Here is a 144,179-nt window from a genome sequence, read left to right as displayed (position 1 = left end):
TGTACCTTATAAATGAATTCTGTGCTATTTCTCCTTCTTCTCTGGACAAACAAAGTAAACTGTACAGTAAACAAATAATTCTCAAGCAGAAGTGCGTTATCGGCATTGTGCCTTGAGAATGTTCTCAAATATCAAGTAAAGATTAAGAAAAGCTGTCGATTAGAGTCATTTAAACTGCACAGAGCCTTGATTAAATTGGATTTTAAATGAATTTGTTTCAGTCTGATAAACCTCACAGAACCCCTGACAATATCACATTATGAAATTCAGGAGAATACAGATATTATTAGTCTCTTAGCAGTAGTGATAGCAATGCAGTCGTAGTAGTATCCGGTGTTTTAGTCTTGGCAGAACAAGTTGACAGCAGCCGCATGATGAAGACAGAAGAGGAGTCTTGGACTTGAAGTGCGAGCTCTTGAAGAAACTTTGAATCTCTTGCTTGTGATCAAAGAGGCAGAGTGACTCAACCTGAGCTTTAGTTTTAGCCACTTGTTCTCTCCTCAGAGTTGAAATCCAAGTTTGCCTGGAATAATAATAGCACCTTGATGAGGCTCTGTGCGGCACACTGCAGCATTAGGGCAGGCAGTTTGATTCATGGCTCTGACAAAAATCCTCTTGTTTATGATCACACAACATCTGTTGACGGTGAATCACTCCTTGTAATCAACACTCTGCTGCTGTTTGATCATTTTATCAGTCACAACATAGTGTGACTGTGAATGCGTGCGTGTGTTTATGTGCGTCTCTCAAAGCATTTTGCAGCACAGTCTCCCATATAGGCAGTTCTATATCTACCTAAAACTATACTAATAACAAACTGCTCGGGGGTTATGTGTTTGTGCTTTTGAGCGTGAATTCGGCGGTAGATGAATGAAGTCATAATCAGTGTGTGAATGTGCACACTCGACGTTGAGGGTCCATGATGGTAGCAGTTTCCTATCATCAAAGCCGATAAACATCAAATAGCAATTCAAACATCCACCACTGCCATTAATGAGAACGCACCAAATACCAAAGACAATGATGTAGCAGCTCGAGCAAATAAAGCTGCGGCCTGACCCTGGAAATCGAAACCTGACTGTTATCCATTTGTTTTTGAAGTGAGAGCGTGTGCTGCTGCCACTAATTCCAAACACTAATTCAAAGAGGATTCGTAGGCATTTTTTTTTCTAGGTCAAACATCACAGCTTTGAAAAGCTCTCCTTCCCTTCCTGTTATTTTTTTTCTGGTGTTTCTGCTTTCCTAAATTGCACTTCTGTTGAAAGTGACAGGAGTTTCAAAAAAGAGGTGGGTGGTGGGCCAACCTAAAGGTTACAAAGTGGAGCTGAACATGGGACGCAAAACAACAATTAAAAAAAAAAAGCTTGCACAGGTTGGCACTCTTGATACTTGAGAAATGCTGAGAGGCATTTCATTTGTATTTGTTTTCATGCTCTTTGAGCGATGGTGTCTGAATCTTCCTCTGCTCCCGGCAGAGATACGAGGCCAAAGCCTGACCGCCAAGCGAGCATGAGGGACAAAATACAAGAAACCTTGATCCAGGAAAGCTTAGCCATCAGCTGGCTTGAAGGGTGTCACAGGCCTCCAGCACCATGTGCTGAAGTGATAATCTGTGATTTTTTTTTTTTTTTTTTCTGGCAACACGTTGGTGCTAAATGATCACCTCTGTGGTGTTTTGCACTGGTGTGCCCACCAATCACTTCAGTCCAGTGTCATAGATACTCTGACATCGCTGTACTGACAGCAGCTGATGACGCTCCACTCAGATATGTAAGGAGACTATAAATAACAGACTGACAGTTATCTAGTGAGACATTTCTGACTAAGTTATGCAAATGAATCAAACTAGTGCAAAGTGTGTTCACAGAGCGTGTAACCCAAGTTATTTTTTTACAACTACATTTGACAAATGTCCTCTTTATGTACCACATGTGGGCAATCAATGCAGGCACTGAGCTGCTAATGCCAAACTACAGTACTGTTTAAAAGTCTTGAGCCACCCCTCATTTCTTTAGATTTTGCTTCAAAGGAGCCAGACTTTCTTCTAACTTTTTAAAGTGATCTGGTGCAATAGTTCTTCAGGCTTTCTGAAGGTCTTTTAAAGTTTTTCTTTGGTTTTGATTTTTTTTGTTTTTGTATTTGTTTTTTACCATTACATGCATGTTACGTGTATGTTGTTGTTTGTAAATAAATTTTGCCAAATAATTTTAAGTAAAGACCCCAAAGTTAGGACTTAGTTGGGATAGTTTACTCTCTGAGGTCCAAGTCATTATCAAGCCTAACCTTGAACTCTGCCCTAACCTTATGAGTCAAACAAAATTTACTTTTTGGAAATTTTGGTTGTCCACTGATTGCCAAGACTTGGAAGAAATAATTTAAAAGAGCAAAAATGGCATAATGTGATAGTACAGCATTAGGATCATTGCTGATGACATAGACCTCAGGGGTTAAAGTTTACTTTAAATTTGAGAACCACTGATCCCAAGGACCTCAGACTCAACAATGCACTTCCTCAGGTTGCCATCATCACAACTGCCAGTTCAGAAACTTATCACATAAAAAGTTGTTTACATATAGGCAAAGAGTAGACGGGCGGATGGACATACAGAGATTTTTTGAATTGTGTGTACAAAGTGGTAATGCTTAATTTGGCCAGAGGTGGCAAAAGTACTGATATTCTGTACTTAAGTAGAAGTACAAGTACTTATGTTAAAAAATACTTTAGTAAAAGTCGAAGTACTGGTTCAACTTCTCTACTTAAGTAAAAGTAAAAAAGTACAGGCTCTGAAATGTACTCAAAGTAAGAAAGTAAAAGTACTTCTTTGGAGGATGTTTCTACCTGCTATTTTTGTGTAAAACAAACCGAACCTCATTATATATTATTGTAATAACATAAAATAATATTACATGAGAATACAAATGTTATTCCAATCTAAATTTTAATCCTAATGAGTGAACTCAGCTTAAAACTGTTATGTAGGACACAAACTGCGAAAGGGAATTTAAGCACAGCTCTGTTCTCTGTGTCCTCCATAGTAGAGGGTGACTGTGCCTCCACCTAAACACCAACATGAGGATACTCAGGGGTTACAGTGGGATTCAGAAGGTGGAGGACCCCTAAGATCAGCTGTAGTGGCTCTGCATGGGGAGAAGAATCACAACTTTCTATTGTGAGCTCCAGTAAATGTGTGCAGGCTGTGATCAGCTGATCTGCTGCTGCTGCTCTGAGGTTTACTGCTCTGTGTGGATGAACTGAAGTCACAAAGATGTAACCCAGTATTTCACAGCTCTCTGAGCTGATCTCCATCCCCTACACTGACAGCATACAGGCTGTAGAAATGTTGAATTCAGTGATCTCAGCATCAGCAGCTTTGATTCAAACTAATCTCTGCTGCACTGATGTAACCTGTAACTCTGACCATGAACACAAACACTGTGCTCCACTCCAACACAGAGCTTTACTGTAAATACAGTACAACAAGCTAACCTATTTATTACACACTAAAGTGCAGTATTTTCATCCAATCTTTGAATAACACAAAGTCAGCATACTTCAGTTTGTTTTTCCAGTCCTTACCTTTAAATCTAACCTCTCTTCTTCCTCTCCTGTCCTCTTTCTCCATCTCTGAGTGAACTTCTCTCTCTTTGCTCTCCCTGAAACGCAGCAGCTCTTCTTTTAGCTAGTAGACACACTGTGTGACAAACTGCACACACTTTGTGTGTTTGCTGATATTTCTTGAGCATTTATTAACGTTGCATTTACCTGCCACATGTTACTCCCTTCATGCTCGCTCCTCTTCAGTAGCGCTAGCTAAGCTGTTTATGTGCCGCAGCGCAACTTACGGACTCGGTCCGGCCCGATTATAGCGCTATAAATGATACATTAATTATATGGGTTTGCGTATTTAATCCCTTTGTACGAGATCAGCCCCGGTGATGGAGGATACACCAGTACGATTGTCTCTTATGTGTTATTATTCCTCCGTTTAGGCTCAGATCGTTTGATGTTTGACGGCGCACTGACCGGAAATGCAAACTTCTCTCTGACGTGTTAAAAAGTAACGAGTCTGTTTGAAAATGTAAGAAGTAGAAAGTACAGATACTTGTGTAAAAATGTAGGGAGTAAAAGTAAAAAGTAGTCAGAAAAATAGATACTTAAGTAAAGTACAGATACCTGAAAAATCTACTTAAGTACAGTAACGAAGTATTTGTACTTCGTTACTTCCCACCTCTGAATTTGGCTACATACACAAATGCTGCTTTTTCATTATTTTCATTTCCATCAGAAAAAGAAATGAAAATGTTTGAAGTAACATTTAAAATCAGTGTGAGGTACTGTGTTAAAGTTTTAGGTGTCAAAAATAAAGTCAGGGTCTTGAGTACGTAATGAATGTTGGAGTTCTTCTGTGGGTTTAGTTTGTCTCAGTCTCACTGATCTTTTCACACAATCCAAGAAAGACGTGAGGGTGAAATCAGGGTTCTGTGACCTGGCTTTGATGCATAAAAATTAGGGGTGGCACTCGATTAAAAAAATTGATCTAATTAATTAGGAGCTTTGTAATTAATTAATCGAAATTAACTGCATTTTAATCGCATTTAAATATTTAACATGATAAATATTAATTTGTTTGATTGATGAATGAATCAATATATATAAACAATAAATAAATATAAACTTAAACTTCAAACTTCAGCTGTATTCCTTGATGTTGAAAAGTGTTATGCTTGTTTTAACAGCTTATTTTGAATAAAGACTTAAAATTAAACCACAAAAAGGAGAAAAAGTTCGTTCTCCGTTTAACCAGCTGTTTTTACACAGCTGTGCTTCGACATCACGGTTGCTAGTAGTGTTGTAGTACTCGAGACCGGTCTCGAGATGGTCTCGGTCTTGTCATGGACTCGACCGCATTTGGTCTCGGTCTTGTCATGGACTCGGATCTTGCGGACTCGGGATTTTATTTCAAGACCAGTGAAGACCACAGCTCTGGAAATATCACTAAATTGCCAGAATATTGTCCAATTTATTTGTTAACATCTTTGCTTTTATTGGATGCAAATCGTACTGATTTAAATCCAACAAAGATTGCGCTCCTCTGCCTCTCGCACCTCACAGACTCCGCCCCTGCTAGGTCGCTGCTATTATTGCTGCTTAGGCCTGTATCATTTCACCGCAGTTTGCAATCTACCACAGAGCACGGACAGTTTCATTCACAATGTGTACATTTGATCTCACTATGGTCATGCGTGTGCTGCATAAATCGAAATAACAACCGGCATGAACACGAGGAGAAGTAAGAGGGAAAATGAAGATCAAAGGAAAATTTCAGGCTTCCGATTCAACAAAAAAATCCCAGCATGAAAGGTAAATACCAACCTTCATGTATTTAGATACACAAACTAAAAATTTAATGCAAGTTTTTGGGCTGCAACGATTCTTGGAGTAAAAATCCTCGACACAAATTTGTTGCTTTGATGTTTCGTTTCAACTCTGCAGCTCAGGTGTCTCTGTGTAAGCGGAGCATTTCCTCCACATTAGTTCTCCATCGCTGTAACGGATTTCCATCATTTGGAAAAAAAACCCCAAAAAAACCCCAAAACGATCCTTTAACACGAGTGGATCGCTGAGATGTTTTTCCACGCCCCCACTTCTCTGTGCTGTGAGTGCGCATGTTTGGATGTTTGAGTGTTGTGCAGAGGATGTCAGCTGTAGCCACCAGAACAGACCTATAACCACAGTGTACTGGGGAAAGGGGGGCTGCCATTAGCACTAGCAATCGTTCAGAAAGCCATAGTCAAACAGTTTTCAGCACCAGTAGAGCTATGAGAGGCCTTCAAGAATAAAATAACTACAGTTCCCAGCAAGATGATGTCACTTCCTATTGTTGCATTAAAAACGTGATAGTTTATGCTCACAACATGGTGGCTGATATTCAAATGTAGGAAATGCTTTTAGCAGCTGAGGAATCTGGATTATGTTTTTGTTGTGTATGTTTTTTATGTGATTTCTGCAAACACATTAGTGGAAGGAAACGGCACTCTGGGACACATTAAATGCTTGATATATAAATGTAACTTTTCTGGATTATATGCAAAAATTATCATTATATCGATCTAATAAGGCCTGATTTAGAGTTCTGCATTGATCCTTTGTGCATAACTGAAAATCCTCTCTGAACCAAACCTGACATGCACCTCGAGAAATGTAACTACACGTCCAAAAAAAAAAATGATTACTGCTTTCCAGTTACATCTTAGGCCCCATTACTCAATTAACAAGTGGGAGTGGCATTTAGCGGTTAGCATTAACTTACTAATTAGCATTAGCATTAGCGCTGGGGTGAGAAATATTTCTTGCTAGAACCCCGAAGTTGCCATGGCCACCACCAATGGTAACGGCAGAGAAGTAAGTAAGTTGTTTCTCCGCCATTAGTACATTGAGCTAGTGGTGGGCAGATTGATCCTAATATCGATAATATGGATGCCAACGTTGGTATTGGTATTGATCAATATCAGTGTAATGAGATCGATACGTTGGCTTCAGTTTCTCTCCTGTATGCAGTGCTGCGGTTTCATCAAAGATGCGAGCTGACTGTCTAAGTGTCGCTCCTGTCACAGCACAGAGCAGGCACACTTTGCTCCTCACCTCCCCACAGTGTTTTGTTATACTGTCATGTGACACATAACATATATTATTTGGGGAAAAAAAAGGATATGGCTATGAAACATTTAAAGTAAATTTAAATTTAAATTTCTAGAAAATTAATGAATGAAGGGACATTTTTTTATAATACTTTCTGAACGATCTACCTGGAAAAAAGTTTGCATTTGTTCTTGAGTGATGATTTTGTACACTTAATTTATGAAAAAAAAAATTCCAGACATCAGTGTATGGGGAAAATTGTTTTGTTAATGTTCTATTGTTTCAGAACAATAACTTTTATTTTGATAAAGTATTTTCTACTTATATATAAACTTTGCCCAATTCTATCCTGGGTTTTAACTAATTAATGATAATTTTTAGTCGACCCTGGAAGGTGGAATCTGCATGTTCAGCCCTTTTCTGGTTTCCTCCCACAGGCCAAAGAAATGCACATTACAATAATGAAGTATGTATGTATGTATATATATGTCTGTAAGTACCCTATCTCCTCCACAGGTGGGCCAACCCAACAAAACGTTACACGAATATCGTCACACATACAGCGATAATTAACATCTGTGTTTTTCAGAATTATAAATCACAATTTAAAAAATTTTTATATTCATCATCCGACTGCGAATACAATGTTACATTCTCTGTTTGCATTTGTTTCACACCTCACATCCAGCATGCCCCACCTGTACGTAAGTCGCCGCTAAATAGACAATGAAGAATATTTTGCCGGTAATTCTAATGTCGAGGTAACAAAGGTAAGCTCCCATTGGTAGTTAGCAGGCTAAAGTAACTAGCTTGTTGAGCTAACACCAAATCTGAACTTTGTCACTCCAACCAGAAGTATTTATGTTTCTTTAGCTGTTCCAACTTTTCAATACGAGTCTCACACTGTCTCCTATCAAATAATATGTGTAATATATTTTAAACTATTAACACGTCTCCACTTTCACTCAGTCCTGTCTCACCCTTGGGCTTTTTTTCTTTGTTTGTTTGTTTTTAATCCTTGATCAGTGGCACAGATTTGTAACACTTTGGCATGAAGACCAGAGTCTCCTCCATTCAATCAGTGTTTTATTTTCTACTGATGCACTACTGGAGCAAGTACTGATTCTTTGTGAGTCTAGCCAGGGTGGATGCTATGTGCCCAGTTCTGCAATTTATTCAAAACAAACCACTGCTGCCGCTTCCAGAGAAACAGCAGATTCATTACCGCCTCGTGCCCGAGGGCTTTTCCCCGTTAAATACCGAGAAAACTGCAATCCCCTTATCAGTGTTTACAGCAACAGCAACTATAAAGAAAAAGTGAAAATGACTTTAATTTATATTCAAATGCCACATATTTTACTCGAATTCTTCCTTTTACGCGTGGCCAGGCTGGCTCACAGACAATACATTTACAGTAAAACACGAGTGAACCAAAGCACCACCTTGGGAACTCTGCAGTCTTTGAGAATGATCCTCTGAGGTCTATATTTAGACACGAGAAACCCCTGAGGCAGAGGTTTGTTTTGTTCAACAGGGAATACAGTTAAACTACACCATGATGAAAGTGTGTCACACACACACACACACGCGCGCAGCATGGCACCCACAGCGATAAAAGATCATAACTGACGATTCAGCTTCAGAAGAAAAGCAGCATGCTGACAACACTGGCAGTATAATACTTTTAGAAAACAGAAATATGTTGACATTTCTTATTAATGCCTGTATGCGCTTGCAGCTGATGTATGAAGCAAGTCCTTGGCAAACAAGCCTTTGATAACGCTCATTCCTGTGTAACCAACATAAGTTTACTGTGGTCGAAACGTTCCAATGAAAAATACCCTTGTGGTGCTTTTTTGGACGCCCCGTACAAACAGACAGAAAGCAAAGCATAATCTGTCATGCGAAGCTGCTCATTGTGCAAAAACCTCGTGTTTCTGTTTTACATCACCCTTGTTTACTGCTTCAGCTTGTTCTAAATAAGCTCTAACCTCTGCTTTCTGTGAAGTAGGCTGTTTAACTGAACCCGACGTCAACCACCGCTACTTTTGTATTTTCATTTTTGAGGTAACGCTCATCAAAGGGTTCGTTCAAAAGCACCGCGGTTTACTGGCAATAAATTTGAGAGAGAAGAATGGGACGCACGCACACAAAAAAAAAGAAACACCACCTGGTGCGTTACAGAAAATACAATATGTGCGGGTGGTTTGACACATCATAGAAACTTACACAACAATCTACAGTCAGGTCCATAAGGTTTTGATGTTTTTTTAAGATAAATTTTTTAATTACTTTTCCTCTGTACAGCACCACAGAGCAATTAAGATGTGAGTTAAGTGCAGACTTTCAGTTTTTATTCAAGGGCTTTTAAAGATATATTGCATTAACGGTTTATGAAATACATGCATTTTTTATAGTCAGTCCTCTCATTTTCAAAAGTATTTGGACAAATTAATGTAATTTTAAATATGAGTTGTTTTATTATTTGGAAAAAATTCCTTTGCATTCAATGACAGCCTGAAGTCTAGAACCCGGGGACCTCACCAACTGCCACCTTTCCTCCCTTTCCTGCAGCCACTTCCAGTTGCTGCTTGTTTGTGCGTCTCTCTCTGCCTTCATTTTTGTCTTCAGTAACTGAAGAGCATGCTCTAAGTTAAGTCTGCAGTCCAGCTGAAGGGCGTTACAGCTATATTTTTCAGTTGTTTAACTTAGATATGTGTTACAGACTAGATGACTTACATTTCACTAGTGAAACTGCAACTGGCAATATCACCTTGTGTCTGAAACTTGCAAATGCAGTGACTGCAAACTGAGTTCAAAATTCGAATGACCAACAAATCCTGTAGCTAGAGATGCAGGGCTGAAGCCATAGATTGAGACTGCATATAAAAAGATCGACCTCATCCTTTTGATAGTGAAGTCCGTCACAATCTTCATAGTTTGAAAGCAGATGTAATGAGCACAGGGGGGGATCTGATAGAGAAACCAAGGGACAAAGCACAGCACCTTCTCAATCACAAGCTAGACCCACCCTAAAGCGTACCGCGTTTCATCCGACTTCTAGACTTTAAATGGGGATCTCATCTTGTATTCGGTAAGACTTGAAATTAGTGATTGTTTTAAAGGTTGTTTTAATGTTTAAAGGGTCAGAGTGTCACAGGAGCATGTAATGTGGCTGTAGCTCAGGAGGTAGAGCAGGTCACCTAATATTTGGAAGGTTGGTAGTTCGATCCCTGGCTGTGCCAGTCTACATGTCAAAGTATCATTGGGCAAGTTACTGAAGTACTTGCATGAATGGGTGTAAATGAGGCATGTTGCATAAAGTGCTTTGGGAGCTCAAGTAGAAAACGAACCGGCCCATTTAAGCGTTTCCTGTGCCGTTTAGTCCCCATAGACTTTTCCGAAATCTGAGAAAATCCATATTTCCATATTTCTACGGTATTTGCTGGAGAAAACCAAACACACCCTTTCGTGTACGACCGCGAGAGGTCGCTTCATTTTAAGATGTAGGTATTGGTTGTAAAAACGTGCTGCACAAACCACCTATGAGGTTTTTTTTTTTTAAAGAAGGACAAGCTCAGACTTCTATAACACCAGACCAGTAATCATCGGAGTTGCTCATGGCTGGTTATTGGGAAAAAATGTCACTTTTCTGACCACCTGTTACATCTTCCATATGCAGCCTATGAGTGTTGCTGCTACACCACGGCCCTGCAATGGCAGCAAATCTCACTTCCACATAGGTTGACTTAAACATGTTACGATTACAGTAGCTGCAGTTTAAAAGCTACATTTCATGTCGCAGCAGGTGAACAGTTCTTACCACAGTTTGCTTTATTAGCAGTATCTGCATCCAGCACACTTGTGTCTGTTATTAGCACATTACAACAACTAGATACCCGACAACCAGAAGGACCACTTAAGCCCAAAGGAATGCTTCCTTTACGCATCCCTCTGCATACATGCAATAGTGCACATAAGAGGATGCCCAAAAAAAAATTGGTTTGGTTGAGTAACATGCTCGACTCTGCTTGTCATTTTTATTATTTTTTTTTTTCATATTTCATGTGGGCTGTGGTGAGTTTGACAGTTAACATCAAGCTGAGGTAGAAAAGTTACAGCAGACCTGTGAATGAAAATGTTTTTGGTAGACAGCCATTCAAAGACAGCCTGTTTCTTCAGCATCTGTTGCCAGCTTCACGGATGCTGGAGCCTCCAGCCTCAGGCTAAATCCTGCTTTAAAGACGACAGCTCGTCAAGATGAGTGGCAGGTGTTGGGGTATGAACTTGGCCAACTGAGTATGAGGAGGAGGGCGGAGCTGACAATACACTTCCTACCTCAAGGCATAAAGTTACATCTGGTAGCCGGGTGTTACCGTGATCATTTAAGAGGTTTTCACTGCAAGGGCCCAGAGGGTGAAGTTTGTACAGCACCAATCATGTTTTCACACACCATATAGGGTTGTCAGATCACTATTACTCATTAGGTTGTTTTTTTTTCTAAGTGAACCAACATTGCAGAGAGAATTTGTCTCAAGGAGCGGGTGGTACAGAATCAGCCCCTGCTTTGCAATGAAGGAAAAATTACAAAGCGCTCTGACCCATTTCAGACACCGAGGGTTTCGTGCACTTATTTATGACCACTTCCTGGGTGCAGCTGAGAGGAGGGGTGGCGAGCGCGGGGTGCCACTGTGGCTCTATCACTTTATTAACAAAGGGAGGACACACGGCACAGCAGCACATTCATCATCTAACCAGCAGCCGGCCCTGTGGATAAGACAATACACATCGCTTTTGAGCTCACATTTGCTCATGGTGCTGCAGGTGTGTGTGTGTGTAGCTGATGGTGTTAGATCCCCGCGTAGTTGAGGTAAGTGATGGCGACATCCCACAGATCCTCTCCAGACAGCTGGGAAAACTCTAATGAGCCTGTGAACCTGCTGAGAAGTGTGTGTGTTTGTGCGCGCGTGTGTGGGATGTGCGAGGATGTGGTGAGCATTCGCGTGTGTGTGTGTTTACGGGGATGTGTAGACAGTCCTGTGTTTTCAACTCTGTAATTCTTATCCCAAGACTGAATAAAAATAGAACCCTTTCAGAGTGATACATCTCTTATGGTTTAAAAAACCAGCTCTTTGTATTCCCCAAATACAAAATGAAATCAACTTTATCTGAATCACTGCATCATCTGTCTTCCTTTATAGCACAGCATCCTGCCTGCTTCCCATCAAAGCATAAAAAAAAAAACAATCGGTGATAAAGAGCATTCTGGCCCACAGTTTATTGTTAATTTAGACTGAGTGTATGTGTGTTTGTGTGTACATGGTTTTAGCTGTGTTCCACTCATGACAGCCGCCCAGCAGGAGGGAAACACACACTCCATCTTGTGACCTTCGCGGGTGTTAACGTCGTTGCCATGGCAGCACTGCTTGATGCTTTCTGACAGGTCTGATTTGCCCTTGACAGAAATGCGGCTACAGGCCTCACGTCTCCCTGCGTCCTTGTGTCATCTACAGTATATAAACCTGTCATTGTTCACACATACTCATGTATCCATATGCTCTCACACATGCACTTAAATTGCATTTTAACTGCACGAGCTCGTGGTGAGCTTCACGGCTGCGAGGCCCCCTGCTGGCCCTTTACAGCTCGAGACTAAAGTGAGACGAGGCTGTTTGAGGAACAGAGACTTTCACGGGACTCTGTGTCTTGAGCTGGTTCACAGGCTAAAAGTTCAGTTAGGGTTGGATGCAGTCGTAGGATAGATGCAACTTCAAATCCCAGCCACTGGTGTAGTGAGTCATGGGGAAATATTTCACTATATAATAGATGGCGGTGTAGTGAGATAACCTGATATATCTGATGATGGTGCAAAGACACACACACACACACACACACACACTGCTTCCACTATTCTCCCTGCTCTTTATCTCTGTCTGGGCTGCACCGGGACCCTGTGTGCACCTCTCTGACGTTGACAAAGGACTATGGGTGTTTTTGGCAGTCATCCTCCCCTCAGCTACCTGCTCACCACTTCATCAAAACCACAGGCACCAAAATGGCGAGGGATCCATCAACTTCCCACGCTGAGAGATGATGTCATCGGCGAGGGACATCTCCTGGGGGACCATTGCTGATGGCTGATAGGAGGTAAAAACAAACCATGATAGTGCATCAACTACTGCTAGATTTGAAAATGTCCCTTCTTATTTCTCTTTATGGATTTAAGTGTGAAAGTTTTTCAAATCCCATGTTTATGTGCAAAAACTTTCATGTAAACATTTGCCCGCTTACTTCAGATAGATTAAAAAAAAACCCATACCAATGGGAAAGCAGAAACTTTAGAAGAAAAACAACTCGAAAGACATAATTACACATCAACATGCAAACAAGTGAGTGCATAGACACAAACAAAAAAAATGCACTGCAGATCTGGAGACATCTGGAGAATCTCTAAAGACAAAGCAATAGCAAACAAACCCCCAAAGGTGCTGGAAATTTGATGCAAGTCATATTCAAATGGGGACAAAAAGGAACTACATGCACGGATAATGCTAAAAGTAAATATGCTTATTTGAAATATAGTTGGGAATATAGGGATTCATCAATTCCACCAATTCCATAGCAATGGTCAGCCCAATCCTGACTCGATGGGGCTGATTTATTCAATTCAGTTTTTTAATATAGCACAAAATCATAACAACAGTCACCTTGAGGCGCTTTATATTGTGAGGTAAAGACAATCTCCTGTGAGCAAGCCCTTGGCGACAGTGGGAAGGAAAAACTCCCTTTCTCTATATGCAAACTCACAAGGAAATGAGAAAGTAGCGTGACCGTAAATGACAGCAATACACAGTAGACCAGGGATCTTCAAATCCAGGCCTCGAGGTTCGGTGTCCTGTAGGTTTTAGATGTGTCTCTACTTCAACACACCTGAGTCAAATATAGAAGTCATTAGCAGGACTCTGGAGAACTTGACTGCATACTGATGAGGTAATTCAGCCATTTAATTCAGGTGTGTTGGATCAGGGACACATCTAAAAGCTGCACGACACCGGACCTCGAGGCCTGGATTTCAGGATCCCTGCAGTAGACTCTCACACAGAGCCAAAACACACACACACAAACAAACCCAGTAGCCATTAAACACCTGAAAGCTATGTCTGTCTTATATTATCTGTGGTTAGCACAATAACAAGCACCCTGGAAAAGGTGTTTGGTACATTACATGAAAGATTAATCAGCTACTAATGTAATCAGCAATAAATAAAGCAGCCACTTTGCTTTCTTTCACTCAGCATTGTGTCAAAGTAGTGTCAAAGTTGAATTCCTGCTGTTTCAAAGCTGACACACTCTTGCCTCATTGCATTTCCCTGCAAAACCACTGAACACCCACACATATAATTTTATTATTTTTGGATAATTGGAGCTCATCTTAGGGGTTTGTGGGAGTGTGAAGACTGTATTTGATTGACATCTTGTTCACTCTCCTGTTTGCTTTGTTCCATCAGCTTTGGAGGGACAAATTACACCTACCTTACAACTCTGCCCACCTTCAACCTGAGCAGAGGTCTCATCAGCCAGAATAAGTGAAAATCACATGCGAATGTGTGGACTGCCTTTAATAAGCAGTATTTACTTACTCATGAGGAGCAGCTTGCTCAGCTCTGCTGAATGTATGCAGTAATCCAGAAGTCCTAACAGGGAAGCTGCAGGGTTCAAATGCCCTCCAGCTCTGAATAAAACCAGGGGATCTCTGAATATCTGCTCCTCGGGGACTAGCTAGTCAGCTTGAAAGATAGTATGAGAGCAGGGCATGTACCTTCTTTTTAGGTAAACTGTGACACTATACATCCCCTTTAGAGAGATAACATGTCTTGTATGCCACACTGAAATCAACCTTCACGTAGCTTCTGATAAAAGAATCTTAGTACTCAGAAAATTTACTTAGATTTTGATAACTGTAAACACTGAATTTGGCATTGATGAACAGAGTTGAATGTGCAAGTTTTTTGCAGAGTTCCTAAATCAAACGACTAAGTCACTAAGCTGGTCGCAATGAGGGATGCCGGGCACACAAGCAGAAAAGGGAAATATTCCACATTTACCAAAACACTCCTACAAATATCTACCTAATGAGCAAATATCAGCATGGCTGAATATGCGGATACAACCCTAGCCAAACGGTGAGCTAAAACTAGCATGTGCAACTTAGTTTATCCACTAAATCAGTTTTTTAATGGTGTTAACAACTATACTATTGCCCGCAGCTCAGATAAAGCAACGTTTGTAGCACTAAAGGGTCTCAGCGTAACAAATGTAAAGTCATTATAGCCACTAAGTGACCTCTAGTCAGCATACAGCTGTGCGAGTATGCTGACTAGTACGAGCCAAAATAATGACCTCTATTAACTCTCAGCAAACATGGTTAAATCACTGATGTTGTTTCCCCAGAAACTCCCCTAATGCTAACTTATCCGTTGTAGGGTCAAGTGACTAGGGCCACAGTCACACCAGTCCAGCAACCACCTGTTGCGAAGGAAAAATATTTATCCCACAACCGATTGGCAAATGGTTTCTGGCGGTCGCTGTGAAATCGATTGCTAAAGCCCCAGTCATACTGGCCAATGGACCGGTCAGTGACTCTCTCTCAACCCCTTGTCGCTAGGGAAAAGTGTGTCTTCCTCAGCCATTTGGCAAAGGGTTGCTGGCGGTCTCAAGGGGAAACTGGTTACAAAGAGGTACACGGCGCCGCACCAAAATCCTCCTTGTGATTGCTTTGGTCACTAGCAGGTTGCTGCGTTTGCCTGCAGTTTGCATGGAAGATGCTGAATTTTCTGCAAACACTTGTCAACTACTCTCTGAGCAGCAGTGAAATGGTGAATGTTCTCTGTTCAAGTTTTAAGATTTTAAGTATAGCACCCTCTTTAATTACTTCTAGGCTGGACTATTGTGATTCATTACTATCAGGCAATAGACCTTGGCTGCTGGAAGGTTCCCATGATGATTTCTGATGAATCATGATGAAATCCCAAGAGTATGTCTTTTCCATTCACCTATTTTTCACTCTGTTTATGCCCCACTCTGCATTTAATCTACCTCCCCTCACCCCGAACTGCCCCACTGAGCCTGGTTCTGCAAGAGGTTTCTTCCTGTTAAAAGGGAGTTTTTCCTTCCCACTGCCGCCAAGTGCTTGCTCATAGGGGGTCATTTTGATTGTTGGGTTTTCTCTATAATTATTGTATAGTCTTTACCTTACAATATAAAGCACCTTGAGGTGACCACTTATAAATAAAATTGAATTGAATTGAATTATAAACAATGGACATAGCTACCTGTTAGTTTCTGAACTCCTGCCTTGAAGCCTTGAGATGACTGTTTCCGACATCACCATATTGGTTGCAAGAAACCAGATGTGACAAGGAGGGGCGGACCTGACTGTAAAACCACATACTCATTGGCTAACTACTTGTGAGTCATAAGCTGTTAGCCAATGAGCAAGTGGAAAATACCACAGCTAATCGTTCTTGTTGAAATATGGTTGACCAAGATTTACAAAATTGATTTAATTTTTTATTCATTGTGTCCCAAAATGAGTAACTAAGACCATGAACTCAGTCACCCTATAAACACTTTGCTTTAGTAGCAAAATTTTTAGCTTGCTTCACGGCTAAACTATCTGAAACCACATTGGTTTAGTTGTCACTCCACTAGGCAGGCAGGCATCCAACTTTCAATTTTTTGAACGGAATAACTCGAGAACAATGTCACCTACGATTTTCAAATTCATACCACAGACGCATCTACTAAAAGTCACTGATGAGGGTGCCCGGGTGGCTTAGTGGTGAAGCCGGCGACCACATACATATGCTGCGGTGCGGGCGGCGCGGGTTTGAGAAAACCTCACTGATCGCCAATTTGCCTGCGTGTCTTCCCCTGTATCTTTCCCCCATTTCCTGTCTCTCTCCACTGCTGATAAAAGCCGCTGTGGCCAAAAATGCAAAAAAAAAAAAATCACTAACGAGTTCAAATCTCTGCAACCTTTGACCTCAAGGTCAAGTTAGCTGAAAATCTTGTGAACCCAATAGCTCTAGTTCTTACCATAATAATGCCAATGACAGAAAGTGACAGCATTCTCAGTTATGATTTTAGCATTTCTTGTTGCTGGTTCTTACTTAGCCATTTTCTTTTTAATTGATCTGGTGAATAAAATCACAAAGGCCTAAAGACTCTACCGTCAGGAGGCTGAGGGGTAACACGAGCGGCTGACAGTATTTTCTTTTTCTTTTTTTTGTCCTTTTATAGTTGTATGGAATTAGTGTTGCACTGGGAGCTGGTTGTTTGTTGATGTTGATGCAATTAATGTAGTCTTTTGGCAAAAGTTAACTCATGTTTTGGTACTGTAAGGGAGCAAATGAGCACAACTGAGACACTGGCTTAGAAGTGAGCATAAACGTCACATCCTTGAAATGCATCACGCATCTTTCACATTTCTGTGCGAAAGCTGATAGAAGTAACCAAAAGAGTCAGGAGACACTCTCACTTTTTAAACTTACATTATAGTCTGTGCACATGTAGCCCGGTTAAAAAATGGGAAACTGTAATAAATAAGCTGTTCATAATAAATTTGTGATATTTGGTTAAAAACAGTTAAAAATATATTTAGTTGTTTTAAGTTCATGGCTGAAATATTAAGAATGTTAAAAACCATTTGTTTTAATTATTGTATATTTCTTTTGGTTTTAAAAACTGTATTTCTTTGAAAGAACTGTTTTTTCCAAGTGGAAGTGAAGGGGACACAGGTGGAATGGCGGAGTGAGAACGAGAGGAGACGAGAGGAGCTACCGCAGAGAAGTGGATTCCCGCGGAGATCGGAGGCAAAAGTTTATGGCTACAGACAGTTTGGATTGTCGGTTAGATAAGTCAGAGACTGTGGGCCATTCTGAGAACAGCAAAAGTCGACCTGAAGTTTGCTGTGTGGAAGTTTGCTGCTCGTTGGTGAAGTGAGTAGCTAACGACTGAGCGATCGGACTGTAAGCGGCTAGTAGCTAACCCAGCTTCAAGACAGCTGCCCGGTCTGGACATTTTGTGGGCCAGGAAAAGAGATAGCATCCAAGCAACAATTAGAGTGGCCCGGGGACGCCCGTGGTTCCTCTAGTGGAGGTGAAGTCCATCTTGTTCTGCAGTGATTCCTGAGAGCTTCTGTTCTGCTCCGGAGATGAGGCCTGCTGGCTAGCTTCTTCCTGCGGGACACGTGTCTTTCAAAAAGGTACCACCATTTTATTTTGTTGCTCCAGGTGGAGTGAAACGACCACTGAGTTTTAGGTCACTACGATCTCCAGCCACGATTCAGGCCTGCAACATTTATTTTCTTTTATATTGTTTTGCCGGCATAGTGTTAAAGGATAAGGATGATTTGAAATTTAAGTTGAATAACAGAAGGCACTTTAATTTTGTATTTCTCTTTTATTTTCATTGAACTATTAGTAAATTGACTCTTTTAATTTCAAATACTGTTGTGTTTATTGTGTTTATAGTAAAGCTCATTCTCTTTAAGGTTTCAAGGTGGTAGTAGTAAATGTACATTCTCTGTTGCTAATCCTATTGTGTGTTAGTGTATGTTAGTTTCTGGGGGTAATTTGTGTTGAATAATCTTTAATTGTTAACAGTTACCGTAGATAGAGAAAAGAACCTAGGGCCCCATCTGCATCGTTATTTACATATATGGCAGACGGGCTACATAAAATGGAGGCACCGCTGGGATGTTCACAACCCCCCTTTTATTAGATTTCAATGGATTAGCTAAGAAACCGTAGAGAAGCAATACTCTTAAGAATGGCAGATAAGGTAAACCTTGTTTCTGAGCTGAAGAGATGGTGCAGGGGTGAAGGTTTGGATGAAGCCCATGGACTAATGGTCATTGTTCCAGAAGATACTGAAATATCTAAAATTGAAGAGACTCTTGAAACTATTAAGTGCTTAGGGCGAGTTCGTGTCAGAGGAAGGATCTTTGATGCCAGATCAGACAACCTGATGGTTTTGTGTGAAAGTAGAGAAACTTTATCTGGCGCAAGTCTTCCTTCAGAGGTCCATCTTCCTGAGGGAAGGGGGTCCTGGCCCTTAGTCACTACAGGAAACTCCCCTGACACTGCTGATGAAGAGTTTGACAAAAAACTAAAAGGGCTATTGGCAGCTGAAGGAAAGACCATAGAGGACCTTAAAGTCCTGCTGACTACTGGTCAACGCCCCACGGACTCTACTGAGTCCATCCTCCAAGCAGTTGGGGATTTTTTGGAAAAGGCTACTAAACCTCCCTTAGAAGGTATTTATCGACGCTTACGCATTTTTTCAGGAGCACAGCCTGTCCCAGCTGGGGAAGAGCAGTTTGAGTACTGGCTCGAACAGGCATGGCTCATGATAGAAGAAAGTGAATGCACTAATAAAGAAAAAAAGCGGCGATTAATGGAAAGTTTAAAGGGGCCAGCACTGGAAATTGCAAAAGCTGTGCGAACCTCCCATCCGGATGCTAGCCCTGCTGTGTATTTGGAAGCCCTAGAAAGTGCTTTCGGAACAGCAGAATCCGGGGATGATCTGTATTTCGCATTCAGATTGATGCAGCAGCAACCTGGAGAAAAACTTTCCGATTTCCTCAGAAGGCTGGAGCGCGCTCTCTCAAAGGTCATTCAGAGAGGTGGCCTTCCCCCTAGTTGTAGGGATAGGGCTCGTTTGGAGCAACTACTCAGAGGGGCAGTGGCCTCTGACCTGATGTTAATCCAGCTACGCTTAAGAGAGCGAAAGACAGCTCCTCCTACCTTTCTGCAGCTTTTGAGTGAAGTTCGGGCTGAGGAAGAGTATGAAGCCTCTAGGATGAAACTCAAAACTTCAGTGCATCGAGTAGAAGCAACACAGACAGTGGATCTAAGACAGGCCGAGATCCAAAGTCTAAAAGCTGAAATCAAAGAGCTCAAGAGCATGGTTGCATCAGTTGGGACCAAGCCCCATGTACCTAAGGATGAATATCCCAGTGCTGGTACTGTGATCAAAGAACACACTTTTGAGAACACTCAAGAGTCTGAGCTGACATCTTTAAAAAAGCAGTTAAAGAGGTTGCAGCAAAAGGTAAATAAAAGAGTGCCTGAATCAGACACTCTGGCCCAACCAGCTACAGTTTCGACTATGGAAGCTTCTGCTAGCTCCCTCTCCAGACCCTCCAGACACACAGAGGAACAGTTCTGTTACCGGTGTGGGGAGAAAGGTCACTTTGCCGCAAAATGCCGTAATCCAGAAAATCAGAGTAAGGTCATTAGGCAACTGATTCAAGCTCTAAAGCTAGCAAAGGTACACCAACCTTCTGCAAAACCAGCAAGGGAAGAGGTTAACTGTGGTGTCAAGAGAAGTCTCGTACTTACACCACAGGACTCTGGAATCCCTGAAGGTTTGATTGGGCCACCTAGCATTGTACAGTTAAAAGTTAATGGACACTCATGCCATGCCCTGTTTGATAGTGGCTCTCAGGTCACTATAATTTTTGAGTCTTGGTACCAAAAGTACCTCCCGGATGTCCCCGTACAACCAGTGTCCGGTCTTGCTCTGTGGGGTTTGAGTGAGTCAGAGGCTAGCTATCCTTATCGTGGCTATGTAGTGGTAGACCTTGAATACCCAGCCATGGTCACAGGGACATGTCAGATTGTGACAGTTCTTGCCCTGATTTGCCCCAGTCCCCGAACTGATGACCAGACCCCAGTTATTATAGGGACAAATACCAGTCATGTCAGGAGTCTAGTGGAACAGTGTCGAGCAAGTGGCATTGATATCACACAAACTCTTGGCATACCGGCTGAGTCTAACAGTGAGCATTCAGCTGCAGAGACTACATCATCTGCCAGTGAGTCAGAGGACAGTGTTGGCATGGTGACATGGCAGGGCCCTGGCCCTCTTACTCTGCCCCCAGGTGCAGACCAGCAGGTGGTCTGCAAAGTTGATCTCACACAACCGGTTGATAAAGAGATCCTGATGCTTGACTCTTCTCCTTCGGCTCCACTTCCGGCCAGTGTGTTACTGCAACCTATGGTAGTACCAGGCCATGCAGTGAATGTCAATAATTTCAGAATCCTGGTTCAGAACCAGTCTCTGAAAGAGACAGTCATACCAGTGGGCACGGTCCTGGGACACATGTACCTCACTGAGAGTGTTGCTACAGTTCCTCTGGCCAAGTCAGCATCAACATCAGACATTGATGCCAAACTGATTAATTTTGGAGATTCACCTGTCCCAGAAGAATGGAAGAGACGATTAGGAGAAAAACTGTCTCAACGATCAAATGTCTTCTCCAAGGAGGAATGGGATGTTGGGCTAGCCAGAGATGTGGAGCACACAATTCGCCTCTCTGATGATAGACCCTTTCGGCAGCGTTCCCGCCGCCTGGCTCCTGCAGACATTGAGGATGTCAGAAAGCACCTCCAACAGCTCCTGTGTGCAGGCATCATTAAGGAGTCTCGTAGTCCATATGCGTCACCAATTGTGATCGTTAGGAAGAAAAATGGGACTATAAGGATGTGCATTGACTACAGGCTACTGAATAGCCGGACAGTTCCCGATCAATACACTACACCTTGTATTGATGAAGTACTGGACTCCCTGTCTGGAAGCCAGTGGTTCTCTGTTCTCGACTTGCGGAGCGGCTATTACCAAATAGCCATGGCTGAGGAGGACAAAGAAAAAACTGCATTCATTTGTCCTCTGGGCTTTTTCCAGTTCGAAAGAATGCCTCAGGGAATAACTGGAGCCCCAGCAACTTTCCAAAGGTTAATGGAAAAGACTGTTGGAGACATGAACTTGCTGCAAGTACTGGTCTACCTCGATGACCTAATTGTCTTTGGAAGGTCCTTGGAAGAGCACGAGGAAAGGCTCCTCAAAGTTCTAGACCGACTTGCAGAGGCTGGACTGAAACTCTCTCTTGAGAAGTGTCAGTTCTGCCAGCCAAAAGTAAAGTTTCTTGTCCACATTGTATCCGCAGATGGTGTTTCACCAGACCCACAGAAAATTGAGGCAGTCATTGGCTGGCCTCAGCCAACAAACCTGAAAACATTGAAATCCTTTTTGGGTTTCTGCGGATACTATCGCAGGTTCATAGCCAACTATGCTGCCATTGTCAGACCATTGACTGAGCTGACAAAAGGCTATGCTCCCACCCAGAAAAGTAAGAGGCAAAACAGAGACCCTACTAAGACTTACCTGAGTGAGTCCGAACCTTTTGGTGAAAGATGGGATCAGTCCTGCATAGATGCATTTCATCAGATCATCTACTGCTTGACTCATGCCCCTGTGTTAGCTTTTGCTAACCCTGAAAAGCCTTACATCCTGCATGTGGATGCAAGCTTGAAGGGGATTGGGGCTGTCCTTTATCAGGAATACCCAGAAGGATTGAGACCAGTTGCGTTTGCCAGCAGAAAGCTTAGCCAATCTGAGAAACGATACCCAGTACATCAGCTGGAGTTCCTGTCACTTAAGTGGGCTGTGGTGGACAAGTTCCATGATTATCTTTATGGGGTTCGATTCACGGTGCGCACCGATAACAATCCCTTGACGTATGTGCTCACCACAGCCAAGCTTAGTGCAGTAGGGCATCGATGGCTTGCTGCCCTTTCCACATACGACTTTGACATATATTACCGACCTGGAAGGCATAATATAGATGCTGACCTCCTTTCCAGAAACTTTCCAGACAATGATAACACAGAATGGGAGATCATTCCGCAGGCAGATGTAAAGTCAGTCTGTCAACAGGTTTGTGTCTCTGAGTCCTCAGATAGCCCCCCAAGGTACATTGATCAGTTAGGAGCTTCTCCTGCTTGTGTGCCAGACATCTACTCTTTCCCGACATACATGGGATTGAAGTCTTTAGAGTGTCTGAGAAAACCACAGCTGGTCAGTGCCCAAAAAGAGGATGCGGTAATTAGAGCAGCTTTGCAAGCGGTTCAGAATAAACAATGGCCTGAGGATACAGAGAATAATCCAGAGCTCTCCCAGCTGAAACGAGACAAGGATAAGCTGGTAATAAAGGATGGGCTGCTTTATCGAATAAGCAGGCAACCCTCAGGTGAAGAACTCACTCAGCTTGTTCTACCTGTGGAGTTCCGTAAGATTGTGTTGACATCATTGCACGATGATTTGGGACACCTTGGCATTGAAAGGACCGCTGATCTCCTGAGGAGAAGGTTCTTTTGGCCCAAAATGTCAAGAGATGTGGAGCAGCATGTAAAGACTTGTGGAGAGTGCATTACCCGTAAGTCACCTCCGCAGAGAGCAGCTCCATTACATCAGATCCTGAGCAGTGGCCCTATGGATCTAGTATGTATTGATTTCCTTTCATTGGAACCTGATAGTAAAGGCATGAGCAGTGTATTAGTGATCACTGATCATTTCACTCGCTATGCACAAGCTTTCCCTACCAAGAACCAGAAGGCTCAGACTGTGGCAAAGATACTGGTTGACAAGTATTTTGTACATTATGGTCTGCCTTCTAGAATCCATTCAGATCAGGGCAGAGATTTCGAGAGTCACCTGATTCGAGACATGCTGAAGATGATGGGAGTGCGGAAGTCCCGAACTACTCCGTATCACCCTCAAGGAGACCCTCAACCGGAAAGGTTCAACCGGACCTTGCTTTCCATGCTTGCTACTCTGAGTGATGAGAAAAAACAACAGTGGAGTCAACATGTTGGATTTCTGGTGCATGCCTACAACAGTACTAAATGCGATGCAACAGGCTATTCCCCGTATTATCTAATGTTTGGCAGGGAAGCCCGGCTCCCAGTGGATTTGTGTTTTGGCACTGGTGAGGATGGAAAAGGAGAGAGCCATTCACGCTATGTGGCAAAGTTGAAGGAAGACCTTCAGAGAGCTTATCAGCTTGCCACTGAAACTGCCAACAAGAGTCACTATAAGAACAAGAGAATGTACGACAAAAGAGTTGGCTTTCAGTCTCTCAAAGTAGGTGACAGAGTGTTACTCAAGAACTTGGGGCTTAAAGGAAAGCATAAGTTGCAAGTCCGGTGGAGTCCTATCCCCTACACTGTAGTGGAAAAACTGCCCAATCTTCCAGTTTATAGAGTCAAACCTGAAGATGGCTGTGGAGGCGTGAAAACTATTCATCGTGACCATATCCTGCCTATTGGACAACTTGTGAGGTTGCCAAAGACTAATAGGGATTGCAATCCACCCACCAGACCAAAGACCAGAACTTCATCTACCCAGAGATGGACCCAAAACTTACCTGAGAGTCGAGAGGTGCAAGACTCTGACTCATCCTCTGATTTAGAGTATTATAGACCAGCAAGGATTGCCGATGAATGCTCAGCAAGATTGGGGCAACAAATGTGGCAACCTGCTAGGCGGTCATCTGTTGTTTTGGAGGAAGAGAGATCGCGTTCTCAATTAGACGAAGGTCCAGAGCTGGATCATTCTGAGCAAGAGTGTTGGACTGATCAAGACCAGCAATCTCAGGATTCTGTTCCTGATTCTGGAACTGATCTTGAGGAAGAAGATTTGGAAGAGGATGGATCTCACCATGCTAGAGCTCCAAGATATGTGAGAGAGACAGATTGCAGACATGATGAGAAAACTGAGATCCGCCCCAAGAGAACAGTGAAGCCAGTTGTTAGGCTAACGTATGACAAACCAGGTACTGCCAAAGATGAACCAATCACCATCATACATAGAGGTGTTGTCATAAAGATTGGGCAAAGCTAAAAAAAAAAAAAAACAGGATGCTTGCTCACACCCCCTTATGTGTTTTATGTTTTGAGATGTTTGAAGCCTGATGAGGACATCAGACGTTTAGAAGGGGGAGGGTGTAGCCCGGTTAAAAAATGGGAAACTGTAATAAATAAGCTGTTCATAATAAATTTGTGATATTTGGTTAAAAACAGTTAAAAATATATTTAGTTGTTTTAAGTTCATGGCTGAAATATTAAGAATGTTAAAAACCATTTGTTTTAATTATTGTATATTTCTTTTGGTTTTAAAAACTGTATTTCTTTGAAAGAACTGTTTTTTCCAAGTGGAAGTGAAGGGGACACAGGTGGAATGGCGGAGTGAGAACGAGAGGAGACGAGAGGAGCTACCGCAGAGAAGTGGATTCCCGCGGAGATCGGAGGCAAAAGTTTATGGCTACAGACAGTTTGGATTGGCGGTTAGATAAGTCAGAGACTGTGGGCCATTCTGAGAACAGCAAAAGTCGACCTGAAGTTTGCTGTGTGGAAGTTTGCTGCTCGTTGGTGAAGTGAGTAGCTAACGACTGAGCGATCGGACTGTAAGCGGCTAGTAGCTAACCCAGCTTCAAGACAGCTGCCCGGTCTGGACATTTTGTGGGCCAGGAAAAGAGATAGCATCCAAGCAACAATTAGAGTGGCCCGGGGACGCCCGTGGTTCCTCTAGTGGAGGTGAAGTCCATCTTGTTCTGCAGTGATTCCTGAGAGCTTCTGTTCTGCTCCGGAGATGAGGCCTGCTGGCTAGCTTCTTCCTGCGGGACACGTGTCTTTCAAAAAGGTACCACCATTTTATTTTGTTGCTCCAGGTGGAGTGAAACGACCACTGAGTTTTAGGTCACTACGATCTCCAGCCACGATTCAGGCCTGCAACATTTATTTTCTTTTATATTGTTTTGCCGGCATAGTGTTAAAGGATAAGGATGATTTGAAATTTAAGTTGAATAACAGAAGGCACTTTAATTTTGTATTTCTCTTTTATTTTCATTGAACTATTAGTAAATTGACTCTTTTAATTTCAAATACTGTTGTGTTTATTGTGTTTATAGTAAAGCTCATTCTCTTTAAGGTTTCAAGGTGGTAGTAGTAAATGTACATTCTCTGTTGCTAATCCTATTGTGTGTTAGTGTATGTTAGTTTCTGGGGGTAATTTGTGTTGAATAATCTTTAATTGTTAACAGTTACCGTAGATAGAGAAAAGAACCTAGGGCCCCATCTGCATCGTTATTTACATATATGGCAGACGGGCTACACACACATAAATAAAATAAAATAAAAAACAGTGAATGTATGAAAAATGCTGCATCATGCACGTATCAAGTGTCCCAATAAATCATATCAGTAATTCAGTGTGCACAGTTGCAGGGCCCTGCTTTCTTCTGTTCAGAAAGAGTGAATCAGCCTTAGTTGCTACTTGTTGGCCAGCGCTCCACACCCTCCCCAGCAGCTACATATGGGTTTTGTGATTTTGTTATACTGTAAGCTATAAAACAAGCAACAAGCAGTGGTCCTCCTTAGGATTCTGACATATACATGATTAGTCCATGACTGTATACTCTGTGTTATTGTGTAATCTCCCACTATGGCTGCTGTAAATCCTATTTGAGGTAATGTACAACGCTTTCAGGCTCCCTAAGTCCTTTTGCATGACACTCATCCTGAATTTGCATTTAGCTCCTCTTCATTATTCTCTCTTCTCTGTGTGTTTTTTTCTTTGGCTGCTCTCAGTGATGCAGTCAACATGGATTGGTTTCCTTTAACCAATTAAATAATCTGAACTCATTTTAGCATAATTAAGTATGCATCCGTTTTGTCAGCACTGTGCTGTTGCCTTCATCGGTTCTTTTGTTGCGTAATTGTGTGTACCTGTACTTTCTCCGCTTTACAAGAAGAATTTGGATTCCTGGCCCTCTCCATTCTTCAGCCCTTTAATTGACATAATTACAGGATTACAGTGTAAAGCTGCTCCTCTGTCACTTCAGCGCCGCAACCAGCGAGGTGACAGTGCCGAGGCGGGATCCGCGCAGCCTCTCGGTTTGACACCAACATCCAGGAGGACAACAAAGATAAGGAGGGCTAGAGGGAAAACCCTCGTTGTGACAAGAGCAAATTAACCTGCTGTGCCCAACAGAGAGCTGTCGCTGTCTCCTCCCTTTGCCCCAGTCATACTCCCTCCTCCCTTTTTTCCCTCCCTTTCTGTGGGCCTCAATGTGAAATGTTGGTTTAGTTTTTCCTGCCTGTTTTAATTGAATAATGATATGTTGTTATCAGATGTTCCAGTGCATCTCCTCTCCTTTTATTTAATCTTTTTCATTACTATGATTTGCTATAATCATCTGAAATATGCCCCCCCAGCACACACACACACTCTTCAGTTCAGTTTACCAAATTGTCCCTCTCATTCTAGTCTCTCAAAAACACAGACTCTCCCTCTCCTTCCATCCCTACATTTCTTCTCTTTCCCTCTCTCATATTTGTCATAGCGATGCCGTAGCCTCAGGCGTCTCACCTGGTGCGAGTCGTTACTAATCGTATCCCGGAGCTAAATTGACTAGAATGGCATCTTTATCAGGCCTTTGTTGTCCGTAATACCTCTGCAGCACCCTAGGCTTGGATTAAATCCCTACATATCTAAAGTCATCTGCTGCTGCCAAAGTGTGTCTGTTAGAGTGGATGTGTTTGGTCCCCAGGGGAGCCCAATCAAGAGGTTACACAGAGCAGCAGGTTGGCAGGGGCAACATCACATGTTGTGATGTGTGTGGGTGCGAGCGGTGTGAAGGGGAGGCTATGTGTGTGCTAGCTAGCCCATGTGCAACGGGAGGGCCCGCAGGCTCATGACTAATTAAGAAGAGCAGATTGGTTAATAGAAAAGCTTGTTGATCTGTGTGTTAACATGTAACATGAACTCCCGGTGCACCCTGCCTTTGACGCTGAAGGCCCCTTTCTGTGCCCTCTGTGCTGAAACTACTGAGACTCAATCTCCCACCATGACCTCTACTGTCAATACAGCATCAGTCTGACTGACACCCTGTTTATTTGTCTCGCCCTCCCTCCTCCTCCGCAACATCCACCCTTCCTTTGTTGTCTTTCTCGGTGACTAAAGGTGTCACTCAGTTCCTGCTAATCGCAAAGTTACACGTCAGGCATTCTCTTCACTGTACAGTTTACATGGATAAATTTGGCATTATACATGAAAACGCATATGCTCGGCACACATATGTTAATAAGAGATTGGTGAAAAGGAAATGAGCTGTGTGTGTTGATTCCCACTGAAGTACACCAAAGCAGCGTGGACAACTCTCACAATCGGCCTCATGTGGGCAGATCAATTCTGCTGTCAATCCGAATGCAGTTTAAAACTTGCTCCTATTGTTGTTGACATTTCAGTTTTACAAATAATAAGGGTCAGTGCAGGTCTAAAGATAGATTTAATTTACATTTATTTGGAACAATTGCATCCTTGAATCTGCTAGTCTGACTGGTTAGTGTGGAGGGATTCTTTTAAAAATTCATCTCCTTTGTTGCCAGTCAATTCCAACCATCAGTAATTCCATCATGTTCATTGCGAGAGCTTCTCTGCTTCTCGGAGAAACTGTGATAGATTTCACAGCTGACATTTTGACTTGCCACAGCAGAGAAAGCACAGGCATATTAATGATGGCTCAATTCCATTAAGCGGAGATCCTGCCACCTGCGACGAGTTAAAATATCTGCATGAAAAAGGTCTAGTGTAAAAGTTTCTCGACAGTAAATCACTGTGATACTGCTTACAAGAGGATAAGACATAAAATAACCTTTGATTTTATTTACTTACATTTGGCACATGCCTTTGTCCAAAGCAACATATATGCTGCAAGATCTGTACCAGACTATTTTGTATAGTGATTGTTTTTTTTTTTGCCATTTAGTTGCTAAGAAATTAAGATAACGGTAGCAAGCTTCCACTCCAGGTTCTCGGTTACTTGGTTTCTTGGTGATGAATTGCTCTCTATCAGACAACAGAGTAGATTTTACATGCACTTATTTAGACAGCTGCTAAAGGTCTTCTGCATAAACCAGTTCTTCACAAGCTGTGGGGCGCGCCACACTGGTGGGGCGCAGGGTCTTGGCAGGTGGGACGCGATCGACCTAGGAGAAAAGTCATTTGGAACAAATGTGGAACATCGGAAACATTAGCAGGTACGCTAGCACAGCAACTAGCGAAACTCTCCACCGTCACCGTCTGCTGCTCTCCACTGACTGGTGATCATAACGTTACCACCAACAATGGGCACATGAGCATCAGAACTGGACCACAAAGCAATGGAAGAAGGTGGCCTGGTCGGATGAATCACGTTTTCTTTTACATCACGTTGATGGCTGGGTGCATGTTTGTCGCTTACCTGAGGAACACCTGGCACCAGGATGCACTGTGGGAAGAAGGTAAGCTGGAGGAGGCAGTGTGATGCTTTGGGCAATGTTCTTCTGGGAAACCTTGGGTCCTGCAATCCACGTGGATGATACTCTGACATGTACCACCTACCTAAGCATTGCTGCAGACCATGTACACCCTTTCATGGAAACTGATGCCATGATGGCTGCGGCCTCTTTCAGCAAGGTAATGCGCCCTGCCACAAAGCAAAATTGGTTCAGGAATGGTTTGAGGAGCACGAGTTTGAGGTGTTGACTTGGCCTCCAAATTCCCCAGATCTCAGTCCACTCAAGCATCTGTGGGATGTGCTGGACAAACAAGTCCAATCCATGGAGGCCCCACCTTACAGGACTTAAAGGATCTGTTGCTAACATCTTGGTTCCAGATACCACAGAGCACCTTCAGGGGTCCAGCGGAGCCCATGCCTCAATGTGTCAGGAATTTTTTGGCAGCAAAAGGCGGACCAACACAATATTAGGCAGGTGAACATAGAGTTATGCTTGATCAGTCTATGTACATATGAATATTTCATTGACTATGTAGATCAAAGATGGCTGTAGCCATCATGACACAACCCTTTTGGATTTTTGAAGCCTCACCTTTAGCTTAATGGCCATTGCTGTCTTGATTTTCTGCAGCCGAAAGTGAGTATTTACATGAGGGAGTGGGGCGCTACAATATTGGATAACGCTAGTAAGTTTAACTAGCACTGAAAACGTTTATCAGTACAATACATAAAATCACCCATAAGTCAACTTTGGTTGCATATGGGCAAACAGAACTTTTTTCTTCTGGCAGCAGTTAGATCTGTAGCTGTAACTTTTTGACAATGATCTAAATTAATAAACGACAATAGTTACTCAGAACAGAAATTCTTGGCCCATAAACCATGACTGTCTGATGTCTGATGACAGAGCGTATGACAACAATGATGTCCAAACACTATGCTTTTATTGGTAATCAGTCATGGCTACTGACTCACCTTGCTCTGGGAAGATTTTGATGCAAAAATGCTGTCTCTTAAAAATAAGTGTTCATTTGACAATGTGCAAAATCATTTGTAATTGTTTTAGTAGCCAACAGTAAAGTTCATTTAACATTTGCCATGTGAGGAAGAACATACACCCCCTTTTTACTTCTAAGGTTTCACATATCAGAACATGATAAAATAAATCCTCTGATTCTTAGCAGGTCTTAAAATTATTTAAATACAACCTCAGATGAACAACATGTCATATTATACCATATCATTATTTATTTAACATAAACAAAGCAAAATGTGGAAGCAGTGGGTGAAAATGTAAGTACACTCTTACTGCTTGCATAGCAATTTAGAAGTTAAGTAGCAGCCAGGTGCCAAAAATCAAATGCACTTGATAAAATGATAATCAGCAACTGTGAGCATCTCTATCAAAGCAGAGGTTTTGGCAGTTTGCAGGTTCTGGAGCCATCAGGTGTGTGTTAACACAATGCCAAAGAGGAAAGACATCAGCAATGATCTTAGAGAAGCAACAGTTGCTGCCCATCAATCTGGGAAGGGTTATAAGGTCATTTCCAATCAATTTGAAGTCCATCATCATCAGTGAGAAAAAGTATTTTCAAGTGTAAACCATTCAAAACAGTTGCCAGTCTTCCCAGAAGTGGATGACCCAGCAAATTCACCCATAGGTCAGACTGTGCAATGCTCAGAGAAACTGCAAAAACCCCAAGAGCTACATCTCAGACTCTACGGGCCTTGATTAGCATATCAAATTTTAAAGTTCATGACAGTACAATTAGAAAAAACTACAAATATGGCTTGTTTGGAAGGGTTGCCAGAGGAAACCCTCTTCTCTCTAAAAGGAACATGTTGCATGGCTTAGGCTTGCAAAGTTGCGACTGAACAAACCACAAGACATCTGGAACAAAGTCCTTTGGACATACAAAACCCAAACACAGCAGATCAGCACAAACACCTCAGACAACTGTCGGGCACGGTGGTGGAGGGGTGAGGATTTGGGCTTGTTTTACAGCCACTGGACCTGGGCACCTTGCAGTCATTGAGTCGACCGTGAATTCCTCTGCATACCAAAATATTCTAGAGTCAAATGCCTGACAGCTAAAGCTTGGCCCAGATTGGCTCGTGCAACAGGACAATGACCCCAAGCACAGCAGCAAATCTCCAAAAGGATGTCTTAAGAACCAGATTGAAATGGTGCGCCAGGACCTTAAGAGAGCTGTGCTTAAATGAATGTCTGCAAACCTCAATGAACTGAAGCACCTTTGTAACAAAGATTGGAACAAAATTCCTCCACAATGAGAGACGGATAAAGAAAACAAGTACTTCAAGTTATTGCTGTTAAAGGTGTTTCTACAAGCTACAGAATCGTGAGGCGCACTTAGCTGTTCCCAGGACTGTATTTTGTTTGGTTTTTGTTGAATAAATAATTATGCAGTGTCATGTGTTTTTGTTCATCTGAGGCTGTATTTAAATAATTTTAGTACCTGCTTAGAACTATGTACTGATACACAGAACCACAGAACAGAAGGAGTGTGTACTTTCTTTTCCACATGACGTATTTATTGTTATATACCTGTCTTCAAATTTTTAGAGGTTTCAGACTTGGTCTTAATTTAGCATTTGCTTTGGTATATTGGCTTGTAAAACAACTTTATTTCTCCTGTGATTCTTGTAAACTGGGATGCAGCTTTCCAGGAATCTCAAGTCAACATTTCCTGAGGTTCATAAATGCAAAGCGGTGCAGTCACTCTAAAGATAAAATTGGTGGCTACAGTGTTGCCAAAACCCTTTAAATCCTTTGCCCAAATGATCCCAAATTATAGTCTGAAACAATCAGGTTGTCAGGCTGAAGGGAAACTGAACCAGGATGTAAAGCGATTGCCTCGAAATACTTAGGAGCCGCTGACTGTTTGCTCAAGATTTTTTTTGGCTGACTATGGATTTCTCAGTAAAGATGTCTGGATTAATATGGATTTCTGTGTATCTAACATCTACATATTGCCATCTCTCTTCCTCAGTCTGCTGCTAAATATTCCAGTGCCTGCCTGCAGCGATGAAACAACTGCATCCATCTGGCTTATTTTTGTTTAGGCATCGGAACGCATACTGTACAGTTTCCTAATCTGCGAAAGCAAATTGATGAGTAGCACATGAAGACACAATTAGACTAAAATAAAAAGCCACTAAAATATTCTGATTGTTTGAGAGTGTTGTTGGCTCAAAAAAATATTGGTTTGAGGGTACAGACAGCTTGGCAAAAACAGGTTGTGTGTTTATCCATTCCTTCCCCCCGCCCCTCTCTCAGTGTTGGTTTCGATCCAGTTCTGGAAACACACTGCGAATGTTCAAAAAAAAACCCAAAAAACAAGAAAAACCTTTTCTCTTCTTTCTGAAATAAAACCAAATGCCTCTTCACGTGAGGCACACACTAGGAGTGTGCTTAACCCCGCTCAACAAGGGGGGGTCATAATCTTCTTGACACAGCCACTTTGGGCTCTGGGTATTGGAACAGGCCTACAGCATTTCCAGAGTTTGTCAGCAAGAAATCTGCTTCTCCTACGAACCTCATTCTGCCTCCTGCCTCACACTTTTACACTCACTTTGCCATCCATTGCTCTCTCTTGGTTCTCTCTCCCCCCCTCCTTCGTTAATGCACCGTCCTCATTCTTCTTTCTCTCTGTCCTCCTTCACTCTCCTAGCAGTGACTATGCATGAAAGTCCCAGATACCACAGTCTGCTGTTACAGATCTGAGTCAACCATTACAGGCCAACCGTCTGCTTATATGACTTACATCTGTAATTGACTGACAGGGGTTGAAATTAAACAGGAGTCACATATTGCATTAGTGATGTGTGTGTTTGTGTGCGTGTGTGTGCATTAGTTGTGTGTTGCCATACGTTTATCTTTACCAGCCAGGAATAGCTCTGATGACCCCGCTGTGCTCACGTGTGGGAGCTGCCATTACAAGTTAGCAGGATCCTACATCAGTTTTGTCTGCTCTACGTGAGCATCTTAGCTGAGAGGTGTTACAGATGGCTGCTATTTTGGGGCGGAATCGGCCAGTTTTCCCTTCCCTTGTCTGCTCTCTCATCTTTGCTTTTGTCTCATTTGATCTGGCGTCCTTATTTCGGAGCCGACTTTCAACCTTGCGCTAAACACTCATCATTATTCTCGCGCCTTCTCTCTGTCAGCGTCCTCTATCTGGTGCCGGTCTTCCCAACAGAAGGACGGCGAGGGTTCAAAGTGACGGAGCGCACAGGAGGTCAAGAGCGTATTGTGTCAACAGTGACAGATCGGCGTGTTTGATGACGAAAATAAAGTCAAAAACAAGCACAAGGGAGCCCGGAGAGAGGGAGAGAGAGAGAGGGGAGAGGGATGAGACAACAAAAAAAGAGGCAGGAGGAATTAAAGAATGAAAAGAAACAGAAAGGGAGAGAGAGCTAAAGAGAGGGAGAAAGCAAGCAACAGTCGCTTAAAGTGAAGCAGAGAGAGAGCGAGAGAGAGCAGATAGGTATTATCAGGATGCATGCAGGGAGTTGTTGTTTCTGCCTGGACGCGGGCTGGCAGCGATGGTGAGCCCGTCCTGCTCAGAGAACGAAAAGCAGCTGTATGAGCCCACAGGCATCTGGTTGACATTGCAAAAAGCTGTGTGACCACTGGGGACCTGTCTTTACAGCGTTGGCCTCTTTTTCCTTGTTGCCTTCAGTGGTAACAACATGTTTTTTTCCTTCTTTTTTTTCATTTTTTTGCATTCCCATCGGTGTTGGAGAGAAAACGTATTTTTAGTATTCGTTTTTCCAGGTGCCCAAACATTTCAGCTTTCCCCCCCTCCTAAAAAAAAAAAAAAAAAAAAAAAACTGCACAGATTTGAAAACATGTTTACAGTGAGCCGCACCGCCACAGTCATCTGCTGAGTATAATGAGCCAAAAATACCCACAATATGCTACATCCAGGAGAGAGTTTGGGCATTGGATGGAATTTCTTTTCCTCATTGTGCTGGATGAATGAGTGGGTGATCACAGGGCTGTTTGATTTATATAGTCAAATTTGCAATCCTTCAGGAGAGTTTCTTCTCCTTTCTTCGGCCTGCATGTTCACCAGAAGCAAAAAATGATGCGTGACAAGTTGATGGATGGCGATAATAATAGGTTTGTAGAGGGCACTGTGGCATTCAAATGATCTCCAGTAGTCTACACACTGTAGCGAGCCACTTAAATATATGCCACAGCTTTGCTTTGTCTGCGTAGTTTCACAGCCATATGGATGCCGCACATGTTTACTTCAGCATTTTACATTTTACCATTTTTTTCTTAAACATAAGAAGGTATTTTCTTGGTATTTGTTCTGGTTATCATTAAGATATTTGGCTTTTTCATGCTTTTGAGTTACATAATGGAATTTCACGCGTGACCAGGCTTTCTTTTGATCCACTTCTAAGTCTGGGTGTAAAGCTTTCAGTTGTTTTGTTTTGAGATTAAAGCCTATTGTCTTTGAACAGATTGCACTAAATGTGGACTGTGTCACTAAGAAGCGCCGTGGGAAATGAGAACGGGATCTCACTTAGCATTTCACCTCAATTAAAAAAAAAAAAAATAACCGATTCTGCAGAGTGGCTCCCTGTGATGACACAGTCATTACTCATTCTTTTTGCTGCATTAACCAGGTGCAGAACTTTATGGAAATTAACTTTAGACTTTTTCTTTCTGCCCATTTCTCTCTGGACACACTTAAGTAGCCAAATTTAGACTCTTTAAATCTCAAAAATTAAGTGCAACACCTGCTAGAAAGGTGAACCTAAAGCTTTCTTGATCTGTTGTATTGCCACAGATGACAATAACCCAGTTTCCTCGACCGATCTTAATGATTGCTACTGGAAATTGTGTTCACCACAGACACGGCTTTTTATTCAGTGTAATTAAGCATGCTGCTTTTCTAAGAAACTGTTAGTCATTGCAGTTTGCGAGCTCTTTGCAATCCACTCGCTCTGTTCTTTTCACGGGTAAAGCATTTTCTTTCCAGCCCCGGATCTTGGCTGTACAAGTAAGGAAATCTGTGCATGCAGAGAGTGCTAAAACCTGAGTATGGTGATGAAGGCCATTGGAAAAGGGATAAGTGATTCAGCAGGCGGATCAATAGAGAAAGATCCATGCCTCACAGCCGGCTCAATCAGACCCCCAGGGGGTGAGCGAAACATTAGGAGACAGAAAGATGGACAGAGAGTGGCATGTGTGTGCGTGTGTGTGTGTGTGTGTGTGTGTGTGTGTGTGTGTGTGTGTGTGTGTGTGTGTGTGTGTGTGTGTGCGCGCTGAGGGGGAGAGAGTATGCTTTCATTTAAGGCCTGATTAGACCAGCAGAGAAAGAGAAAGAGAGAAAATGTGGATCTTTTGTCTCAGCGCTTTGGCATTTCAGCCGCTATGCTAATGAACCACATTGTACTGAAATGAATTATAATAAATTGAACTAAACTGAAAAGGGGAGACATAGAGACTAAGTGCTTTGGGATTAGGGTACTTTTTTTTTTGTTTCATGAATTGATCATGAATTTAATTTTCAGAGCTATATGACAAATCGGATGTTTGAGTCACAGCAATGACACCGTGCCCTTGAACCTAACACTTGCTTCCACTCAGGTTCATTGAAGCCCAAATTACTCTGGTTCCTCCATGAGATGAGTCAGTTTCCTCAGCACTTCATCCTCTAACCATTTGATGTGCGATTGATTAAAATAGAAACGGGTGCAGCCTCATCACACTGCTGCATTGATGTTAACATCTCTGGCTGCTGGTGTGGATTTCAGCATTGACCTCTGCTCAGTCTTGTAAGTCAACCCCGCAGCCCCCCCCCCCATTCTCCTTGTATGACCGTCACACTGATGCCCCCAAAGACAGTTCAGTTTAGCCCTGACAAGCAAGCGCACATGCCTGCCCCCCTTCCCAGCTGCCAGCACTCACTCTGAGATGTTTTCCTTACTTGAATAATGTATCAATTTCTACAGAAATGGCAATGTTTGCATTTCTCTCTTCCTCTCTCTTCCTCTTTCTCTCTCTCTCTCTCTCTCTGGATGGTTCTCCCTTTTCAGTCTGAAAATAGAGTGCAGAAGAAGGCTGTTGCTATGGTGATACATCCACTGGCGTTGCCCGGGACATTTTTAGCCACGCGATGCGCGGGGGGGATTTAGCTCGCCTGTAACTTTCTGTAATTTCCATTCTAATTATATCACTCCTGCTTGTGCTGTGTGCCACCGCATGGGGTAAAACAGCCGAGCACGGCTGGGTGAAGATCCAAGACTCTGCTCTCTCCACTGCCCCTACACCACATTATGCCACGCTATCGTATAATATCAGCATTCAAAGAAAGAGGAAAGACAGGGACAAGGAGAGGGAGAAAGAATTTGTGCCTGCACGCTCGTTGCACCGGTACGTGAACGAGAAACTGAGACAAAGGGAGAACTGCCAGAGCAGAAAGAGTAATGCTGCTGCAGTACTGTACATGACAGAAGGGTGGTTTTACAATGTGATAAAAGACCACACTGTTACTGCTCAGTGGACAAATCAAATCAGAGACAAGCTGAGATTAGTTGGGTGCTTGCCGGACTTAACATTAGTACCAGCAGGGGGTCTCAGCTATCACTAATCACCAGGACTATCAACTGCATGCATGCAGTAATATTATGGCTTCCTGTGAGATTGTGTAGTCCACCAGAGTGCAAAAATCTTTAAAGAAGTCAAATATACAGAGATATAGCACTGTAAAAAAACCCAAAAAACAAACTGTAGAGGAATAATCATACATCAGTCATATCTCATATTTCCGGGAACTCTGCAGGAATTAAAATACAAGTCATATTGTGTCTCGTGGATGTTGTGGGTCAGAATTAGTGCAACTGCTTTTAGATGTGGTTTAAAATCACTTTTTTATGTCTTAAAAAAACAGAATTTTAAATTGTTCATTTCAGTGGGAAAACTGGGTCAGAAATACAGGCAATAATTTCAGCTATAATTAGATTTTTTTTTTTTTTTTTTTTACTCACACAGAAAATGGATGATAAGTGTTAGAACAGAAAAAAGGCTCCACACAATCCCGATTATTTATTGTAAAGCCCAAGTTCGGTATTGTTAAACTGTTAAAATGAGTTTCCTGCTTATTTTTAAACTTAAATATAAACCCATGGTGACACTGAGTAACCTATAATGTCAAGCTACAGAATTGTGCATAAGTCTTGAGCCAGCCCTCATTTCTTCGTATTTTGCTTGAAAATCAATATTTGGTGTGACCACCTTTATTCTTCAACGCAGCCTGAACTCTGTGAGGCAGCTTTCTTACAGTTTCATTAAATAATCTTCAGGAATAGTTCTCCAGGCTCCTTGAAGGACATTCAAAGCTCTTCTTTGGATGTTTCTGCCTTTTATTCACTCTGTCAGGATGATCCCACACTGTTTCAGTAATGTTGAGGTCTGGGCTCTGGGGAGGCCAATCCATGACTGATTCTGCTACACTGTGTGGTTTTCTTTTAAGGTATTACTGCACTGGCAGTGTGCTTGGGATCATTGTCATGCTGAAAAATTAAGCTGTTGACAAAAAGACGCTTTTGATGGTGGATCAAAATCTGATGGTTCAAACCTTTATTTTTTTCCCTATTATTCTTAAGAACATGATTTTCAGATACTGTTCATCTACTGTAGATAGTTTTTAAGCCCGACACTTCTTCTTTTGTCCAGTTTCCTCAAATATTTTAATTGCACTGCACGCCCATGAAGTTTATGGCTAGTAGCTGTTTGGGAACCACTCTGTTGGTTCTGTTTTATGCCTGTCAAACTGCATCATCTTTGGTATTTTTTTTATAGATTCAGCTAAAAAAATGGGAACAAATAATGTGCTTGTGACAGGATGCCAGTAACAAAGTGACGAAAGATACAATTTAAAATTGGCTGTTTGATTAGTTTCTTGTTATAAATGTAGACAGCACTGGTTCATCCCTTGTGTTTTTATGCTTGAATGATTCATAGGTCAGTATTAAGTGGCTTAACAAACAAAACAAAAAAGATCCTCCGAAAATAGTGAAGTACAAGGACTCGACCGAAACTGAGCACACCACTTTAAAACAATAAAAAAGGCTGGTTCCTTGGAAGCAAACTATATAGAAATGAGGGGTGGCGTAAGACCTTTGGACAGTCTGTATATGATTGACTGAACCTTTCACTTTTCTTTCCTGACACGTCCCCTAACATTGTCTCTAAGATCAAAAGGCAGCCCTGCAGTACATGACTGACAGAGAGTAGGTTGGGACTTCATGGGCAGCTGCTTTAAAATCTACCAAAGCATTCGTGCTTGAAAACAACTTACTTTAGGTACTTGGATAGCAGCACCAACCAACTGTGTAAAAAGTGTTTTGTTCCAAGACACTGTGCCCACCATTTGGAAATAAAAAGAGACACCCACTCTTAAAGGACAGAACAAAAGTTTCTAAAACACTTTTATTACTGGATAAAATGTGCAAACTGGTTGGAAAAATGAACGGTAGCACAGTCTCAGGGCTTGTCAGTCACGGGTGCCTTTTTCCTCTGTATCTCTCATATCTATCCAGGTGTTGTCTTTCCTCTGACCACCACGGTGATGAAGACTTGGTGGGGTAGTGCTGGGGAGTATTTCCCAAAGTAAGGAATTATTTAAAAAAGTGTTCCCTTTAAATAATTCATGGACATCAAAGACCTTCCTCATTGAACCTCATGAATAAACCAAAAACCTCGGCCAAGCTCAGTGTTCCACAGCACGACTTCACAACAGAAAAACCTGGGTGAAATGTTTAGAGATTTTGCAATAAAAAAGGAGACAAAGGATGGGCAAAATAAATAGGATATGTAATATCTCAGTATTTCTGACTGAGTTTTTGAGGCTGTCCGCAAAAGTCGTAATGAAGCATGTTTAAATGTAGAAAATCTATTCTGCTTTATAAATCTGGTGCCAAAGCCTGAGAGATAAATACCATAAAGTAAGTGAGCTGTTTCTCTAAACTAAAGCGTATGTGTAAGGAAATGAAGGGTCTGACTGATGTAGCCATTCCCTTGTTGACCACGACATCTTGTATTTCCTAGTGTCATTTTACGCTCCATTAGGGCTGCTGATGTTCATTAAAGATGACTGCCCTTCAGCAGATGTGGCACCGCAAACTAATTACAACTTTTAGCAGCCGACGCCCCCAAACCTTCATTCACTGTCATGGTTCTGTGGGAGAAAAAAACTGGAGTTGGGTTGATGCATCATTTCAAAGTTTAGAGCATGTCAGAACTCAGTGAAAAGTAAAGCACAGTCGTTCTTCACGTTCAGCACGTGCCCAGTGCAGGAAACGCACCACCTTCAGTCCAGACTGTATATCATCCTCCAAGTAAAAGGCCCCCTTTTTAATTATTCATTATTAATTGCATCAACAGTATAGGTTTGCAGGGAGCTTTTCTGCTCTAGTCAACAATCTATTATCTGATTTCCTGCATTATGTTAGTTCCTCTCATGGAAGCCCATTTAACCACTTGGACACTTGTGTTATTCTTCCTGTAAATCTTTGGATATTTTGTTATGTTGTGAACTGTGTAAAGCCTTTAAAAGCAGAGCAAAGATGTACACAGCTTCTCTACTGGATGCCTTTTAATTTTCTTTACAAATATTTGACTTACAGTGTCAGTGTTTCATTGGCATCTTGCTAATTTATAGTCAGTGCATGCATACATTGCCACATCTAGGCTAATGTTAAAAAGAAAAAAAAGTCATTTTTTTAAAGAAAAAAATTTTTTTAAATCAATATTAAATTATTAAATTGCCTAGATATGTTTTTAAATAAAACTTACAACAGCGTGTACTGCTTCTTTCACAGGGGTTCTAACTACAACAGAAAAGATAAGTGAGAGGTCAAGCGCACAAATGAGCAACAGGGCAACTACATCAAAGTCTTTAGTTTGAGAAACAGACACGTCATAGGTCTGTAACATATAGTCCCATATCACCCCAACAGAGCACTTCACTCTCAGACTGCTGGCTTACTTGAGGTTCATCGAATACTTAAGAGTAGAATGGGAGGCAGAGCCTTCAGCTTTCAGGCCCCTCTTCTGTGGAACCAGCTCCCAGCTTTCATTCGGGAGACAGACACCCTCTCTATTTTTAAGATTAGGCTTAAAACTTTCCTTTTCAATAAAGCTTATAGTTAGGGCTGGATCAGGTGGCCCTGAGCCACCCCTTCGTTACAGTGCTATAGGCCTAGGCTGCTGGGGGGTTCCCATAATGCACTGTTTTCTTTTTATTCACCTCTTTCTAATTTGTTTTACTGTTTTTACTTCACTCTGTATTTATTCATTAGTTATTATTAATCTCTGGCTCTCTTCCACAGCATGTCTTTTCTCTCCCCTCAGCCCCAACCGGTCACAGCAGATGACTGCCCCTCCCTGAGCCTGGTTCTGCTGGAGGTTTCTTCCTGTTAAAAGGGAGTTTTTCCTTCCCACTGTTGCCAAATGCTTGCTCATAGGGGGTCGGTTTGACTGTTGGGTTTTCTCTGTATTATTGTAGGCTCTTTACCTACAATACAAAGTGCCTTGAGGTGACTGTTTGTTGTGATTTGGCGCTATATAAATAAAATTGAATTGAACTGAACTGAACTGAACTGAATTGTAACTGGCAGCTTCTTCACATAGTAGTTTTAAGAATCAGGTTGTGTAAGACTTTAAAGTGAGTAGTATACACCTTTGCATGAAAAAAAAATATATATGCATGGAAATATTATGTATGTGTGTGTGTGTGTGTGTGTGTGTGTGTGTGTGTGTGTGTGTGTGTGTGTGTGTGTGTGTGTGTAAGCCTGAAGAAAACTTAATCTCGGAAGAAAGTTCTTTTTCAAGGGGATCTGGAGACTATAAGAAGTGTAACTATTACATAACTAGGCATATGTATCACTTCTTTAATCATTAATCTACATTCACATCAGTTTGATCAGTTGTGCCAGATAAAAACAATAAAGGGGGCTTTTCTTCCAGAAACAGCAACATTTCTAAGTGACTCCAAACTTTTGAGTGGCGGTCTATATTCTGGTACTAATACTATAACCTACACTGTATGTGTCGTTTCTTACATAAACAGAACAACTGTCCTCGGTGGGTCAGCATTGCATGAATCCTCTCTGTGTCTCGTTTGTTTTCTGTTGTTAGTCCCATACACTTGCTGGCGGTACATCTGACCTACTTTTTCCAGCCAGTACAAAAGATAGTTAACATGTGTCAGCTTGTGCAAACAAGTTCCCTGTGCCTTTAAATACTCCTCTATTCATTTCTAGAATACATGACCCTTTTTGCATGCTGGTTTTTGCTTTGGGGAAAGTCTGGTTCTGAATTGGCCTATGACAAACATACAATAGTAATTGAATCAGATGGCCTACTTCTGCTTAGTTACCAGTTAATGTAGGTATGGTTATTGAGCTTCTCCACTTTCAGTTTCAGCAAGAAGCTAATGCAGATTTTATTGTTGGATTTAGTCTATTTGTGGCTTTGGCAAACGGCCTTGTGCCTTTCTCTGTGAGTTAACATTAGCAGTACTAAAACGGACATGCCAAGTCTTATTATTAGTGCCTCTAAAATTAATTCCAGTGCAGCAATTCACTCTTGCCTCTTGCTTAAGAAATCATATATTTATTGTTTATCTAAGCAGACTACACTGTATATAGCAAGGTTAATACAATTTTCATTTTACCATTTTCTGCATGTTCTGGCGATGAGTCTTACTTGGTCTCTTGTAGTGTTTAAGTGAACTTTAAGTAGACAAACATCTTTCACCAGAGGCTTCACACCCAGCAAATACAGAACATTGCAGCATTTAGTACGAGTGAAATTAATTGGGTTCTTGTAGGTTTTTGGGCATCTTTCTCTCTCACACAAATTCTCTTTCTCCTCCTCAGTTCCTCTCTTCAGCCTCTTGATTCGAAGTAAAGCAGGCACGCAGGCAGGCTCCCTTCCATGGGAGGCCCTTTCCACAGCAGATAATGGTCCATTCCACTCATTTTGGCTTCCTTTTATTTGTTCACATCAACATCAAAGCCTGTCTGTTTCCTCCACTGGGGAGCAGGGCTTTAAGTCTTTGACTGATCTGCCTCGTTCACTTGTAGCACTGCCCTGGTGATGCCCCTCCCTTATCGCATGTGCTGGAAACACACGTGTTCATACATGCTAATACACTCACACACAGGGGACAAAGAGCTGTATTGGCACATTGAGAACATGTATAGAAAGTCTTACATAGAGTACCAAATCTATGTGTTCTAAATTGTAGTGGAGAGGAAATAAAAGGATTTATAATGGTTTAGGCGGGGATACACTAAACAGAGGAAGAGGATAGGTCAGCTACAGTGCTAGCATGACAATGCTAGCTAACTAGCTTACTGCGGCTGCAGCTTTCTCTGTGTTACAGAAGTTCAAGAAGTTTGCGTTCCAGTTTTGGTGAGTGAAATTTTAGTATTTTATTAGTCTGTTTTTCAGGGATCCTGCTGCCTTGCTTTGGTTCTCCAAAGGCTGAGGGATCTAGGGAGACTACTCTCTTCACCACCCGCTTCCTGTGCTGTGCTTCCCCCTCTGACTGCACCGACTGCGCCACCCCAGCCTCCGCAAGAACCACCGGAAAGAGCGCTTCCCAACCCCGAAGTCTTTACTGGTGAGTTGGAGAAATGTGGGGGGTTTTTGACCCAGTGTCAACTGATTTTTCTGAAAGCAGAGTCACATTTATTCCTCGGATGGCAATAAAATCGCTTTCATGGTTCAGTTACTGTGGGGCAGAGCACTGGAATGGGCTCATGCAGTATTGCGGGGACATCCTAACCTGTCTTTTGATGAGTTTCTTTGAGAGTTTCTCTTTCAAGTCTGTTTTTGACAAAGGAACTAACCCTGAAATAGCGGCGCAGAAGCTAATCAACCTCCGTCAAGGCAGACGCAGCATCGCAGATTACTCGATCAAGTTTCGGATCTTGGCTGCGGAGGCAAGCTGGGAAGAGAATGCATTGAGGGCGGTTTTTCTTAATGGCCTGTCAGAAAACATCAAGCATGAGTTGGCAACCAGAGACTTACCTCAGACCCTTGATCCACTCGTTGACTTGTGTATTCGCTTAGATGATCATCTCCAAGCGGCTGCGGGACTACAGTTCCCATGATGCCTTGCGAGGATCGAACTCGACTGGAATCACCCCGACAGGGACCCCGGAAGAACAACACGAGCACGAAGGAGAACAGCCGATGCAGCTAGGAGGGACACGCCTCAGTCCATGGGAGCGACAGCGGAGACTGGCGGCTGGTGAGTGCCTCTATTGTCGGGGCAAAGGTCATTTCATTAGTTCCTGTCGGCGCCGGTTAAATGACGATGCCCGACAGTAGAGGTGGGGATACTGACGGGCCCCTCTAAGGAAGCTTTGCACAGATTCCTGTTACCCGCTAAAATATTCAGCCCCTCTGCCACACACACTCTCTGCATGTTCTTGTTGACTCCGGGGCAGAACAAAATTTCATTGACTCCACGTTAGCAGATGAAATTAATCTTCTGCTGGAAAAGCTCTCCACTCCTTTGTGAGTGACAGCTCTGAACGGGACTTTGCTCCCGCAGATTACTCAGTGTACCCGGCCTATTAAGCTCACTCTTTCAGGCAATCATTCAGAGACAGTTCAGCTCTACCTGTTTTCGTCCCCAGGCTCTCCTCTAGTCCTCGGCCACCCATGGCTACAGAAGCTTTGGGGGTGGAGAGAGGAGTTTTGGTGGCAGTGGATACAGGAGTGGAGGATATTCCTCAGGTGGCTACAGAGAGAATAGGGGTCAGGGTGGATACGGTGACCGCTCGGGATCTGGTTCCTTCCGTGATGGATACAACAGCTATGCTACACCTGAGTAAACATCTCCCTGATTCATGATCATCATATGGCTGGCTGTTTTTCAAAAATGCACTCCTCAAGAAAAATGTGCACGTGTTATTGCTGACATTAGTTCTGTTGTAGTAGTTCAGCATCTTCAAAAAAAATGTAGCAATGGGTTTTGGTCATTCCTTAACAAACCTGTTACAAATTACATTTCAAGAACTTTAACCATTCTTGATTGGACATTCATTCCTCAACTCTCGGCCTTCCGGACTGCTCCATCCTCTTTCAACACCTGGGCGACCATGGTCACACATCGCAGTTGACTTTGTCTCCGGGTTACCTCCGTCGGCGGGCAACGCTGTGGTGCTAACCGTTATTGATCGGTTCTCCAAGGTGGTTAATTTTGTGGCCCTCCCTAAACTACCATCAGCGTTGGAGACTGCCCGTCTATTGACCGACCATGTCTTCCGTCTCCATGGCATACCCCTTGACATTGTTTCTGATTGGGGTCCCCAGTTCACGTCATGGGTCTGGAGAGAATTCTGCTCAAGCCTTGGAGCCACTGTGAGGGGTATGGCCCGGAAGAGCGCTGCTCGGTTCCGCGGTCTGCCATCTTGGATGCTCAGCTGATCCGGGACTTTCATGCTGGTGTTGCTGCCGCCGGGGGCGGGTTGCCGGGAGGCTCCCATTGAGGAAGGGGGGGGGGGGGTGCTGTCACGGATCCTGCTGCCTTGCTTTGTCTGGTACTCTTACCTTCCCACTAACCAATCCTTGTGTTGGAGAGGCGGACCTTCTCTGTTACACTGTTACTTAATTACCAGATATGTGTGTCTGTGTGTGTGTATACTTACAGTGCACAGTAATTGTAAAAGTAATGATAATTCAAACAATATGGCTATACCATTCACAAAAAGAAAGGTAGCGAGCATTAATTGTTAAGGTTTTTTTTTTTTTCTGCTGTGAGGTTCAGTTTTATGGTACCCCCCCCCCATCTGGTGTCTCCATACCTGTCAAGTTTTGGATTTAAAAATACGGGAAATTTTAGCTGCTGAAAATAAATAGAAGTCGCTGTGACGTCATCGCCTAATTTGCATAATTGTTCATTTGGATGTAGTTGCAGTCGAGGCTGAGGGAGGGAGGAAAAACATCTTTGGAGAGGCAAAAAGTGAAGAAAAAACACCCTAAATATGTTTAGAACTACAAATGAACTTTAATAACTTTAATGCTTTGCCTAGACCCACATTACATAGATTAATTTTGTCCCGTATTGTTTAATGTTAGAACATCAAATTTAACGAAAACACCTATGTGGGGTGAGACTGCTAGCTAAGTTCAACCCTCTTCCTTTATCTGGGGCTCTGTTGCCAACTTGTGTAAGAAAACTCACTGTCGCCTGTCTCCAGAGGTGGGAAGTAACGAAGTACAAATACTTCGTTAGTGTACTTAAGTAGATTTTTCAGGTATCTGTACTTTACTTAAGTATTTATTTTTCTGAGTACTTTTTACTTTTACTCCCTACATTTTTACACAAGTATCTGTACTTTCTACTTCTTACATTTTCAAACAGACTCGTTACTTTTTAACACGTCAGAGAGAAGTTTGCATTTCCGGTCAGTGCGCCTTCAAACATAAAACGATCTGAGCCTAAATGGAGGAATAATAACACATAAGAGACAATCGTACTGCGTATCCTCCATCACCGGCTTATCTCGTACAAAGGGATTAAATACGCAAACCCATATAAGTAATGTATCATTTATAGCGCTATAATCGGGCCGGACCGAGTCCGTAAGTTGCGCTGCGGCACATAAACAGCTTAGCTAGCGCTACTGAAGAGGAGCGAGCATGAAGGGAGTAACGTGTGGCAGGTAAATGCAACGTTTCTAAATGCTCAACAAATATCAGCAAACACACAAAGTGTGTGCAGTTTGTCACACAGTGTGTCTGCTAGCTAAAAGAAGAGCTGCTGTATTTCAGGGAGAGCAAAGAGAGAGAAGTTCACTCAGAGATGAAGAAAGAGGACAGGAGAGGAAGAAGAGAGCTTAGAATTAAAGGTAAGGACTGGAAAAACAAACTGAAGTATGCTGACTTTGTGTAATTCAAAGATTGTATGAAATACTGCAGTTTAGGTTAGCTTGTTGTACTGTATTTACAGTAAAGCTCTGTGTTGGACTGGAGCACAGTGTTTGTGTTCATGGTCAGAGTTACAGGTTACATCAGTGCAGCAGAGATGAGTTTGAATCAAAGCTGCTGATGCTGAGATTCATTCACTGAATCCAACATTTCTACAGCCTGTATGCTGTCAGTGTAGGGGATGGAGATCAGCTCAGAGAGCTGTGAAATACTGGGTTACATCTTTGTGAGTTCACTTCATCCACACAGAGCAGTAAACCTCAGAGCAGCAGCAGCAGGTCAGCTGATCACAGCCTGCACACCATCATCATTTACTGCAGCTACAATAGAAAGCTGTGGTTCTTCTCCCCATGCAGAGCCACTACAGCTGATCTTAGGGTTCCTCCACCTTCTGAATCCCACTGTAACCCCTGAGTATCCTCATGTTGGTGTTTAGGTGGAGACACAGTCACCCTCTACTATGGAGGACACAGAGAACAGAGCTGTGTTTAAATTCCCTTTCACAGTTTGTGTCCTATAACAGATTCAAGCTGAGTGCATTCATTAGAATTAAAATTTAGATTGGAATAACATTTGTATTCTCATGTACTATTTTATATTATTACAATAATATATAATGAGGTTCGGTTTATTTTACACAAAAATAGCAGGTAGAAACATCCTCCAAAGAACTACTTTTACTTTCTTACTTTGAGTACATTTCAGAGCCTGTACTTTTTTACTTTTACTTAAGTAGAGAAGTTGAACCAGTACTTCGACTTTTACTAAAGTATTTTTTAACATAAGTACTTGTACTTCTACTTAAGTACAGAATGTCAGTACTTTTGCCACCTCTGCCTGTCTCAAAGGTTGATAAAGGCTGAAGTGAGGTCCGGGGATGGGAGCGGAGGGAACGGGTGGGCAGACTCAGTGATGAAGTGAGGTTTGGGTGATGCCAAAGTGTACGAAGGGATGGAGGAATAAAGCTTTATGTACAGAATACACGGCGACAGCAGAGGATTTCACTGTCGCTAGACACTTTATGGGGAAAAAACTCGGTAAGTTGGCAACACTGAGCCCAACCGAGGTCCAGTTGTTTTTCCGGGTTTGTTCCGGCTGTCAGCACTAACCTCACAAGAACTACCACACAGGCTACTGCAGGTGGCAGTTCTCGCGAGGCTAGTGACAGAATTCAGTTTGGAGCGGAACACTTTGTGGGTCAAAAAAAAAAGAAAAGAAATTCTGATCACCGGCCAGTTCGGCCTGGAAACGACCGGCCGTTCAGGAAACGTCCTGGCCACCACGCCCCTGCACCCAAACCACATTGTTAATAGTTCTGTGTAAATAACAATCAGATAACAACCGATATGACAAATTTGGTTAACATTTAAGGAACCAGCTGTGTTTTGACCTGGTTTCCTGTGCACATACAGTGTATAAATAACTTATTTATGTTTTGCTTCCAAGGAGACAGACTTTGTGGTCATTCTTAAAGTGGTCTTGAGCAATAGTTCTCCAGGATTTCTGAAGGCCTTTCAAAGCTTTTCTTTGGACATTGGCTGCTTTTTCACTCATTTTCAGTCCAGTCCTTGTGCCTGACCATTTTCAAATGAATGTTTTTTTTGGTTTGTTAAGACACTTAACACTGATCTATGAATCATTCAAACATAAAGAAGGCATCCAATTCAAAAAAAAAATGGCAAAGATAACACAGTTTGACAGGCATAAAATATTTTTTTTGCACAAAGTGGTTCCCAAAGGGAACTTGGCATGTCTCAGCATGATGTGCAGTGTCTTTAAAACATTTTAGGAAACTGGAAAAGTGGAGGACAAAAGAAGTGGCAAGCCTAAAAAACTACCTGCAGCTGAACAGTATCCGTAAGCCATGTCATTGAGAAATAGAGGAAAATCCAGCAGTGATCTGACACGGGACCTGAGACATGCATCTATCCCTTCAGCAGATCCATCTACTGTTTGCCAAAACACCATCAGAAGTGGTTTCAGTGTGTCTGTCAAAAAGCCATTCTTACAGAAGTGAAACAGGAACAAAAGACAGAGGTATACCAAATGACGCAAGAACTGAACTGAAAATCAGTAGCGACAGGTCTGATGGAGGGATGAATCTAAATCTGAATTTTTTGGTTCAAATTGTCATTATATGTACAGGTCAGGAGAGAGAGGTACCACAGTGAGTGTCTGCAGCCTCTGCAGTCTGTAAAACATGGTGGAGGCTCTGTCATGGTTTGGGGCTGCGTTTCAGCTTATCTGAGCCAATGTGCAATACCATCTGGAAAGCATCTGACTGACAACACCTTTATTTTCAGCATGACAATGATCTCAAACACACTGTCAATGTGGTAAAAGCACACCTGGATAGAAAAACAGACAGTGGAACACTATCGGTCATGGATTGGCCTCCCCAGAGACCGGACCTCAACGTTACTGAAGCAGTGTGGGATCATCTTGACAGAGAAGTGAACAAAAGGCAGCAAACATCCAAAGAAGAGCTTTGAATGTCCTTCAGGAAGCCTGGAGAACTGTTCCTAAAGAGTACTTAAAGAAATGACAAGAAAGCTGCCTCAGAGAGTTCAGACTGCGTTGAAGAATAAAGGTGGTCACACCAAATATTGACTTTTATCATTAGAATTGTACAAATTGTTTTGCCTTATATGCTGTATTCCCTTGTATGTTTGAACAATAAATTAATTATTCAATAAATCACTGCACCTATTTCCCATTTTCCTAGAAAAAAATGTGGGATTACTCAAGAGTTTTGCAGAGTACTGTATGCGAAAATAAATGCTCAACTTTCCTAGACTGAACAGTAAAGAGGAAGATGTTTTCTAACTGGTTGCGTGAAGAATTACCTTAATTTGTAGTCTTTCTATATGTGATAGTATCCCATTCATATGGTAAAGAGGTACTCCAGATCTTTGCTGGCTAGAAAGGGTCCTAAAATGTTTCTTTATTTAGAGGATTGGTTTCTTGGTTGGAGTCAATGCTGCATTCAGTAAGACATGACATTATAGGATGTGAGCTTTTCCTGTCCTTGAAACACCATGGGATATATAGATGTTACTGCCCAATCTATTTTTAGCAGTTCTGGACAGATGTATCTTTATTACATGAGGTTTACTTACGTTGGGAAATCTTTCTTTTACTTGCAGCTATTTATGACTGACGCACACATTGAAAAACGGTGTTGCATTACAAACATGAGCTAGTTGTCAAGTGGGAGGAGCTACATGGTTGCCTCGGGAGAGACCCATCCGCACTGACATACTGAAATGATTTTTCAGAAGCTGAAATCATCAAAACTGGTGGCCTTGATATAAACCTTACGTGACAGAAACTGTGCTAAGAAACATAAAGATTACAGTTTGAAAGTGAAACTGCATTAGAAATCATTATGGAACATCATGTGTTACAGTAATAAACAACAAGTTGGATTAAGAAAGTGCACAAAAGTCTTCACTCGTATTTCAAACAGATCTCTTAAGTACGAGTATCATGAAACTATTTCCTGTAGAGTTTCAACTCTGCAAAGTACTTTCACTTAAATTTCAGTGTAGCCTTGATAAACCAGATAAAAACATGCGCTCTGCTTATTGTTGTTGTCCATGAGGTTGTTAAGTTCCCCTTCAGAAAGTGCTGTCCAAAGGTTTATTGGCATGAGAGGTCCATTCTTAAACTTCAACTCAGTGCAACCCCCATCCCAGTGCACACACACACACTTACACGCTCACATTGATGCAGAAGGCACAATGGCACAAGATCAATTACTGATCAGATGATGGGCGCTCCTTCTCTTGGCTTTCTTTTGTAGTCAAGCTCTTCGGTTTCCTCTTAATTGGCCTCTAATATCTCCTTTCTGTATTCTCTTTCTTCCTCTCTCTACACTGGCTTTATTCCATCCTTCTGCTTGGATATCTGTCTTCTCTCGATCTTCCCTTCCCTGTTGGCATGTTTTCTCTTTCCCTGTTGTTTGACCGCCCCCATTTCCTCCCCTGCGTCTCTTGACACTGCTCCTAATTACAAAACGCGTAGGGGCCATTAGCGAGGACCTCCAGCCGACGCCTGTCGCTTTATCCATTCATCCCGTCCCTGCTGTTGTTATCTCTGCATCTCTGCCCCGCTTCTTCCTCTGTTCTTGGTCAAAAGTCGCTTTGTGTGGGACACATTAGGCGAACAAAGGCAGCAGGCTGGAGCGGTGATCAGAAAGGTCACGGCAATGAACGGCCCTCAGCACTGCCGCCAGGGTCAGGCCTGTCTCCAAGTGGGCACACTTAACACTCACACAGCCCGCAGTGTTATGGTATTTGGATGGAAATACATATTTTTCATGGCTTTTCTTAATAAAGCACTATTAAGTGCAAACCGGGAAGTTTTCTTTCTGTTTTGGTAAAGAATCATTGACAGCTTAAATTTTAGCATCAGTTCCATTAGGAAGAGCTTTTTAACTAATAGAGCTTTATTATGAGGTAAAAAGGCAGTGCACCGTTTACAAGACAGGGCCTAAGGAATCGATACAGTTTGGTTGATTAATCAAATCACTGCTTACTATCTGTACACAGTGAAGAAATGGACCCTGGGGTCTTCTAGCAGCATGGGACTTTGAGGATGGGTTCCCATTCTCCTTGGTTCGTAATCCCTTCCTTTCTGGCATATATAGCACATCTACGTAGAGCATTTTTACACATATGCTGTTATCATACTCTGTTAATAAACTACATTAATGAAGGTCTGTGGCCATAAAGCGTGCAGTGCCACACATACCATTAGAGACTGTGTCTGCTCCCAGACCACCAAAACACAAACCAAAAATCAGCAAAAAAAAAAAATTTTTTTTTTTTTGCATTTTTGGCCACAGCGGCTTTTATGGGCAGTGGAGAGAGACAGGAATTGGGGGAAAGATACAGGGTAGGACACACAGGCAAGCTGGCGACGGGCTGGGACTCGAACCCCCACCTCCCGCACTGCAACGTGGCATATGTATGTGGTTGCCGGCTTCACCACTAATCCACCCAGTCGCCCCACAAAAGCACAATTTAAGCACAAAAATTCACAAAGAAAGAACAATATAGCATCCTCAACTGCACCAACAATTAAAACAGTTGAATGTGGATTATTAAACATTAGGTCTCCAGGATTCCTAACAGATTCCTAACAGCGTTACTGGAGTAAAGCCATTCAGAGTAAATATCTGGTTAGAATAGAATAGCGTTATTGTCATTATACGTCACATGTAATGAAATTACAGACACCATGTTTCTAAGATTTGCATAGAGCGATTGGTGGTCATTTTATATTTGTTCCATTTCTGAATAATCGCACCAACAGTTGTCACCTTCTCACTGAGCTTCTTGCTGATGGTCTTGTAGCCCCAATATTGTCCCTGACGTCCTTTGACAGCTCTTTGGTCTTGCCCGGTGGAACAGTTGCAAGTGAAGAAATTGATTCTGTGGACAGGGAGTATCAATGATTGATTGATTGATTGATTGGCTGTGTGCCCATCTGGCAGTCTGTGGGAGCCAGAATTCTGGCTGGTTTTAGGGAATCAAATACTTATTTTACTCAGTGGCACTCAAATACATTTATAACTGGATTTTTGGTTGATATTCTGTCTCTCTGCATTAAAATGAAACTACTATAAAAAATTAGAAACTGTTCATTTCTTTGTAAGTGAGCAAACTCACAAATCCATCAGGGAATCAAATAATTATTTCTCCCACTGTAGATCAAATGGCCTTATTATAGAAATAAAGGATTTTTTTCAATTGCCGCTTGCTGCAACCCCATGAGATCATCGTGAGGAATTGCTGGAAGATGCAAGCAATGATCTAGTTTAGGGACATTAGGTTTCAGTTTTAAAATAAAAAATTTTCCACCCAAAGTAAATGACAGCAATAGTGTTGGATTGGAATCTAAATATCCCTGTGGAAACTCTGACTTACAGCTGCACTGTTGTTGCCCCACTTGTGCTTGAACTTGTGTGTCCATTAAAACTGCACAGAGTGTAGGAGGACGTGGTGTTTAATGCCTGCATTCATTGTCCTCTCTTTTGTCAATGGCTCTCTGTGTTGTACGCTCTGTGAATGATATTTGTGTTAGGCTCTGTGGCTCATGTCAGGGCTCCAGAGGACCAAAGAAATTTAATCTCATTCGTGTTCTATTCAGCATATATCTCCGGATGAGCATGCACTGCAATCTGAGCGGCAAGATTTGTCCCTCTGTGCCGTGTAAGCCTGTGCATGAGTAGCATTTCAAACTAGCCAGCTGTGTTGCTTTACTGTACATTGTTTGTCGCTATGGGACAGCCTTGACCCTGCGTGCGCTGTGTGAGCCGTCCATCCTCTTCTGTGCGTTTGTCAGCCGGGGTGGTGCAGCTCCTGGTCATTAAAGCAATCACATGTTAGATTTATGCTGGTGCCTGATGTTTCATGGCTTTATAAAATGAGATGAAAGTGGATCTCAATTGCTGGGAAGAGAGAGGGGGAGTGTGAGGGATAGAGGAAAAAACAAGAAAATAAGAGGGATTAAAAGAGAAGGGGGGGGGGGGGGGGGGGGGGTTGACCTGAGTGTCATGCTGTCGATATTCATTATCCAGTAATGAAAATGGACCATTACCTTCTGCAGCTAAGTAACTGTTTTGTTGAAGAAAACATAAGCAACTAAATTTTTTCAAATTGGCAGACGCTGGGAAATGTTGGAGGCTAAACCAGGATTGACCTTTGCATGCGCACACATAGCACACACAGGCACAACCCCCACCCCCCCAGCCCCACTCCACTTCACCGGGCTCCAAACAGCAGATGGAAGGCTTCATTACTGCTGTCGCTCTGAGAATGACAGACACAAACAGACACACTGTTTCTACTAAAAATACAAGATTTGGCTCATGCCCTGCACCTTGTTCCCACCATCTACACATACCTGTACAGTACATGGAAACATAAAAGCTGTGACTCATAAATGCAGAGTGCGTAGCACACTTCTCTTCTGCACGCACACACAACACACACGTGTAACTCTTGCAAGACAGTCGTCATGCTGTGTCTCGGCAATACCATAAGCTCGTTGGTTTTGTTTATTGTTTGTCTCCAGGCACTGGGAGGCCTTTTTACTCGTGCACAACAGACAGAGAGAGAGAGACACACACACACACACAGACACACACACATATACGCAGGCGCTCCAAATTGTTCGATTAAGTGGGTCATCCTCTCCTACAATCTCTTGAAAGAGAAAAGAGCTTTTTTGTGCGTTTCTAGCCGAGAGGCAATCGCACCCTTCCATGGTTTTGGCTGCACCTTTTAGGAGTATTTATGGAAATGACAGGACTGTACTCTGGACGGCTGCACGCTGCTTGTTTGTTGCTTAAGGTGTGTGTGTGTGTGTGTGTGTGTGTGTGTGTGTGTGTGTGTGTGTGTGTGTGTGTGTGTGTGTGTGTGTGTGTGTGTGTGTGTGTGTGTTGCATGTGCATCCATGGGCGCACACATTTATGCAGACAAAATAGGATTCAAAAACTGGCGTGTGTGAATCAGAGGCTGCGTCAGTGGTCATTACTGTTTATTTCCCTGTCTATATCTCTTGTATTGGATTGTGCTGTAATTCCTCTGCACATTTGGCAAGAGAGTGCAAACCCTGAACTGTCACTGCAAATGAAAGCCAAGTATCTTCCAACCAATCCACTTTGACTGGCTGAGAGAGTAACACTGAGAGGCAAGGAGCAAAAGAAAGACAGAGTGCCCATCCCTTTCTCCACCCATTCTTTCTGTCTCTTTGGACAGCTCTGTGGCAGCCCAGTCTGATCAGACTTCCTATCACAGAGTATTTGGACTCGATCGACTCCAGCAGCCGCAGCTGCACAGGAAACACAGTTGCACAGTGAAATAAACAGGCGTCACATTAAAAATGAGGATGCATATGTCATCAGACAGTATTCAAGGTCCCCGGTTAATGAAGTTATTTCTCATGTTTGGGTCGTGGTCGTGGTGGTGCACCTGCAACGGTCTGGATGTTCAGTGTGACGAAAAAAGACGTCCACAGTAGCACAGAAAGTGCTGTTCCTGTGTGTGAAGGTGTCAAACCATGAAAAAAAGTAGGAAAACATTATAATTTATTGTTAAATGTTTGGGTTAATCAGTCAGAAATCGACTAAAAGAAGAAACAAAAAAAAATGGAGTATTTTTACAGTGTTACATTAGTCAGTTACAAGTTTAGCTCATAGCATCTGGACAGAAATGATAAAATCCTTCCCTGTGTACGGACACATTAAGAGTCTATTGTTATTAGATCATTAGATTAAATATTCTCGTCAGTTATGAAGTCATAAATGTGCCTTAAATGTGTCGCAGCATCAGAAAAATTGTCATTTTGATCATTACATTTTTGATTCAAGGGTCATTTTTTGCCTTTGGCTCGTGTTACAATGTTATTTCACTTATTTGTATGGCAGTAATGTTCTTCTGAACTTCATATTATATATTTCTAATAAAAATAAATAAATCTTAACACGTAGCACAGCCACTCAAGTATTGCTACTGCACTTAAAATGTAATCAAGAGCAATTACAATAACAATTCCATGCCGTGCCTCCATTGCCATATTATCACAATTGAATCCACCCTAACTGCAGTGACTACGCCCACCTTTTCCTTTTTTTTCACAGTTTATGCTTTGGGGCTAGCAAACATACCTTGCATAAGTTTAATGAAGAAGGAACTTTATTCAGCACATCTGTGTCCAGAATGGTGAAGTTAATGTATTTTAGTTACAGCCATTGAAAAGTATAGAGCTTTGGTTAATTACAGACAAGCTCAGGGCACCTTTATGTCCTACACTTACCAACAATTCAACAACAGGAGGTGATGACATGCTCTCACTTGATTACTTTTTAAGTTGTTATAAAAGGGGTATCTTACCTGTGCTTGTTTGCTTGTGAGGAAAAGCAAGTGTAAAACCCTCGTGGGTGACTTTATTGTCTGCTAGGAGCAAATGTAGGTGGTGGTTTCATCATCTCATATGAGAAATATTTACACAATAGCAAGATTGAAATCACTTGTATATTTGAACACACAGATATTTTCACCCACCCACTACCTGTTTCAGGTAAGACTTTAATGCTTATCATAGCATATAGAGACATCAGAGTCGAGCTGTGCGCATGTGTGCGAGTGCGCGCCGTTCGTACCTTTGGAGCTTATGTCTACACCCTAACAGCAAGGTTGACATGAAGCTGAGAAGGAGTGTGAAGGGCACAGCACCTCAGGAGGAATGACACACACACACACACACATGCATATACAGCACACGCGAATACACCTCCTCTCCTTTTCTTCTCTCTCTTCGATGACTCATCCCACCCAGGGACAGTCAGCGAGCAAGGGAGAGTGAGGGAGGAGAAGAATTGGAGAGTGTGAGCGGCGACACAACAGCGGAGAGGAGAAAGCGAGTTAATAGATTCACAGAGAAGACATATGGTGCAAAGCATCTTCTTAGTGACCTTTAATTTTAGTGCTGTGCAAATCCCATTGTGTGTTTCACTCTAAAAGTAATTCACAGCCATTTATTCGCTCCAAACATGCATGATGAGGCTCACCGGTCCCACGTGAAGTCTCACAAATGATTCCCTCAACATTCTCTTTTTGTGCTGTAAAATGCCTTTCCTTCCTAACTAGCTCAGCAACATGCTGAGCTTTGCCCCGCCGGTCCGCTCTACTCATTTGATGGTATCTGTTAGAGAGATCCCAAACTTCCTAGGCATTCCAGGTCTGTATCACTGTGCATCACAGACATAACTCTCTTCAAATCCCATGGTCTCTAATGTCTTTATCTTATGGTGTGGGGATATTTGAGAAGGTAGATAGACTCTCAGGGAGCTAGGAATGTTGTCACAAGAGGCGATTATACTGCATTGAAGGAGGCATGCTATTGAGCTGGCTGTATTGCTAAGGATAAGGGAGTATTGCTGAGGATATGCCTGTATTGCTGACTGCTGCAAAGCCTAGAGATAGTTGAGTGGTCAGGTCCCATGTGCCTATAGAGCTACATGCAGCATATGGCTTTACTGCATCACTATTCTATCCTTTCTGAACATTTTAAGGGCACTAGGTTTGCTCCATAGTTAAATATATCATCTGATAATAAAAAAGGATCCCATATCTGATTACACTGAGAGTGCCTGGGTCTAAAATTGTCCTGTACTTAAAATCAGGCTAGACAGTGATGTGTCCATCATGCAATGACACAGTTGTCTGATAGGATGGTTTCAGATTAGCTTCAGGCAATTTCCAAAATGGGCTTTATTTTAAACCCTGTTCATTCAGTGTGGACGCGTTAACTAAAGTAAACAATGGTAGCAAAGATCACTTCCCTCATCAGTTTTTACTGCAGTGTGTCATTCTGATTTTATGTTGAAAATGAATGTTCTTTTTGTTTTTCTTTTAACTTTATACTGCTTTTCCACCTATGGTCATTTTTCCTACTCTCACTCCACCCCACAGAATGGGCATCAGGATTATTTGAAGCTAGATTGCTTCAGATAATGTAATACTCTCAGGCGGAGCCCAGGTGTGTGTGTGTGTGTGTGTGGTGGTGGTGGAGGAAGGGGTCGGGGGGCAGCCTCTGAGGACAATGTTTCTACCCAGAGATCCAAACCGATCCCCCAAAAGTGTAAAAGCAAGCCCAGACAAGAAGAAGAAAGAAGAAGAAGAAACAGCCTTTATTGTCCCACAGAGGGGAAATTTGGGAAGTAACAAGTCCTTACTGAATGATGCCAGACATACCCTCTAGAGCTTTTGGTGTCATTATTAGACACAAATCACACAAGTGATGTGGAGCATCATATCTGAAGATTTGAAAACCTATTTGCAATGTTGTTGTTTTTTGTTTTTTTAAGTTATGTGCAGAAGCAGGGTGTTAATTAGTTAATGGTCAAAAAACTAATTGGGCTCATTTGCAGAGGCTCAGAAATGACTAAAACGCTCCTCAGAAGTCTTCTCAGGACCAGTGCTAGCATGTTCCCATAGCCCAGGAATATACCAGAACCCCTGCCTCTAATGACATCATCTGAAAAGTGGACTGAATGCCTTAAACCGGTATTATTTCCAATGGTCAGCAGGGGGCGACAATTCTGGTTGCAGACAAAATTAATGGTTCTGTAGAGGTCATCCTGGAAAAACGACCCTCGGGTCCTTTGCTCTATGAGCTCAGTAAACACTTTCCTGATAGGTTTATGGTCTCAGTTGCTAGTTCGAAGTCCTATTTAGTGTGGCATGAAGTTCATTTAGTAAATTATGGTCACTATTAGTGTCCAGGAGGGCTATAAATTAAAGTATGTTTTACTGTCTAATCAACAAGTTGCTACCATCTGAGCTTACAGTATTCCTCGGTTTTTAAGTGAAAAGATAGAGAGTGCGACAACATTCAGTTTGAAAATTCACAGTGGGACTTTACTAATCAGTGGGGAATGTCATGCCTGGAGCTAATACCAGTCAGTCACTAAGGAATCTCCTGGTGAATATTAAATGTGAGGGAAAAGAATGAGATGGTTTGCTACTCCAAAAATTAGAAAACACTCAGAAAACAGTTAAAACTGAGTAAAAGCTAATAGACTGAGTTAAACACTGGCCATAAAAATTTTATGAGTCATTGAAACATTTCACCGCAAGCATGCCAGGTGGCTGTAGCTGCTCACTCTTTGCAAGGCCTCACTCCCACTGGTTCAAGTCACTGAACTGGACATCTCAACAGTATTTGGGCTTCTGGTGCCTTTTGGAGCATTTTAAGGAAATTAACTGATAAAAAATAAATAAATTAATGTACCTCTCAGCCCATCAAGACTCTGTATCAATTTTATCACTTCTGGGTTGGAAAAAAAATCAAATGTCAATGATAACTATAATGCTAAGGCTTCAAAACCGGACTTCACAAACCAATTGGTGACCTGATGACTAGCTCTATCTTTTATATAAAGTCTACTGTTTTATCTCCATATTATGCAAAAGTAACATTGGGGAAAATTGTGTTTTCAGCACAACCAAAAATGTTGTGACCATGAACCTGCACATTTGTTCCCTTTAACATGTTGCGAGTGGTCCAAGGACCACTCGCAGTCAGCTGCTGTCATTGTCCTGATCAGTGTACCCAGCATCTGAGTTTTGAACCTTCAAGTTTTGTTAATTTAAATATTTTGTTTTTGATTTCTGGTTGGTTTAATGTTGATGTTCACTTTGTATTTTCACTTTGTGTATTCTTTGTGTATTTGGTCTTGCTCTCAGTTCCTTGTTGCTTTAGAGTTTTTTTCCTCCCTCAGTGTTGCATCCTTTTGTGTCAGTCTTTCTGTATTCAGTTCATTCATGTGTTTTCCCCATTTATTTATCCCACTTCTTGCTTTATTTTGTTAGTTGTTCCTTGTGCTTTGTCTTTAGGTTTGCTTCCCCCTCATCTTCTGTGATTTCATTCAGCTGTGTGTTGTTCTCCCCAGCTATCTCCACTTCCCCTAATTGCTCTTCTGTGTATTTATAGTCGCTGTCTCCTCTTGTCCTTCACCAGTCTCTTTTCACCATCTCTAGTGCTAGTTTCTCTTTTTGAACTTTGTTTCTCCTTTTCTATACTGCATCTGCATTTGGGTTCAACCCCTTTACAATATACTCCGACCACAGATTGACCCCGCAGACTTCACCCTGAAGAAACAGCTGAGCTGTTTGGAGGGTCGCATCGAGGTTTTATTTGAGGAGTCCGTCAGAAACTTTCATCCACATTTACACAGAGACTGTGTTGAACAGTATTAAGACTGTGGATACAGTGAAGGTGTGGCTTATTTATTTTCTTTCTCTCAGGCTCAAGAATCAAGTTTGCCAGTCCTTCAGACTTTGCTCCTCTGCTCCTTCCTCCATCTGCTGGGGCAGCCCCGGTTTGCCTGCCTCCCCCACTTCCTCCAGTCCCTCTAAGAGGAAGCACAGACCTTCAAAGTCAGCCGAGCCCCACGTGTACCTGGTGTATCCTTGAACCAAGTGCAGCCCGAGCTGCCAGAGGATGCTGAGCAATTCCAGTCTTCAGAAGAGTCGGCTGTGTGCCTTGCTCAGCAGCTCCCAGAGAATCCTAAGCTTCCTGCGTCCCCAGAGTCTTCAGAGTCTCCAGTGCTGCTCCAGCCACCTGAGCCTGTGGGATTCACACTGTCTGAGCCAGAATCTGACCCAGTGGGTCTTGCGCTGTCCAGGTCTGAGGGTTCGGGGGTCCCTTGCTGCATGAGTCCAAGCCTGAATCTGAGGGTCTCCATTTTCACTGGAGGTCATCTGCTACGCCTCTGAAGGAGTTCAGCCTCCTTCATCATTGTTGCCCCCCCCGTCAAACTACCAAGGGTGTCCTGCCACCTTTGCTAACACCTCCAGAGGGTCCCTTTCATCATTACCAGCCTCTAGTCACACCAGTTGAGAGTCTTCGCTGCCATTGTCGGTCCCCAGCCAAGCCACCTGCGATGTCCAATTGCATTGCAGGCCTCCAGGGGGGTCCTGTCTCCTTCGTCGCTGGCCTCCAGAGGGTTCTCATCCCTTTCATCGTTGCCCTCCAGAGGGGTCCCATTGCCAGCCTCCAGCTAAGCCACCAGAGAAGTCTTATCCCTTCCACTGGTGCCAGCCTGAGGGTCTCCTTTGTCATTGTCTGTCTCCAGAGAGTTCCTTTCAGTGCTGGCCTCCAGAGGGTTTCAGTCACCACCGTCACAGCTGGCCTCCAGCCAAGCCACCAGAGGTGTCCTGTTGCTGCTTTCGCCAGCTACCTCCTCGGCCACCAGAGGGACACCATCACTGGCCTCCTGGCTGGCCCCCTGAAGAGCTCTACTGGTAGCTTCCTCTTCTGTGTCCTGGGGAGTTCCATCTCTTCAGCCATCAGCAGCATCCTGCCCAGCCACCAAAGCTGCTTTGTCTCCACCACTGGCCACCCAGAAAGCTGTCACCCAGAGACTGAGGGTGTTGCACCATCAACCTCTGGGTAACCAGTTGCGACTGGTCTCCGAGAGCAAAATAATCCAATGCACTCATTGGACAACCACTAATTTGTTTCCTAGTTGCAAGGAGATGGCCATCCTATTTTTACTCCAGTATGTGTCTGAGCCATTAGCCAACATGCTTGCTTGTGTGCTAATGGACTAATAACAATTTATTCCTGCAGGTATTTTTTTCAGACTCCTGACTCCTGTCTGAAAACATTAGTTTTCTATAACAGTTTATTCAGCAGAGAATTAAATAAAAGTGGATGATCAGATCACCGATGTAGCTTGCTGGGTTGAGCAGGTGGCTTATGTGCTTGGGGGGGCTATTGCAAGGGCCTGGGTTCAGTTCCACCCCGGGCCATTTTCTGTGTTGTTCCCCCTGCTCTCTCTCCCTCCTGTCATGCCTGGATTTTGGGGTCTGAATGCTAAACAATAAATCTTTAAAAAAATCTCAAATCTCAGCATCTTTTCCAGGATAAAAATGCCCCCCATTCATAGGGCTCAAAGGGTCACCAAGTAGTTTGAGTGCAAAAAGGATGTGAATTACATGTGATGACATTCATGGTAACCAGATCTCAATGATTGGTTGAGATTACTGGTTCAAAAACTCTGGTCGGAGAAGCCAGCGACATTGATTGTGTCATCACTCTGGGCTGAGCCTTATAACTAAAAAAAACTGCCCCAAGGTGTGAACAAGATGGCTGGCAAGTGGCAAAACCTGCCAAGAAGGACTTTGGGTGAATCTACATTAATGTATATCACAGCTCGCTCCGTCCTCCTGAAGCTTTAGCTGTATCCTGACGTGTGCTTCCCTTGAAAAATAAATACACACTTTGGCAATTCAAATGTGATTGGTGTGCTGTGTGATCGTTATTAGTGTATAGTATAATGATTTGTTCAAAAATGATGCTTATACTGAATGATTTTCACTGCTTTAATTGGTCCGTGTATAGACTCAGTAGGTTTTGGCATCAACTCTCTTTACTGAATCAAAGTAATTTTAGCAAAAGTAATCAGTTCAATACCAGTGTGCATGATTTCAAATACACTAAGAAACTCAACACAGTGGCATCGAAACTCTACACTGCCAGGTAGTGTTTGGGTGGTGTTAATGCCGCTTAACATAGTGCTCTCCACCACTATTTTCAATAAACCAAATGAAGGAACAGCTTTTGAAAGAACGGTGGTCCAACTTTGAGAATCAATGCCAAGGTGCACTGAAGCTGTTCTGGAAGCACGTGATTGCATAACACATTACTAAAACACCTCATGTTGCATTTTCCTTTAATTTGTTACATGTCTGCATATTGGTAAGCGGAAAAAAAGTTCCACTGTGATGGTAGAATTATAAATTCCTGGCAGGACCGGACAGCCAGTGGCTTGGAGTCAGCATACAGAGAGCTCCAGCCTGGCCAGCTGCTGAGAGCTGCCATTCCCAAAAACAGAGTCCTTGGCAGGGGATGGTGTTGAGACACACTGGGTCCCCTCCTTCAGCCTGGAGCTCTATGAGCTCTACTTACTGGAGGAGAGAAGAGAGCCCAGCCCAACAGGAGGCTTTGCTCGTCGGGCCCTGAGCATGTTGAGTGTGTACTTGTCGCTGTGCGTAAGTTGGTGTGCCAGTTTGTCTGCACCAGTGTGTGCCGTGTTGTGCTTACGTGTGCGTGCACCCACTCCAGCTGCAGCGAGATTTATGTGGCACGCATGTGTGAGTGTGAATGTGGATTCTGTCACCCACTGGGCCTCACACACATTCCAAAATAAACGGCTCCCACCGAGGATTACTATCGATCCGTGCGGAGCGCTCCGCTGCATTTGGAAAGGGAGAGAGAGAGAGGGAGAGAGAGTAGGCAGCTTTGTCTCTTTCTCCTCTCTTAACTCGACCTGTCTTCTGAGGAATGTTGTGTGTCTGCCTGTCTGCAGAAAAAGTGTAAGGGATGATTTGGAAACACAGTCCACTAAAGTGTTACAATGACAAATCACTGCTAGCTGTCTTTCAGACATGTGTGCGCCTGAATGTGCGCAAGAGGGCTATAGAGACAGGGAGACTCGTGTACCTCCCTCTCACTTATTTTCCCTCTGTGAAGTTAGAGAAAATCTTTTCCTTGTCAGACTTGAGGGAAAAACGGGGTGAGGGGAAAAGAGACGATGAAAAGCAGAGAAACACACATGGAGAGAGGAAATAAAGAGGCTATTTGACAGCCAATACGCCTGCCTGTTTCCTGTCACGCACATGATTGCTGACCCACCCCTCTGCCCAGCCAAAGCCTCCGGGTAGACAGGCAAAGATGGCAGCCCCATTTAAAGAATGAAGTATCATGAATGGATGGATAGCTCCTAGGCTGCTCAGTGTCTGTGAGCTGCGTGTGTGTTTAACTGTGTGTGTGTGTATTAACAATAGTTACCAGAACTGAGTTATCATTTCCAAGTAATCTCATGAGTTTGGAAGTAGAAGATGTGAACAAGCAGATAAGGAAAGCAAATATAATTGAAGAACACAGGAAATTGTTCTTCAAACTACAAAAAGGAGGCATCTGTGGAATGCAGAGTTGCCAGGTATTGTGTGACAAAACCAGCACAGTGGGCTGTAAAAACCAGTCTCTGCCAAGCCATACACAGATTTTAAAGCCCAACAGCATCCCAAATGTCTTGTAAAATCAACAAAGTTACACTTTAAATGTTTGCCAGCATTATAAGCAATTATAAACTGCTCTTTAGTTTAGTTTTAGTCTTTATTTTTCAGGGACCATGCATAGCTAATTTTCAGTCTGCAGTCCCAGGGCAGACTACACTTGTGTAGACTTTCACCTTGGTCCAAAAATTGTCTAATGTAATTAGATGCTGTTTGTGTATATGCATGCAAAATAGCTCTACCCGACTAGACAAAAAAAAAAAAAAATGTAACCTGTGGCAACACTTCAAAAGTAGCCCCATTTTGCTCAAAAACCACAAATCTTCTTTAACTCTTAGGCCCAATCCCAATCTCCACACTCATGGACTCTCAGACTTTGAGAAGCACTCCTGCTAAGACCATGAGGACTTAAGGCTGTCCCACTGTGAAATTGTCAAGTGAGTGTGGGCTCTCTTGCAGACATTTTGAGCCTGTCATGCACACTTTTCTGTAAGTCCAAATTTCGGCAGCCTTTGCCCAGGGGAATCATCCGCAGTTCACAGCGTTGTGACATTAAACGCGGGGTTACCAAGAGAAGCCTGAAAGCATACAAAAATAAGCAGCAACCAGCACTGACATCACAAGAAAATAGAGGTCTACACAAAATCAGAGGAATTTAAGGATATACTATAGTACACACTTAGTTTATTAGAAGCAGTAAATGACCTGGATAAATGTGCATTAACTTGAAATGAGAAAAAAATATAGATATTGTGTTAATAATCAAAGATAATTTGATTCTATTCATTTTTGTGTAGTTTTTTGTCGTGTACTTGCATTGCATTTTACCGCACTGCACCCTATTAAAATTAGCATTGATTTCCAACTCTGACTAATATAGGACTTTTAAGACCAATACAGATACCAATATTCTGTCATTTCAAAAATATGATACTCTGATATATCTGCCAATTTTATTTTATTTATTTTTATCTCAGACACTCGAAACTTCCCTAGCATTTGTTGTGTGTATTTATTTATTTGCTCATATACACTCTGCCTGACTGCTGTTTGTGGTGTCCCTAAGGTATGTTGCCAACACAGAATTTGCCCTCTGGTGGACAAACTATGCAACATCAACACTTGTGACTTGGTTGAAGGGTGTTTCTCCTGTCTTTTCTTTACTTTTTTTATTTTTATTTATTGGCAGTTATAAATGTTGATACCACTAATATCAGCTGATAATATTGGCTCACTAATAAATTGGTCAGGCTCTGTTTGTTTTAGCTAGTAAAGTCCAGCTGGGACTTGCTGATGAAACTGGAAACTTTTATTTTTTTATTTTCTTTTGGCATTGGTGCTTTGCTGTGCAAAATACAGCAAGCAGTTTGTCATATTTGGCTATTCACAAAGATATTGGTTAAATCAGTGTTAAACCACAATGTTTAAGGCGCATGCAGCAATGCACTTGGTGATCAGACGTGTTTAGCCCAGTATAATCTAAATCATCATGACTGATGCCCAAGTTTTCATGCATAAAGAACACACATATTAATGGTGTGCATAAAAGCATACACAGTAAACTGAAATAGTATAATTTGTACCATGGCACATCTGGAGGAAGTCTGGCAAGCATGATTATGTGTGTCAACCTAGCGTAAATGCAGTCTGTAGATTGGCAACACCTGCAGTTTGGTTAATTTTATCTGACAATGTTGTGATCATAAAATAATATGTTTGTCTGCAGCAGCAGCTCGGTTCACTTGAACAGACTCCCTCCAGTCCTCCTTCTCTGTCTTTCTGTTCTGCTGTAGTTGTGCTGTATATGTGTTAAGTGACAAATGAAATGCATCACTGACATTTAATTTTAATTCAACTGTCAATAATTACAGACATTTATAACCAGTTAATTAAAGGCTTCAGTCCCACTGTGGGCAGAATTGCAGAAACGAAGAATCTCTGCTAACATTTCTGCCCGTGATCAGATGTCATTATTTATTTAAATGGGGAGTTTCACCATAGTTCGTACATAAATGATGGACGTAGCCGCTGTGATATCACCCACTGGTTTGTGAACTTGAATTCAGAAGCCGAGAGTTGGCACTGTGGGCTTCGCCACATAGTTCTTTGGAGCCAGAAGTGACATATTGGAAGAGGAACTGTGGTGCTAAGTTATCAGCTAAGCTTGGTGAGCATTCACAGACTGTAAGGGGGTGACATGCATTTGACATACAATTACTAATTGTATGTCAAAAGGCAGCAACAGACAGTGTTGGCTCCCACCTGCCTCTCAAATCTGTCACGCAATCAATAATTCATAATTTAAAGATTAATGAAATTTAAACAGATTAGTTATAAAAAAAAATCATCTATGCATAGCTGTCATGAAGGGGTGCCACATCAAAGGGTTTTTTTCAAGTACCAGACAGTAAACATGCTTAATTTGGGGGATTGTGCCTCTTTTGAATACGAGATTATGGCCGTTTCATTAATTATGGTCATTCTAAGAGTCAGAAAGGAGGATTATCCACAGTATGCTCATTGGCTAACAATTTGTGACTGACAAATCGTTAGCCAACGAAAATGCAGTTTCACAGACAGCTCCACCCTACATCGTCACACCAAGATGACATCAGCAAAAACATTCAACCTGAGGCTTCATAATGGGACTTTGCAATAGGAGACTGTGGTGAACTTTAACTGCCTGCCTGCATCAGTGCAACAATACTTCTTTTTTTTCTGTCCTGTTGCAGAGGCAGGACGACTACATTTAGAGTTCTTCTAAACTGAACGGATTCCTTGCTGAAATCACCCAAACTCCACAGCCTCCACGCCAATTTGCAGAACCTACAAACACACTTGGTCTTCTGGTGCTGGAGCAAAGCACTAATCTGACTGACTTAGTTACTGGGGTTACAAGCCATCTGTGTGATTGATGATGGACATAGCTGACTGGGGTGATTAGAGGCCATCATTAGTGACTACAGTAAACCTGTAATAACCTGAAATAAAACTAAAGCAAAGCAGAGACCCGTTCATATAAGAAGGAAAATTTTCACACTTAAAATGTACAAGATTATCACTAGCTGGGCATTAAAATCATCACACATATCTTGCTTAGCTGTACTGATACCTGGACTCTGTTGCTGCTTGATTGTCTTAAGCGTCTCTGCAGCCTCCCCTCTCCTCTCCTCTCCTCCCCTCTCCTCTCCTCTCCTCTCCTCTCCTCTCCTAGGCTGTTTGTGGGGCTCAGAGATAAGATCTCCCTCAATAGCAAACTTTGGAAGACATCTTAAAGATCCCCTCTGTCGCTTCAGCTTAATGCAGCCCCCTAGGCTTGCAATACAAGCACACATATGAACACATACACACACACGCGGCCTCCCACTAATAATAGGGGCACGGCGAAGCAGCCTGGATATGAGGGCCTGTAAACACACTTCATTCTCCCAACACTTCTCTTTGATCTTTATCAAACAAAACCGTTTCTTTGGTGCAATTTATGCACAACTTCAACACACACACTGCACCGCACTTTTCCCACTTCCATTTCCCCGCCCATGTATAAAAAGAGAGCACACTTGGATTTCCTGGCTGTGGGCTTTCAGTAGGCCGATCACTGCCACGTCTGTCAGATCCATTAATTCAGAAGTGTGCGAGCAAGTTCTGGTGAACCGTTTCTGCAGGCTACGTGTTTACATCTCAAAGCACTCTATTTTGCATATCTAATGAAGTTTGCTCTATTTTTAGCAACATGCAGGAGTGGTAGACATGCATTACTTATGTTTTTGAGGGGCTTAAATGGATTATCAAAGCTCCTTTTTTTTTTTTAACCCCCAAAACCTCTCAGTAGAAGTTCTCTCTACACTGGGTATTTAACTTAGAAGGCGTTCAAGCCTTCCTGCTAAGGTTCCCACTTCCTGTGTTCACAAAAAAAAAAAAAAAAAGGGAGAGAAAAAATAATCATGTCCTTCAGTTTCTGGATCCCATGGTCCATAATGATCTGATCTCTGTCTCCCATAGGCGGGCCGTTGCTATGGCAACCTGATGACGCTCTGAGGCAGGATGGAGAGAGGAGAGGAGGGAGGTGCAGGGAGATGAGGAAGAAGGTAGCTGTACCAGAGAGTGAATGAGTTTGAGAACATGACTCACTCTGTTAAGAAAAAAAAGGTGCACGTCATTTTTCAAATTTGCTGTGCTTCTGCCTCACACAACAATGCAGTCAACAGGATTAGAGTGAGCCCTATGTGTCTGTGCGTGCCTGTGTGTGTGTGTGTGTGTGTGTGTGTGTGTGTGTGTGTGTGTGTGTGTGTGTGTGTGTGAGAGAGAGAGAGAGAGAAAGAGAGAAGGTAAACTGGGATAGTTGTTCGCACACAGTGCATAGGAAATGGTGTTAAAGGCTACTTGACACGAGCAAATGAAAATGTGATTTATGACCCGAGCAAAGAGCTTCAGCCTAGCTGATGTGCAAAGGACAGAATGCCCCTCCATCCTACATCTATAACAGCTTCTACACCCTTGCATGACTCCCTGCATCTGCCTCTCTGCCCTGCTGTTGCCATAGCGACCACTTGGGTACAGACTCAAAACAACTTACTGGCTTTAAAAAATATATAAATAAATCCATATTTTACCTTTGGACGTCATCTGGGCTAAATGAACCTTTCAGGTTGGTTGAATAGGCTCTTTATGTTCTACTATATATACAGGCTATAACAGAGGTTACTTTTTCTTATTTTCTAATTTTTACAGAATATCTGTGCTTCAAGTTTCCTACAGCAAGTACACTAATATATATATATATATATATATATATATATATATATATATATATATATATATATATATATATATATATATATATATATATATATATATATATATAGGTGTGTGTGTTTGTGTATGTGTGTGTGTGTGTGTATTTATGCTTTTTCTTTCTTAAAATCAAACAAACACTTTCTACTTTTCATATTACATGTTATTGTAATTACATATTTATATTGTATGGATGAATGAATCGTCTTGTTAAAACTATAGACGATCTTTGGCTACGTCTTCCGTACACAATGGCATTCTTTCAGTGAACGGGAATCTCTCTAGGACCCAGGGCGGGCGCCGGGGGAAGTCCTGTGCTTGTGCGCGTGTCTGCGTTTGCTGCTGCTGGCGGGGCAACGCAGGCAGAGCACGGGAACACACACGTCCACGCGCGCGCACACATACACAAACTCGCGCATACACACGCTCATCGAGCTCTTCTCCGACAGAGGAGAGAAAGAGGGAGAGAGAGCGCGCAGAGAGGGATAAACAGAGGGAGAGAGAGACTATAGGAACGCAGCAGCGGCTTGTGTGTGTGCGTGTGTGTGTGTGTGTGTAAGTACGCTCGCTCGGCGGTTAGAAACGACTGGCGGGGCGGATATGGAGGGGCTCGGGAAAAAACGCTGGGAACTGACCGAGTACCGAAACGAAGAGTGAAAGAGAGAGGAGAAGAAGGAGAAGAAGGATTGACGGATAGCACGGTAGGAAGGACGGAAGGCAAGGAAGGAAGGAGGAGAGGAGGAGAGAGAGAGAGAAGTCTGACAGAGCAGAGGAAGAGTGCGAAGAAGGGGCTCGTCTGGAACACAGAAGGATCCTAAGGTGACTTTATCGGGCTTTCGGGGCTGTATGCAGGTCTGGCAGAGCCGTGCGTGTGATGATGACATGTGCAGCATGGCCCTGCACTTAAAGGGAAGTGGTGTGGAGGTGCCTGTGCATGTGTGTGTCTGTCACTGTAAGTGTGCCTATATATACAGGGGTGTGTGTGTGTGTGTGTGTGTGTGTGTGTGTGTGTGTGTGTGTGTGGGGTGCGGGGGGGGCGGGGGGGGGGGGGGGGGGGGGGGGGGGGTTATAAAGGTTGTTTTCCACAAGCTAAAAAAGGGGTCCAAAGTGTGCTGAAGTGACCGCTGTAAACTGGAGTGAAGGGATCAAAAGGAGTGGATACTTTTTAGGGGACCAGCGTGGTCCCATTCCAACACAAACACACTTTTTTTTTAGGCTACTTTCATCTGAAGGAGAGAAAAAGAGGGGTATAACACTCTCTTTAAGTCAAGTCAATTTTCCTCTTTCACTGTGTGTGTGTGTGTGTGTGTGTGTGTGTGTGTGTGTGTGTGTGTGCGTGTGTTTGTGTGTGTGTGTGTGTGTGTGCACGCTCAGGAGTTTGGAGTGCAGCAGGTAACACATAGCTTGGCAGTGGCAAAAACAGCACTGAATGAATTCTCTCTTTTGCTAAGCTTGAAGGAGGCTAGATAAGTAGTAACAGCTTCTAAAATGTGTGTGTCTGAGAGAGGGAGAGCAAGAGTGAGAGAGAGAAAAGTATGTGTGTGAGTGTGTGTGTGCCATAGACGGCAAACAGGTTGACGGAGGCAGATCTGATCAGACGCACAGCAACAGAGGAGAGAGCATGGCACAGGCTGAGCAGCAGCACATTGGATTACACACACACGAATACACACACACACACACACACAAGCTCTGTGGCCAGGAGCACAGCTGGGAGAAGTGTGTGTTTGTGCGTGTGTGTGTGTGTGCCTGAGAGCCTTTCACTTAATGCATGCATCTGCCTTTTGCACATGCAGGACTGTTTGCTTTTGCATTATCTCATGCCACTGTGTGTGTGTGTGTGTGTGTGTGTGTGTGTGTGTGTGTGTGTGTGTGTGTGTGTGTGTGTATTTCTGAATCTGTGTAAATATGTATGTGAAGGGAACGAGGGTTTTGTCATCTCTTTCAGACAGACGGCGTGTGCGTCTACCTCATCCCCCCCACCCCCCACCCCCCCTCCTGGTCTGGAGACAGGAGGTGGAGGAGGTTTGGGGAGGGGAGGAGATCAGATGACCAAGAATGAGGCAGATGAGAAGATTAATCCAGTAGCGAGAGATGAGACAGAGACAGAGGGGAAGGAGAGGATGATGGAGATTTTAGGACAGGAGGAGGAGGAGGAGGAGGTGGAGAAATGGAAAGAAAGCAGAGAGGATGGAGTGAAGGAGACAGGGGGGGCTGACACGCTCTCTCCAGGAGTGCTCTGAGTGCTTCTCATTCATAATTCACCTCCATGGCAAACGTTCATTCACATATTGACCCCCCATGGCTGAGCTCAATGGAGTTCTCGCCCCTCCACCTCTCGCTGTCTCTCAATGGACACCCCTGTGGTGCGACGTTCAGTTAGCTCGCTTCTTTTTCACTTTGGAGACAGTTGAGGCTCTCAGACAAAGCTCACCCCGTTTTTGTCTGTTATGGCTGTTTTGACGCCCTTAGTTTTTCCTCCTGGAAGCTCTGATGGGAGATTGAACTGCGTAAATTGAATATTGAATTCAGACTCCACCCCAGACACAGATAATTGGTATGGATGGATCAGTGGGTTGGTGCTCTCAGCACAACTGTTGTTCGTCTGATTCCCTCAGCACAGCTAAAACAGTCCATAATGGATCTATAATTCATGTGTGAATGAATTGAAAAGTATGCAGTTTGAATACAGTTTTATTGGATGTCAGCTCATGATTTATTCAACATAAACACTCAAAAATGGCCGTTTTAATATTTCTCATTGTACTATTCAGGCCTGGAGCTACACAATAACCCGCTGCTGTGCTCTGGTCAGCTGGGGCTTTGAGCCATACGGCGGTGTGTCTAAAATGCACCGTCAGAACAAAGTATACAGCAGGGGCTACGCCACATTTAGTTCTAAAAGGTAAACACTACAGAGTGCACCTTATCAGCAAAAGTGATAAAAAAAAAAAAATCCTGACTTCATAAGTTTTATAGGTGAAAAGAGGACACAGTGCAAAGGTAAACTGGCCAAAATAAATAAAAATTTAGGGCACTGTGTCGTATTATAGTCAAATCAGCTGTTGTGTGAAGATTCAGCCTGTATTTGTACGGAGAGTAAGGCGGTGCTTAGTAGATCAGTGCACTGCTACTTCCGTTGTCAAGGGTTTGATTCCCACCGGCTCAAACTAAATAAGGTTACACTAATTAAATTTATTGCTACCCAACGCCCCAGTCCTCAAGCATAATAATATCGCTGCACCTCAAGAGAGAATTGTGTCTCTCTGAATTGTCCAGTCTGCCATCTGTACAGCTTTTGGTTAGCGGCAACAACTGCACTTCTTCTAATGGCCACTTGAGGCTGGCTCCTAAAGTGGGCCAGCCCCCATAGACACCAGTGTTCAAATACCCAGAGCTTAACAGCATTAAAAAGCATGTTTACAGCCTGGTTAAAAGTAATTTTGGTCTCTATAGTTAATTTCCCTCTTCACATATACTGAACAGAGGGTTGCCTGTTTAAATTTTATTAAGGCTTAAAGTTATCAATTATTATAGGCATGGGTGCAGTGTGCGACAGATGGGTGCCATGACAGGCAAGTGTAGCTGGTAGCCATTTGCTAGGCTTCACTTCAGCTAGTATGAGTCACCAAACTGGAACTGTGAAGTCAATATGGGTTCCGGTTATTTTTGCCAACAGAAATTCCAAGAAGTCTGTTTTCCAGTTTTGCTGAGTGGAACTCTAATATTTTATTTGTATGTTATAAATGCACCTGTGCAGTTTGTGGATGCATCTTGCTACCCAAGATGGCAGCAGCAAAAATGGCAAACCTGAGCCTTCAAAACTGCAGCCCACAATCTAACTGGTGACATAATGTCAAAACTGTTAATTCACTTTCTCTTAATAATTTTATAAATCTCTAACATGCTCCTTTAAGAATGGTTGTTCCTTTTCTGCCACTTATTTCCACTCAGACTTGAAAAGAGCTGTTGTTTAATTATCTGCTGTAAACATAGACTGTATGTAAAAGATGGACGTAGTTTTAAAATCTGAAAAATGTGTAGAAGTCTGTGGGAAAACGGCCTTCAGCTCCCTTTCCCTGTGACCTCATTAAACCTTTTCTCGATGTGTTTGTGGGTTCAGTAACTGCATTTAAGTCTTAAAAAGCACAAAGCAAATTGTGAACGTGATTGTCCCCAGTAGAGTCAAAAGCTGGATAAAGGAGGGTGCGGTGAGTTATCCGGTGAGTGTTCAGTATCCCTCGGTTTCATGGTCAGATCTACCTGTGCTCAGATGGTGACCGCAAAAATGCTTAGCTTGAGGTTCACAGTAGGACTTTGCTAACCAGTGGGTGATGTCACAGTTTCTGTGTCTATCTTTGATATACAGTCTATGGTTGCAATCAGTACTCCACCATGAGCCTCCAAAATACTTTTACTTAACCATCACAAAGTGGCTCCAAAAACAATTTAACTTCTTATTAAGGAGGTTTTAAGCACCCAACAGTGCCCTCATTTCCAGCGTTGCTCCAGCTGACTTCAGACCTTTAAAAACTCAGTTAGCAACTCCTACTTTGAAAACACTGATGGCGAGCCGGGAGAAAATTTTAGCATGAGCCATTAAGCAAAAGCATCTTTAATGCCAGTGCCTTACTGGTAAGTGCGCCAACTGTGATGTGAAGTGTCTTTTGATTCTCTCCTGAATAAAGCATCTTCAGTTGGCAAACATGCACAACAACAAATTAAATATATGACTTTTAGATATATGGCGCCTTTTTATCACAAGAAACAACATGTGGATTTGAACGGGAGTGTTTTTTTTTTTTATATGTTTGCTTTTCATTCGCTGTATTTCAGACACAGGACTTATTTATTAGTTAATGACTGAGCATGCTGTGATTGATTAGGGCTGATGAACTTTGCCTTTCATGTGCAGGTTCATGTGTTAATACAACCGGAGTGTTAAAAGAAGGGTTGTAAATTGCAGTGGAAATGCAGCCGGCCAAAGTGGCCAAGATGGCTTAGAAGACTAATGCTCTTCTGTATCCCCCAGGTTATAATTGTCTTCAATAGGCCTCCTGCTGATTTGAAATGGACTCATTGTCCACAGTGCTGGGCACCTCTGCTCAATTAGCCCCTCTCTCCTTAGTCCTGCTGAGCCAGTGCCGCTCGCATCCTTACATAGTGCTCGCACATAAACACACACTGACACATGCAGACGGGCTCGCGCGCACACACACGCACACCATCGTGCATTAAAAGACGTCAGCGGGTGTAAAAATAGAGCTTATAAATGGGGGAAAAAGTGTTTTATGTTTACAAGGGGTGATGTCATGTTTGGTGTAGATCCATAGCTGACGAATGGGAGGGCAGCTGTGGCGAGTATCAGTCTGTTCAGCTTTGGCTCGACTATCTGGTGATTTAAAAAAACATTTTTTTTTTGGTGTTTTTAAGGACTTGCAGTTTGCGTGTGTGCGTCGCTGTCTACTTGTTTGTGCGTTTTCAGCAGTAGAGGCATGCACACGGTGACGCTGCTCTGGTTGCCAAGCAACACAGGAACGTGGGTGGAAGGATTTCCTGTCCTTAGGAAGCTTTGTTTATGAGTGAGGGGGGGCAAGTGTGTGTGTGTGTGTGTGTGTGTGTGTGTGTGTGTGTGTGTGTGTGTTTGTGTATATGCATGCATGTGTGTGTGTGTAGATTTCAGCAGTACGCTTGAGTGCCTGTGCGTTTTTAATGCACTCTTTGCCTCAAGTAAAAGTGCTACATAAAAGTCATCTAGGACACACATGCACTCACACACACACACACACACACTTACACAGAGAAAAGGCAAAAAAGGCCCTTTCTAGTCTGAGTTGGATTTGCGTTGCATAACTCTTCTAGCCGGGGCTGTTTGCGGCACTCTGTCTCCTTCTCTTCTACCCCAACACTCTCGATATGTCACAGCCGCCACGCTCACGCCAAGCTGCCTCCCGCTGATGATGTCATCAGCATGCCTCATTTTATGTCTCCTCTCGCACATGAGATTGCAATTATGTGCCCTTCATGCAATTACAACCCCCCCCCCCCCCCCCCCCCCCCCCCCAAAAAAAAAGAACCCCGCACACAGCATGCCTGTCCTGCAGGCGTTGGACCCCATGATTACGTAATTGACATTGACTGAATAGGATGACGTCAGCTTGGCTCTCTCTGACTCTCCTCCCCTCTCTCTGGCTAGTTACAGTGATGTCATAAATGGATGCAGCCATACACGGTGTGTGTGTGTGTGTGTGTGTGTGTGTGTGTGTGTGTGTGTGTGTGTGTGTGTGTGTATGTGTGTGTGTTGGCGTGTGTGTGTGTGTGTGTTGGCATGTGTAAGCATGTGTGAAGACAAAAATGACCTCAGGAACTATCTCATTTATATAATGACATTACTCCTCCCCCTTTTCTTTTCCCTTAAAGTGAAAATACTTTTGGTGTTGTATGCATCGTTCATAGACACACACACACACACACACACACACACACAGTTAGAGCTTGTTACAGCCCCCTGAGAGAGGCTTCTGTTTGAAATGGATACCCTAGTGTCTCGCAACGGGTAACTCCATCACCTCGCTGCCCTCCGTCTGCGACTGTCTGACCTTTGTTGATTCTCATCCTGAGATTCGCCAGCGATCGCAGGCAGGCAGTGAATGAAAGGAAAAAGAGATGGTGCTGGGTCGTCTCCACGGATACTGTACTCGCCAGTTCTTATTTTAGCAAAAGAAAACACAGCGTCACGGAGAAAGAGTGATTCTTTTTTTTTTGTTTGTAAGAAGTTGGCCTTCTTCAGTGCTCCACAGAAATATCTGTTTTTAGCTCTCCGTTTAAGCTACGGGGTTTTTAAGCACAGAGGAAGACTGCTCTATTTGCGTCTCGGGTTGAATAGGCCGCCTGTTGTGTTCTCCAAGTGTTGTGGTTGATGCTCTGAACATCAGCCATCTAAAACTGGATGGGAGGACTGGGAGCTTTTAACGGACCCGAATACACACAGACGCGCGCTCAAACACACTTTGTCTTTCTGCTGTCCTCTGATAGTTTTTTTCTCCCTCTAACCTCAAACCCCAAACCGTGGGGAAATCACACCGCACGGTGGCTTAAAAGTTTATGAACCGGGAAGCAAAACACACACACAAGAATGCTTTAAGTAGACACACTCGTACACACTCGTACACACACAAACACACGCACGCACAGAAAAACAAAATATGCAGATTTTCCCTAATAAACTGATTAGTATTAGCTCAGCCCTGCGATGGCCAAACCACAAACAGAGTACTGTACATAACCCCACAACAGCTTAACACTGAACAGGACTGTTTGATACCACTGCGCAAATATACACACAAGCAAGAAAAATACACACAAACTTGAAACTTATATACACATACAGACACATACACACACACATACACACACACGTCAAATTAGACCATAACAGCACAAACACATCATAAACGCTGTCCCGGTGATGTCCGCTTCAGCTAGTAACGGTTTGACATAGATACACAACCAAACTGATTATATACACATGCGCACGCTCACCCCACACCCCCCAGGAGTCTTAGGGCCTTAGTCAGCGTCTGTGTGTCCGTGCGTGGGCCTGTTCCCTGGCAGGGTGAGGGGAAAAAATACCTTCCCATATGATGTAAACACTAAAGTCCCTGTTTGTGTGTGTGTGTGTGTGTGTGTGTGTGTGTGTGTGCGCGCGCATGCTTATAAGCCTGTCTTTTTGTGTGTGTGTGTGAGTGTATGCATGTATGTGTGACTGGCATTCTCTGAGATAGGATTCGCTCGCTGTGACAGTTTTCCAAATTATTCCACAACACTGTGCAGTTTCTTTTTAAAGATAAGTTTCTCTGCCATCTCTGCTTTGTTCCACTGCACACAGCGGAAAGGAGAAGGCAAAGACGGAGTAGACAGAGGGGCTGACATGTGACATCACTAACCAAATGAAGGCAGTGAGGTTAAAAAAAAAAAAAGCAGAGGCCACTGCTTTTAACCCGATTCATAAAATTCTCTTTTATTGATTTTGTGATGGCTTTAGTGCAGGCAGCACTTTGTTTTGACTAATGCCAAACAAGAGGACTTCATTATTTCTACTGTTTTATAGGAAATATAATTATTGAGTCTTCAGCAGGTCCCTTGTTTTTTTTGTTTTTTTTTTGGTTTAATATTGCACACTAAGTGTGTGTGTGTGTGTGTACACAGTTAAGAAAATGCCACTGACAATTACTGCTAAAGTTAAACTTTTAGCTAAAACACAGCATATCTTTTGTAGAGTTTTTTTTATTTCAGGGCTGTCAACGAATACTCTGCATATGATAATAAACTCCCATATTGGACTGTGAATATTACTATTCACTTGTGGATAAAAAAAAGTTGCACCGTCTGTCTCACGATCTGACAGAATGCAAAGCTGGGTTTCCACCAGAAAAGCAGTTGGATAAAGACACGGTTAGGGTGGCATTATCCACCATCCATACTGTGCAGGAAAGTCAAACATCAGAGATGTATAGGTGCAGCTCTTGGTGCTTCAGACATGAGGCACAGATTCTGCTGCGAAGACAAAGAGCAGTGATTTAGCTTCCTGTCATTAGTCACCATAGAAGAACAGTTGGATAACACAGTTTGACAGACACCAGCAAGGTGATTCCCTTGCTATTAGAGCTATTAGTTGAAAACTTGGTATATCTCGGCATGGTGTGCAGTGTGTCCTTAAAAAGATTTGAGGAAACTGGGCAAAAGAAGTAGTGGCACAGCAGATAAACAGTATCTAAAAGTCATGTCCTAAAGAAATAGGAAAAAGAGACGAGATGCCTCTGGTACTTGAGCTGATCCATCTATTGTTCACTGAAGCCTCATCAGAAATGGTCTTACTGTCAAGAAGCCATTCTTAAGGAAGGGAAACAGGAAGAAAAGGCTGAGAGATGCCAAATTACACACGAATTGGACTGAAAATCAGTGGCAACAGGTCTGATGGAGTGATGAATCCAAATTTGACATTTTTGGTTAAAATTGTTGTCAGTATGGAGGAGGTGAGGAGAGGTAACGCAGTGAGTGTCTGCAGCCATCTGTAAAACATCCCGGAGGCTCTGTATGGTTTAGGGCTGCATTTCAGCCAGTGGTGTTGGAGATCTTGTCGAAATTGATGGAATTATGAATGCACAAAATTACAGTCAGGTTTTGATCCACCATGAAATACCATCTGGAAGGCATCTGATTGGCAGCGGCTTCATTTTTCAGCATGACAGTGATCCCAAACACACTGCCAGTGCAGTAAAAGCATACCTGGATAGAAAAACACCATTAGTCGTATGTACTGGCCACCCGAGAGCTCACCAAATCAGAAGCACAAACATGTAGATGGACCATATTACTTGCCAGATAATTCCAATAAAAAATGTTCAAAGAGTCTGATTCATTGACTAGAGCTGGTAGTGAGGTCTAGCAGACACTAATCAGCTACCTGTGCTGGCACACCTGTCAAGCAAGGTATCCAAATGGTTGAATTTGTAAAAAAAAAAAAGATTATACCAGGCTGTAAACCCAAGCTTATGGGAAATGACTCGGTTTTGGAACCAGCCTCAGGTCGTCCCTAAACTTCAGTTTTTGGCTCTACTGCATTGGCTGCATTTTTGAGTCAGGGATGTAATGTGCTTAACACAACAGCAGATTATAAAAGCTGCACTAGCTTATTGACAGCTCCAAAGCTCCGCTTAAAGGGCTACACAGCAGGGTTAAGTGACTTTAAAGGTAATGTCAAACGAAAAAGTAATCTGTTACTTTGCAGTGTTACATGCTGAGAAAAGTAACGGAGAATTCTGCACTTAGCTTACACATGTCAGTTAGATTGTCCAGAGGACCATGTAACCTACTGTATATTTACCTCTGGCTGTGCTGACCTTGTTGCATAGCGAGTTGATATTGGTAGCTTCTCTTCCAGCACCCAACCAGCATCAAGCTTCCTAATGTCCCTCTCGGTGATAGCTTTAGCTGGGCTGAAAGCCTCTCAGCTGTTCAGAAGCTGCTACACTGAGGTCTTTCTCCTCCTCACCGCCAGTGTTGTGGAGCTGCTGTGTTTGGCTTACAGGTGTCACTGCTCAAGTCTGAAACACAGCTCTTCATAGCACAAAATAATACAAACTGCTTAGCAGCGTGCTGCTAATGATGTACCCCCAATACAGTACACCAATCACCTAGACAAAGGCATATATTTCCTTGCATGGAAAACACTCATGTTTGCTTTTTAACCCTCAGCTTGCATTGGTGGCTTCTTGTTGTAAAACCTACAGCAAGACAATCGTGATGACATCATTAGTGGTTATTTTTTTGTTTTTTCACAGATGGCATCCTAAAGTTGCTCTCTCTGAATGAGCACACCATGTTTGCTAGCTGCTACCCCGGGGCAGCTTGTCATTGAAGTTTCAGCGAACTATACAAATCTGTTGAATTTTCTATTTAGGTGTATTCCCAGCTAAAAATTCAGCCCCTGCAGAAGCCCAGACTTCTAATCCAGCTTGCTGTTTCTGATTTGAAGAATCACTGTGCACAAAGAGAACGAGGCAGAGAGGACAGGAGCCTCGCTCCTGTGATAACCTATAAAGAATTCAGCACACAGATGGGCTGAGCTACCTGCAGTCCTGGTGAAACACACTTTTTTTTTTTTTTTAAAGTTGCAGTCAAAGTCACTTTCCTCTCACTGTACCCGTGTTAGTGTTTGGTAACTGCTTGCAGGGACGGAAGTCGTGGAAACAAAGGGAATCATAACTTAATGCTCGTTTTCAGGAAAGTGACTCGATGTGTCAGGAGAGGTGTCATTTGAACTAGAACAGCAACAGTAGGAAAAACAGTTAAACCACTGCTGTTTGTGTTCCTCTTCTACCAACAGTAGCTGCAGACTTAACAAGCTGGTGTTCTGCTAACTTTACACTTCACCGTGAAGTGCTTACAATGGTGCAAAGATTTATTATGGTCTGTTATGAGACACCGGCACATTCAACGCATTTCTTCTCAAACGCTGAGAGAGCGCCAGGTGCAAAACAATCATCATCTGTCATCGTATTCATTATAACCACATTCAGATGTGGTCAGGGGCACGCGGGGTGGGGGTGGAGGGGAGGGGAGGAGGGCATCTCGTTGGAAATTATATGTGCCGTGAGTTTGTTGCTAGGCAACTTTGTCACAATACCCCTGTGACCTTCCGACCCTGCCAAGCCTGGTGTTACTGTCCCCGTCTCACACTTGCATGTGTGTGTGCGTATGTGTGTGTTATCTGAGACGATGGTGAGACTGCCGCATAGCAACTGAGAACAGCTGTGATTTCACTGTGGTTCAGATACTGTGTGTGTGAGTGTGTGTGTGTGTGTGTGTGTGTGTGTGTGTGTGTGTGTGTGTGTGTGTGTGTGCGTGCATGCGTGCAGATTTGTTGTGCATTCGCAAGAAGCTGCCGTCACTGTTCATCTATGCACACACCCACAACAGCATAATATGGCACGCTGTCACTTCCACAGCGTGATAACGGCAGAGACTCAATCAGCCAAAATGCCCCCCAACACACACATGCAGAGATACACACACACACACACACACACACACACACACACACACACACACACACACACACACACACACACACACTCAACCCTGTTGTCAAATCGTAGCCGAAAATAGAGAGCGGAGGGAGCGATGGAGCAGTCATTTCCCTGAAGATCCATTCATGTAAAATACTGTTATTCAAACCTCCCTCCCCCTGATTCAATAGTCTTATTCATCTCTCTCTTGACTGTAACACCAAACAGGCCTTGTCTTCTGCTTCCCAGCATCAGCCTCTGCGCCTGTGCACACACGAGCGGGTGCCTGTGTGTCGTTCCCAGCTCTTCTCCATAAGAGGAATGTCCTTGGCCTGTCCGACCTGCATTGCTCCCACTGAGCCCTCCGTCAAACACCTAAGGCGGGCTCTCCCGTGCTGCTTGAGCCAATCAGGTACCCTGGCGGTTAATGACATCAGTTTAGCGGAGGATCTTTAGGACTGGCCCCTCGAGGTGATTCGTCGGGGAGCGAGTGCTCTTATTGTTATGATGATTAAGTGTTATATGAAGGGCTATCAGAGGAGAGCCCCTTAATGAAAGTGGAGCGCAGAGAGCAGAGGCAGCAGCAGTGGCGGCAGGATTGGTAGCGCTGTAGAGAGAGAGACAGAATAAGAAAGAATTGAGCTAGAAATAGAGTGTCACTGGAGGGAGAGAGGTGGGCACAAAAAGGAGAGTTTTAAGGTACAAGAAGAAGAGATATTATGAGAGAAAGCAAGAGAGCAAGAGGAAAGGTTGGGCTGAATATTTAACAGCTGTGTCCAGACTTGCTGACTCCGGGTGTTCATGCTCTGAATGTACCATGAGAGGTAGACAGCGTGCACAGGAAACCGCTGTAAAAGAGCAAAAAAATGGGGGGAATAAGGAGAGAAAGAGAGATCTAGTGCATGTATGTGTAAATGCATCCAAATAGGCATGGTTTTGCCTTCTTGTAATTTGTATTCATGTGTGGATCCTTTGCAGGCATGCAAGCATGCGTGTGTGCGAGTGTGAACACTGGAGATTCCCTCGCTGTTTGGTGAAAGAGTGGAACGCCCTGCCTCAGAGGAAAATTCCATCCCACACTGTTGTAAATCATCAGGCTGGGATGTCCAACGTATTCTGTCATTTTCTAAATATGCACTTGTCGTTCACTTTTTTTTGTTGTTGTTGTTGTTGTATCCATTTTCCTTCGGCCTCTCTCTGCGTTTTCACTCAGCGTTTTACTACATCTCCCAGAAAGCCTCTTGACTCTCCAACTCCTCGCTCTTTTCGCCACGCAAGAATGTGCCTGAAACTTGTTGATTTTTATCTGCTGGAGTCAGATGTCTGTATAGAGTTGTATCAGGATTTAGTACATTTAGTTGCCTGCTGTGGCTGCTGCGCTGGTTAAAGAAAAATCAGTACAAATTGAAGTACTTTGTAAAAACTGAGACCAACACCCTATATCTTGTTATCTTGGTATTTTTCTGTGTCTTTGTAGCCTCAGTCGAACGACATTAATAGGAAGTCATGTTAAAGTGGACTATGCTCGGCTCCAGCTCCATATTTTTGTTCTTGGAGTCTACTTGAGTAGCCTTGCACTGATTTACAATTTAGAGCAATCCTTTTTTATCTCATAATATTTATGTCATTTTTGAGACACCTCCTGTGCTAACACCAGAGCTATGTGACTGAGATGGCCATATTAGGGATAACAGATATATCATATGGAGCCAAGAGTGGAAAAAGCTGCCTAAAACAGAGCATTTAGAGCAGTCTGTGTTTAGCATAGAGTTTACTTTAGAGTTTAGTAGAGTTTACTAATTTGCTGTTTTTCTTGATTATGTTTTCAAGTTTGAGGTGAGGCTGAAACACAGTATTTCTGAAGCATTTGAATGCTTTCAGGTAGTGATCCTTAATGAATACATTTGCTTCATGTAGAGCGTAGACACATGACCTGTGGTTAACATAAGGTCGTCAGCACGTTGTCAGAGGTCTGAGCTGCATTTACCACACTTAATGCTAAGCCCATCCTGTCAATCAGGTGCAATCAGTATGCATACCAGATCACTGACAAAGTAAAATTCTAACATATTGATGATGAGGTGCAAAATGTGACTGGTGCACAGTGATTAATGTAGCACTGCTGCTGTGCTGAATGACTCGAGTTGGCTCAGAGCTGTTTTACTGATGGTCTTAGGCCATATTTAAATGGGGATATGAGGGTGCAAATAGAGACGTTAGAGCGTTAGTTCATGCAGGCCACAAAGTCAGACTCCTCCACAAACCAGGGAGATCAGCTGATCTCAGTGCCAGCCCACATCAGTTGATGTACATACCCAATTGGCAAATCTCATATAAAGTGAACTATTCAGGCTGCTTTAGCCTGCCCACAGTTGCCCACCTGCAACTCAGGTATTCAGTATCATGCAGTATTTATTGTCATAGATGCTCTGTTCTGTGCCGAGGTCTTGGTGCTGCTCTCCCCTCCTCCAGCTTTCCACGTTTGCACTTGGAAGACCAGGGAGGGTCGGAGACCAGAGACATGTAGCCAAATATATATGACTGCAATCTTCTTTTGAGTGAAGTGAATGTTAATTTACAGCACGAGCAGCTATTTTTATGGTGAGGGATAAAGTCATGCACGATTCTGTAAAATCCTCTCATATAGCGCAAACGTATGTAAAAGTTTTAGATTTGATGAGCCATCAAAGTCACGGAAATACTCCTCCTGGATCGTGTTACCACATCTCTGCAGTTCCCGTGCACAACCGCGCTGTCCCTTGAGCCTGCTTGAGTGCTATCCTGCCTCTGAGTGGGTACCCAAGTTGTCTTTAGGGTTAACATTAGGGCATGTCTTTAACTGAGTGTGCATCCAGCAGATGGACCCTTCCCAGTTTATTCAACGAGCTCTGCTATCACTGGCGTTGGCACTGGACAGGTGGAAAGTTCCGACTTGGGTTGATGAACTGAAAGTATAAAAGAGAACGCTTGAAATACCACCTGACGTGATAGAGAGAAAGTAAGGACTCACAGTTGTTGCACTGGGGCTTGTGTGAAGCTAAATCAGTTGATGCTGAGGAGGAAGAGGGCAGGTAAGGCATACGGTTTCCCTTACTTTCCTCTAGAAATCTCAGACCAACATTAAGGCTTCATCACATATTTTGCACTGGCAGAGAGAATGCCAGCACCCCTCCCTTCCCTCCCTTCTTCTCCCACACATCACCCCTGGCTAAAGGAATGTAGCAGAAAACGAGGGACTCGAGATAGAAGATCAGAGGCCTTAATATGAACCACATTGTGTGTTGTTCTCCTATTTCCCATCTCCTGTGTTCTCCGCATCAGGAGTGAAACAGCCTTTGATGAATATCTACAAAGAGATTTGAGACTCATAAAGAGCGGCAATTTAACCAGGTATGTTATCTTAAGCCTGGTAATTTGGGAATTCAATTCACTCATCGGGGGAGCCTGTGGTGTTTATCGGGCTGACTCGCATCAGCTCTGTACATTGAAATAAAGGATCTGGGGGCTATCCAGTCAATAAGTGACCGCATCTTAAAACTGAGGTTATCGCATCTCTTATCCCGCTCCCTGTTCTCCACAATCCCTCTCTCCATCTGCAGCTTTGCTTGTATGTGAGAGCGTACAGTAACCATGGATCAGGACCTGCCTTTCCCCTAAGTTACACATCTAATCACGGCAGCATCATCCCTCATCCCTAATTCTGTTGGCAGGGCCTGTCAAACAGCATACGCTGAAAGACGAGGTGACTTTGAGATGCTGCTAATGACCCTAGGATGTATCTCCCCTCTGTCTTTTACTCCCACTCTCTCTTTCTTTCTTGTCCACTCCTGTCATTATTACTTGCGGTCATGCTCATTCTTTTTCACCGCCTTTCTCTGGATCTGCAGATTAGAAAATACAACCTAGAGCGGGCTGAGTGGAAACAGAGTCATACTTTTTTTTATTTTATTATTTTGTAAGTGGAAACACTGTGGAGCAAAGTCTTTAAGGGTCAACGCAAAGACGAACTTCTGCTCAAATGTTATTCCACCTTTGTTTAAAGTGGGCAGCCTTGCAGATTAAAAACCTCCTCCATCGCAAGAGGCCAAGCAAGACTCAGCATCTGCACAAACATTAAAGCCTCAGACAGAAAAACACAACAGCAAAAAAAACCCCAAAACAATCATAGCTGAGCACTGACTACTTTATAAGCACTCCAGTAGACAACACTTCATCGTCAAACCAGCAGGCTCATTGCCAAATCTATTTAAATCTTGACTGAATAAAGCAAAGGCAACTCCTTATTTTGTCTGCTGCAAGAACCTTCATTAACCGCGTAAACCCAGCAAGTGAGCATTGGATAATTTTGCAGCCTGTTCCTTGAAGAGGGAGATGAGTACACACAGGCACTTGTGCCTAATTTGGGTTTGACCACAGAGACGGGTAACAAAAACAAACTGTGGGACGGCAGAAAGAGGTTTTTTTTTTTTTTTAACAACTTTTTGTTTTAGAGATGTAAGAAAATAGTTCACTGCTATGTCCAGAGGATTCCCAGATGATTGTTAAAAAAAGAAAATGTAGGTGGATAGGGTGAAGCAGGGATAGGGACACTGATGAGCAACAGAAAAGCAGTCAGGAATATGGCTACATTAGTACAGCGGCAACAACGGTATGTGGATACAAAACAACGTAAACTAGTGTTTGCGTTACAGTGAAAACCATTTCTCTGTCAGCAAAAAGAAAAAAAAAAACACATGACCCAAATTCAGCTTTTATCCTTTCAAAACCACTCGCTCCATTGCACAAGTTTTTCCTACTTCCCAAAATAGCATTTTTTTTTCCTTTCCATTGAGCTTAACTGACTGCAAAATCAAGCTGCAAAGGTTGCAAATTTGCTAAAATAGATTAGATAGATTTGCAAAGCAGTACATTAACCATTTTGCTGAGGTGAAAGCTTGAGATGTTTCACACATGCACTGCAGCCCTGAACCTTTATAGACAATACCTGATATATGCAAATGTCCAACACAACATTAGATGTTCTTTAACCTATCCGTGCATCCTGCTTGCTCTACCCCACCAGCACCCGGTCCAAAACCAAACATAGCACAACTTAATGGGACCCCTGGATCTTCTGTTGTGCACTACTTGTAAGAAAGGGCAACTTTTGGAAGTGTTCCCATCTTATTCTCCCAGCATTTCCTCGTGTTTGTGTTAAAATAGCTGTGTTTTATTCTTAGTTATTTGAATTCCACCAGGTTAACACATCACTCCAACCCTTCATCGCAGGAACTTTCCAAAGGGACCTTTGGAGGAACCCGTTGCCTTCCTATTGCAGGATTTAAAATAGGAGCCGGGGAAATTATTTTACCCCCCTGATCTCAGGGGGTAGTAATCTCCTAAGGTTCAGGAAATTTGGAGGCGGGACTTGCAGCATTAAGCGTTTCTTATTGGTCACGCTGTTGTAACTTTTTAATTACAATATTAGCACACATTTAAAAAGAGAAGTCAAAATCACTTTATCGTAGCTGGATTTTATTGACGCTGTGAGTTTGGTGCCATCAAAAGCATTAATGTTTTGATACCCCGGTGTGACAAAAATGCAGACGTGGAAAAGATTTGACCTTCTCCTCCTCGGTCATATGAAGCTTTAAGAAATATCCTCTCTGTAGAAATATTTGAATAACCAAGATTAATATCCTTTGAAAATGATCAGCGAATAAATGTACCAGTTGGATAAATCAGTCCTCTGAGTGCCAGAGGATGCCCTATGATGAAAAAAAAAAAGGTTTTTGCGACTCCCATAAAAGCGATCGCTCATAACACTTTTTCTTTTTTGGCCTGTTTGTGAGTTTGTAAACAGCCTGAATTTTGTTTTGTCAGCATTCGGAACACGTTTGGGTTGACATAAGGTATCTTGTGCAGTGTTAAAAACAGCTTGTAGGAGTGGGAGGGAGGAGTGAAGGATGTAAGCAGAGTTGTATCATCAGCAGAAGCCGTGTAAGTATCGTCAGCAAAGGCAGGCCAGAGAGGACTGTATAGGTTACTGACAAACTGCTGCCTCGCTCCCTTGTCCTTCTCTTTCCGCTATTTTTCAAATCCCACTTTCTTCTCTCAACTGGAACATAGTTTTTGCACCCCTGAGCCAAAAGGTGATCTAATAAACTCTTCGATCCTGATCTGCTTTCTTATCTAAAAGACAAGGCAAGTGCGGTTTCTTGATCGCAAACTTCTGTCGCCCGCTTTGAGCCGTTTCGGTTATTGATTCTGATCTAGCGTTCCGGCCAAAGCTGCAGAGCTGGGGAAGCCAAAGAGGGCAAACCTTTGGAACCGGACCGGCTCTTCCAGTGCTTGTTGCCATGGTTTTTTGTTGTCGGGACAAACTGTCGGCCAGTGGCTGAGCGCCTGAGCTGCTGTTTGTTAAAGATAAGTGGAAAAGCCAGAGGGGAGAGAGACAGACAGACACAGAGAGGGAGCCCTGTTTCTTCTTCTTCTTTTTTTTTTCCCTTTTTGACTGCAGGACACCCAACTGAAAAACACTCACTACCTCAAAGCTTCATCCACCCTACTCTCCCCTGAATGTGGGGATCCCGATAGATCACGCTCCCCTCTTTAAACCGTTCACTGAGCCTTTCTCCTTGCGCTTTTGTGACCCACACTCTTCTCTGCCCACTATCAAAGCTGTGTTGGCTGTGCACTGGCCGCTTTGATATGGTATAGTGTTTCTGGCAGTCTCCCTTTCTCTTTCTTTCTCTCTCCCGCGCTCTCTCGTTCTGTCTCTCCTTTCCTACAGTATTATAAAAGAGCACAGAGCGCCAACAGGGACCTGCTCACTGTCAAAATGAAAAGGCGGGGGGGGGGGGGGGCTCAGAGGGAGTGGGGGTGGAGGGACTGGGTGAAGGAGGGAAAGCAAGAGTGGAATGAAAGGTGGAAGCAGTCAGATAGTGTTATCTTTATTACTGTTGTAATTATTATTATTGTTGATGTCGTCTTGGGTTTGATAGCATTTTTATCAAGTCTAACTTTGGGATTAGATCTGGTTATTGTATAAGGATCCTTTTAGGTCAGCTTTCAACATTTGTGTTGCTTTTCTTTTTCTTCAGTTGTAGTAGTTTTAGATTTAAATAAATGTCCTTATTTTACATTAAATCAAAAGTGTGCTAAGCGTGACTCTAGAGCTCTGAGGTATTTAGCGTAGCTTAGCAAAAAGATGGAAGGAAAGCTAAGCCAAAGTTACAAACAAAATAAGTCTGTTTATATATGTTCTTTGCTTGTTTTACTTGGATACTAAATTGCGTTAATGACAATTTGTTGTTCAAGAGGGAGTTACATGTAATCACTTTTTCTAATGACAGGTCATTCTTGATATACAGATTGTTTATCAAGTTAAGTTTGTGGACCAGCGTTTTTGAAGTCTCTAGTTTGGCATTTTTGCCATAGTGTAATGGTTCTCAGAAACTGGACACAACTATATTTATAAAAGAGATTAGAACTGGTCAGCCGGCGCTAGAGCTAACTAGCTTGCATCTGTTGGTGTATCTGTTCTTCATTCCTGTATCAATTGAGATGCTAATTTTGTACTTGTACTTACTGTACAAAACTGAACAGCTGACTCTTTAGTCACGCCTTGGGTTGGATCTGGGTAATTTACTAAGTAAAGTCATGTTTTATTCATTAAGATTTAAAACTAACAATTAAAACTATGAGCTCATCAGGAAAATGTTCACTAAGTGAGCCTCAACGTCATTTTCTCACCTTTTAAGGCACTTCTGAATTTGCTTCACTTTTTAGACTCAGAGTCTATGTCCATCTTTCTAATACAGTCTCTTTTTTCAACTTTGGTCAAACTAAAAAGGCGGAGTGTGTTAATGCTAAGATAATCTTATTGCCTCCTTTGCATAACAAATATCTGTAACTCATCCACTAATAGTGATAAATCTAACATATGCATAATTTAGTGCTTTTCTAGTCTTACTGACCACTCAAAGCACTTTCAACCACAAGTCACATTTACCTATACATTCATACAGCACTCTTGCATACAGTGTTGAATGCCATGCTAGGACAATACACTGACTTGACTTTGGACCCAGTGTGTGAGAAAAACTGGCCTGATCGAGTGAGTAACTGAGTGAGGGTACGCAACTGTGCGATTGCATGTAGGCCTATGGTGTGTCATGGCCATAACCGTGGAAGCCTAGAGCCTTGGGCCTGGGCTTTTTTTAAGCTTGACCTGACTGTCACAGGCAGTCCAGCACACACAAGCTAGCCCTGCGCTCCACCAAGGGACCTCCAGGCTGCATATACACACACACACACACACACAAGTCACCTTCAAGCATCCACATTCACAACCTCAGTTTGCGTTTGTGTGTCTGTGTGTGTATTTCTGACTCTGATTGTTCGCCATCCTGAGAGAGAGAGAGCGAGAGAGGAAAAGCGTGACTTCATGATCGTTGGCTTCTGATGAATCATACCAAACTTACTCTGTGTTTGCCTGATGCAAATGTCTGTTTGCTTTGTTGGTTAGCCTACTTTGGAGGATGGAGGCTGTGTGTGTCTTTGTCGTCTTGAATTATTCACTGGCAATATTTGATTTGGCTTCTCTCTTCTTTTTTTTTGCACCATACATTACACATGTCCATTACCAGCTTCTTTTAGTAAAGCAGCCTGGTGTTGGCCTAAAAGCATAACTACTGGGCCTGTGAATTGATGTGTTTTATGTTTTCATTTTTCAACTTGAAAGTTCTGGGGCTCAGTTCCCCTAAATATACTGTATATTATGTGCTTATTATCTGCTTAGTTGGTTTGCCAATAGACAGTGGGGATAATGTTTAATCCTCTGGCAGAGCAGGCTCTAGACTCAGACTTACAATATTAAGTGTGCATTGCAACACAAGGGCCTTGACCTTTCTTTGTTAAGTTTCTTATGCCATATTAATTATAGCCTTGCTGATTTTGTGCTTTTGGCAGTATGTAGTTGGAACAACTAGCTCAAGGTAATATTTTGCAATTACTTGAGTTTTTTGAACAACTGTTCAAACCCCAAAGAGGTTTTCATGTATTTATTCCTCATAGTTAAGTGATTGACATTTCAGAGGTGACACTGTCGGTCAGTCGGTTGTTTCACTGCTTAAATAACTGACCGAAGTACTCTACAACTAGTTGTACAACTACTTGTTGCTTGAGGGAGCTGGCAGCCACCAGGTGAAATTGGTCGCAAAAAGGTTGCTGCACTGAAAAGCCCCCTGCGATTGCTTTGGTCACTAACAGACTTCTGCGGTCTACAGTAGTTTGTTTCTTCGACAGTCGACAGTTTCTTTGCAAACCCAAAGAAACTGTTAGAAGTGTGACCCAAATTGGAAACAGACAACATTTGCCTTCAAACTAAAAGCTGTGACTTTTGAAATGTTTTGGTTTCAGTGGTAAGGCACAGCTTTTACCTTGATGGTGAATTACATCTCAGTGATTAGGATTTGTTTTTCAGTGCAATGTTATTGTATTTTGTCTGCAAAAACAATAGACATAGACATTTATGATATGTAATAATACAACAGCAAGCAATGATTTATCATAGTACCTTTGAAAGAAAACCAAAGGGAACCTGTAAATATTCAAAAAGATGGTCAGTTAATGTAAATTTTCTCTATGATCTTTTAAATCTGTGAATTAAATTCAAATCTAGATAAAATGTGACGAAATCTAGCAGCAAACAAAAGAAAACAGCCATTTTCTAAAAAAAAAAATAAAGTGCAAGGCATCAAGTAGGGAACTGCTGTTCGTTGTATCACGTTCATGTGCACATGTGTTTGCAACTGCTTTAGTTGCCAGGCAGCTGAGAGCAGCCGCCTAGGACAGAGGGGTCAGGAGGAGTCCTCAGGGACACCCTCACCCCTGACCTTTATTCCGTAACTCTCTGCTGTTGTGGATGACATAAAAGGAGGACACAGAGAGACCTTATTGGATGTGATTGGCCCTGCTCTGCTTCCTTAAAGCAGTCTGGAATCCTGATATTTGCCACCAGGGAAAAGCAGGAAATGCAGAGGGTGGATGGGGGAACGATTTCATGGGTTGAAAATGGAGAACATCACAAGGCTTCCTACAACCTTTGTTGACATATATGTAGCAGAAGCTATTATTTCCCAGTCTGAGAGAGAGTTCTCAATTTCTCCTTCTCTCTGTTGGTCTTCCTCTCCCCTTCCATCCATCCAGTGTATGTGTAGGAGGGATAAAGGTCGTCCTTTTGTCATCAAAACTCCAGATTAGTTTTGCCTCGGTGCATCTGACTCTCTGCTTTATCACTGTGGCCAGAGGAGGCACAAGGTTCAGCTCACCCCTCTGCAAAGTAATAACTCCTACCAGCCACTATTCTGTTCTTTGCCGCTATCTGCTACACTACTATTACTACTCCATTCTGGGGTGGGGGGGATTATTTTCGTGGCACTGGCTTTATTGGGCTGTATAGTGAAGACTGACAAGGAGCAAAGAGCAGGAAGATATGACATGCAACATACAGCATGTCACAAGCCACGATCAAACTGACAGAGTCATAAGAGTCGCTTCATCCACTGAGGCCCAGAGCAGAGCCTAAATGAGCTGCTGACAGCATGTCTCGAGCCTATCTTGGTTTTATTTTAATATTTTTATGCATTGATGTGGTTTTGGAGGTTTTGTAATTTGATGACTTGGGGATTTTGCTGAAAGTCAGTTTGGCTAATATCACAGCAGACTCCGCTACAAGACAGCGAAATGAACCGCATTATTGAAATGTTTCCTTTGGCTTTCGGCACTCAGAACGACTGCAAAGTAAGACAGAAAAAGCTGCCAACAGGGAACGGAGATCTTCTGAGGATTACGTAAATGTGGCATGTGATTTAGACAAGTATCTGCGAGAGCATGGATGCCGTGCAAGATGATTACGCTGTCAATTAGAGCGCATGAATTAGTGTACACCCTGTCCACTCTCAGAAGAGTTTGTTAACCTTCTCCCCTCTGTGTAAACAGCGGTCTCCTCTGCCTCCTGCTACAAAGACTGGAGGGTCAGAGGTCAGCAGGGTTGCATCAAGGTCACTGACGGCTTTCAAAGTGAAGGCATTTTCTGTTTTTGTCACCAGTTTTGATCATCTTTGCTGCTAGTCCAGTTCATTAAAATCTGAAGGTTGATTTGACCTCCTTTATTTATCTGTAATGGAATCAAGTTAATTGATCCACTATTAGCTCTTGAATCTAAAATAGCACTCGGCTCCGCTCCTTCATTCTTTTACACATGTGGCAAGAAAAAAAGCTGTATTGATTAAAAAAATGTTTTGCTTTTAATGTCACACACATTGATAGCAGAGGCTCCATTCAGCTGGAAACATGCAGCAGACTGAGGAAGGGGACCTTTAGTTTTGTCAATACTTTGTTGGGCAGAAAGCCCTTACAAAAACATAATTGCTCCTAAACATAGCTCACATTTAGCCTTTTGGCTGACTTTTTTTTTTTTTGTCAGGACAGGAATGAAAGTCTTACTTCATAAATTGGATTTAAACTGTTAGAGGGATTCTTCCACAAAGTTACCCTCAGCTGGGAATCTGTGTACATCAGCTGATAGTAGGGTTGTACGATATTGACAAAAATGATATCTCGATATTTTCTGTAATTTTGTCGATAACGTTAATAAACGATATTTTGCATTACTTAAAAATGTGTTTGTAAAAGTCTTATATTTTACTAGCTCGCACTTCTTAAACTTTAAGAAGTGCGAGCTAGTAAAATATAAGAGCCGATCCCAGAGTGCTTGGGCAAAGGCGGAGTACACCAAGGACAGGTCACCAGTCTATCGCATGGTCAACACACACTCGCGCACACATTCACACCTACAGGCAATTTAGAGTGACCGGTCAACCTGACGTGCATGTCTTTGGACTGTGGGAGGAAACCGGAGTACCCGGAAGAAACCCACACAAGCACGCAAACATGTAAACTCCACACATAACAGCCCAGACCGGGAATCAAACCCGGATCGTCTTGCTGTGAATGAAGATGATCCTCGCCTAGGAATTAAATCTAAGGCGGTAGACCGCGAGGCTGGAGATGTCTGAATTTCTTCCCCTGGCGTAGTGTGTTCACTCATTTCCAGCTTTAGGTGTGCTGTTTAGGCATCTATGCTAGCACATAGTATGTGCACGCACAGCAGCCTAAAAGGCTAAAGAGAGTGTGAGACACTGAAATGAGATGAGTAGGGGACCTAAACAATTTAGTAACTGTCCATATTGTCACTTTCTGTTCATTCTATTGATTCCCAGTTAATCTACTATTTGCACTTTCTGGGTCAGGGTACCCTATCCACCCATCGGATCGATGCATCCAGAATTCTTACCGGAGTCTCATGGATCCTGGGTCCATGGCAGCATAACTATTGCAACAATCTCACTTAAGTGTATAGGCTTTCACTTTCCTTTTAAAAATTGTGTTTTCAGTGCAAAAAGAAATGAATTCTTATTAAAAAGTCCATATTATCAGGGTGCAGAGAAACAGTGCTGCTGTGGTGCCAGGGTCACAGTGAGAACAGGCGCACTGTACAGAGCTCAGCTGCTTATAATTGTATTGGTATGCATAGACACTTGCATGAAGAATGCACCAGACAGCTAGTCAGAAAGTGTACTTGCAATCCAGTGCACACATACACACACACATAGACAAATGCAGCAAAAAACACATGCACACGCTAAGCCAAATGTGGACATGCCAAACAGAGACGAACACAAATCAAAACAAAGCATGCAAACACAAAGGAGATCCAGCGAATGAAGAAGACAGAGAGAATAGCACAGTCCCATCTGTCAAACAAATGTGAGGATGTTTCTAACACCCGCGTGCGCACACACACACACACACACAGCAAAGCGTCATTTAGCCTGAACTTGAGCGATATCTGCCTTTGTCCTTTAGCAGTTGGTCCTGAGGGCTTCGCTGTAGAAGTTGCATGAAAGTTTGTTTAGAGCCAAGCAAGTGTGTTAAGCTTTATGAGAGCCCATGGGAGACATGGTGGCACACACACAAACACACACACACACTCACAGATGCATCCCCTCATATACACACATACACACTCAGGCACGAGGCTTGGGCGGCAGCTCACGATGGCCCCAACCAACAGTGAGGAGTTTGTTGTCATAGCAACAGTAAAATGAGATGACTTTACTGTCAGCCGTAATGTTTCATGGCCCCCTTGCCGCTATGGCAACATAACAAGGAGGAGGAAGAGGAGACAGAGAGAAAGAGAGCATCAGAGCCATCTCTGCATTCCAGTGGACTCCTACTAGGAACAATGTCACTCCGATGCCCTTTCTTCCTTCTCAAGACAAACACACACACGCACCGTGACAAGCCTGTCAAACACATGCATAAACACACACACACACACACCTTGAAAAGCCTGTCAAGCACCCTTCCCACCTCGCCCATCTCTTTGATTATGCGCTCACTATTTTCAGCTATCGTCACCAGGGCAATTTGAATTCATTATGCTCAATGTCAATATTGGTGCAGCAACACTGTACCTTCAGACAGGTACAGCTTGTTGAATGAGCGTGCGTGCTGTCAAACGGTGCGAGGAGCGAAAAGAGGGGGTAGAGAAGAGAGAAACGAGATCAAAGCTTCGCTGAGCGTTTTCCTGCGCCCGTGGAGACAGTCAGATGGAGCGGCGAGGTGACTATAGGCTGGCCGGCTATACGTGGAGCAACCGCTATACATCACGATTCTATATTTAGCTCCGTCCTTCCACTACAGCCTGTCGGCACTGTTAAAGAGAGTTATCTGCACTGGGAGAAAAGTGAGAAAAGGGCGAGATGGGAGGAAAAGCAGCAGAGGAGAAAAGGAGATGAGTTGTTTTGCTCTGTTGCCATGGTGATGTGGTGGGCCAGAGCTGTAGCGAGCTGACAGTTGTCACGGCGCAGCGGCTTGCCACGGGTGACAGCTGTCAGTCAATCATCCAGAGTGAGGGGACAGATCGGCTGATGATCACCTTGGATTAGAGAGCGATCGCACCACACAGGGGCCGGGCAGAACGTATCTAGACTTAATCCTCATGTCCTAATGGTACTGCTCTCTAGTGTGTGTGTGTGTGTGTGTGCGTGTTTTCATCCGCTTTTAGATTCACAACCTTTTAGAACCCCCGCTCGTGTTTGCATGTGCATCCGGACCTGTGCAGATTAGATTTAGATTTGCATTTTCACGTGTGTGCGTGTGAGTGAGTGTGCAAGCACGTGTGCACCCAAGCAAGGGGTGGGTGTGTGTGTGTCTAGTCTCTGAAACATGTTCAGAGAGAGTGGAGCAGATTACATTTTGCTGTAGCTGTTGCCTGGGTCCTTCCCACAGCTGTCTGTGCTAGAGGACAATCAAAGCCCGGGTTGTGAGCCTTCTGATTGTGGTGTGGTACTCAGACCCGTTCCCCTTCAATTACTGCGCTCTGCCTGCGTGTAACGAGCACAGCATTGCTCTTATGTTAGCAGAATAACGGTCTGATTAGAATAGGGATAGATTTGAACTCACGCTGTAATTTGTTTTGCTCTTTTCTTGGCAAAATTTCCCATCATATCCCTATCACATCCCGCTGTGGAACTAAGTCTGATCGTTGGACTCCATTTCTGATGTTGTAAATCCACAAGATAAAGTTTTTTTTCTGCGCTCATTTGTCGCAGCACGTTTGACAACTACATTTTCGCCTGCTGGAGAGATGTTAAATCACCGGCATAATTTCTGCGACCCCGCAACTATAAGACCTTTAACAGTATTCATATGTTATGACAGCAACCCCGTGTAATGTCAATACTTTGCTGGTACACTAGTAATTAGAGGGTAGTTGTACAAGGCAGGATTTCCTCAACCAATGAAGCACTAAATTTCCTGTTTCAGTCAGAAGTGGATAGAAAGCCCAGGAGAGAAATGATGGTGTATACTTTCTCCTTCAGATCTAACACAGCCTAATTGGGAATGTGGTCAAAATCTTGTTATGTGCCTCCACCCTTTGGCCTTTAACAAAAATGAATGAACCAACAATTTCATCAGCTAACCTTGTTTCTTTTCTCCCCTGTTCCCCCTTTTCTCCACCTTATCTGGCTTTTTCTGCTGTCTTCTTCTACAGAGTGAGCCCTGGGCTGGATGGGACCCACCATGCCCCCCAGTAAGAAGGCCCAGAGCCCCAGTAGTGGAGCCAGTGCCTCGCAGGGCATGAGCCCACCGTACCGGCAAGGGGACGCCGCCACAGCAGCATCTGAGGCCGAGGCGGCTGACCTCTCCCTTTCCCTGTCTGCCTCTTTCTCCAAGGCCGAGGATGAAGAGCTCACCAGCCTCTCCTGGCTCCACGAGAGCACCGACCTCCTTAACAGCTTCAGCCATTCTGGGCTTCGTAGCGTCTCTCCTCTGCAGGATCCCGACGGCCAGCACCCTCGCTCGCCTTCCTCCTCGTCTCCCTCCCCAGACGACCCCCTGCTCGGGGATGCGCACTCAGCGTACGACTTGGCGGCAGGGGCCAACCGAAAACCTCCGTACTCCTTCAGCTGCCTGATCTTCATGGCCATTGAGGATGCACCAAACAAGCGGCTGCCAGTGAAGGATATCTACGGCTGGATTCTGGAGCACTTCCCTTACTTTGCAAGCGCCCCTACAGGCTGGAAGAACTCAGTACGCCACAATCTGTCACTCAACAAGTGCTTCAAGAAGGTGGATAAAGATCGCAGCCAGGTAAAGAGCTCTGATGTTCTGTAGAGAAATGTTGCATAGTCATTCCTTCCCTTCAGGCTGAGGCCTGAAATGAAGTCTGATATATAACTGCTTAAAACATCGGTCAACTTTGCCACAAAACAGAGTTGAAAACTTTTTTTTTTTCCCCCACAAGTTGTATGTCTGCTATGCATACACAAAATTACACGCTAACAGCTTTATTAATGTCTCAAACCAAAGCGGCAACAGGATCGACATCTCTGGTTTTTCCCCCAGAGCATTGAAATAAGTAAGAAAAAGTACACTTACCTGCATGTTTACTAAGACAACAATCAGATATGGCTGCCACTATACAAACTGTTGTGAACCACAAGTGTGCATTTGAATCAATGCATTTGAAACCACTGGTGTATATCTTCCCCAGTTCAGCTTTTGAGTGGTTCTTTGGGGGGAGGGATGGGATTGACCACTGATTGGCGAATCAGTCTTTTATATGTCAGATGTCGTGTACCTGTAACCACCATACCTGTAACTGCTAATGCTCAGGCCCGAAGTCTACCAGAGGAGCTATGTGCTGTTTTGTTTTCTCAGCTCTACCAATATGAACTTATTGTGTTCCAAAGCCTCCTCTCTTTTTTGCATTACAGCAATGTACAGAAGCTCAACACAGTTCCACAGTAACCTTATAGCCAACTAGTGTTTTGGAGGTGAAATCACAGCTGCGCAGAACAAATTTTCAGGGGGAATATTTTTTTCTACAAAATCGTTCTGTCTGAGAAACCTTAAGAACTTTATTTTTGAAACTTGTTTGAGTGAACCTGAAAGAAGGTGCTGTAACGTGGTGCAGAAAAGGTTTTTTTTTTTATTAATATAAATGAAAAGTTCTGCAGAAGAACATTAAAATACGCTTGTGTACGTATTGTTCTTGGTTCAAAATCATAACCGACAGGTCAGACTTTAAGAAAAAAAAATGTCAGACAAGAAAATATTAAATAATCAAGCAATGTTAAGCATCCCACTGTTGAATCCATCCATCCGTGATGGTCTGCATATATCCACTGATTATAACCCCTATCAAGGGATGTTCTGAAACCCAGACTGAAATTGCAGATTAAATGTCCGCGGTATCGTATCGTGGTTCCACCCTCTTGTATCGTGATACCCTGTAATAGTAAAGATTAATTCGGTGAAGAGTGAGCTGGAAATGCATAATTTGGGATCCAGTTATCACCCCATTCCATTTTATATTAATCAAACACAAAAAATAAAAAGAGTTATGAATTGAAGCTGTGCCCTGAAACTCATAACGGATTATGGATTTGGAGAATCGTTTCATCCTCACCCCCGTTTCTTTTCCTCATCCATATCTTATATACCTGCGTTGTACAGCATCACTGTAGCCAGATGGTAAATACAGGCCCATTATTCGCTCTCTCATGTGTGGTTATAGCTTATTTCACGGCCAGACAGTTATCAGCCCTTTGCAGGCATATCCAACTTGAAGTCAAACATATTCTGTATTTTGTCTACAGCTGTACCAGATTCGGCCTTATCAATAGTTGATGATCTCTGCTTTCATAGTTCTATTTCACTCCGATGATATGTGCTTCCCCAGTGGGAACAGCATTTCGCTTTTGATTTAAGTCTTGATACAGTCTTTTATACCGGCTTTCTCATCCCGATTTTACTCCATTAAAGACTCGGGGTAAACGGGGAATGAATCCCTCACTCAATTAGCGCTAAATTAATACTGGAGGATTTAATAACACAGATGCCAGCAGACTTTAGATTTCATCTCGCCCGAGGGTGTTGGGAGTGGGTGGTGGAGGTTGGGCACAAACAGTGAGGATCAATGCTAGCTTTGCGTGTTTTAGCTGATTGAGATCATACTGGGGGGATATGGGAGCTCTTTGTGCTTTCCTTGACCGGCGTGTGAATCTGAACTCTTTCTTCTAAATGAGCCCTGTGTGTGCGTGCATGTGTGTGTGTGAGAGCGAGAGAGAGAACAAAATGGATGAAGGATGGTGTGTGTGTGTGTTTGTGCACACACCCTCATGCTATGCTGTCATCTGGCCCTTGACTACAACAGCACAGAGTTTCTCTTGTATACATATCTCCATAGTAACACGGTTGCAGTTGATATAAAAGTATGCTGTTGCTGTAGCAACGGGAAAACTGATTTGGCTTTACTGACTTAGGCAAGTGTGTGTGTGTGTGTGTGTGTGTGTATGTGTGTGTGTGTGTGTGTGCATTAGCCTCAAATGGGCAGTGAGGTGTTGAGTGGGGGGAGAAAGAGTATATGTCCTCATCTTCTGTTATATGCACATATGTCCCTGTGTGTGTGTGTGTGTGTGTGTGTGTGTGTGTGTGTGTGTGTGTGTGTGTGTGTGTGTGTGTGTGTAGAGCAGCATGTGCAGAGGTGATTTTGGCAAGGACAGCTTGTCTTGTCTTCCTGTCACTGCACACAGTTTAAGACAGCACACTAATTAACCCTTCAAACCTATTCCGTTCTCTTGCTCGCCTGCTTGCATGCAGGCACACGCACACACACACACACACACACACACCTCTAAAACACACACAGGGTATGTCTGACACACAAACAAGTGCACGCACACTCACAAGTATGCATGAATGCTTAAAAAGCCTCACACACACACACACACACACGCATATGCGATGTGCGCTGCGCCGGTGTGGAAATGAGGGCACATCTCTGCAGACTCTTACTCTACCTGCCAAGTGCTGTGCTTTATCTGAAGCTGCAATTACAGAATCTCTGTCATTTTTAGTCAGACTCTGCCATTCAAAGCTTTTCAGTGAGAATATCTGCATGTGAATACACCTTTTTGGGTCCCTCCCGGCTTTGCTTTTTCCTTTACCTGTTTAAGTCTTTTTGAATTGAGCATGCAATTACAGGGTGTAAGATATTTTTCTCTCTTTTTTTGGAGGGGGGCATCATTATGTGTTACGCACTGTGGGAAAGAAAAAAGACAAGGGATTTGGTGGAGGAGAGGTCAAGTTATCGTTGCGAGGGAGAGAGAGAAATGGGGAAAGCGTGGAGACGCGGCTTGCTGTGAACACACCAAATTATATTTCCATCAATTTACAGAGGTGGAGATTAATATGACAGTGGCCTATTTGTTCCAGTGGCTGTATTTCTGGGTCATATCCAGGCAGATGACAAGATGGGGACTAGTTTAGAATAAGCTTGATGCTCCGTGTGTGTGTGTGTGTGTGTGTGTGTGTGTGTGTGTGTGTGTGTGTGTGTGTGTGTGTGTGTGTGTGTGTGTGTGTGTGTGTGTGTGTGTGTGTGCGCGTGCATGCGTGTGTTTGTCGGTTTTGCATGTGGGAGTGCAAACTTGTGAGAGAGAGCGTGAGAGAGTGCCACGGTTGCCATGGCTTTGTTTACAAACAGGATTCTTCACTGTGCTGAATGACATGCCTTAATGACAAGTGTTGTTGCCCTCAGACTTGTGGATCAGTGTTGTAACAGCACAACACATGCACAGATGTACACACAAACACACACTCAGCGATATATCTCTGAAAGCCTCTTATGAAATCACAGCGGAGAGAATGGGCAGTTTTGTAATCTGAAACTCGCTGTGAAGTCTCTCGGTGTTGCACTTAAGTGTGTCACCTTCTAACTTAACCTTGCCCTGTTCAGATGAGAGGTGTCCTTGATGCCTTTATGTTTTAACACTTGAAGCATTATGAACAGTGTTCTGAAGTGAGCGCAGGAAGATCTGTTAACTTAAGGTGGCTTTTGATGTTCATTTATCGGGACATTGGTGCAGTCACGAAACCACCGCTGCTGAATGCAAAAAAGAAAAGGAAAAGAAAAGAAAAGATAAAACAGATATGATTGTATTGGATTTTCTAGAGTGCAGTGTTTGTAAGCCAGTGCTGATACTAAGGGTGCCGTCAAAGTCTCACAACTCAACAGCCATCTTCAGCCGCACCTGGGTGGATGCTTACTTAGGCAGTACTTTTGAAGCATTATCTATCTTCACTTTAATTTCATTTGTCATAAAATGACATAAAAACATTTAAAGAAATACTAGTCAAAACTGATATTAAAAAAAAAAAATTATCAGTGATTTTTTTTTTTTTTAAGATATGCGATTTACGTGCATACATACCATACGTTGAAGTGAAAAGATAATTATTAGCTTTCCAGCTACTGCTCGACTTTTCACCACATCAGCTGTGACACGTTTGTGTTACATGTACAGGATCTTGTAAAGAATTGAGTCAGACTTGCTCTGCTTTACAAACTATCTGATGACACAGGTTTTCTGCAATATTTTCTTAAAACAAAAAAAAAAAGCTTTAAAAAATAAGTGACAGGCCTAAAACACTGTCTACAGCAGATGAACAGCACCTGAGACCTGGTGCTCCAGTTCATTCATCTGCTGTTTGTTGAAGCCTCATCAGAAATGGTCTCATTCTTAAGGAAGGGACAAGAACTGGACTGATAATCAACAGATCACCGATGACACTGATTCGTCACTCTTACAGAGTGATGGGTCCAAATGGGAAATTTGTGGTTCAAATCATTGTTAATATGTACAGAGCAGATCAGGAGAGAGGTACTGAAGCAGTGTGGGATCATCTCGACTGAGAACAGAACAAAAAGCAGCCAACATCCAAAGAAGAGGCCTGGAGAAATGTTCCTGAAACTGCCTAAGAGAGGTTATTTAGCAAGTGACAAATACACAGCAGTGGTAGTAGACATTACTGCTTCCATCTTGGATTGTGAAGTTGGGGCTGGTGGGGTTTCTCCGACTTCCCGTGTGGGAAGTCCGACTTGAGAGGCCATCCCAGTTGAAAATTCCGGCTTTCAACTTCAAACTGAGCACTTTGGTTCAGTCTCTTCTCTCAGCGACCCCATTTTTAGTGCAGCTTTTTTGTTTTTGCTTTCACTTGCTTTCTTTACCTTCTCAGTAACAACCAGTGAAATGTTGGCAAGTGGTGTAGCATTTAGCAGCTAATATACCAGATATTTTTTACTGTGCAGTCAGTGGAGGCCAACAAAGGAGCTAAAAAAGGAAAAACATGACTCAAAATCCATCATAAAAGGCCCAATATTAATGCTTCCATTAGCCGAAAAGAAAGCCATCATTAAATGTGTCTCTGCCTGTGTGTTATTGCTCTGTGACAAGTTTGTTAATGTCATTGTGAGTCATAAGTCATGAGCCTTGTTATCACATGGCCTTTATTCAGTGCAGCCTTCGGGATGCACTGTAAATATCAGTAAGACTGGTACTTGCAACATTTCAGGGAAGTTTCACAGGTGTAAAAATGATGCCACCATGACAAGACAAAAGGGAACCAAAACCCAAATGACCTCACTGAAATTAATTGCTTAATGACAGCAAATCATAAGTGCTTCGGGAGTCGCTTCCATTGGACTCGGTCCAGTTTGTGTCTCCTGGGCAATCAGTGTTTATATATTTGGCATTTTTACATTGAGGATCGCGAGAGAACCGGCCCTCCTGCAATCAGTTCGCAGCAGCAGAAGAGGAGTGGCTTTTTGGAACCTGGAAACAACAGCATTAAGTCTTGGCAAGTTCCTCGAGCTTGCTTTGTCTTTATCATTGACAAAACACAGTTGTAATCACCAATGCAAGAAAAAAAACAAAAAACAAACTGAAATGAAAAGAATGACAACAGCATGAGAATCACACGCAGGGAAGAACTCTGGACTAAATTAAAACCACATGGGAAACTGCTTTGTTACTTGTGGAGGAAAAGTGAATTCGTAACACCTGTAGAAGACATTTCGACATATTACCCCTGCTCCGTTTTTCTGTGTCCTGACAAAAAAATAACCTGCTGTCCAACCAACGTGTAATGTTCATTCCCAACTGCGCCTCTTTGTCCTTTTGTTGTCAAATGGCTTTCAACAAGCGCTGAAATTGTCTGTCTCAAGTATCTTTTTTTTTCAAAAGAATATTCCCTTTCTTGTATTTTTCCACTCCTCTCGCCTCTTTCCTCTTTATAAAATCTCCGTGTTCCCTTTTTCCTCTGCTGCAGCTCTCTTTACTTTGTATTAAATTTTCTGCTTCTGAACCACGGACATCATATCTTCAGCTTTACTCAATGTCTGAATTAGTGTTCAGACATGTATCTGGTCCATGCTGCACTAGTCCTCTGGTATATTATTAATCCTCCTGATTATCTCTGTGTAAGTAAAGATGGATCCTTGTGTCACAGCGGGTTAATCAGGGTTTTAAAAAGCCGGGGTTAAAGCGTTTACTTCATCTGAGGATGTCCATCATGAGATTGTATGAAGGCCTGATACTTTAGATTGGTAGTACAGGTTAAGTCATGTTGCGCACGAAAATACCGTGGACAAGAAAGCCTCTTACACTGATGCTTCCATGCAGAGTGGTAGCTCTGTGCTCTCTGTGCGTCATACATCTTTTTTAATCTCATTTCACTGTTGAGTTGGAAACAAAATTTACTTTCTCCTCTCGTAATAGCCAGCACGAACCGCTGAAATGGGTCTCTGCAGTGCACGGATGCCATTATTAATGATGATAAAACTGTTTAAAGCTGTTACTTCAGTAGAGGATATACAGCTGTACTGATGAATAGTTAAAGGATACGTTTTGTTAACAGTTTCGATGAAACGATCGAAGTCTATAATTCCTCGCTGCTTTCTGACTTCTCAGACCTGTGGCGCTGAGCTTCAGAGCCCGTTTAATTCTAATGACGAGCTTAACCTTTAAAACCATTAGGTCATTTCTGTAAACAGCTGGAGACTTAAGTTTTAGCAAACATTACTCAGACAGAAGGAAATTGTTGGGTACCGTTTCCAGCTGAGCATGAAGACAAGAGTTTAATGCCGGTGGGTTCTTACAGCTACAGGATGATGTATATGGGATTGACTGGAAAGTGAACTGATGCTGTACATTAGTGCAAGACTGTCGCACTCTGTGGCACTGAGGAATATGAGATAGCTTTGAATATACACACACATTATATATTAGTTGGATGAATTTATTGTTTTTGTTGTTTATACCTTCAGAGTGATGGATTCTCATATTAAACATGGCCAAAGGTTCAAAAAAATGAGGTCCGCATACATAATGGTGATCCCTATGAGCCAAATGCTCAGGCTTTACACTGCTCTGAACACACAGGTTCACACAGTTGTTCTACTCTTGGCTCTGGATGATGTCAGTGAGAGCAGATAACTACTGTTCAAAGCTTCTGTTTGTAAGGGGCAACCAATCACAGGAAAGTTGGCGTAAAGGGAGGGAAAAGAGAGTTAAAACGGCTTGTTTGAGATCAGTAAGGAGGGTTTTCTGTGAGTCGTGCAGTGTCTACGTGGTATCTGGTTAGCCTTAGCTTGGAAACGGGGCATCTCATCTCAACAGGGCCTTCTGAGAAGTGTAAAAACTGGAATTACGGCTTGAGCTCACAGATGCTGTTTGTTTATTATAAGTGAAGAAACCATAATAACGCTGTATCTTCAGTGGTTTGGGAACGCTCAGTCGGAAAAACACTGCTGACCCCATTTTACTTTGAACACTCTGGGATTGAATTTTAATCTGGAGGAGCACACACCCATTTTGGATTCGTCACGCTGCCATTACTTGAACCTTTTCCATAAGAAAACAAAGCCTCGTCTTCCACTTCCGCTTAATTTACTCTGGGCAACAAATTACAGGCGATGCTGACTCTGCTTTCTGAGCACGTCAGTGCGGACGGTGACACTTTGGTGCCAAAATGCTTGTTTGGACAGCGATCTTTTGAATTTTAAAAATGCACATATCAGGGTAGATGTGAGCAACATTTTACAAGAGGAAGAATCAACAAAATAAGCAATACAACCTGTTGAAAGTGAGGAGAATAGCATTAATAATCTGATCTTGGCAGGTACGTTTACAGAGTAGAAAGGGTAGTCGTAGTGTAAACAATGCAATACTGTTTGTATTTCTTTCCCCGTAAATTTGATAGATTTCGCCTAAAATGAGGGAAACTCTAAAGCGTAGTGTAGGTTAAGTCATGATATGCAGCACATGTGAGGATTTCTGTGTGTGATAGATCATCACTGTAGTGAGTAACACAGTAGCAGGAGTGCATGTTAGCGGGGTCAGTGGCAGCAGGACTTTTTTTAAAATATCTCCCATTTCCAAAGGAGACCAGCCCCCACAGCTTATATAACACAGGAAACAGATGTTAGCAACACACACAGTCATCCTTCTCGCACTCTTCCCCTTTTGTCCCCGAGTTTGTGCTCGTCATCATGAAAGTACCTGTAGATTAATCAGAATTCCACAGAGGCATAAAAGCGCCGATGCTTGCTTAGTCAATTATTAATCCATTTCTTTTTAAGCGTAATGATGCTTAAACTTCCAAACCTAATGCACTGCGTAGTTTCACAACTAAATACCAAAAAGAAAGTCCTCATCTCGGTGGAGAGAGGCTAAAAGGGAACAAGATTTTTTTTTTAAAGGAGACGAGGGCAAGAGCTGTTTTTGAAAACATAAAATTCTGTCAGAAATAAGTACCAAATTATTTGAACACCAGTTGAAAATTCAGTGATTTATAATGATTTAAATTGTGGACAGACCTCCTGCCTCCATAAATCTGGATTAGGAAACATGGCTGCCCTCTTATAATGTGGCAGCCTCACTGAAGCACAAAATGTGAGCGGCAGGTAATGAAGCAAAAGAAATGGAGTCTAGTTACAACTGTAAATTTGTTTTCTTCTAATGAGAGGCTGGATTAAAGAACAGTGTCTCACACATCCTTTTTTTTTGTTTTTTTAAGGGATGGTAAGCAGCGAGCCAAACCACTGTGAGGCATCTAAAGTTAACACAAGAGCTTTCAGTGCGTGTTATAATATTAATTTAATGTTATTATTTACAGTGATGCATTCAGGAAGTCATGAGGACAATACTGATTTTCAGAGGAAAAAGGGATCCAGACTCCCTTGTCCCTGCTGTACTTTCTGCCCATGGATGAACTGATAGGGCAGCACATCTCTGAAACAGGGGGCGATGCACCTTTGGGCCCCCCCTTAGCCATGGCCTTGAATGGTGAAAATGTTTGAGCGAAAAAATACATGAAATGTCTAGATTGGAATAAAATTTTCTAAATCTATGTGATGTTATATCAGTCTTGAAAATTCAGAAATTTTAAATCAATTTATTTGCAAATTTATTAAAAAAAAAATTCTTATCACCTTTTCTAGCTTCCAAGATTATGATGCTTGTTGCCAAGGCGACCGCTCTAACCCAGGTGACAGGCCCTTCCTGTGAGATGCGCTCTGTGATTGGCCTATCAACAGATAGGCTACAGATTAAGCATTTTGATTGGCTCGCTGGCTGGTTGGCAGCGGCAGGGGCCCCAGCGGACAGAGATTCTGGAGAGAGAATTGATTCAGTCGGCTGGAAAGCAGGCAGACAGCAGACACACACACACACACGCACACATACAGACGCTGGCAGGCTGGAGGTGCAAGGGGAAATTTGGCCCAGTGGGGGTCACCTCTGTGGGAGCGAGTGTATGTGTGTGTAATATCATGCTCTCCAGGAGAGGCGTTGCTGGCAGTAATAGAAGCACTCCCAGGAGCACACCACGCTGGGTAATATCACACTCCCCAGGGAACTCGTCATACACACATTCACCCACATACACAGACACACACACACACACACAGAGCAGAACAGGGCACATATGGCCTGTGTTCAACACGACTGACATACTAATGCAAAGATCCAAATGGGGGGGACACAAATCAACAGTACACACACATCCTATTAGCTTCTTGCATTCTTACAAGGTCAGAAGCTGCAGTGGGTCATGGCACAGTTTTTTGACTCAGATTGAGTGGATGTCTAAGAATGAAGAGAGACAGAGAAACACAAGCGATTCTGCATGGTCACCACTCAGTGGAGACAATAAAGTCTGCGCTGAAGGATAAAGTCAGATATCAGACATGAATATGGAGGCGGACAAAGTTTTGAAGCCCGCAGCAGGACATGTGCTGCAGCACATCAGATGTCCTTGTTTTTTGTTGTAATATGTTTGATCACTTTAAATGTTTTTTTTTAGATGTGGGTAATATATACAGTAAATGCTCTAATATCTACTGCTCTAATATTTGACCAGAGCGGAGCTGCAGTAAAGCACATCACTCCTCTGCCTTTTAGTCAGGGTCTGTTTTTGAAATAAATGTTGTGAAGGGTAAAAAAAAATAAATACTTTTTAAATCCAGCCCTACTCACAAACCTAAGAACAAAAGCTTTTTGTCTAATTTCGTTTGACAAAGTTAAGAAAAAAAAAAAACATTTAAACTTAAGAGAGCTCTGTACACTTTTCCAGTTAAGTGCAGAGGCATTAGCAACTATTTGCAGCTGCTTCTTTCTTGTGTTATCTTCAATTTAATCGGGTGTCACAACCAAATATTCTGTTATTTTATCTTGATTTAAATATTTACATATTAGTATTATCTTTTTTGATATTGCAATCTTTGTTGAATATATTAGTAATAATGTGAAGTTTTATAAATATTTCAAACTGAGCGGCCACAGGATGATTAGGATAGCAGAAATTTAAAAAAAAACCTGCATGTCGTTGTAATTTAGGATGCTTTTTTTTTGGCTGACCCTCTAATGTAGAAAATGCAGTGTGGTGCATATTTCTCAACCACCTCAATCCCTGATTAACATTCACGTGCACGACTTTGCATGTGTGACATTTCCCTCTTCATAGATTCCTGCACCCAGAAGTAGGAGGGCCACTGGACAACTGAGCCTTCTATCTTACATGCCTGTCTACAATTCTTTTTAAGTCACACCTCACTCCACCCTGTTTTGAAATCATTCCCATCTACTCTAAGAAACATCAAACTTGACTTCTAAATAAAAGCCTCGCACTGCTTTATATGTCAGACTGGTATCGGTTTGCTGAAATTGACCTATTGCAGATTTGTCTCTGTCAGCTTATATGTGCCTTTTTTCTTACTAGAACATACACTCATCAGCGGCTTTATCAGGTGTACCTGTTGAACTGATATTCAACGCAATTATATAATCAGCCAGTCACATGGCAGCAACTTGGCAGTGATTTAAATGACTTTGAATGTGGTGTGGTTGTCAGGCTGGTCTGAGTATTTCAGAAACTGCTGATCTGCTGGGAGTTTCCCACACCACCATCTCCAGGGTTTACAGAGAACGGTCTGAAAAAGAGAAAACATCCAGTGAGCGGCAGTTCACTGTGAAGTGAAAATGCCTTGTTGATGCCACAGGTCGGAGAAGAATGGCCAGAATGCTTGGAGCTGATAGGAAGGCAACAGTAAATCAAATAACCACTTGTTACATTCGAGGTATGCAGAAGAGCATCTCTGAATGCACAACATGCCAAACCTTGAGAGCAGATGGGCTACAGCAGCAGAAGACCACACCAGGTGCCACTCATGTCAGCTAAGAGCAGGAAAATGAGGCTGCAGCTTACACGGGCACATGAAAACCGGACAATGGAAAACTGGAAAAACATTGCCTGGTCTGTTGACTCTCGACATCTGCTGCAACTTTTGGATGGTAGAGTCAGAATTTGGTGGAAACAACACAAAAGCATGGCTCCCATCCTGCCTCATATATAAATGCTTGGGGTAAAATGGTGTCATATGTATAAATCATTAACAATAAGGGAGTTTTTTTACTCCCTAAAAATCAGCATTGACCCCAAAAATCTATTATCGTGGACATGACATCTCTCCACCCCTGTGCCTGTACCCTTTTTATATCGCACTATTGCGCTACAAAGTAAGTTGGACATGACAACTTAAATTTTATTTTTACTTTGTGTTCCCTCCCTCCCTCTCGCTCCGTCTCTGTTTCTGCCCTACCAAACCCACCCAATTTTTCCAAATTCAGATGACAAGACAGATGAAAGCACAGTGAAGGCTCTGAGAGACAGAGAGTCTATTTTCATGGCACCCTTTCTCTGTAATCTATAGGCTGGCTTCACTTAGATTGGAGGCCGACGGCTTCATTAGGTGAGGGGGAATCTGCTTTGATCTAATAATATGCACCATCTGGGGTGGAAAAAGTTAAAGAGTTTGCCTGTGTCTTAATCAGAAAGAAGCTCCGTGATTTTTTTTCCCAAGAAGAAGCAGAGGATTGGAAAATATGGAGCAAGGTGGCTTTGAGGATGCATTAATTCTCATTCCTCAGAGCATTATCTTCCATGGGAATATGGGAACGTTCGTATGGTTGATGTTTTTTTTGGGTGGGAGTGAGGCGTCCGTGTTTGAGCCAGTAGATGCGAGGAATGTTGTTTTTCGTGTGTGCATGTGGTTTGATAAATAACAATCCTGTACAAGGTCTGGGTTTCAGCTTGTGTTCGGGCTCTGGACCGGGCAGCTCGGTTCAGTGTGCTGTGTTTGTGATGTCCTTCGAGAGGCCTGATAATGCTTCCAATAACAACTTTCTCATCTGTCTTTCTGTCTCTATTCTGCTCTTCCCACCCTCTCTCTCCTCTTTCAGAGCATAGGCAAAGGCTCGCTGTGGTCCATAGATCCGGAGTATAGGCACAACCTGATCCAGGCTCTGAAGAAGACGCCATACCATCCCTACTCGCCCAGCCTGACCACTCCTTCCACCTCCCCACCCACCCTACCGCAAACATTTCACCACAGGTAAGACAGACCCTCTTATCCACTGACTGAGTGAATTGGGTTGGATAATCCTGGTTGGCTAATTGATAAACCCGTTCAGAGAGGAGATATGTTATGCTAAAGTATACTGCTAGCTCTTGTCATGCTTGTCTCTCCTAAGAGACTTTAGAGAAATGAACAGATTCATTCTTAGGTGGCAAGTAAGAGTGATTCAAGAGAATCTGTGGCATCCACCTGTTCAAAGGTATCTTGTACTTGTCTTGTTGAATTGTCTCTTAGGTATGAATGAAATTCATCGGTGTTCCAGAAATGTCATACTGAGTACTGTACATGCTTAAAGTATTTAACTCGGCTTTTTAAAGACTTTTTTGAGCATCTCTCATCAGTCTGGCTTTCTGCTGCAGTCTTTGCTGCTCTAATATTATATTTTACACTGTTAATTATAACGAGTTCCTTTACTTAAAGTGTTGAAACACAGTGCCTCAGAAATAATTAGTAAAATTAAGATAGCAAACTAGAGTAGCTTAAATGATGAGTCAAATAACCTTAATATAGTGGGCCAAAGTAAATGATTTCTTTTTATTTCAGGTTAAGGGTGCTTAATATTGGAGCCCAGGTGATATTGATACCGATATTTCAATATGTCAGATGATATTTTTTGCTTTCAGACACAAAAAACATAAACAGATTTGTTATCTGTGGTTATTTATTTACACACATCCCGACTCTGCTCACATCAGGTGGTTGTTTGTGGCCTTCCAAGCACATGCCGCACAGAGTGCCCTCTGGTGGACAAACGTCAATATTTAAAACATGGCTTTGCCCCTTCATTTTCGTTTATCGGTCATTGAATGCCGATACCGATAGATCTGCAAATAACTAACATCCGCCAATAATATCAGCCCATCAATAAATCAGTTGACCTCTGCTTAATATAGAGACAGAGCACAACCTGTCATGCTGGGAAATACAGCTGAGCGATTAATTGAGTATTAATGTCAGTTAAAATTTGTATCTAGTGATTATAAAAAAAAATAATAATTGTGTTAAAATGATTTCTTTTTCACATTTATTTTTGCTTTGAAGCTAAACATAGACTACAGCAGTGCCTTAACCTGCATTATTTTTAATGGCCAGCAGGGGCGCCTACTCTGGTTGAAAAAGAGCTCTGATTGTATAGAAGTCAATGGGAAAGCAGCTCTCAGCTCTCTTGCTCTGTGACCTAATGACTTTGTGGGCTTAGTCTCTTGTCTCAGGTTTTAGTGAATAAAACATGAGATTCATTTTGTAAATTATGGTCATTATTAGAGTCAGAAAGGGGGGATTATCCTAGGAATGAGTGTGGTGTCCTGGGTTTCACAGTAAGATCCAGCCTTCGCTCAGCTCGAGGCGTCATAACGAGACTTAACTGACGCCGCAGCGGCTACGTCCATCTTTATAGTGTCTATGGTTATGAGTCAAGCACACCCCTTTCCTTCCCAGTGTTGAACTTTTGCTCTCTGTATCAGCTTAAAGCCGCTAACTGTTTATTGCAGCTCAAGATTTCAGTCATCAAGATCACGTGTTTAAGTTTGTAAAGTTATTGAATAATCATGTTAAACAGTGGAGGCTAAGTGTAAAAACTACAGAGGAGGAACCAGTCAGCTCCAGTTGCTAGGTAAAAGTTAGTACAGTTCTCAGCCACACAAACAATGGAAACCACATCACACAGTCACAACAATCAAATTAACTATTTGAATTTAAACATCAACAGTCTCTTAAGTCTTTGATATGTACTGTTTATTTATTAGTCCACTATAGGACCTAAAACTTTGCTGCGTTAAAAAAAAAAAAAAGCACTTCTAACTCTTTGCTCGACTTTTTCTTAAAGACGTGAGGACTCTCCATCCACGGCCAGAGCAAAGCCGAACATGGAAGGCTTTGAAACGAGAGCTTTTTTGTGAACGTGTGTACAGACGCGTGTGTAGGCCGCTCGATTCCCTCTTTTGTTTCACAATTTTCTAAGGAAGGAGCCGTTGTTGTTTACTTGCGGAATGAAAAAGAAAGTTCTCAGGATAAATTATCCGGAGAGAGATAAGTTCATTCTCGTAGTATTTATCTGATGTAAGTGGATCTCCAAGAAGCAAATAAAGAAGCAAATGAAACGGGGACTTCAGCGCCAACATCCACATATAACATAAAACCTGTACTCTCATCTGCTTGCTTACTCTCTCCATCCTCTCTCTCCATCTGTTACTCTTTACGCCCACTCTCTCCAGGCGTTATATACCTGACCTGCACCATCCTTTCCTTAAATCTTTTTGCACGCTGTTTTCATGCAACAACACTCCTGTCCCTCCTCCTGTCTCCCTCCCTCAGGCACATCTCAGGTAAAAAGCGTTGTTTTTTTTCCCTCCCTCCACTTGTTCACCCCCCCCCCCCCCCCCCCCAATCTCACCCTTTCTTCTCTTTTCCTTTCTCCCAGTTTTGCCTTTCCTCTGCTCCTATGGCGCCTCTGTTCCGCTCCTCTCGCTCTCTTGTCTCCTCTTTTAATATCCCACACACCCTCCTGCTCATCCTCAGGCATACATTACAACTAGTGGGGCACCCAGTACTCCATCTTCTTTATTTATCCCTGCTGTGATTTATTCCCTCTCTCTCCCTCTCCACTCTTTTCACTCTCTCTCCATCACTTTATCATTCAATTAAATCCTCCTTTGTCTACATTCACTTTATTCTCTGACTGCTCGCAGCCCCCCAAAACACACACACACACACACAAAAACACTCCAGAGTGCAGCAGCCTGCACCAGTGTCATTTCCTCCACATTCCTCTCCTTTCCTGACCTCACCTCCTCCCTCCATCCTCTCTGTTTGCTAACATCTCCGTTTCCAGCGCTTTTGCTCATCCCAATGGATATGTCAGTGAGAGCTACTATTAGTTGTTTTGGGGGTTTTTTTTTGTTTGTTTGGTTGTTTTTTTTTTTTTTTTCATTCATCCGCTTCTTCTCTTCTTCTGTCTCTCTCTCTCCAAACGCACAGCCACCACCAGCCCTACACCCCGCTCCCCGGTTGATCCGGGTAGGTTGGCTTGCAGAGCCAGTGGACTGTGTAAGACTGAATAATTGGTTCACCATAAAATGTAAAAGTGTCATTTTGAACAATGAGGTATGGGGAAGTGGAACAAATTGGAGGCTGGATTTGGAACATGGGGAGGGTGGAGGGGTGCAGGGAGAGGTCATGGAGGGAAGGGGAATGGGGAGTGGAGTGTGTGCGTGTGTCTGTGTGTGTGTGTGGGGGGGGGTCATTTGCATTGTAGCACACAGCAGGAAATGAGAGAGTCTGTTTCTTGTTTTGAGGGGAAGCTGCAGGCCCACTGGGATGCAGCACCTGAGGAGCATTCATTGTGTATGCACAGGTGTATATTAATCAGGGTAACGCAGCAAATGAAGAAACTCCAACCAGAAAACAGTAGACATGGAGAATAAATTAAACAATTACCCAAGTTATTGTGACTTTCAGTCAATTCATTAAGTAGAGTTTTCAATATTTAGATAATAATAAGAATTCAGTTATTATTGATGAGAGTAAATGATGAGATTTATGTTTCCCATTATAACTTGTGTTATTTTGTCCACAGTAAGAGGAGCAACTTGTACAAAACAACCTTTTAAATGTGTTTGAACAAGTCTTTTTGAAGTGGTGGAAACTTGGAACTCTGTAAAAAAGTTATGGTGTGCCTTAGACGTGTACCGGCTGGACCGTAATGCACAGTCACAGCATGTTTCGTAAAACACGAAAGCCCCTTTTATAGTCCTTTGATCAGAAACACTGACCTGCTGGATCTACAAGTTCATAAAGACTAAAAACTAAAACTTCACTCAGTATAAGCAGTTTGGAAGGAATTTATTATTAGCTTTTAAACCAACTGATGTTAAATTCAGGGGTAAAAATACAAGTTCAAAGGTCCAAGAATTGTTAATGTTCTTCACAACTTTGAGTAATAACTGAGGACAGTAGGGGAAATAACAAGTGTCAGAAAAAAAATAATGGCATGGGTTTTTTTTAATATAGACTGTATATAAAAGATGGCATATTCACCTTAACATCACCAGCTTGTTCTGTGTATCCACGTGTCCACCCTTAAGCTGATCTTACCGAAAACCCAATATGATAGCACTTTTTTAATTACAAGTTACTTGTACCTTAATTGTCTTATTTTGCACTAAATGCAACCATAATTAACAAAATTAACACCACATTGTATCAGATAAGATGTTAAACTAATGATTGAAACAATGAGCTCATGAGGAAAAATATTTACTGATGTCATTTAAAAAAAAAAGTGAGAATCTGACCTCTTTTTGCCACCAGAGCAGTCGCCCCCTGCTGGCCATAAAAAAAAAATGCAGGTTTAAGGCATTTTCATGTTGACTCTACTTTACAGATACGGAGATAACATTAATGTTTCATACCCGGTGTATGTTTTTGACCTTGGATACCAATTTGATGAAAAAAAAAACAACTTAGGGTCAACTTATTAGGTTAATGAGTGCTTTCAATTAAATCACCTGTTCTTCACTATATCTATAGAGTCCATTGTTCTTATATAGGTGGATCTGTCAGCGTGCATGATTGTTTCTCACTTTTTTTTTCTTTTTTTTTTTGCATTTAAAAAAAGCTCCACCTGCAGTTTGGATTGCAGCTTCACCCTCATTTACTACCACAAAGGTGAATTAATGTGCATTAATTTTGACTTTTTTGTTAATGTTTTGTTAAATCCAGAAGAATTGATCAAAACTGTAAAGCGAGCATTTTACTCTGAAAAAGTCTTTTTGGTGCTACATTATGTTACATCTGTCAAAGTCTATATTAGAACATGGCATTAGCGGCGTCCTTTATATGTATCCTGGAACTCAAGTTTAATCAATATAACACAATATCTCTCTCAAGAGCGCTCACTCTCAAGAATATTATGTTATAAAGTGTAATGACCGTGAATGGTTGCACAGCATGTCTATTATGTTAAGGTCAAGGGCTGTCTCAAGCTGCTCTATACAGCGCAGAAGAGGGAGATGAACAGGGAGAATGATAGAGATAGATAGGAGGAAGTGGCTGGGAGGAATAGATGGAGTGCAGTGACGCTTCTTTGTCCTCTGCTGTTTGTCGCTCGCACCTCTCGCCTTTTCATGGGCTATAATAACTCACACCACAGCAGCCAACCCCCACGTGCGGTGTGCTCCAGAATATGTGTGTGTGTGTGTGTGTGTGTGTCTCAGTCCAACTCTATGCTATGCATGTCTTTTTAAATGGGCGTGTGTGTATGTGTCTGACACATGTAATGGTGTGTGTGTGTGTGTGTGTGTGTGTGTGAGTGTGTGAAGGCGAGAGAGAGAGAGACAGAGCACGCTGGGTAGGAGGTCAGCTCCATGGTGCATTCCTTCACACCCCATCAGCATCTGGATGGAAGGAGGAGGAGGAGGAGGGTGTCTCTCCCTCCTTTTATCCCTGGCGAGGGTAGATGTAGAGGGTAGAGGGAGGGGAGCGGCGAGTTTAGCCCCTCGCCCACTGCATTAAATGCACAGGGTCGCCTTGGCAACGGGAACGCCGCCATGGCAACACATGTAGTATAAGTCAGGTGCTGTCGCACTGCAAACCCATTTGTTGAGAGAGAGAGAGAGAGAGAGAGAGAGAGAGAGAGAGAGAGAGAGAGATGTGGTTACGGAGAAGGGAGGAGGGACAGACAGAAAGAGGGAGAGAGAGGGGGAGAGTGATTGGGGTGAGACGGGTGGGGGTGGGGATTGGGGCGGAGGGGAGGGGAGGGGAGGGGAGGGGAGGGGAGGGGAGGGGGAAGGGGAAGGGGATAGGGAAACAGACAGGCTGTTAACGCAGGAAAAATATGTTATCGCCGTGGCAACGCAATGTGGCAACTCTCCATGGCAACAGCAGGTGGCTCAGGGGCTGAAATTTGCTGCTTTCGCTGCGTTTGTGTGTGTGCATGTACAGTAAATATGTGTGTGCGTCTGTGTGTGTCCGTCTTTCCCCGGCATCTGGCGAGGTGAGAACCGCTTCACAAGTGCAGGCGTCCAAATCCTCTCATTCAGCAGCTTAACATAAAAACACAACTCGTATTACAAAGGAAACTCTCCAAATGAGTGGAAACAAGTTCACGGCGTCCCCAGGTGTTTTCTCTCCCCAGTGCGTGCATGTTTGTGTGTGTGTGTGTGTGTGTGTGTGTGTGTGTGTGTGTGTGTGTGTGTGTGTGTGTGTGTGTGTATACATATATGCAACCCATGTTGTCAGACACGCCGACCGTGCTTGAGAACAGCTCGTCTGACTGGAGGAAAGCGAGCAGTCAGACGGTGACGGTGAGCTAAAGACCACTCAACCTGGAAAAGCCCCCCCCCCCCCGTTTCCCCCCTCTGTCTTGAAATTATAGATCCAGCAGCATCTCCTTTGTGTGTATGTGTGAGTGAAGATATCTCCGTCTGTGTGAGAAATGCCATCATTACCTCCCTCATTAGTGGTGCAATGATCACCTAAACTGAGTCCCCGGCTTTGTGTATTCCTGCGTGTGTGTGTGTTTTAATGTGTCACGCGGTGTATGCCGATCGGTTTTAAACATGCCTGCCTGGCATGAGTGTGTGTTAAATGTTTGTGCGCTGATGATTTCTTTCTTCTTTCTTTTTTTTTTTTTTTTTTTTTTTTTTGTTAATGTGTGTGAATGGACGAGTGGCGGGCGGTGGGGGGCTGTCATGAGAAATTACCCCCATGGACTACAGCGTCGAGGCTGTAATTCTCCGAGGTAATCACAGGGAATAATGGCAACAGTGGGACACCCGGGAATCTAATCACTATAATCAGAAGCACTGGCTTATGGGCTCAAATTCCTGCCTTGCTACCCGCCTCGTGATGAAGCCGGCTGGGCTGGTTGGCTACTGCGACATGATCAAATGATTGACCAGTTTTCTCTTTTTCTCTCCACACCTCCCCACCCCTTCTTCCTCTCTACTTTCTAGTCCTCCATTGTGGTCGGGGAGTCCCCTCTTCAGAAAGAACGGAGGAGTACTCCTACAAGGTACTGTTTCACCTCCGCAAGTCTTGTTCTGTGTGTGTGTGTGTGTGTGTGTGAGATCTCCCGCCTGTTTCTTTCTTGCTTTCTTTCTTTCTCTGTCTTACCCGCTTCCTCTCTCCTCTCTCCTCTCTCCTCTCTCCTCCTCCGCCCTCCCCCTCCATCCCTCCCTCCATCCTCTACGGATGTGCCAACTCCAATCATCTCAATTCCAAATCCCTCTTTTTAGAAGCGCACCTTGAGAATACTGAGTGCTGAGTTCTGACACTTGGCTCGGCGCCAAGTGTTTTCTAAGTTTGTGGGGAAAAAAGAAAGAAAAATAAGTGATAGAGACACAGCAAGCAAGAGAGGGAAAGAAAGGAAGAAAATCTGAGCTTCAAATCAGAGGCTGGGGAGCAATCCCCTTGCTTCCTTTGCTCATCCAACACAACATATGTACAGTCTCACTTTATTTTTACTCTTATACATTTCCTTTTCCCCCTATTTCCCATTATTCCTCTCCTCCCTGCCGACCCCCTCTCTGGTGGCTGGACGGCAGTTTAAATGGACATTCAATCCCAATCAGGGAGCACTCCAGGAGCTCGCTGGGCTGCCGAGCCCTAAATGGAGGAGGAAATGGATACATTAGGCGTCTGCGGCGCGCCCTCCATCGCCGCTGATAATGGAGTAGTAATGGTCAAGGAGCCGGGGTTGGAGAGTGTCTGAAAACCTGGACTCCCTCTAGACACACACACACACACACACACAGTCTGAGTGATGCGTCTGAGCAGCTTGATGGATGGATGGATTGAGAGAAAGAGGAGGGAGGCTGATTTGGAGTGCACATGTTAGACGGAGAGACGGGGAAAAGAAAACTTTTTTTTTTAAATGTGTTTTTGGAAAGGAGAGAGTGCAGGAATGGGCAGGTGTGAGATTCAGAGGCAGCAGGGAGAAGGAAAGTTGTGACAGACAGCCAGAGGCAAAGACAAGGAAAGACTTGGGGGGTGAGTGGGTCGGGTGCCAGTGTGAGTGAGTCTCGGGCTGTTAGTGCCCTCAGTTATTACTTCCATCTCCCATTCCCAGAGCTTTCAGAGCTGCTCCGCTCTGAGGTGATGTGGCCTGAAATCTGCCTCTCTCTCTCTCCACGACGTGGAAGAATGCAAGGACAATGGCTGGGAGCCGAGTGCTCAACACAGCCTATCACACCACCTCCACAAGGTTCATTATTCAGTAGCTCTAAATTATAAAGCTTCTCCTTGGCCTAAGTGGTCTTTTTTAAATCTATGTTCTTAGGTTACCTGCTATCATTTAAGGAGGTAACTAATTTGGAACCAGCTCCAGGCCTTTATTAACCTGTCAGCTGCAAATGAAGGGTGTATCCAAGTCAATAGGAAAATTGACCAGCTTGTAAATGAATCATTGCAGCAAACTCGTACATCACAGTCGCTTTAAAGATTCGAACAAGCGTTGGGTTTATGTCTGTTGACAAATATCTATTGACAAATGTTTACCGTGCAATCCCAGCAGAAGAGCAAATCCTGCCAGATGATGGGAACTTAAAGGCTTGCACATTTCTCCACAGGATAGCTACTCTAATAAATGATACGCTGGTACAGGAAAAGCACTGTTACAGAAACAGTGGTGGAAGTTACGTACATTTATAACGCACTTTTTTTTTTTTTGTCAGCTAGGTTAATTTGTCACTGAAGCCCAAATTATAACTAACGTGAAATACTGCCCAAAGTTGTACAGCAAATTAACACCCTCATATTGTGTGAAATTGTTATAATTATCTTCAAAACAACCAGCTACAATATTAAAGTGTTTCTTACTAGTAATCCAGCATATAGTATATAATAGCATAACCTCGACACGACCCTTTGCACCTGCATAATGAGTGCCTTTCTTGAAATGCTAAACTTGGGGAGCAGTGGGAGCACTATGTAGATTCTTAAAATTAAGCGAATATGGAAATAAAAGTAGCAAAACTGCACTACACAGTAGAAATATATACTACAAGCAACGGTCAAGGAATCAAAGCTTTACATAATAAAAAACTGTTGACACCATGTAGTGATAGTTATTATTATAATGCAGAATATGAGTTTGTCATATTTATTTCTACCAATGTAAATGTCATTTTAAAGTTGAAGCCGGTGGAGCTCAACTGAGCTGTTTTATATACTGCAGCCATTTATTAATCTATCATCTCTTACTGTGTGATACTGTGTGATCAGCATTTATGTTTGATATGGAAGTAAAATCTAAACATGAACAGAAATGTAATATCAAATAAATGCAGCTGAGTTAAAAAACGAGGCCACGACGTTTGAGAAATAATCAGCTGAACGCTTGATTAAATTAAGCGTGTGTACTTACTCAAATGAAGTACTTCAGTAAATCTCGTGGGGTGTTTTTGCACTGCAGTGTTGCTGCTTTTACTTAAAAGTCTAAATACGTCTTCCAGCACTGCACTAGGTGTGATTTAAAAAAAAAACAAAAACTGCAATTCTGGCTTGAAGAAGCAAAGGCTTTACCTGTTTTAAAATTAGCCATTTTCACCTTCAGGGTCATCTCCAGTGCTGCTGCTGTTGTAAGATTGCACCCAGGAAGTCCTATTCTCACCACTTGAATTTTTCCACTCCCACTGGATCTGCTCCACTGTGTCAAAATCACTTTTGAATTTCAGCTCGAGGAAGAGGACAGAGTCACTGGAGAGGAGGGCTGATGCTGAGCAGCGATTTTGTTGATGGTGCTGTATCACGCTGTATGGTCTAATTCTTGATCTCTCCAAAGAGTCTCGCTCCCAGGCTTCTTTAGATGTTTTCTCTGGACTTTTTGTTTACGGGTGTTACCAGTGGATTACATCTTGAGGGAACCCCTGTGTGGAATTCAGAAAACTTCATATAAGGTGTAGACAAAATAAAGTGAAGACTTCATGAAAAAGGGAATTAGGGCAACTTAAGTGACGACACAAGATTCAGAACTCTCCACAATGGAGTTGCATCTTTTGTCAGATCCTCCCCGCCTGGTAAATGCAGTCGTTTGACAGCCCCCCCTTTTCCATGTTTCTAGTGCAGGTCTCTTCTAAATATGTGTTCTTCTGACCTAAACCGAGGGAACCCCGGTGACATAATCAGGGTTACTTTGTCATACTTTGAAGTCCTCTCTCCTCAGAGCCACAGAAGATATTTTACAACAGTTTTCTCAGGATGAGAAGAGCTCCTCGTGTCAAGTAAACTCAGCCTCAAGTATAAAATTGATGTTATATCCCTCAAAGCAAAACGAGACTAAAAGATTTCTAAGAAGCCTATCTGTGCGCATAATGAAGATCAAAATAGGTGTAGAGGAGCGCATTTGAAAATCACAGGTGTTGATTAGCTTGCAGCCTGATACTGAACGTTTGTAGTTATGTTTAAAAGGCTTTTTTTTAAACTTAGAGTAATCAAGTGTTGCTTTTATTTTATCTCCCACCCCTGCAAGTTATAGCAGATGTCAGTCAGCCAAACACTTAAACACTCGGCTGCAGTGTCAGAAAGACAAGCCAGTTAGACATTCAGTTAAACTGCCAGCAACTTCAGCCCACCAGCAATCCAGTCCGTCAGTCAGCCAGTCAGTCAGACACCATTAGTATGCATCCTGCCCTCAGTACTCAGTTTAACACACAGCAGCCAAGCAGGCAGAGAGACAGGGAGGGGGTGTTTTGACTGAGCGAGAGGCCACATTCAAACGGTTGCATTCTCAAGGTCTGCTGGGAGTAACCTTTGACCCTTTGGACTCTATATGTGTGTGTGTGTGTGTGTGTGTGTGTGTGTGTGTGTGAATTCAGCGTGTGTTTGTGTGTTCTTGGTGCCTCTGCTGGCCACGTGGAGACTGCAGCCTGCAGGGCCATGTGGAACTCATTTAACAGCAGAGCAGAGGAGACTGAATGCGTTTACGGCACATGAGAGCGGAGAGGGGAGGGAGGCCGAGGGCTCTCGCTCGCCCTGGAAAACAAGCAGGCAGGCAGGCAGGCAGGCGGCGGGCAAAGACGTAGGAAGCAGACAGAAAAGGCAGAGCAGCTGACCAGACATTGGAAAAAGACAGACTAGAGGATATTTTCACTCTAGGAAAAAGATAGAAATGCAGACGGGCACCTTTTCTTGTCTGTTCAGACATTTTTTTCCTCCTGTTTTCTGCTAACAACCCAACAGAGAGCTTTTTTTTTGAGGGGGGGGCTTGTTTGGAGCTTGTAAAATGTATTGCTCGATCTCAGCGAGCGGGGACGGGCTTTGGGAGTGCTGCCTGGTCTTTCTCAGCTTAGTTTGTCACCTCATCTCCACAGCATATGTCCCAGGCTTTTTACCTGCAGCGACAGCATGCATGCTCAGTTGGAGATATGAGTCACCACTATACATAGACTGACAGATCGATACACAGAGGGGGAAAAAAAAAATCAACAAGTGAGGATGGAATTAGACGGGCAAAAAAAATGAAATTCAAACAGAGTGAGGAGGTGAAGATAGAGGACACATACATGTGTATAGTTTATGTGTGCATCTAGGGTAAACTGGCTGTGAGGAGTGTGCTGCTGAGGTATGAGAGGCCATGTCAAACAGAGCCTGGTATTTCCGTTCCTCTCTTTCTTTCTCCCTCTAGCTGTTTTCACACATGAACTCCAGACAATGTCAAATCCGGACATCGTCCTTTTTCATATCTAGCGCACAATAGGAGATTGTCTGAGTCAGAAGCAGTCTACTACGGCTACTGGTTTTAGGCTCAGCTGCAATCTCCATCGATGAACGATAAAGCAAATGCAGTTCCGCAACTAGCCACTAGAGGCTGGCTTCCAAAAACGTGTCAGTCCCCATAGATCTCCATGTTAAAATATTCAATTTAAAAATGTTTGCACTCTGATACAAACAGCTTCAGATTTTTTAAGCTTACCGTTTGCTCTGTTAGGGGCCTGACCACTTGAACTGGACTTCTTAACTGTGTTTGTGCTGCTGCTGCTTTTGGGAGATAATTAACAAATAACAAGACTAGCTGTGTTACTACCAGACTAAGAAGTTTGTGTTTGTTTGTGTTATTTAGTTTGTAAATTACATAAAACTAATTAGCAGATATCAGTGTTTGCTTGTTGTACCTGCTTATATTTAGCACGCCACAATCTCATCTAAATATGGTCACTTCTGGTTCCTAAAAACCAAGATGGTAACAACCATAAAGCTGAACTAGAATTCAAAATGAGACTTTAAAAAACTGGCTATGTTCATCTTTTATATACAGTCTGCTGTTAAGGCAAGTTTAAAGCATGCTGAGGGCAGGACACATGGCACCCAGTCATTTGTGACGAGTTCCCCAAACAGCTGCCCGCTCCACTCTCACTTGGGCTCAGTCAGACGTTACACAGACGGGTATTTGAGGACTGACGTGTTAAAGACCGTCTGCCCTCCATTTCATGCATTTTTAAGTGCAGGTAAAGTTTAGGGCTGCAGTGCATGCGCAGAAACGGCCTCTCTGCCCTTCTTCCACAGAGCGGTAGATCCTTTCCGATGCATGATCTACCACTCTGTGGCATGTGGAAGGGGAGCCGTTGCTATGGTAACCCAAAGCCTGACTGGAACGAGAGGTGGGGAGGAGAAAGGGTGGGTGCGTGTCAGCCCGGGGAGACCACTGCCCACACGCACACATCCATGCAGTGAGTGATCAAGATTACAAAAGAGACTCTGTGCAGGGACTTACTTATAAGGTTATGGAGAGCAGAGCTGGAGATATCAGGGGCAGAGCCATGCTAACTGGAGTCAATAAGATTACTGTGGACACAGCCGGCCAGAGAGAGGCAGCAGGAAGACACTTAGAATGACAAAATCACAGACAAATCACTCATAATGCACCTTGTGTGTGTGTGTGTGTGTGTGTGTGTGTGTGTGTGTGTGTGTGTGTGTGTGTGTGTGTGGCGCAACATGAACCAAATATAAGAGATTGCTTTCCGGGGGTGCTCCGCCATGACAACTTGTATGTTTTAATGAGCTTGTGGTTCTCGGGGCAAATTAAATTTCTCCTCGTAGCATCGATCATAAATTTACTGTACGGGCTGAATTTAACCACCCACTAAACACCCCCCACTCCCACCCCCACCCCTTCCCCCCCAAAAAACTGCTTCAGCTGCAGTATGTTGATGTCTCGGTAAAAGGGTGTTCGCATTCACACCTTAACAAATGTTTCTGCGGCAGACAAAAGCAAACAGCAGGTCATCGTTTGCGAAACACAAACTGACCCTAGAGATGAAAATGACAGCTGTTCCAGTGAACTGGGATGGCTGTGGTGAGCAGCCAGCCTTGAATAATGAGAGCTTTTGGCTCAGATGTACACTCTTCTCTTCTCTTCTCTTCTCTTCTCTTCTCTTCTCTTCTCTTCTCTTCTCTTCTCTTCTCTTCTCTTCTCAGATAAAATGTATAATCTATTTAGATACTATATATAGATTCACAGAAATTACAATTAACCTTATAGCCTGCGTTCCTTCTGGTCTGCCACAGTATGAGTAGGAAACCAGAGGCTTTGACCTCAGTGGAAAATCTGAAATGACATAAGAAACAAATTACTATTTGGAGCTTCTTAATGTTTGCCTTAAATCTGAAATGTTTTTCTTGCTGAGACATTGTTGTAAACTAGACAAAGTTCCAATATATACATGAATACCCTGAAAACTAAGTTTTTTTTCATTATTTCTCCTGCAAAGTGGGTTCATTTTTACATCTTTTTTGCAGGTTAACTGTAAACGGTTACTTTTTGCTCTCAGCTTACAACCTCTTTCATAATCACAAAATAAAATCATTCACAGACATTTCACAGAGCTCGTTTCACTTGTTGCTGTCTTACTGAAAGGTGGATGGCTTTTTACAGCATTTAAAAGAAACACTGAGTAAACTCCTGTTGTTTTTAAATGTTCTATCCAAATAAAAGTGACTTGACTTGAGTTGAATAGATTAAAAGATTGAAGCTGCTTAAATGTTGTCAACTGTGTGTACTGTAAATGTGAAGCTAAAGCTAGTAGCCAGTTAGCTTGGTGTACAGTATAAAGAGAGTGTATGTGTAATATATATATATATATATATATATATATATATATATATATATATATATATATATATATATATATATATATATATATATATATATATATATATATATATACACACACACACACACACACACACACAAATGTGGCCTTCGAAGGATGTTTCTATGTTATGCTAAGCTTAGCAGCCATGAGCTCCAGCCCCACATTTGTAGTATAGTCATGGATATAATCTCAATCTTCTCACATAACTCTGAGCAAAAAAAAAAAAAGAAAGGTTTTAAATCTTTCTTCCAGCTGTTAGATTGGTTCAGGTTTGTAAACTGTGACCTTTGACCTATCCCTACAGATTTTTCAAATGCCAGTCCACTTCCATGTCTGTGTTTTGGAATATCGTCTGTATCTGCGGCCAATTCTGTGGGTTTTTTTCTTCAGTGACCTCTCTGTATTCTGCACCAGTCATAGCATGCTTCAATGTGGTGACCACATTAGCAGGATGATTAGCAGCACCTGTCTTTTGCCAGTAGAAAAGCTTGGCTTTCAGACGTGAGAATTCAATCTTTGTCTCATTAGTCTGCAGAAAGTATCGTTTGGTAAACTCCAGGTGGGCTTGCCATATGCCTGTTTTTTCAGTGGAGTATAATGGCACTTAGGCAGAGTGCTGCAGAGTTGTCCTTCTGGTGGGTTCTTTAGTTTCTTTGAAAATTGGTTTGTGTGACCATTGGCTACACTTCCTCCTCCCTGACCAAGGCTCTTCTTGCCTGGACCAGATGGACGACTGTCGGAAGACAAACTTCTTCCATTTAACAATAGAGCTCACTACCCAACACAGTCAGATCTTGAAGGTCTGCTGAGGGTTCTTTGAGCTTGTTACTCTGGTGTTAACGCTACTAGTTCACCTTCAAGTTAATGGAGTTAAAAGGAAATTAGTTTTTTAGGTGCAGCCTAAATACGTTGCCATTTGATCAAGGTGTTAAAAGTTGCTCGAAAAATTCAGAATTACTACTTGATTCATGCTGGAGGAAACACACACACACACACACACACACACACACAAATACTAGTGGAAGTTTGGTTGCCTAGGTAACCCTGTAATGTATTTACCACGCAGTCACATGTCATATGTCTCTTTAATTGCTGGCCTCAAAATTGAGCTAATTTTAACCGTGTACCCACCCACTAACTGTCTCTGCTACTAGTCGTCATGGTCACATCGCTGCTCATCTCTTCCTGTGTGGGACCCTTTTAGTCAATGAAAGGATTCATCAAACAGCAGAAAATGAATTAGCCTTTCATCACAATCAAAACATCTGAATAAAGTTTGAAGCGACAAAGGAAAAAAAATCTGGTGAATATGTTCAGGTTTTGCAGTGCGGGTCAGAAAAAAAAATGAATGACTTTTTCATAAAATGCACAGTGAGTAATTGTTAACTGCACCTTTAAATAAAAAAACGGACTTGCTTTGGAAAATATTATTTTCTGACATTTGTGGCTAATGAATCAATAAAAAAGTAGATAAAGTAGTAACATAAAAGATGTCTGTTAGTTACAGTCCTGCATCTACGAGGTGAAACGTGTTAAAATTTTCTTGTTTTGTGAATTTGTAGTATTTTATGCTGCAAAAAGATAGATTTAAATGGTAATTTTAGGACTTAAGTTCTAAACAGATGCATCTTCCTGGTTTGAAAATCTGTGGTTCCTCCCTTTGAGTTCTAGCGGCTGCTGCTCAGCCCGGAGCACCAGGCAGGCTGGATATAGCCGTGCCCAGCGGTCGTTGGTAATTGAATGATTTGCAGCGGCCTTAACTCATTTATGACGCTTTCCTGCTCAATTTAACCTTGCCTCGCTCATCAATATTGCCCTGTTGGCCTCCTGGAATGGACGCTGAATGCTCATCGAGCTGCTCCCGGGGTCTTATCGAGGTCGGATCAAGTGGGGTTTTTTTTGTTTTGTTTTTTTTAGGCGCTTCTTCTGTTTTTCCTGAAACAGATTTGTCTCTTGCGTGTGGCTAAGGTTTGATGGATCCGTCTGCGTGTCTCGTTTAATTTTGTGCGTCTGCTGCTCTCTCTTTCAGTTCCTCGAGGCGTGATCCAAAATGGCGCCCGTGTCAGGAGCCAGGCCCTCTTCCCCCTTATCAGACCCCTACCTGTAAGCCCTGTGGGGAGCAGAACCTCAGCCATAAGGTTGGTAAACTTCGCTACTGTTGCCCTCGAACGTGTAATTAACGTCAGCGAGGGCTGCACAAACACATTCCCTCGTCGACAGACACACCCACACCTACATGCAAAAGCACAACGCGCGCGGCGCTCCAAAATTTTCCACTGATAGTTTACATAATTACATCTTTATTGTGTTCAAAAGTCAGAGGCATTCACACGCTCCTCGCTGTGTAGAACATTTTATCCAGGTGTGTTTATATAATGGTCTCTTGAAGACACACAAACACAAACAGGTTTATTAGAGGGAGAGGCCTCATGATTCAAAGAACATTTGGAGCATGCATGAACATGCACATCCATCACAGGAGCATGAGAGTATGATGGCCTGCGCCGCATAATGAATTAAACATACCCAAAGCCTGACTAAAGGTTTGCAGTGAATATTTGATCACTGTAAGGGGTGCATGTTTTTCTTATAACACATTAAAATGCTCGCTTTCTTATTCTGAGGGAGAAATGTCCAGGGGCCAGGGCACGCTGCTGAAGCTTCTTTTGATTTATGGGTTGTCAGGATAGCCCCCCTTGTCCGTTAATGCTCTACAGAGAAAAGTGTCTCCTGACTAATAGAGCAAAATGCGTGTTGCAGTATAACGAGGACAGTGGTTAAATGGCCTCGCTGCAGAGGCGTCACTGTCGTGGCGCTCTGACTTTAGAGTTTGCAAGGTTCTTTATGTGCTGAGCAACCTTAGAGAACTGCTAAAAATGCACCATGTCATTTGGAAAAAAAAAAATGCAAAGGCAGCAATCTGAAAATGAGGCTGCTCATTTCTAAAAGGTAAGGCTGAGTCGTTTTTGAGATACAGGGTTTTTTATCTGACCTCAGAAATGTGCGCATGAGGCCCCAGGGAGCTATTTGAGGGTGATAGATTATCACCTGAGCTTTTTTTTTTCTTTTTTTGCTTTCTAACAAACCGGAGAAGCTTCAGTGGAGTGAAGCAGGTACAGGCAGGCAGGCCACCTGGCTGGCAGTGTGACAGCAGGAGTAACGTTATTCTCCCCCGCTCTCTGTCCTTGCTCCATACAGATCATCCCTGGGAGATTATCTAAACCGAGGACAGGACAGCCCATCCCGCTACTCTCCACCACCCTGCAGTGAGGACCTCCAAGACGACCACACTTACAGCACCGCCAAATCCCCCAGCAGGCTGTGCTCTTCCCAGGTCGCCGCCCCTTCTTCCCCACTGGACGACGACGACATCATCGCCGTGGAAATCCAATCAGACGTCAAACCCGAGCCCCGGGAGATTCCACTGGACTCTCACATCACCACTGCCGCCACTACTACTACCTACATTTCCCAGCAGCCCCTGCGCGGACAGAGACGTAGTTTGGGGGGAGCCGGGGCTCTGGCGGGGAGCAGTTTGCCCTGGACCAAAAGCCGAGCGAGGGGCATTAGTGACACGCTGCCGCTGAAGAAGCGGCGCGCGGCGACTGTGGAGAAGCCGCCTGAGAGCGACGACGAGGAGATGAAAGAGGCGGCGGGGTCGCTGCTCCACCTGGCGGGGGTCAGAGCCTGCCTCAACAACATCACAAACCGCACCGCCAAGGGCCAGAAGGAGCAGAAAGAGGCCCTGAGAAACTAAGACGCACACACAAACACACAGAACAAAGCATAGTCATGCACACAGACAGCATATAGCTCCAAGCACACACACACACATGTACACACACACACACACACACACACACAACTAGGTCAACAGGTAACATTACTACAGCATTAGTCTCAACGGACACTTGTCATCTCCCTCTATCTATCTGCAGGGCATTAGGTGAATCCTACTTATTTGTGGCAATATCAAAAATCTATGTTTTCCTACATGTTCAGCAACACTAAACATCGATGGGTATTTCTCATGTGTCTTTGTTGTTTTTGTTGTTTAAAAGGGGATGAAAGCCATAAAAAAAAAAAAAAAGCACGTTTTGTCACTAATTTGGACAAGCACGACAAAAACCGAGTCACATTGCGGGGAGCGTACAGTTACGGGAGCTGAAGATGGCTGTTTGTCTTACCTGTTTGTTTCTATGTGAATCTGTAGCAATCTTGCAGTGGTAGCCGGCGAAGACGACGACGCCGCAGAGAGCGGCCCCGCTTAAACCAGACTTGGGGGGGAGGGGGGGCTCTCGCGGCCGTCTGCCGGCATCACTTCTCCTACATCCACGAGCACAAATGTGAGACTGTGCCAAAGATAAGCGACCAGGTTGCTTCATGTAGCCGATAACGACAGATGATGAGAAAAGAAAAAAAAAAGAAAAAAGAGTAAAAGAAGGCATAGTAGTAAAGAGCTAAAGAGAGAGAGTGACCTTAAGTGTCAGAAATAAATGTAAAACCCAATGTGATATATATTCATGCACTTATTTTACGCCACTTATAATAAAAGCATCATGGGTAAAGACATGGTTTATTTCAAGAGCACTCATAGTATTTAAGAATAAATATATTAAAATAAAAAAAATGGTCAAGTTTATCACCATAGAGATGGATAGTGTGCCGGGTCTGAGGCAATATCTCCTTCATTTTGTTGTTGTTGTTGCATAATGTAAAACCTCCCCTGTACTTCTCTCCATAGACGACGTAGACACCTGGTATAGATATCATAGCTACCAGTAGCTGCCACACCTTCCTCTTCATTTGACAAAGAACTATATACATGAGCTGTGGGTTTAGGTTTCTGTTTGTGTCTGTTTACTCTCACTCTACCCTCATAAAGATATAAGCAATTTGTCCCGTGCGGGCAACTCTGTAAAAAGGTTAGAAAATATTTTATTTTTTTCCTTTCTTAATTGAAGCAATTTGACCTGCAGGACTTTCTCAGTTACATTGCATGGGTGCTTGTAAATAAGATAAAAAGCAAATCTTTTTTATTCAAAGATCATGTAAGATAAACAATGTATTTAGCATGAAGCATGACTTATTTTCATATAAACCTTGATCCTAGAGGAAAGAAAAAAAAGTTTTGCCGCCAATTCTTATACCCGTGATTATATTGGAGATTTTTTTTTTTTTTTTAATTTTTTTTTCTTTGAATTTTTTTTTTTTTTTTTTTTTTTTTCTGAGCGGGCTTTCAAAAACACGTCTTCAGGGAGGAAACGTGGGAGATCACTCTGCAATTAGATGCCCAAAGAGTGCCACCTCTGGGCTTCGGGTTCAGGCTATACGTAGGCCAGCTGAAACACCTCTTAGGGGTGGGCTTCCGTCTTCTTCTTCTTCTGCCTGTACAGTGTTTTTTTTTTTTTTTAAACTATTTTGTTTTAGGTGTTCAGTGTTAACCCCGGTGTTATTTCAGAACACGTCTGTGGAGTGTGTGAGTTTGTGTGCCCAGGAACACACACCCTTTAACATCGTGCCTGCCTGCCTGCCTGCCTGCCTGCCTGCCTGCCCTCAGTACCTCTGTTGTCACGACAGAACGTAACCTGTCTTTATTTATAACAGTATTGTTTTTATTTTTCTTCAGTGTGTAAATGTGCATCACGTGTCCTTACTGTCACGTGTCCTTACTTTCCATCGACATCGTTCTGTGTACATGTTTGAAATCAGATGGGCGTGGGAGACTTTGTAGATGACCTCATATCTCCAAAAAATGAAAAAAAAAAAGACTACATGAGAGGAACTAAAAAGGAAGTTTGTTTGTTTTTTTTTCTTTTTTTTTTTTTGTTTTCTGATTTACATACAGTATTTTTAACCCAAGGCGTATCACGGCTAAAACAGGAATGCACACCAGTATTATTTGACCCTCGTCTGCGTATAAAATAAAGCAGCTTCGTAGGTGAAAACATAGGCTGAGTTTGGCTGTAGCAGCAGAGTCAGACAGGGTTTTTGTTCGAGCTGAATAGACGCTGAGCGATTGCCAGCGAGCCGAGCGGGGAAAAACAAATGCATGCCCCATCCACTGGTACAGTCTTTCGCCACCTGTAGCATGCATCACTGGCTTTGCATTTTGTATGGTATCCATAAAAATAAAATTTTTAAAAAAAGGCGAAAAGGAGACACTGTTAGTGTTGTCGTCGTGTGCCATCTGTCTGTCGTCTGATATGTGTCTGAGTGCTCCCAGGTCAAGCACTCTGCTGTATTCGATGTACCAATCCACCGCTGTGGTGACTAGTAACGCGTTGAGTTGGCAAGAGGCATGTCGAGGGGAGAATGTGTCGCTTTAGCAAACACTGTTTCTTTTTTTTTGCCTCTGGCTCACTCTGTGACATGCAGGAAAGAAGAACTCCTCACCTTTGAGTCCTGGTAACACAGAGCAACACATGAGCTATACCTGGGACATATTAAAGCAAAGTACATAAACTTCACTGCCTGAAAAGCCCCAAACAGCAAGTGTTTCTTTCAAACCTGCCAAACCTACTAAAAAAACGCTCCTAGAGAAGTAGTTGCCATTTTTTAAAATTTATTTGTTGATGTTTTTATGCGCCTTTTAAATTTTCTGTTTCCTTTTTTTTTTTTGTTCTCTCTGACAAACTTATCTACAATACTGCCATTATTTTTCCGTGACTGTCTGAGCTGAATATTGGAAAGCCATAGGTTAGAGATGTCAAAATGCAAAACTGTTATTGATCTGTGCGATGTGATGCAGAGTACACCCAGGTGTTTGTTTCGGGTTTTCTTTTTTGTTTGTTTTCCTTTCTTTTCTTTTCAGTAAATGTTCAATTTTCTCCTTATTGTGCAAATCATATTGCCAAAGAATGATTTCAAGACCTATTTCATCACTACATGTAAATATCAACGTTGTCCAATACCGTGGCAAAAAATATATAAATGTTGTTTTATTTTGTTTTCCATTTTCTGAGAAACTACAATGATGTTTATGTGATGTATTGTCTTCCAGTTGGTTGCAATAATAAAAAAAAAAAATACGAGTTGCAGAAGATAAGCTTGGCTGTTGTTTTTCAATTAATATCAAGCAAGAAAAACCATACAGAGCATAATTACAGTCATTAGGAGATATGGAGCAGAGGTTCGGTTCAAGCAGCGGCTAAAAGCACTTTTACTCATTCAGCAGTACTGAAAAAAGACCATCTTAGAGAGGCAGAGTTTCTCAGAAGTTTAGATGGAAGGAGGTTCACCAATCTGCGTCTATAAATTGTGGAACAATTTCAGCACAATGTTCCTCAACATAAAATCGCAAACACTTTGAATATATCGTCATCTACAGTACATAATATCCTCAAAAGATTCAGAAAATCTGGAGGAATCTCTGTGTGCAAGTGAGAAGGCCAAAAATCACTACCGGACGCTCGTGATGTTCAGGCCCTCGAGCAGCACTGCATTAAAAACAGGCTTGATTCTGTCATGGAAATCAGTGCATGGGCCCAGGAACACTTTCAGAAATCAGTGTCTGTGACCGCAGTTCTCCGTGTCATCCACAAATGCAGATTAAAGCTCTATCGGACAATGAAGACGCCATATCTGAACATGATCCAGAAATTTCACCATCTTCTCTGGAGCAAAGCTCATTTAAAATTTCAAACTATCTTTTGTAAACATGCACTAAAGAGGGGAGGGATTATCCGGCTTGTTATCAGCGCTCAGTTCTAAAGCCTGCATCTCTGATGGTGGGGGGTGCATCAGTAACCAAAAATTTCAAATCTAGATTCTTAAGCATCATCAGACCTGTTGCTGCTGATTTTCAGGCCAGTTCTTGTGTAATGTGGGATACCTCTCCTTTTTCTCCCCATTTCCCTTCCTTAAGAATGCTTTCTTGGCAGCCATCCTTCCACTCAGACCATTTCTGATGAGGCTTTGGGAAACAGTGGGTGGATCAACTGGTTCTTTGCTAAGTTGTCTGTCATGTGCGGATAAAAACACCGGTTCATCCCTTGAGTTAGATGTATTTTCTGTGCTTGAATAATTCAGGTCAGTGTTAAGTGCCTTAATAAATGAAAAACATTCCTCTGAAAATGGTCAGGTATGAGGACTGGACTGAAAATGAGGGGGAAAGCAGCCAGTGTCCAAAGAAAAACGTTGAAAGACCTTCAGAAAGCCTGGAGAAGTATTGCTCAAGAGCACTTTAAAAAAAAAAAAAAATTACAGGAAGGTCTGGCTGATTGGAAGCAAAATATAATAATATAGAAATGAGGGATTCCTCAAGACTTTTGCACACTACTGTCTAGCTCATAGCTGCACATCTGCAAGCCAGGCTGCAACCCACCTCCACCACCACATAAACCACTGTAGACTGAACCTTCGGAGCGAAGCAGAGTTTGTGTTAATAACACATTTACTGGCTGTCAGTTCGTGCGAGCTGACCAGAGTACCGTACAGGTTCTCCTAATTTAGCTGTTTTCATTTCAGAGTTTAAAGTTAAATGTCGTAAAGAATGCCAACCTTTGTCATCCACCTCCTCAACACCGCTTCAGCATGCGCCACACACTAACACCCTCTTACTAGCTTTGTGATATTAGAGACTCTAATTTGCTCTCAAGACTGACCCCAATCATTAACCTCACATATTCCCATCAACAAGGGTCTTATCATAACCAAGCCTTTTCCACCAGTTAATTATTCATTTCCTTCCTCTAATCATTTAAGTTCAATACTTCTGATTAAAGCCAAGCTCCCCCTCCCTAAGGGAAAGAAGTAAAAGAGTTAAGTGTACCAAAGAGTGCCTCGGTGTCTTATCAATCTGAGTGGTGCCATTTTAGAGCCGTGTGGCAGTGGAAGCCCATTCATAATTGAAGCAGAGACCGGCTTAATCTTGAGCCAGTGCCTCCCTGTGCAGCACGCTCCCACCACAACACAACTGGAGCTAGCAGCTCCTCTGTTGCTATGCAACTACAGCAAAGAAGAAGAGGGGCGTGAGAAAAAAAAAAGTGTGCGTTCTCTGGATCTTTAGAGGGCATCTTACTACTCAGTTACAGAGAGCGAAACTCAAAGGTAGCGACGACAGTTCACGGATAACACGGCTTTGTGTTTGATCAAATCTCACATTTAGAAGCACTGATTAAACACAAAATCTTTTTTTTTCTCCATCATATCCCCCCCCCCAATTGTTCTCCATTGGAAAAGATTTAAAGTGAATCCAAAAGGCACATCCTCATCAGGAACACACAGGCCTTTAATTTCATCTCAGTGAACTCAATGAAATGAATTCAGGTGGTGTAATATGCCATTTCAGAGGAGCCGCACTGAACTGCTGAGTGGATTGATGCACACAGAGAGCTGTGTGCTCCCCGGTCTATATCATCCATATCCTCAGAATGACCAGCGAGGCAAGTTTCCATGGAGACAGAAGTGGAGGTAGCGTTCTCTTGTCAGCTCTCATTTATTGCAAAGCTTTATTGTTTTTTGGGGGGGATGAAATTTCCCCCTGGTAGTCGAGGCAAGTCTGTTTGAGAGCAAGCAAACAAGACCCGTGGATGCTGCTCATCCAAAAATTCACTTAAATCCCCTTTTATTGAATAACGTGGAAAACAGTTGCATGCTATACAAAGTGGATTGTGTATGTGTGTGTTTGTTTGTGTGTGTGTGTGTGTGTGTGTGTATGTGCTGAAATGTGAAAGAGAGAGCCTGTTCTCCCTGGGACGTGGTGTGATCACCCTCTTGTGGCCGCACGATGTTACTACGCGAACCGCACTGCCCCACTTAGAAGCATTACAGGTGCAGTCATGGAGCTGATAAAGGTCAAACTTCTTCAAGCAGCACCTGTGTTGTATTAAAGTATTAAAGTGTGCACCAGTGGTGTAGGAAGTATTCAGACTCTCTATTTAGGGGTTAAAGTAGTACTGAGCTACCACAGGGTGCAGCTATTAAAAGCAAACAGCATTCAAACTGTTAGTGCTGTTACTACAGTTACTGGTGTTAATGCATACATAAGCTATATTTGTTACATTATGAGTGCAGCCCCTCAGACCATCCACTGTCTGAAACAAGCTGTTTTAGCATCTGACTGGCTGCCCCTCACAAACCCCTGAGAAAAGCTGTCTAATGCCAAATATTAAAACCAGTGTGAGCCTGAGCTTTTAGCTCATTATTTGTACATATGCTGAACCCATTATTTGAAACTTTGGCCATGTTTATTATGAGCATCCACTATTGTCTGACTAATGTCTGTTGCATGTGCAGGTAAAAAAAAAAGAAAGAAAGAAAGAAAAGAAAAATGAAAAGAAGCTCAATACTATATGCTAATAATTGTATTAAATAATTATTAAATAATTTTACTAGCGTTTAGTATGATCGACTACTTTTATCTATTTATTACTCTATTTTTAATTCCTCATATTGATCGGAATATTTACAGTTTGCCTAATTTAGTAAACAAGATCCCAGTGCATTAAGCTAATGAGATCGGCAGTATTGAACTACATTTCCCAGAAGCAACCTTATCGTTCGGGCGTCATACACGGCGCGAAATCTCGCGCTATGTGCGACCTGACCCTGCCCTATGTCTCGCGCACTCGCAGCTTCATCGCTCAGTATATAAAGCAGGACAACGACGGACGGAGGACGGCTGGGGAGTCGCAGCCCGGGATTGTAAATAAGACCGCCTAAACTGTGTTTTATTTACAAAAGTGATGCCGGCTGTTTTAAAATATCTTTCCCAGTTGTTTTAAATCGTTTTTCGTAATTTTTGGCTCTATTCCTCGCCTATTTCCGTGTGGTTTTTACACTACGCGTATAATGGCGAGCTCGGCTAACTCGAACCCAGTGGTAAGGATCAATCTCTAAGGATTGTCAGCGGGGGGAAATGGGGGTAAAGTTATTGGAAAGCTGTCGACGAGCTGGTTTTATGTATTGCAGGAAAAATTAATGTGATTTAACAAACACTTCACTGTTCTATATCTATTAAAAGGAATATTTTAAGTTTCAGTCAATCGGCCATTATAGTCAGTTTTCGAAACTAGATAGTTCTTTCATATGAAACCATCTTGGAGGAGGAATGGCTTACTTTAGAGAGGCAGTAATTTCAGTTAAAATAAGAACATGAGAAGAAACTGGTGTAGGAACTGAGGTTTAGTGATAAACATGTATTATTAGTTTACTGGCTTATCGACAGGTTGAAGCTTTCACTAGTACGTGGACATAGTAATGTCTATAACGCGTATGGCTGAATTCAGGTGGACGCTTGTGCTGCCAGTTGTCAAAAAATTCTCGTTTGTTCATAGAAGGAAGAAAATGTTTAAGTTTTATTATTGGATTGCTTATGAAATACAGATGTACGCAAAGCACATTGTCATCATCCACTGCGAGAGCGTTAAGCGTATATATTTATATTTGTATATTAAAGCCTCCTCAGTCGAAAGTCGTCAACGTTCAGCCAACTGCCTCATCATTGTCCACCATTCCACGACCAGAACGCAGGATAGCCGCCCCAAACCACCTCTGTAACCCATACCATATCAAATTTGTCCTTGCTACCTGCCAGCAGAGCCAAAATATTTAGCCAAAGCTGAGCACCGATAAGGCATTACACCGAAAATGTCCTTCACATTCCGCCACATACTGTTTAAAGAACAAGGCTGTCGAGAGCGCGCTCTGCCGCTCCGTAAAATGGCTTCCACGTCTCCCTTCTCTCGGTTCTGGCCCTCCTCCTTTCCGCTCCCTGGTTTTATACAGCCATATTGGCTCTCTAATATAGACTGCCCGGGATGGGACGGTGCTACTCGACGCTACGTCACCGGCTCTACATATAAACAGCAGACTGAGCTTTAAATAGTGGAGAAGCAGACAGGCCGAGGGGGAGGGCAGGCGAGCCCGAGGTCTGCGCTGCGGACATCGGGGCAGCGCAGTCGCCTCCGTCTATGTCGTGTTTTTTTTTTTTTTTTTTTTTTTTTTTTTTTTTTTTTTTTTTTTTTGTAGCTTTATATATTGAAACGGGGCCGTCGCGTCCTGACAGACTTCTAAACGTTATGGGTTTGTTTTTGCTTTCCCACCGTGCGTGCAACGGTGTCCTCCGGGGGCATAATGTAAACCTTGGTAGGGGGTAACATGTAGGGCTGGTTTGTACGAGTTAGCAAAACAAGCCACGCAGTGTGGTGCGAACGCTGTAGCCAAAACCCAGAGTTGATCTGCCCATGTTCAACTGCTATTATCACAATGTTAAACTAATTAAAACCTATGTGGCGAGGCGTAAATGAATGTTATCATTAACATCATCAGTTGTGCATTTAGTATTTTGGTGCTGTGATGGCAGCTTGGAAGCCCAAAGAGCAAATCTCAGCTTGTTAAATACACCGAGGGCTCGTTTTTACATCCAACTAAACTCATAACGGTCAATCCTGATCATACCAGACATGTTTATTTTTAACTGAAAAATATAAAAGTTTCTCTGCAGCATACTGTAAAAGTTTCTTTCCTCTTTCTTTCTTTTTTTTTTTTTTTTTGCGTTTCCTCATAGCCTAAGTTATACAAGTCTGTGATAGAAGATGTGATCACCGAGGTGCGAGAGCTGTTCCTGGACGAGGGAGTTGATGAGCAAGTTCTTTTGGAGCTGAAAACGGTAACTGACCTTATCAGTATTGAACCTGTATGAAGTGACTACAGGGGGAATGCTGTTACTGCAGAGGTGTGCTTTTTTGTACTGCATTGTACAAGGGGAGTAACTTACAAAAACAGTTTCTCCCGTACTGTAAATATGTATGTCTTTTTGTAAGAGTGCCTTGTTTGAATTTATTGTCTAATAAAATACTGTTATATACTGTTACATTTTTAGCAACTTAATTTCCAAATATCCACAGCAGCTACTGAACATTTTAGTTTTAAAACCTGTAACTTTGACTGTCTTTCACTGCCAGTATCCACACCATCCTGACGTTTTAGGACCCATAAAACGGAGCGCTTTGCAAAGACTGCTGACCTGTTCTTAGCTGTCTGGTTGGACAGAAAAAAAGAGACTTTTGGAAATCCATGTTAACTTTCTGATTAAGTCACAAAAATGTCATCCATGTTGTACGGGTACTTTTTCCAGTTCCCATGGTTTCTTTTGGTGATGTTCAGTTTTCTGCTGCAATTGCCACTTTCTGTAGGTCTGTACTACTATTACACTGACATGCCTGTGATTTGCTGAAAAAGTGGAGTGTGAACACCAGTTAAATGGCATATCATCCAGTGTGGTGTGTACACCACATGCGCTTAATTCAAGTGGAAGATATGGCACATACGCCCACATGGATCACATGATTGACACAAACACAACCAAGCAAAAGTTCTATCTTAATTTCTTGAGTTAAAGTGGTTGATTAAAATCATCAGCATGAATGGTCAGTGTGGTGTATTTACACGCCTGTTAATGACTAAATCTGTGCTAAACACTTGCCTGGATGGAGATTTTCTTTTGGAAATATTTTAGTATGGAGGTAAATTAAGTCTGAGGCAGCCTTCTAACAAATTACTTTGTGCTGCCTCCTGTTTCTGTTTGTTTCTACAGCTGTGGGAGAACAAGCTGTTGCAGTCCAAGGCAGTGGAGGGCTTCCATACTGAGGAGCAGGCAGCCCTGCAGGCCGCTCAGCAGCAGCAGCAGCAGGTTCAGCAGGTCCAACAAGTCCAGCAGGTGACCCAGCCAGCTCAGGCCCAGCAAGTCATACTGCCGCCCCAGCAACAGCAAGGTTAGCCAGCAGAGGCCCACAGTGGTTAAAAACACCTAAGAATGCCTTTTTGGACCCAAAAAAATGTCACCCGCAGCTTTGAATTATTTGCCAGACCTGCATAGGAAATGATAAATGCTCAGTGATTTTGTGCATTTTTTTTTTTTTTGTGCCCTACACTTTTAGGATAATGTGAGGAATTTTAGTTTTGTTTCTTGGTATGACTTGAACATGTTTCTTTCCACAGCTCCCCAGCAGCAAGTCATTGTTCAGGACCCTAAGATTCTACAGCACATGAGTGCAACGGGGATGGTGAGCAGATCATATGCATGCAAAAGAAATTAAATCATTGCTCAGGGTGGGAGCAGTTAGTTGTTGAGTAAAATAAAAAGTAGCAGTCGAATCTATAACCAGACATATGACCCTGCAAGGTGCAAGTGACACATTTTCTTTGAGTAGGCATTCAGAAAGAAGAGGGTGTAGGATCTTCATGGGGCTCTGCAGGCTTTTTCCTCAGTGTAGAATAACTGGTCAAGCATCACACAGATGGGGCAGTAGGACTCGGAAGAGATTAAAGGACTATTTTAATATCCAGGACTACAGTGGATATAAGCCACCAGTAATACTGCTGTGTCTAATACATACTGACACAGCGCACCTTTCCTTCATCAAGTAAAATATGTGGGAAATCTTTTCTGCATCTGCAGCAACAGCACTTAATATTGAACGGGCCATCTGTTCACGTGAAGCTTTATATGTTTGCTATTTTTTAAAATTTATTTTGGTATAATCCTCAAACAACTCTTTTAAGCTTCACTTGCCAATTTTTAATCATTCTCCATTGAGCTTTGTAGATAAAATGAGTGAGTACAAACACAAATGCTGCTTTTATCGTTTCAGTCAATGGAATATGAATATTAGGACTTTAAATTGTGGGGAGGTTTAAAAAAATTAAGTACTTAACTCTGAAGTCTTTCATTCTTGAACCCTGAAATCTCCTGCTTCTTTAATATTTTGCACGCTTGTTTCAGTCACTGATTTTACGTGTGTTCTTCTTTTCTCCTCTAGAGTGCAGCGGCTACCGCAGCAACTCTTGCTTTGCCCACAGGGGTCACCCAATACCAACAACTCATCACCAGCCAAGGTAAAAAAAAAACATATTCATCTCTACATCAAATTGCAAAGAAATACTCCTGTTTTGCCATAATATCATAATGTGCAGATAATATTTACAAGACATGTATGCCCACGCTTTGTTTTGTGATGTCTCAGGTCAGATCTTGCAGGTAGTCCGTGCTGCCAACGGGGCTCAGTACCTCATCCAGCCCCAGCAGCAGATTCTCCTGCAGCAGCAGATGCAACCTGGTGGCGTGCAGGCACCAGTAATACAACAGGTAACTGTCACGCAGAGGGAAATGTCTGGATTTGATAGGATGTAATGTCTTTGAAAAATAAAGACAAATTAAGAAAGGTGGTCTGGTTTATCTGTCTTAATCAGTGCACTGTCTATTTGTGACAAGTAGGTTAAATAAGGCTGCATATCTGTGGGCCCTGTGGTTCTGACACAGTGGAAGAATCAATTCTTGGAAAAATAACCTCGAAATATGTAAGAAGAAGTGCCATGAAAAACATAAAATGATTCTGGGAAATCAGGAGGATGCTGATTGCTCAGACCTGACCACTTTCCCCCAAAGAAATATATCCATGACTCTGCTACTTGTGACTTTCTCAAATTAAAAAAAAAAAATGCACTTCTCATCAAAAATCAACTGCTGTCAAATTTAATTGATTCAATTTAAAATAAGTCAATTAAGATGTTACAGATTTTTTTTTGCATTTTCAGATGTAAATCTCCTTTACATATCATGTTCATTTTCCTCTAATTTAATATCTGTCTAGGTTCTGGCTCCTCTGCAGGGAGGCCTGCCCCAGCAAGCAGGAGTCATCATACAGCCGCAGCAGATTGTCTTAACCCCAGGAAACAAAGTCCAAGGCAATACACAGGTCAGAACTACAATTCCTCTGTGACCAATTTCATTTAAGTCGTAAGGAAGTGCCTTACATTCTAGCAATGATTCCTCCATTTCTGTTCTGTTTCTTTAGCAGCGTTTTTTCTTTTCACATTTTGTAGAGATATTAAAGTGTGGGGTTTCTTTTTGTGTTGTTGTTTTAAAGGACTTCTGTGCAAGCTCTGAAAAACCATTCACAGTAACACTTTGTGCAAGATAGCATCGATCATCAGTACTGTTTGAAATTATACATCCGTTAGTGTCACAAATCACGTTCGCTGATGAAGCTGGCAAACTAGCATTTCCACTCAGATGTGGTTTTGCTGTCAGTAAGTTTAGTAAGGAAGATTTGCTTAGCTCACTTAGCGACACTGCAAAAACTGGTGATTTTTAATTTGTAATATTGGCTTTTAAACTAACTTGAACCTGGCCAGTTAAGTTACCAGATCAGCCCCCAGTCTGGACCACCTTTTCCACTCGAGATAATGTTTTGCTACATGAGATAGATTGATGTTCCTGTTTTATAACATGGCAACTATTTGACTAGCCTTACCTTGCTTACCATTAATATTGTTACCATAAAAATGCTGTATGAGAGAGGTGTGAAAGGTCTTATTTCTCCAGGTTGTGTTAGTCTGTTCAGATATTGGTAAAAAGCATTTAATACATAGGAAAAAAGGCATTAAGCACATTTAAAATTGTGTTTCGATGTGATGAACTAAAGTCACACATGAAAGCCAGACCAATATCATACAGACTTACTTGTTTTTAAACTTTGGGGTTCTTTTTACCATCAGGTGATGCAGGCAGCAACTATGGCACCACAGCCTGGTCAGGCAGCAGCTCAGGTCCAGCAGGTTCAGCAGGCCCAAGGTGCAACTGCGCCACAAGCGCCGTCACAGCCCCAGGCCCAACAGCAGCAACAGCCTCAGCCCCAGGCCCAGCCTCAGCCTCAGGCGCAGCAGGCTCCCATGATGCTGCAGGTAGACGGAACCGGAGACACCTCCTCGGATGAGGACGAGGATGAGGAGGAGGAGTATGATGAAGATGATGAGGAGGAGAAAGACAAGGATGGAGAGGACGGGCAGGTTGAAGAGGTGAGCAAGGGATGAAAAATGAATGTAGTACATGTCAAAGTTTTTCACTTTATTAAGAAGTAACAGCTGGTTTGACGAGGCTTTTAAAACTGGCCACATGAAATAAGCGTCCAATTTTCTGCCCTCCTTCAGAGGAGGTCACTTGTTTGTGACGTCACCTGCGTTTAGATTGGTTCCCTGTATGTCTTACTTTCATAGTGTAATTCTGACAGGAAATTGAGGAAAAATGAAGGCTTGATTGTGCAGCTAAAACAGGAAGAGCATGATGTTTTTATTTTACCCAGTAGCTAGCAGCAGCTTTCCACAGGTAGCTAAATGGGGGATGTTGGAACAATTGAAGCAGCTATGCAAACTTGGCAAAAGAAAACCCATTGTCATAATTGGCACCGGGCGGGGAGAGAGCACTACAAACTGAGAGCAAAACAAAAGCAGACCTCGGTCAGGCATTCACTGGACAGAGAGAGCTCCAGGACTTGAGTGGTGGTGACGTCATGTGATCACGATGTAGCTCATTTATAGTCTGACATTATCATGTGACGTCTGCATTTGTTTTTTTAATTCAAAAATTATTATAACAGCATCAGTTTGTGGAGACTGTCTTGGCAGACTAAATGCACAAGTAACCTAATCTTTTGTTTCTTACCCTGAGAGAATTGAGGTGATTCTGCTTCAGGGGTTAGACTATAAAAATATCATCTCTGTGGCACTCTGTTAGCCTGATACATCCAGCTGCTTTTTAAGTGATCCAGTCAGAACCACAGCAGCACAGAGGTTTCGGGGGTGAAAAGCTGTTTAATGTTATTTTACAAAGGTTGTTCTGTAGTTTTTCTAGCTTTGCTACTGAAGATTTTATTAGACTTTAACACCACAGGTTACTTTGGCAGGTATTTGTCTTTAAGTGTCACTTTTGCCAAAAAAAAAAACAAAACTTTGATTCATCTCATTGGTTTGGTTTCCTACTCAGGAGCCGCTGAACAGCGGAGACGACGTCAGCGACGAAGAGGACCAGGAGCTGTTTGATACAGAGAATGTAGTGGTGTGCCAGTATGACAAGGTAGGAGCTGATTTATTCTGAGAGGCTGCAGTGTATCAAAACCTGCCGGTGTGGATAAATATGCAAGTGTCTTTTTTGTAATTCTAATGCATCTCTTGATATAGAGCCTCCTGTGCTGGGGCCTTTTGGCTCCACCATCCAGACAAAGGCATCAACACTGAGTCTTGCAGAAGCAGTGAAAATGAGAGATTATAAAATAACAGAGTGGAGCAGTTTTACTGCATTAATGTGATTTGTACTTACTAAATCACTGTCAGACTTTGCTAATTTCATTCAGGGCTGCTGTAGATTGAAGGACGGGGCTTAAACAGTTTTTCATGGCAGCTTCCATCTCACTTTTGGGAATAAATGTTAGAAACAGTTTAAGAGGTATTTCACATTCTTCTGTTGTGAGCCTTCACTGTTGGACTTAGCTAGATCCTCCTTTACCGAGCTTTTGGTTCCCATCATAAAACATTAAGTTATTACAGTATTTGATGCTAATTCAGTGGAGAAAATAGTCACTGCTGGTTAATATCACAGTAAATTTGTCTGGCCTCAGTGTGCAGAGGCTAAAGACATCAGACTGTGTCCACCGTAAGCTGAAACAGTGTCCATCTGTCCTTGACGCCTACAACATTCATTTCCTTCTCTTTACTCTGCAGATTCACAGAAGTAAGAACAAATGGAAATTCCACCTGAAGGATGGGATCATGAATCTGAACGGGAGAGACTACGTCTTCTCCAAAGCCATTGGGGATGCCGAGTGGTGAAGCAGAAAAACGGAGGGAAAGCAAGCGGGAGCAGGATCTCTGTAACTCCTTCTATCCAGTTAACAGACACTTTAGCATCCTTCCATATCCTGTGACTGGATTCATTCAGGAAACTATTTCTGAGACTCCGAGAACTCTTGAGACAAACCCAAAGGACTGTGAGGTACTGTAAAACCCGGGTGTCCTCAAAAAGCACTCGACTAGCCTTGCGGGATGAGAAACCAACAGAGGAAGGGAAAACCCGCGAGCCGAGCGTCGTTTATTTCTTCTTCCAGGCTTCTCTGCCTTTTTTTTTTTTTTTTTTTTTTCTCTGAGAGAATTCACGTAACTTTGGAAAGAAAGCATTTCACATCATACAGGTGTAGAGGACCAGGGTGACCTCAGCTTCCCTGCCACATGAGGTCAGAGGTCATTCATTATAACCCCCATAGATGAGAAACACCTTTGTAATGCACTGTAGTCGGTTGACTGGATTGACTCGTGTCTACATTCATGTCCAAACTTAGTGCCACCAGTCAAGTCGCTGCCTTTAGAATGACCAGAATCACCATTTTGGCTTTTTTTGGGGGGGATCCTAATTCTGAATTCACGTTTATGAAAATGGTGCTCCAGAGTGTTTTTATGTAGTTAACCTATTGTTTTAAACATTTTTAAAAATGTGTTTAATGAAGGAGTTTAAAAAAAAAAAAAAAAAGTAAGTAAAATAACAATCTTAAAGTAATTCGTATTTGCATAAAGGCATTTTTTTTTTTTTTTTAATCTGCGCAGCATTTAACCCAAAAATACTGCCCCTCCTTCCCCATATTGGCTTCTCTGGAGCTTCATTCCATCTTTATTGATTTTTTTAATTTTTTTTTTAATAGAGAGAGCAACACTGAATTAATTGAGAATTGTATAAAAGTGTCTGAGTTTGTCCTGTTGGTGTATCTTTGCTTTTATTTTTGGTTCTTTACAGCTGTCAGAAAATTTGCACTGTCTGTTTATCAGTGTGTTGTGAAGTCAGTCAGTCCATTTAATCAATAGCCACAGAGTTCTCTGTTTTGTGTGTGTGTGTGTGTGTGTGTGTGTGTGTGTGTGTGTGGGAGAGCGAGAGAGGGACAGTGGCTGACTGTACAGACACGTGAGGTGTGTGTGTTGTTGCTTTTCTCTGAAAAGATTTTAGTTTATTTCTCTTTTATACCCTATAGTCAAAATGTCAGAGAACAGTGAGGGCGGTGTCCTTTGTTTTTCTCCTATTTATTCCTGAAAGTTCATAATTTTTTTTTTTTTAAACGGTTGGAAAGCCGCACCAAACTGTGCTCTTATAATCTAAAGTGTTCCTTTTTTTTTTTTTTTTTTCTTTTTTCGTCTGTTAGCTGGACAAAAGCTGCACAGCGCTGTGTTCCAAACTCTTTCGTCCACCATATGTTCTCTGCTTTCATTTTATTCACGGCTTTTAAATTGAGAATATTTTCTATCCAAGTGAGTTTAAATTGAGGGGGGCTCCTGTGTGTGTCTGCAGCTTGTTTTTAGTTCCCCTGTTGCAGCAAATTGAAATAAAGTATACATGTTTTTTGACTGTGGTGTCGATTTGGTCGTTGGTTGGCTCCATAGAGTAGTGTGTGTGTGTGTGGGTGTGTGTGTGTGTGTGCGCGCTTTTTGTAAAGAAACTTAAGCAGCACAAAGAAAACACTGATATGGGACCTGATGGAGAAAAAAGAAGAGGATGACTTTTCACCTGATCTAGTTGGAATAGGATGAATTGTTTTACATACAAGACCAAGGGAGGGATTTCCACACATTAAATAAACTATTAGTAATAAAAAACAAAGACCCCCCCCCCCCAAAAGATAGCTCATTTACCTTTCTCTGTTCATTTCCATATCTAGATGTCGCGTGTGCCTTTTGAACTTTAGTTAATTTTGTTTGTTTTGGGATTCACACATGCTAGACTGAAAAGGATGTCTTATTAAAATGTGCTGTCTGCTCTATAATCATTTTGTCGTGTGTGTGTGTTCTAACTGCTCTTCAGATTAATGAACTGTACTGTTGGTATTCATGTAATTTTCTCAAACTAAGTTTGGAATCAAACTCGAGGTTGTGCTTTGAATACATAAAGTTGTCTTTTGCAAAAAAAAAAAAGAAAAAATTAAAATTAAAATTTTGCATTATTTTTCTGGCCTAAATCAGTGTCACTGTCAGCCTTTTTTACCCTCCAAGTCTTCAAATCCTTCCTACTGCTTTAACATACCTGGTCAACTTTACTGGTACTGCTACACTAAAAGCAACTTTTAAAAATTTACCAATTAATTGTGGCAGCAGATGAACATTTTGATTTGTTATAAAAAACTGAAATCACTTTTAGACTTTTTTTTTTTTATATAGATTTTACTACTGTTAATCAGAATATCAGTGGCTCCACCAACTGGAGGGGTTGTTGTGTAAGGTACTGAACCCCAATTTGGCTGCATTGTATCCATTGGAGTGTGTGTGTGTGTGTGTGTGTGTGTGTGTTTGATAATTAGAAAGCTCTTAAAGGGATAAATTAAAGAACTACAGTATATGAACGGGGTTTCTAGTAAAAAGCGTTGAGACTGGTCAGAGTAGAAAAGTGCTGTATTGAGGTTTCTTGCATAACAACATGCACTCAATGCTCGAGAGCTGTCCACCATATTAGTTGTGATAGAACCACCGGTAGTGAGGGGAAAAAAAGGTGTATTCCCTGAATGGTTGCTGGAGGTTGCGCTTCGATTGCTTTGGTTGCTAGCAGGTTCAAAAAGTGTGGCACAAACCGGAAACAGCGAACGCCCGCCTTAAAAATAAAAGTTGTGCCTCATAGTCTCCAGTTCCAGCTTGTGTTGCACTTCTGGTAGGCGAGTAATTATAAGCTGTAATAAGTTGTCTTCTATGCAAGCTACGGGTGACTGCAGCAATCTGCTGGCAGCCAAAGCATTACCAGTGAGGTTTTTCATGCACCATATACCACATTGTGACCAGTTTCACCTTGCAACTGAACAATTTTCCCTTGTAACCAGATGGTCATCAGCTGGTCTCTAGAACTGTGTGACTGGGGCCTTATTCATTGCTACAATATGACATATCCAAAATGGTAGAAAGGTTAGTGGTCATGTGACTGCAAAATCATGTGTTTATCTATTATATGTATTTCATAATTCATTACTTAGCCTACAAGTGTTATGTTAGTTTAATCTATTTAACCATTGTTTAGAATTGTTTTAGCTATTATGCAGGGTTTCTGCACATAATTTAATTCATTAATTTAAAAACGAAGCCTTAATTTGTATTAAATTTTTTTTAAATCAATCAAAAACAAACTAAAGCAGAACCCTATCCTCCTGTGATTAATCAAAATATAACATTAATATAAAAGTCATGACATTACAGACCCATTTCATAATAGAAAAGACTTCAACAGAGATCTTATTGCCTTTTGCAAAACTATTTTGCCCTAATTTCCATGATAAACAAATTAGAGAAAGTACATACTGCACTCTTGGACAAGGGTGTATACTACATAATGTTTTTATTTATATAATCTACATAATCTGCTGATATCAATGCATTATGTGTAACATTACTATAATCATAAGGCAACCATGATGTTTACATTTGACTATAATATTGCTGAGCGGTAGGTATGGCTTTAATATTCCTCAATGATGAGTCATAGCCTGTACAATTTATGGCCGTGAGTCATCCCTGACCGACATGTTAGACAATGCTCAGCCAATCAGAAGTTGGCATCACAGGCTAATCAATAAGGCTGCAGCCTAAATTTATGTTACTATATTGTCTGCTACTAGTGATGACAAAGATTTTTGTGGCATGACTAAAACTGGTTCTATAAATATAATGAGGTATGTTGTATTTTGAGTAGAAAGTCAGTGACATTTCACATGATGGGAATCGAGGAAAAACCACTTTTTTTTTTTGGCAAACTTGCTAACGAGCTAACGCCTCAAACACTTACTATTCCAAGGACAGCGGGGATTATATTCAGTTGCTTACATTTCTGTAGACACCATGCGTGAGTAGTCGTTCCTGTGATACATCTTTGAAGTATGTAGTTGGTGCATTTTTGTCCAGTGTCTTCAGGGATGAGTCAACACAGTCAGAAAAATTTTTTTTTTAAAATGGGCAGGCGTGTGGATGTCTGCGAGGACTATCACACTCACCATGCTTCAGTCCGACAGACGTGTTTGGGATCCGACTGAATATGTGCAATATGGATTTAAGTCAGCAGGATTCAGATTTCTTGATTGAAGTGTAATCTTGGCATATTCTGTCTTTGTCGCTGCATAAGACCTCTGTGGGGTCACTTCCATGCATTTGC

At 42.6% G+C, this 144,179-nt stretch overlaps 2 protein-coding genes across 4 annotated transcripts; both read left to right on the top strand.

Moving 5' to 3' along the window:
- The first annotated feature begins 67,623 nt into the window (after positions 1-67,623).
- ches1 (checkpoint suppressor 1) lies at positions 67,624-125,299 on the top strand. 2 transcript variants are annotated; one of them, XM_030722209.1, is made up of 7 exons: positions 67,624-68,024; positions 93,882-94,480; positions 106,972-107,123; positions 114,101-114,159; positions 123,267-123,375; positions 124,436-124,999; positions 125,075-125,299. In XM_030722209.1, the coding sequence occupies exons 2-6, from the start codon at positions 93,899-93,901 to the stop codon at positions 124,992-124,994; spliced, it is 1,461 nt and encodes a 486-aa protein (XP_030578069.1). In that variant the 5' UTR covers positions 67,624-68,024; positions 93,882-93,898; the 3' UTR covers positions 124,995-124,999; positions 125,075-125,299. The 2 variants fall into 2 exon arrangements, with proteins under 2 accessions (XP_030578069.1, XP_030578068.1); XM_030722208.1 differs by having other exon boundaries at positions 124,436-125,299.
- A 6,548-nt stretch (positions 125,300-131,847) lies between these two features.
- Positions 131,848-141,819, top strand: gtf2a1 (general transcription factor IIA, 1). 2 transcript variants are annotated; one of them, XM_030722064.1, is made up of 10 exons: positions 131,848-132,061; positions 133,749-133,850; positions 134,778-134,955; positions 135,182-135,246; positions 136,003-136,078; positions 136,207-136,328; positions 136,834-136,938; positions 137,741-138,040; positions 139,005-139,061; positions 140,872-141,819. In XM_030722064.1, exons 1-10 carry the CDS (start codon positions 132,032-132,034, stop codon positions 140,968-140,970), a joined length of 1,134 nt encoding a protein of 377 aa, XP_030577924.1. In that variant the 5' UTR covers positions 131,848-132,031; the 3' UTR covers positions 140,971-141,819. The 2 variants fall into 2 exon arrangements, with proteins under 2 accessions (XP_030577924.1, XP_030577923.1); XM_030722063.1 differs by having other exon boundaries at positions 139,005-139,094; positions 139,739-141,819.
- Positions 141,820-144,179: the final 2,360 nt, after the last annotated feature.

The sequence above is a fragment of the Archocentrus centrarchus genome, chromosome 24 (genome assembly GCF_007364275.1).
Source record: "Archocentrus centrarchus isolate MPI-CPG fArcCen1 chromosome 24, fArcCen1, whole genome shotgun sequence".
NCBI classification, from domain to species: domain Eukaryota; kingdom Metazoa; phylum Chordata; class Actinopteri; order Cichliformes; family Cichlidae; genus Archocentrus; species Archocentrus centrarchus.
Note: the sequence above shows the minus strand (reverse complement) of the source record. Positions and strands in the feature narration are given on the sequence as shown.

Excerpts from the sequence above, each read along its gene's own strand:
- ches1 (XM_030722209.1), top strand. The coding sequence starts at position 93,899 with ATGGGACCCACCATGCCCCCCAGTAAGAAGGCCCAGAGCCCCAGTAGT. Across the intron at positions 107,124-114,100 it reads CCGCAAACATTTCACCACAG|TCCTCCATTGTGGTCGGGGA; the intron begins GTAAGACAGACC and ends TCTACTTTCTAG. Across the intron at positions 114,160-123,266 it reads CGGAGGAGTACTCCTACAAG|TTCCTCGAGGCGTGATCCAA; the intron begins GTACTGTTTCAC and ends TCTCTCTTTCAG.
- gtf2a1 (XM_030722063.1), top strand. The coding sequence starts at position 132,032 with ATGGCGAGCTCGGCTAACTCGAACCCAGTG. Across the intron at positions 138,041-139,004 it reads AGGACGGGCAGGTTGAAGAG|GAGCCGCTGAACAGCGGAGA; the intron begins GTGAGCAAGGGA and ends TTTCCTACTCAG. Across the intron at positions 139,095-139,738 it reads TGGTGTGCCAGTATGACAAG|ATTCACAGAAGTAAGAACAA; the intron begins GTAGGAGCTGAT and ends TTTACTCTGCAG.